This window comes from Vipera ursinii (assembly GCF_947247035.1).
Source record: "Vipera ursinii genome assembly, chromosome: 1".
NCBI classification, from domain to species: Eukaryota; Metazoa; Chordata; class Lepidosauria; order Squamata; family Viperidae; genus Vipera; species Vipera ursinii.
Genome location: NC_139512.1, coordinates 53,377,200 through 53,521,378, shown reverse-complemented (window position 1 = coordinate 53,521,378; position 144,179 = coordinate 53,377,200). Strand labels below are relative to the sequence as shown.

Genomic DNA, 144,179 nt, shown 5'->3' with positions numbered 1-144,179 from the left:
GTGTAGCTGGTGGGCTGCGACTGCTGGTGGGTTGCTTCCCTTGTGCGTGCCCAGGGAGGCACCCAGCTGGGCTGGGCTGGGCTGGGCTGGGCTGGGGCTAGGGTGGTGGGTGCTGATCCATTGCTCTCTCTGAGGTGGTCCCGCAGGCTGGAACTGGGCCCACTGCGGGCTGGATCTGGCCCATGGGCCTTGAGTTTGATATGTCTGTGTAAGGTGAAGTTACACTTTTAGTTGATGCCTTAAACATGCTACGGTTGGAGTTTCCAGAATAGGATGAGAATATATTAAGAGGTGGATGACACCACAAGAAATCAGCTTCCATATAATCACCAAACAAATGTGAAGTGTCATCCAAAGATTTTAGTGATCAAAATAATAATAATAATAATAATAATAATAATAATAATAATAATAATAATAATAATAATAATAAGTTGGAAGGGGACCTTGGAGGTCATCTAGTCCAACCCCCTGCTCTGTTCTGTTCCAGCCTACGACCGGCCCTGTTTGAATGTCAGGGACAACCCCTTTTTATAATCAACAGGCTGGAAATAACTTTAGCTTATTTACAAAAGCTAAACGAAAAGTTCAAACAAGACTTAAACCAAAAAGGTTAAGCAAGAGTTAAACAATAACAGACCAGGACTCTAGCAGAAGCTCTTCAAACGGTTGCCTTCAGCAACCAGCACCTCCCACACATTCCCCTTTTAACAGCAGTCCCAAGGCGTGGCTTCTCATTGCCTTCTCCTGAGTTGCCTCATTGCTTTCCTCTGCTCATTTCTGCTAGATTGCCTCCTGCTCCTAGCATCCCTGAACAGAGCCAGCTGTGGATAATCTTCTTCCAATCCTTCATGCTTACACAGCTGGGTCTGAGGAGGAACGAGATGGAAGGGGCCAGGCTGAGAGTTCTGCAGTGCATTAGAACCTTCCTCTGACACCAAAGGCTCTCCAAACCCCTCCTCCTCCTCCTCCTCTTCAGAATCGTCCGACTGAGCTGCCGAAACCACAGTGACGCTGACTCACAACATACTCAGGCAGGAAACCCTATACCATTTCAGACAAATGGCTGTCCAGTCTCTTCTTAAAAACTTCCAGTGTTGGAGCATTTACCACTTCTGGAGGCAGGTTGTTGCACTGGTTAATTGTTCTAACTGTCAGGAAGTTTCTCCTTAGTTATGGTTGCTTCTCTCCTTGACTAGTTTCCATCCGTTGCTTCTTGTCCTGCTTTCAGGTGCTTTGGAGAATAGCTTGACTCCCTCTTCTTTGTGGCAGCCCCTGAGATATTGGAACACTGCTATCATGTCCCCCTTCGTCCTTCTCTTCGTTAAACTACACATACCCAATTCCAGCAACCGTTCCCTATATGTTTTAGCCTCCAGTCCCCCAATCATCTTTGTTGCTCTTCTCTGTACTCTTTCTAGAGCAGACATGTCAAACTTGCAATGTCACATGACGTCGCGTGACGTATTGGAACTTTTTCCCCATTGCTGGCATTGGGGTGGGCGCGGTTTCTTTGTGACGCGTCCGGCCCGCGGGCTGGCAGTTTAACACCCCTGTTCTAGAGTGTCAACATTTTTTTTACATCATGGTGACCAAAACTGGATGCAGTATTCCAGGTGTGGCCTTACCAAGTGGTATTAGTACTTCACATGATCTTGATTCTATCCCTCTGTTAATGCAGCCTAGTACTGTGTTGGCTTTTTTGGCAGCTGCAGCACACTGCTGGCTCATATTGAAGTGATTGTCCACTAGGACTCCGAGATTCCGCTCACAGTTACTACTATTGTGAGAAAGACATTCTATGAAGTAATCTGTTTCCACATTGTTTGGGATGTTATTTGCCTGCATTTTGATTTCTCCAGTATTTATTTATGAATTTATATAGCCACATCAAGAGGTGATCCCCTTCGCAAAATCTATCTTGCTAGCCAGCAAAAGCCAGCAAGACATCAGCTCATCATTGGTTTTAGAGGAAGAGTCCTAGAACTGTTACATCCAATGATTTGAAAACTAGATTTCTGATGATGCAGTCTAAAACTAGATTTGCCTTTTTTACAGGCACATCTATAAAAAAGGAGTCAATCCAATGTACTACAAATCCACCCAGCACTTCAGTTCCAAAATATACGCTGATTCCCTTAAAGAAAAGCAGGAGACTATGACAATACTAAGACTAACATAAGTTAGTTTTAGTCACCATCCTACTTTTTACAAAATGGCCACAAACAATGATAGACGTCAGCTGTATATGTATCAGCTGGATTACTGCTTGTGTTGTATATAAATAAATACAGATGTGTAAATGTGTTAAAAACACCAACTCTAAGCTCATGACACTTTTTGCATAGAAATTAACACAAAACTAGGATTTTAGAAAGTTAATAACAGATTAAGGGGTAAGAGGGATTTGGAATTATAGTTTTGAATTATTTGGAAGAGTTTTTCTAATGGGAAAATGTAGATTGCATTTGTGTGTGTTTTTTAATGATAAGGAGACCATGAAGACAGAACAGTAGAGCCAGAATCTCAAGGGTTCTTTTCAAAAGGCAACTGGACTTGTTTTTTTCCTTGAAAATGTTTCACTTCTCATCCAAGAAGCTTTTTCAGTTCTGATTGAAAGGTAGGGAATAGGAAGATAGAGCCAGAAGATAAAGAAAATGGAGCAGAAATCCCTAGTGCAAATTTTAAAATACCTTTCAGCCAGGTTTGCGGACAGGATAGATCAAACGCTTGATAAAATTGGTAGAAAATGTTCTATTATGTTGTAAAACAAGAATGAGCTGCAATGGATGCCTATAACGTGAATTTTAAGAGAAATTAAATGTAATACAAATAGATCTGATGGATGACTCATTTCCTAAAGTAGATGAACAAATATTAAACCAGGAAATTTATCTGGATAATTTTTTTCTTCTACATCAGGGGTGTCAAACTCAATTTCATTGAGGGCCGCACCAGCATTGCGGTTGCCCTCAGGGGGCCGGGTGGGTGTGGCCAGGGTGGGCGTGGCCTACTGGGTGGGCGTGGCTAGAGTGTGTATGGCCTACTGGGTGGGCGTGGCCAGCTCTACATCAAGGGTGGCTATGGGAGCCTGGGCAGGAGTGGGACAGATCTGAGGGTCTCTGGCAGAAGGAAGGTCTCTGGGCCAGGGCCAAGGCAGTGGGGGCCGTTCCCTCACTGTTTCCAGGATGGCTTCACAGGCCACATGAAACCACTTCGGGGGCTGGATCCGGCCCCCGGGCCTTGTGTTTGACATGTCTGTTCTAGATAAACAAAAGAGCTCTTCTAAGATTTGAAAGGGCTGTTTTAGAAGCAATAAACAAAAAGATAACTTTTTTATTGATACACAAGTTAAAGTTCTGAAGGACTTTTGCTTTTGAAACACAGATCAACAGCAAACTACCCCGAGACTTCTTTTTGAAAGTGTTAAAGAATAATTTTTAAAAATCAGAGAAAATTTATAAGATCGGCTTGTTGACAAAGTTAAAAGAAAAAAGTAGTTATATCTTAGTTATAGCCCTTATTGGACTTTTGCTGACAAAGGTTGATTGATGTAATATTTAGAGCTTGTTTTCCTTAACTCAGAGATAAGCTACGGGGAGTAGAAAAATTACATTTTATTTAGAGGTGATAAGCTATTAAAATGTATTTTTATCTGCTGGGAGGAAGAGAGAGGTTTCTTTTTTCTTTCTCCTTTTTCTGCTTCACACCCCTCCTTTGTCTGGTATTTTGTTGTTTTTGTATTTTTTGTATTTTATATTGACTTTTCTCTGCATGTACAATTCTTAATAAATTTATTTGGAAATAAGGAAGCAATAGTTCTTTGGTCAGATCCCATCTTAAGTACTGTGTACAATTTTGGGCACCAAAAATTATTCAGAAGGGGTATGAGAATGATCAAAGAATTAAAACCAAAGTCCCCTAAAGAAAAATGGAAGTTTAGCATTTTTAAACTTGAGAAGAGAAAATAGAGGAAGAATATAATAGCTCTCTTCAAATAACTGAAAGAATATTGAGCAGAAAAAGGTCAAAATTTGTTTCTGCTCCATTTAAGGACTGTTCCCTTGTTGTTCCAGAGATTTGGAAATACAGGTAATCCTTCCTTAATGATCACAGTTGGGAAAGCAATCTGTTGCTAAATGATGCAGTCACTAAATGAGATATCATGTGATCGTAACAGATGGAAACTAATCAAGGAGAGAAGCAACCTAGAACTAAGGAGAAACTTCCTGACAGTTAGAACAATTAACCAGTGGAACAACCTGCCTCCAGAAGCTGTGCATGCTCCAACACTAGAAGTTTTTTAAGAAGAGACTGGACAGCCATTTGTACGAAATGATATAGGGTTGTTGTTGTTGTTGTTGTTATTATTATTATAGAAAACTTTTATTCATAAAACATGAAACTCAGTCAACTGAACATTCAAATTGACTGGCACTAATGGTTGACACGGGTTGCTGCCAGCATCCTAGGTATCAACCAGGTATCTCCTTAAAATGTAAGATGTTCTGAGTAGCGCAGTTTTTTGTAGCTTTGCTGGAGTTATTGCAGGAAGCTGCAATTTCTTGATGTAGTTTGCAAAGTTTTTGGACATAATTCCCAGTGCCCCGATGACAATGGGTATCACTGTTACACGTTTCATCCATAATTGCGCAGTTTCGATGGCCAGGTTGCGGTATTTCGTATTTTTTTCCAGTTCTTTTTATTCGACTGGCATCTCCTGGTACAGCGATATCAATCAACTGTACACTTTTTGGTTCTCTATGACTGCGATATCTGGTGTGTTGTGTTTCAAATGCTGTCCATGCAAAGCTTTGGTTTTCCATCTATTTAATCTGTCATCCAGCTGTTTTTCCTTATATTCTGCCTTTGTTTCTGTTATTTTTATAATGCTCTCTGTTTTCATAGCCTGCAGCAATTTTTCTGTACTTTGATTTACATAGTCATTCAAACTTCATTTTCTTCAGTTTGGTGGATTTGCAGTAGCCCTCTGCCCCCTATTCTTCTTGGCAGGTACAACCTGTCGATGTCACTTTGTGGATGTAGAGTGTGGTGCATATTCAAAAGTTTATGTGTTTTCCGGTCTAGGTGTTCTATTTCAGCAAAGGTCCAGTTGATAATTCCAGCTGGGTAGCATATTATTATTATTATACTTACAACCTCATTTCTGCTGCGACTGTTAAGTAAATCACCATGCTGATTAGGTGAAATATGACATGACTATGATGGGCTTACAACTCACTTCTGCCATTTATGACCTCACTTCTGCAGTCATTAAACAAATCACTTGTGGTTGTTAAACAAGACATCGCATGACTGCGACTTGAGATTTTAATGCTAGCTTCTCCATTGACTCTGCTTATCGAAAGCAAGCTGTGAAGTATGTAAATGGTGATCTTGTGACTACGGGACACTTTGACTGTCATACATTTCTGCGAAGGGCCTGAATCTCAACCACATGACTGCAGGGATGCTGAGATGATTGTAAGTGCAAGGAGCAGTTGCAAAGCTCCTTTTTCAGTGCTGTTGTAACTTTGAATAGTCCCCAAAAGGGTAACTATTAAGGGAGGACTATCTGTAGAATAAATTACAGGAAGGCCAATTCATCATGTAAGTTAGAATAAAACTTTGTAATAGTGGAATCAGTTACCTAGGGAAGTGGTGAACTCCCTTTCTCTGAATGTGTTCAGATGGAAGCTGCAGTCGATATGGCCTTTTGTCTAAAATGATTTCAGATTGGTCCTGCACTAATCTAGGGTAGACTCATTAGGTAAATGGCCCCTTCCAGCTCTTATCATTCTATAGTCTTTCCACAACTCTTATTAGCAGAACAGCTTGTAAGTTTACTTATTATTGTACTGAGATTACCGTATATGCCAGATATTGCATGCATGGAATGTATAAAGCTTGGATAAGGTTCCACTCACCCTAAATGTGACCTGTTAACAAATATTTTTATACGAAATAGGCCAGTGTTTCTCAGCCTTGGCCACTTGAGGATATGTGGCACCTCATATTACTGCATAAACTGTAATATGAGGGATAAATGATGATCAAAGAAAAGTCTTGTCAGGGTTACAGAAGTGACATACTCTGAATTGAACTGAATTGAATATAACCATCTTGTGTAAGAATTCTATTTTGCCCTGCTAATAAAAAGTTTTTTTTATTACTGTTTTAGTTATAGAAATAGGTAGATTACCAGTAGAGGTCACTGTTGTAATGTCCTAACAAGGTGAGAATAATAATATGCATATCTAGGAAGACATCTTTTTTCTGGGCTGCTTAACAGGTTTGAATGAATTATGTAATTCTGCATATTTTCATTTAAAACATGTGAGAGCTATAAGAGCTTCAATTGGATTCTATGTGATAGATGACTTGTCTGTGCATTTGTCAAGCTGTTGTAAAATCATAGTCATGGTACTTCGATCTAAGATATTGTTTGCTTGGTTTTATTCTTGAAATGGAGCTACACATGCAAAAGGAATAAATAACATAAGCCGCTTTATCCTATATAGTACAGCTTCAGTCAACTGCTGAAGTTTTTGCCTATACTGACACAAGATTCATTTCTCAGTGTTACTCATTATCTCACATTGGAAAGAAAAGTTCTACAAATCTTTGCTTGTATCCGCTAATGTACATGCTCTAATTTGGCTGGGGGAGAGGGACCCTGAATGAATATTGTATTTTATGATGTGCATTATAAATAACCCAACAGTTTCTACAAAATATATTTTATTTCAGGATTTATAATGAAGGACTTCCCATTTCTGAAGTATGCCAAAGCAGTCAGGAAGATGGAATTCAGGTTTTACCTCCAAAGTCACCAAGAAGTATGCCTGAGTGGCAAAGAATAGCTGAGTTCTATGTTGAAAAGCCTCAACTGAAATTGTTAGGAAAAAAGGTATGGTTTCATTCATACTTGTAGTAATTTATAAGAAAGCGTTGAAGAATTTTTAAGAAATCCCATTTTTGAAGAGTAACTGAGATTGGTTTTTAAATCTCGCAAAAGCAAACATACAAAGTAGCTTATAAAGAGCTGTGAGTCTTACATTAAGATGGAAGGTCTACCACCAGACAGACTTCTATATGCTTTCTTTTCTCTCAGTATTCTGGGATTAAGTTAATTAAAAATAAGAGGTCTGTCTTTAATAAAATTCTCTAATATTATTTCCCTATCTTATGGCAAACAATGATATGTGGCTATAGCTACTTAACAGATACATTGGGAAACATACAGTTTTTAAAAAGCCTTTGACTTTTATTGTACTATAAAAATATAAGGGTTTACTTTAACTTAAATCATACATTTGAAATATCAAACACGGCACTTTCCTAAATGTTCTCTGAAAGGGATAGACAATCTTGAGCTCACACTCAAAGTTACCTGGTGGGAAGGTGATATTGATACTTTGGATGGAAGGTGTTTTTTAAAAAAATGCCCAAAGCAGTAGCGTTTTGGATTATCTGAGGACAGGAAATTGTGTATAACATACAATAAATCTGCTGTTTATTTAAGCAATGTGCTTAGAATAAATGCTTAATAACATATCATACTAAATCTGTTTTCAAAATATTTTTTGAAGATGAAACTTCAGCCTGGATCTCTCAAAATGTTTTGGACTCCTGCTCCCCATAAATTTTCGGCTCCTCTGTCTGTTATGAAGGAAATCTTGTTTTCCAAGTATGAGGTAAACTTTCTGAACATATTTGAAGACCACATGAAATTTAGCAGCAGGTTTCTTTTTTCCTAAATGTGCAGTTATGCAGAGAGAGGTTTTTCTGTATCAGGATCTGTATTTAATATGTAAAATACAGAACAATGAAAGATTTACGTACTTTAATTCAAGTAACTATGCTATATTTTTCTGCAATAATACAGAATTTATTACAAAATTTCCTTTTAATAATTATATGTACCTTGCCATAATCATAGACATATTTTATATAAGAACTATGTTCATAAATATTTTACTTTCTAGGTTTTCAGTATTTGTGTAACTTAAAGATTAATGGTGACATCTCCTTGAGAAGTATACAGCCTGATCTTCCAGTTCTATTTATCTGTTTCCTTGTTTATAGTGAAGTATGAAGCCAAACTGAGACTGCCTACAATGTTTATTGTTCCAACATCTGTAGCTCTAGGTTTTTTTAAAAAAGAAAACCTTGAAGGTTTGTTTAATCCATGGAATGTGGGATGCTAATGTAACTACAATTAAATTAAGCCAAAATGAATAATCTTTTTAAATATGATTTTTTTACCCTAAATATAATGGTGGGTTACCCACTGAGCCTTCCTTCCCTCATCACTCTCACCTAAACAAAAATGAAACCTTGTATATTATGGCTGAAATTGGAAATTTAATTGTTTTCTTGAACGTAAGTTTAGATTTTATAGTCTTAAGATTACTGTTAATTACTACCTACAGTAGTAATTATCATAGAAAAACACATTCTGTTTAATTTTTTTTCAGAGCAATTTGGTTCATGGGGTAATTTATGAAGATTTTTCCATTGATCTTCAAGAGAAAGAAAAGCCAGAATATGAAGATGACATTGACTATTTATTTTCTGTATGTATTGTAGTTATAGATTAGATAACCTTTGTTATTGTTTTTTACTGTGAGCACACTGGCCCACGCTATACATGTATATACATATAAATATTAATCACTGTCCATTTTGAATACATAGCCAAAAGAGGAAACTTGAGAGTTTGCACTGTTGATGCTATATGGAACAAAACTGTGATTGAATCTGGATGTTCTGCTTCGGATACCACAAAGCCTCCTCCCAGAAGGTAAAAAGGAAAACTGGTCGTGAAGTGGTTGTGTAGTGCCCCAAATAATTCTTGCGACCTTGCTCAAGCATCTCTTATAGGCCATGTCCTGGATAGAAGGACGTGAACTAGCAATAATTTTTTCTGCCATCCTCACTACTCTCTACACCGCCTTTCTGTCTGAAGTAGTAATGCTTCTAAAGTAGACAGGATGCTCTCGATCATCCCTCTATAGAAAGTGGGAATGATAAGGAAAGGAAAATGTATTTTTCTCATGCAACACAGAAAATGCAGGTGCTGCTGTGCCCGCTTTACCAGTATTTCACTGTTGAGCAACCAAGCTAGCCTACCCATTAGCTGCACACCCAGAAATCTGATGCTGTTAACCACCTCCACACGTGATATCTTGAATAAGGCTCACTACTGTTGTATCATCTGCATACTTCACAATATGATTGGTGGCAATCCTAGCACAACAGTCATGAGTCAACAGGGTGAACAACAGTGGACTTAGGACTCAGCCCTGAGGAGAACTAGTGTTCAAGAAAATGGTGTTAGAAATATTAGTCCCAACTTCCGGTTTGCCATCGCAGCCATGACGGATGCTGGAAGGTGAGTTCTATCTTCCGTGTTTGTTTTTGTACTGCTGGGGGACCCTGGAAAGGGTCAAAGGTCACCCTGTAGGGGTGACAAGCAAGGAGGGGATCCCTGCTTGATAGCAGGAGGGCGGTAGCCCCTCTGCTTGATCCAGGGGACCCCTCCAAACCGGCAGACGAAAGTCCGGCCATAGAAATATGGCCCATCATTAGGCTGTAGACAGCCGAAGTCAAACTTACCACCAGGCACTTCTAAAGCAGCATGGATGAGACTAGGTGAGATCTGAATCTCTCTTCAATCCTAACTTTCTTTTCTATCTGTATAAGATGCCCAAAAGTATTTTCCCCCCTGTGGAGAGAGGGAAGGGAAATTCTATCCCATCCTCTAAGAGCAGCGACAACTGACTATTCAGGGGAGTTTAAAACGCTGAAAGAATAACCTTATTTTAACTGGATTTATATGTTTCTAAAATTTGGGGACCAAAAGATTTCTTATCCCTACTGAAGATTTGGATTTTTACTTACAAAAAAGAAGTAAAATTGGAAAAAGAATTATAAAAATTTTGGATTTACAAAATCTTAAACGGCATTGGTGACATCTTGTGGCTAATCTGATACTACAACCTGTTATTGTCTAAAAGAGAGTTGGCTTAAAGCCCAGACTACAGATTAGGCTGCTTCAATATGGATGAAGATCAGAAACAGATTCTTTCTATGTTGAAAGCAATTCATGAAACTATTCTTACAGTTTCTAATGAAATAAGATGCTATAGAAAATAACAAGATGTTAGCTTAGATATTCAAACTCTAACTTTGACTACAATTAAAGAATCAACTACACAGAACACAATAGAAGAAGTGGAACAATCAAATACTATGATAGAGGATTCAACGGGCCAACAAACACAGTTAATGGAAAACTCACAACAGGGACTGATAACATTGAAAATGGAAAAGACTTTCTATATAAACCAGAATAAATCTGAAGAGCAAGAAGAAGAACAGACTGAAGGGAAGATAAACATTCCAGGACAACTACGGGGAGATGGAATAATATAGAGATGATTTGTTAGTCCTCCCAAAAGAATGGTGATTGGATGGTCTCTTTTGTCTCAAATAATGCATACAACAACAGAGGAAGATCTATTTGATGATTTAAAAGCACGGACATGGAAGGCAAGTTGGCAAAGAAAGCAAGCTAGAATAAGGCTGAAGAAAATTGGGGTTTGGATTTATTAGTGAGGATGTTATATTACTAATTAAAATAGAATATATTCAAACAGACAAGATGTGTACTTTGAATACTAGATTATGCTGTGAACTGAGATAAAGAAAACTGGTCATTTAAAACTTGGAAGTATAAATATCAAAAGTTAAATTTGAATATTGATGAAAAATTAAAAATTGGGGAAAACAAATAAATAGGATATTGATTGTTTATAAAGACTGAACGTAAAAGTAACTAAGATACATATAAGATAAAAAATATTGATAAATGTAATAAACATTTTTTTACTTAGTTGACATAATAAAAACTATTAGCTTAAATATGAGATAGTAGATATTAAGAGAAAAAGAGGAAGCATTTGATGTTGAAATAAGGGAAATTTTGGTCATTAAATTTAAGACATTTGGAAATTAGTAGAAAATAAGAATGTTATACTTCTAATCAATTAGATAATGTAAGATGGTGAGAAATAGAATATATTCAAATAGGATATGTATCTTGAATATTAGATTTTGTGATGAATTGTGGTAAAGGAAACTTTGGTTACCTAAAACGTGGACATTATAAATCTTAAATGTTAAATTTAAATATTGATGGGAAACCAAAAATTGGCAAAAACTAATTACAGGATATTGATTGTCTATAAAGATTGAATGTTAAAGCAATTCAGGATATGTATAAGCTAAAAATTATTGATAAATGTAACTATGTTATTTTTACTTAATTGACATAGTAAGAATTGTGTTAGCTTAAACATGAGACAGTAATACTAAGGGAAAAAGAGAGGAAATATTTAATGTGGTAGTTTGAGATTTGTACTAAAGATACTTGCATGCTATTGAATTATTGAGTAAATCAGCTGCCACACTGCCTTTTAAATACTTAAATGTAAAATTAGAAAATCAATAAAACTTTTTTTTAAAAAAAGAAATATTAGTTCCAACTCTCACATACTGGGGCCTATCAATAAGAAAATTAAGAATCCAGTTGCACAAAGGAGTATTAAAGCCTAAAAGGCCCAGTTTGTCTACTAGATGCTGAGGAATTATTGTATTAAATGCCAAACTGAAGTCAACAAATAGCATTTGCACATGAGTGTTTCTTTCCTCTAAGTGTGCCAAGCTCAGATGGAGAACAGAAGAAGTAGCATCCTTTAGAGTAATTTGGATGGTAAGCAAACTGAAGCGAGTCAAATGCTGGAGGGAGGCTGGATATAATAAAGTATCAGCCTCTCAAAATGTTTCATAATGATGGATGTAAGTGCAACTGGATGGTAATCATTGAGACCCATAATTGTAGACTTTTTGGCACTGGCAAAATGATGGCTATCTTAAAGCACGATGGGACCACTGCCTGCTGCAGTGAAAGATTGAAAATATCAGTAAGAACACAAGCCATATATTCGCTAAGAACATGCCTAGGAATATTTTCTGGGCATGCTGCTTTCCAAATGTTAACTTTCCTCAATGTTCTCCAGACAGAGGTAACATCAACGCTAAGCACTTGCTCATCAGGATGAGGCACAGTTTGACAAATAATTTTCCAAACTGCTATTTTGCTTACTGATTATTGCTACTTCCTATTTTACCTGGTAGATCTTAGAACAGAAAGAGCTTGTATATGATATAAAGTAATAGTATCAATACATGGCAGTCAACAGCACTATAAGATGTGTGAGGGGCATGGCACAAAATTCCCTGTCTTAACAGAAACGTGTGGGAGGGCTGAAATTCTATACACTTATAAAAAATAATGTAGCCTTTTTACTGCAGCCAAACATAACCTAGCCAGTTACTGATATTAAGAATAACTTAATTCCATACTGTTGCTTTGTTTCTGCAAGTGCCTTACTGTTACTGTAACTAGAGCTGTTACCAGTCCTTTCAACTACGGGTTGCTGCAATGCACAGAGAAGCACCTGTTGGAGAGAAGAGGAAGCTTTACCTCGGGACCTTTTCTCTCTGCTTTAGCTTTTGTGATCAGTTCTGGTGACTTGGCCAGCTGCCCTCGATGGCCTTATGACTCCCTCAGGGTTTACTTTGCAAATACTTTTTTAGGTCAGCCTGAGCTGGTTGGTTCCAGCCTGCTCTTTAACAATGTACTATAATTGCTGCATAGCTCCCCCTAGTGATGAGAGGTTGTCTCTCAACTCCTGAGTAAAGCCAGGCAACCTATAGGCTTTGCAGCTTCTCGTGTATTCGCATCTTGTTGGACACATGAGGACCGCAAAATGTTCATCTGTAGGCACAAACATCCATGAGCAAAGATGTTGTCATTAGCAAGTTTGTACCGTTGTTATAACTGAGGATACAAGTAGATTTAGTTTGGTGTAAGAGGGATGCTATGCAACCACATATTTCAAACTCTTCCTGTGTATTGTCACATGTAAACTACTTTGTATAATACAATATCTAATAATGGGACAATATCCAACTTTTATCTGCTACCAATCAAACTGTCCATATTCAGTCTTGGATTTTTAATATATTTTTGATGCGCCAGTATATAAAAAAAATAACTCATTCCAGAAGGGTGTACCTCATCTTCTTTTATGGGAGGATACTATTAGTAAGAAAAAAAGTGCTAAATTGTCCTATCTTTTACAGCATTTTTTTCTTGAAGGATAGTTAGGTTGATGTGGACCAGTGAGTCCTTTTGGGCAACCAATTGTGGAAATACTTCATCTAAGTTATGAAAAGGATATGCTTTGCTTTCTTCCATCAACATTTTTTAACTTGAATAATAAATATTAACACAAATTTTCCTGATTTACATAATTGTAATTAACCAAGCTCATCATAAAATTCATACAGATTCCCTACAGGATCAGAATCTAAAACTATTTTTCAGATAAGAACTATACTAGGCTTTTAAAAATCTTATTAATGTAAAAATATCAATTTTGTTTTTATTGTAGAATATTAGTGCAAATGGAAGATGTGGTTCCTTTCCAGAACTTGCTCCAAAGGTATCATAATTTTAAAATTAGAAGTATAGTTCATGATATGATTTTATCTGTACTTTGATAATATACTCTCAGTAGAAAACTATACTAAAATTAATTGCAGCATTGTGAACAAGAGTGATCATACTTAAATATAATTTCCGTTTCTGTGACTGTACATATTGTAAAGTTGATTTGTTGAAAGATATGATTACTTAGTAGTTATATTCAAAGAAGGAAAATCTGACCAACATAAGAATTATCAGAAATTTACATACTATTCCCAATCATGAGATGATATTGCTGTGGCTATGATGCTTAAAGTTGAAAAATAATGCTCACAGAATAAAAGTGAATCAAATGAACAATTACAATTAACAGATTATTCAGAAGGAGGCAGTTTATTTTTCCCAATCAAGGGTCAAGGGTAGTAGTATAGCTTCTATTTGTGTTGTTTCAGAACAGATTCCAAGGCCATACGCTTTGTTTTAAAACACTTTGTTTCTTCTGAGTATTCCATTCAGGCCAAGACTGGATGGTGGATGATTTCTTACCTCTATATCTGATGGTAGGTCTATAGGGGAGGGAAGCTTCTCTTCTTAGACAATGAGTTTCCAGTGTAAAATAACTTTCTCCAAGCAGAAAGAGACAGGGACAGAATAACAGAGCTGGAAGGGGCCTTGGAGGTCTTCTAGTCCAACCCCCTTTTTAAGTAGGAGACTCTATACCATTTCAGACAAATGACTGTCCAGTCTCTTTTTAAAAGCCTCCAGTGATGGAGCACCCACAACTTCTGAAGGCAAGCCATTCCACTGATTAATTGTTCTGTCTGGAAATTTCTCCTTAGTTCCAGGTTGCTTCTCTCCTTGATTACTTTCCATCCATTGCTTATTGCCTCTCCTTCTGATGCTTTGGAAAATAGATTGACCTCTTCTTTATGGCAGCCCCTCAAATTTTGGAACACTGCTATCATGTCGCCCCTAGCCCTCCTTTTCACTACACTACAGTAGATATACCCAATTCCTGCAACCATTCTTCATATGTTTTAACCTCCAGCCCCCTAATCATCTTTGTTGTTCTTTTCTGCACTTTCTAGAGTTTCAACATTTTTTTAATAATATGGTGACCAAAACTGAATGCAGTATTCCAAGTGTGGTCTTACTAAGACCTTATAAAGCGGTACTAATACTTCATGTGATCTTGATTCTATCCTTCTTAATGCAGCCTAGGATTGCATTGGCTTTTTTTGGCAGCTGCAGCACCTTGCTGGCTCATATTTAAGTGATTGTCCACTAGATCTCCACGAGCCCTCTCGCAGTTACTGCTATTGAGCAAAGTTTCAACTAATCTGTACGTGTACACTTGGGTTTTCTTATCTAGGTGCAAAACTTTACTTTTATCTACATTGAATTTCATTTTGTTAGATAGGACTCAGTGTTCAAGTTTGTTGAAATCCCTCTGGATCTGTCTGTCTTCTGGGGTATTGGCTATTCCTGCAGCTTGGTGTCATCTGCAAATTAGATGTGTTCCCCTCCTGTCCCCTCACCTAAATCAGAATCTTGGAGTATCCAGCTGCTTACTTCTCTCCATATAGATATAGTTCCATTAAGGACTACATATTGAGTGCTGTTTGTCAGTCAATTACAAATCCATCTGGTGGTAATGCTGTCTAACCTACATTTTTCTAGCTTACCAAGAAGTAGGTTGTGGTCTATTTTGTCAAATGCCTTACTGAAATCCAAGTGTATTATGTCTACAGCATTTTGTTCATCCACTAACTTGGCTACTTTTACAAGGAACGAAATAAGATTTATTTGAGATGATCTGTTTTTGACAAACCCATGTTGGCTTCTGGTTATAACTTTGTTTGCTTCTAGGTATTCAGAGTTCTGTTGTTTGATTATCTTTTCCAGGGTCTCCCCAGGTATTAATGTCAAGCTGATTGCTCTGTAGTTTCCTGGATCCGTTCTTTTTCCTTTTTTGAAGATGGGAACCACATTAGCTGTTTTCCAGACCTGTGGTAGTTCTCTGCTACTTCAGGATCTTTGAAAGTTATAGTTCAATGGTACTGTGATCTGCCAGCTCCTTCAGAACTATGGAAAGTAATCCATCAGGTCCTGCTGATTTGAACTCATCTGGAGTGGACAGATGTTCTCTTACCATTTTCTTGCCTATTTTAATTTGAATTCCTAGTCTGTCTTTGTTCGGTCATTGGTAGGTTGGGCTATTTTTTCTTTTTGTGGGAAGACAGATACAAAGAAAGAAAACAGCTCTGCTTTCTCCCTGCTGCCTGTCACTTCCTTGCCATCTTCTTCCATTAGTGAATCCATTGTTTCTTTGACTTTTTTCTTGTTTTTGATATGTTTTATATGGAACATTGTTTTCTGCTTGTGCCTTCATAGAAAAACATGTTTCATATAAGAGAAATTAAGAAACACCTGCTTCTAAGCCATATTTTCATAGCAGTATCCTGAGGGAAAACGGGGGGGGGGAGCTTTCCCTCGGTCTGGCATATTCTAGAAGTGGGAGTTTACAAAACATATTTGGCTGGAGGTTCCCCAGGCCGAGGGGCATTCCCCATTCCAGCTGGTGGGATCCAGTAGAAGAGCCTTTTCTACCCAGCTGCTTTGGAACATCTTGCTCCCTGAGATTGGCTCCCACCCTCCTGATTTTTTGCTAGAGCCTGAAGACCTGGCTCTGCCAGTTGGTTTGGGACCCCAATGGGAGAATATCACACTGGAGGTTGATCGAACAATAGCGGTTCCCATCTCTCTCATATAAGGAGAAAGTTCCTGACAGAACAATTAATCAGTGGACCAACCTGCCTCCAGAAGTTGTGAACACTCCAACACTGGAAGTTTCTAGGTTTCTCTGGATTATTACCTTTAATTAATCTCTTAACAATTACATGTCATGAGCATGTAAAATTTTTTATTTAGGCTGTATAAAATCAGAATTGCTTTTTATTAAACATAATTAGTCTCTATATATTATTTGATAACTATTTTGTGTTACAGGATGAAGATATTACATATGTAAGTAGCCCACTATAGAAGAGTGACTACTCTAGCAAATATATATATTGGATTTCTAAGTCTTATTCAATTCATGTGATATAAGTATGTATAATAGCACAATAATTTTCTATGCAGCTTATTACCAAAATAATAGACTATCTGAAATAAAAATATAAAAAGAGATGCATATTTTGAAACTCCATATCCAATTATACTTACCGGAACATGAGTAGCATTTCCAAATTATTTAGTTTATAGTTATTTTCTTTACAAAAATTCTTTGGAAGTAATTTGTAGCAATTCTGAATTCATACCAGAAGAACATGTTTTTGGTCTGTGGTGTAGTATATATTTTCACAAAAGTTAGAAATTCAAAATTGTAATGTATAACATTAAGAAATAACTCATTCCTGACTCAGTTCAGCCTGCAAGGAATTTCTGTAGTAAATTTCTGTAGATGAAACATTTAAAAATGAGACCCACCAAATAGATGAGACTGTAATTCCCACAATTCTCAATTAGTTCAGGAATGTGAATTTTCCCAGGAATTTTCTCTAGCATAACCTAAATTCGATAGTAATAAATTGTTGGAGATGTTTTATAATTTTATTCTGTATATTGTCAAATGTTTCATCTCATACAGCACCATTATTTTATCAATATTTATTGAGTTGTGTTTGTTGATCATTAAGGCCTTTTGGTTTGGACACAGTTGTTTTCAGTGAAGGCAAATGTATACTACAACTAGATATACTATGTTACTATCACAATACTCAGAACCAATGGTTTGGCCAGCTGTAATATTCACATAGAACAGTGATGGTGAACCTTTTAGAGTCCGAGTGCCCAAACTGCAACCCAAAACCCACTTATTTATCACTGGGTGCCAGGTGGGTGTGGCCTACTGGGTGGGTGTGGCTGTGGTGTCCATGGAAGATTGGATGGGTGTGGCCAAGCTGGGTGTGGTCATCTCAATGTTGCTTGTGGTGAGGGACACCTGTGGGGGGCAGCTGGTTGAAGAGGGACAGTTGCCACCTCTGAAGCATGGCGCGGGTGCCCACAGCGAGGGCTCTGAGTGCCGCCTCCGGCGCCCGTGCCATAGGTTCGCCACCACTGACATAGAACTTTGCTTAAAGGGTACTTCTTGATTTAAATTGCATTATATATCAATATGTTTTCCAAAATGATGCCAATAAATTAAAACTTATTTTCTTGCAGGAACATTTGGTTAAAAGGCCAAAGAGTGCACCGGAATTGTCCTCATACAGAGACAAAACACTTATAAAGATTTCTGCAGATTTCGAAACTGTTATGGAAGAGCTTGATATCATGAGCAAACATGTTCCTTTAACAAAACCTAGTCCTGCAGTACGAGAAGCTAAAACCTCTCTGGAAAAGGATAGAAGAAGTCCTACTGCTAACCTTTCTAAAATTTGTTTTAGCCCTTCAAAACCACTGGTAGATACAGAGAAAGTTTCTGAAACAATTATGGGAAATACACTAAGACTCCCAAAAGGAAATCTGTTTGAAGTAGAGCCTGCTGAAGGTCTGCCAGATCAGACTACTCTTGCTGATGAATGTCGAAAAGCTGGAATTAAGTACATCATCTTCCCAAAGAAAAAAAGAAAATTGAAGAAAATGGGGAAAAGGATCACTCCCAAAGTATTGGATAATATATTTCAAAAATTAAATGAACCTCCAAAGGTTCTTAAAAGGTTGTATGTTTAATAACAATTTTATTCTGTATTTATTTAGACTGTTGGACAGAACAGATTTAAATCACAGATCTATTGGTTACAAGATGTTTGGATTGGGAAAGATGTATGAAGGCTCTCTATATGAAAATAATTACTACTGATAGTATTTCTGGGCTGGAGCAAGGTAGTATTAATTGCTATGGAGTTGCAAACTCCTTTTGTTCCCCCAAATGTTACCAAGATCCAGACCCTCAGCTTTGTCAATCTTGATGTACAAGGTTTTGGAACCAATGTGAGGGGTGGTAGTGAAAACAAAGCTTACAGTGAAATCAGCAGAAATTTTTTTCTTCTTAAAGCTGTTAGTAAAGACACCTTTCTGTTGCAGAAAGAGCCAGCCTTTGGCTTTATGGTCAAATAATCCTCATTTCATAAGCACCAATATTGCAACAGCAAATATATTCTTCCTATTGGTATAAACCTTGCTTTATTTTGCTACAGTGAAGGAACTAAATACTTGTAAGCATTGCTAGGTTTGTCATAATTCTTTTTTACAAGCAACCATTTGAAAATGCTAAACTACGTGTAGACATCTCATATTCTTCCAGGTCTCCTTATTATGTTTCGGGCAGTTGCTCATTTCTTTGAGTGATCACTCAGATATTCCATTGTTTCCAGAGGATATTCAGATCTCTGCTTGTGCCATGGTCAGCCCTGAGGAAAATAACCCAGTATGATTTCAAAAGACCTGAGTACTTGATTGCAACCAGGGGAAAAGAAAAGAAAAAGTGTTCCCAATTTTGGCTCAAGCAATTTCTAATTTCTCTTCATGATAGTCACCTCCAACTCTGCTCCTGCAAGTCTTCCTATAGATGGACCCTCCTATTTATACTACCAATTATTACTGGCTTCTCTTGAGGTATCTGAAGCTTGTCTAAATTGTGGAAAGCCACACTAAGATGAGTGAATAATATCTGGGGGAAAAAAGACTCTAATCTTTTAGCTAAATAGCCCTTAAATTTTGGTAACTACATTAATGATTAATCACACATTGACCGCCATCTTTTGGAAGAGAATTATTATCCCATTTGGTAGAGGACAAAATATAAGCAGTTCAGTTTGTTTTTCAATGAGAAGCAGCATGATTTGCACAGGTATTAAATATAGTTCTTAATACAACTGACATCAGCAAACAGAGTCATGGTGTTGTCCATTGCTCTGAATTGCCCTGCTGGATTATACTGTACTTGACTCATACTTGGACTAATGCTAGGATTGAGGACTTTCTTTTGTATTCAGCAACAGGAATAAAATGTTTCTAAAGGGTCATAAAGAAATGCATAAATGTGAGCTGCATAACTATACTTTTATCTCTTCTTCCTCCTGTCCAAGATTCCATTGCCCTCCGTATTTCAAGGCATACCAAAAGCATACTTGGGGGCACCAGCCAGGCACTGGTACCACCAACAGACTCAGCACAGCAGAGCTCTAGGTATTAATCTCAAAACTCCAAGTCGCACCTTTGATCTTGATAGTCCCCCATATAAGCCACTCAGGGCCCAGTTCTATGGTGTGGGACTCTTCCATAATGTAGTGATTTTACTTTCTATAAATAATTATTCATTGCTACTATATGTAAAATTCTTAGCTAAACCCACACCAAGCCATTTTATAGGTCCTAGAAATCTCCAGAGTTATATTGATAGGCTTCTTTCCTTCAAGAAAAAAGGGGATTGAAAACACACCTCCAGAAGACTGCCAGCTTCTTTTTTGAGGAACTTTGCAATCCCTAAGATGATGCCCTCAGACCTTTTGGGTTTTTATTGTCCAAACAATTTTTTGAACCACTTTCATTTCAAATTTCTTCAGAATTCATTTCCGTTCTTCCCCTCTTGCAGAAAGGGATTCGCTCAAAACTATAGATGCGTAGAATGGATAACATATATCTTATACTATACCTTCATACTTTTTCTTCTTTTTATATTGTAACTGATGGATCCATGCACAGATGTTGGCCTCTCCACATCTCTGGGAATTTTCTTAAATGGATGGTACATACTGTTTTTCCTTTTCCTCCAGGATAACATTTCCCTTCACACACAGCTTTATCTAGCCAGCTGGCTTTTAACAGCTTATTTCAGCACTGACTGATCTGGCTACATGGTACAAGTCTTCTATTCCAACAGTCTCATGAGTTCTGAATAAGACTGTCTCTCCTTATTTCCTTTTAGTTTATTCAGCCTGTATAACAATAGATACTACCAACGGTGCACATTCTTAAATGCTGCTGGAATTCTGTAAATTTCAGGTGCTTGCACATAAGATATTTCTGTAGCACCAGTCAGAATCCATGATATTCTCTGCTACTGGCCCATATGATGTGATTTTGCCTGTTTATGGACACATATACTAGATAGCTCTTGCTTTGGTTATACCCTGGTTCAAGGAATTCTTCCATTGATCAAAAAAAGATGTTCTTTTCACGCTTTCTTTCTCATTAGATGTCCTCACCATTATTGCCTGATTCAGGGGCATCTGTCACTTCTCTTGAACTGGCTTTACATACAGCAGACAAGTTCCCTAAGCATAGGAAATGCATTCAGGTCCCTTCTGCTATGAGAGGGAAGTTTGACTGAAAATGGATGTGCAAAAAATGAAAGTGCTGCTCAAGCCATATGGGATTGTCTTTGTATGGGTAAAATGAAACTTTTATTTTACAGAATTATCCTCCTAGTTCACTGAGATACTACTTCAAGTTTCCCTTTGAACTGGCAAAATAGATTGAATTATTTACATCAGAAACCAGTTATTTATTTGTGGAATGTATGTCATATTACATAATTACAAAGTTATATACTTCCATACTAATGGACAATTCTACTTGTATTTCAATTAGAAATTTTCTTACCATAACTTTAACATTATGTACTTAATCAGGGTAGTCCTTGTCATCTTAAATCTGTTTTAAGGTTGAGGTAATGTAAAATGATGTTATAAATTCATAAATAACAAGCTATTAAATGTTGCAGCTTATAACATTTCAAATTTATTTCAGTAATCTTCTGTCATTACCTCAATTACACATTGATCATAATTTTGCTTCTCCTTTTTAGATCTGTGTCTCTGACTTTCCAGAAGCTTAAGATGCATACTAAATACTCTATGAAAGTATCTCGAGCAATTAAACTTTATAGAAACCCTAGCCTCCCTTGTTTGTTAGACTTTGAAACATTTGCCAAAAAACAGGGTAAAAGATCTGAAGATTCTGATTATCTATGGGCCAGGCTATTGTGGAATAAATGGTTTGAGGAGCTATTTGTTCCCATTAAAAAAACTGCTGAAGATAAACAGATGTTAGACAAACATTTTTTGGAACAGAAAATGGATGCTGCAAAAGAAAAAGAATTACCAAACTACGTGAATCCTTTTCTATTTGATGGCAAAAAAGAAGAACTTGCACAGTGTGAGCATGAGATTGAGAGAATAACCCAAGAGATAAATTCAGGATGTGCTACAGCGTTTAACTATTGTCGTCGTGGAGCAATATACAGAAAGATTGGAAAAATGCAATCAGCTTTGGATGACTTAGAAAAAGTTTGTGTTTAAAGCAAATACTTTGCTTACTTCTTATAAATTTTATTTAACATTGTATAGCTAAAGATTTCCAAGGGTGCCTTAAAAAAAGTCTTCCTCTTGCTTCTGGTATTAACTTTTCAAAAGAAAACTCTCCAGTTTTTAACATTGTCTATTTTTGTATTCTAAACTGTTTAGCAGATAATGTCATAGTGTTTCCACATATATTTGTTTTCATGTGCACATAGGTATATACAGTATGTGTACATATACAATCATTGATAATGTTCAGGTCATAAAGGGAGGTTGACAAAAGACATAAGCAAGAAAACACAAATCTAGAGCTCTGAAAAGGTGTTTCCCTTTAAGATTTTCTGGGTTTTTTTGCAGATTTTGTCATTGAACAGTATCAGAGCATATTGCCTCACATGCAAATATTTAAAAAGTGTATCTGGGGGGAAAATACTAAACCTTGGCTTGTTGCATTTATTTCACAGCATCATTTAACATGTGATATACCAGTGTGAAACAGCAATCATTTAAAAATTAAAAGGTAATGAGGGGCAATTATGCAAATATTTAATTAAACAGGACTTATTTGGACAATTCTGAACTATGTCAGCCTAGTAAGTTTGACTTATAGTGGGTATTCATATAGAATCTGGAAGTATGTTATATCTCACTCAAATTTCTGAAAACTTCCATTAAAAATAATCATTGATGCTTAATTACCTGGTAAATGCTACAAAACAATTTCTAAAGCTTTGTGGCTTTATCAATCTATAGTCAGAGACGTAGTCTTAAATAATTTAAGACAATAGATCTTTCCAAGGGGGTATCTTGTCAAAAATACTCCAAGAGTATAGCATAAAACCATCATATATGTCACCTCCTGTCAGCCTTACTAGGTAGATCAGACAGGAGAAACAACCAGACAAGCTGCCATCTCCTTTACAGTTCAAGAAAGTAGGAATGGTGCTTTCTGAGCTTCTTGCCTCACCTACTGTTCAGCTGCTGACCATGGTATCTCTTATCTGTTTCCTAGGCAGCATCTCTTTGCCCCTCTCCCAAGATCTTTCCTAGATATATGACACCTCTACCTCCTCCCTCCCAACATCTAAATAATCTGCAGGCCTTTCTCATCTTGCCTAAAGTTGATTTTTACAATTCCATATCAGAGGAGCATAACAAGAAAGAAAGTGCTGCTCATAACGATGCTTATCTCAATTTTGCCAAAAAGTACCAAGATGATGATGCAGACTTTGGGGGGAATGTTATATGCATAGATGAGTCAAAAGTGATTTTTTCTGAAGCTACATCAGTATTACTGCATTTGGAAAAAACTAAACACTGTGCTCCACAGTAAGAACTTCATACCAGTTCATAAGCATGAATGTAGTAAAGTAATGGTTTGAGGATTCCTCAGCTGCCTCCAGACGTGGACAAGTTGCTATCATGAAGGAAAAAGGAATACTGCTGTACATTAGTGAATTCTCCAAAAATAAGAAATTTAACTGTTTTTTAATGACCACGTCAAAGTCCAGAGAATGTCAGGGAAACAGCGATAGGATCTAAAATGACCAGTTTGTTCTAGGAAATCTTCATATGTTATTGAGTTGAGGCAGTTTGCCATGGATGGATGGGCCAGAATTTCTACACAGCAGTGTGTGAGGCTAATTGCTAAATACAGGTAGGAATTTGGTTGCAGTTACTCCAAATACAAATGATTCAATCATTACTGAATCTAAGGGAATGATCACGTTTCACATTGCTACATCACACTTTGGTTTAACAATCTAGACTTTCTTTATAGATCAGTGAGACTCAGATGAAGCTCTTATAACATTCAATGGCAAAGATACAAAAAGTTCAGACAATTCAAAAGGGACTAATAATTTTTCATAGAATGGTCATATAATTATTTTATTATAAATGATAAAAGTATTTAATTCAAATTAGGGATTGTCTGACTCCGCATTTCTCTATGTAGTTCATAAATAACATAAAAACCAACATAATCCAAAAATAAGGTGAGATACAGGTAGAGTTATAAAAAATGCCATCAGCAGATTAATATCTGGTGGTGGTACTGAATAAAAATATATTAGATCTATAGCACTCACCTTGGATCAAGACCTTATGAAGTTCAGGCTAAAGAGAAGAAAGTGAGAAAGGGTGGTGATGGTAGTGGTAAATAAGTAAATAAAATACAATAACCAGCTAGAGAAGATGAGAACTTTAATGCCAGGCAATAATAATAACAGGACAACTTCTCAAAATGATCATGGGGATACTTCATCATGGGCAGAGAACAAAGAGAAATGCAAAACCACGAGCGTTTCATGAACACAGAAATTGTCTTTCTTAGAGCAGAGGGGAAAAGAGAAAAGGTTATTTTTTTCATCCTGATTGACTAGATGTGATCGTTATACCAATTCTCCAAGGTGGTCTACTTCGGGGGAGTTAGAGTCAATAAATTCTGGTATAATGGAAGTCTTTTGAATAAAGCCTTTGCAAGAAAAGTTAAAAAAATGCAAAGGGCAATTTATCATGTTCAGAAGAAAAGTTGCTCGTTGATGCTATTGACTAGGTGATCAGAGAGGTACGATACATGAACTGCATATATGATTCTGTTAATTCAATATGTAGTTTAACAATAACTAATTTCACTTGGTTAATCACATTTCTTGGTCAGAATATATAAAATATATGGGTAAATATTTCATAGTGAGGATTATAGATGTGCTATATTACCACGAGCCATATTTTAATATATTTTCATAAATAAAGATGACTATAACCAGCAGAGTAGAACAGGATGAAAATAATTCTTTCAGAAACACACAGTAAGCTGAAGAATTGACCTCGGTAAGTAATGCAAAGGACAATTATTAATGAATGGGTATTGCTGCTGCCACATGTGATGGAGCTGGCAAGTAGAGAATTTGTATACCACACTTGCAATATTATTATTGTAAGTATGGTCTGTGAGACAACTTTTGAAATAATAGTCCAAATGAAGCTGAGATGGATAGCCTACACTATGTTGATGAAGGCTCATAGCCACTTATTGAGATTATCTTGTAAGAAATAAGAAGGCTGCTAATAATGTATATTTCAATTGGCCTTGAACATACTTAAAATTAATTACCAAAACATAGTCAGGCCATATGTTAGAAGACACAAGTTACATTTTCTGTAGGAATATGCCTTACGTTTGATAAATTGATAGTATTTTATGTGTGTGTCAGATACAGTGTATAATTATTTACCAGAACTGTCTCTATATTCTTCTGTCTTCTCTGGGTCTGTAAGACTAATTGTTCCAGAATCTTTCTCAATTCTGTGATTATAGCCTTATGCATGGTGTTAGCAACTGTAACAGAGATAACCTCTTTAATGATTTTCAGGTTTTCAGGGACCAGCTCTTGTGGCATTTTGGCTGCTCCATCTGCATTGCTTCAAACAAGTACCTTTTCAGCTTCTACCAGATTTCAGTAGGACACACAGACTAATAGCAAGTGAAGCTGGGCAATGCGAGGGTTTCTCTGATGCAAAATCCAGCTGCAAACATTGTTTGAAAGGGGGATACAGTACTGAAGATTGTGCTCATGGAATGTCTCACAGACCCTGGGAAACCAGGCAGAAGAGGGAACAAGTCCATTGCAAAAGAGACACTTCAGCCCAGGGAAGCATGAGAAAGACACTCGGAATAACCTCTTCCTAATTACACTAAGTATAAGTTCGGTGGGAGAATTACTTTGACAGGAGTTGGCCAGCCTTGCATGACTTGACATTAACTTTGAGAACCTCTATCTCTATATTTTCCCGCTCAGGTAGTTTAAACCTAGAATAATTAGCTTGAGGTTACTTGGAATCTCTTTCTCCTGCTTCTCCCCTTCCCTGGGTTGTGAAACCACTTTTGCAGCAATCCTGTTTCTTGTTCTACTTTCCCAGGGTATGTTAGACACTCCATCATAGTTGCCTGTAAACTGGTAGAGATGGTTGAAGAAAGTGCCTATGTTAAAAATATTTGCATTGAAGCCTGTGCCAGGGAATTTATGTCATGAAATAAATGTGTGGTAATTTGTATGAGAAAAATTAATGAGCAATTAGATGAAGAAATACAAAAGACACCATATGATAAGAATACAAACGCAAACTGATTTTTCCCTCTGTGGAACTAATAATATTTCTCATCAGGTCAGGATTTAAAATATTTTCTTCTACAATGTTGAAGTGTAGAAATAGTACAGAAATAAAATAATCATTCTGATTAATTATGTCATTTTCTTTGTAGGCAATACATTTGGAACCATTACTGGCTAATGCTTATTGGCACAGACACTTAATATTTGTTTACCAAAACAAAATTCTTCCAGCACTAGAAGATTTGAATTTTGTAATTAAATACAACAAAAGCTATACTGGTAAGTGTCTTTGAAATCCTGCCATAAGAACCACAATATGCAGCATATAATGTGATATTGACTTTATATAATGTATATCATACTATATATACTTACTGAGTTAGTTAGACTACTGTTTAAAACTTTGGCTAGTCAAATATTTGTGAATTATTTTTTAGGTGTGATCATGAGAACAGTGTTAATTTAGATCAGGGCTTTTCAACCTTTTCACCCATTGTACCACTTTTAGGATATGGCAACATCTGAGTACCACCAGTCGCCTAGCAAGGTGTAAAAAACTTGACCAAAAAAAAAGCAAAAAAGTGATGAAGTACAGGTAGTCCTCGACTTACAACAGTTCACTTAGTGACTGTTCAAAGTTACAATGGAACTGAAAAAAAGTGCCCCCCAAGCCACAGCCGAGCAAGACACCTGCCTGCCCGCCCGGCGGCGCTCTTCCTCCTGTCCCTGTGGGACAGTTTGTTTTTTATCCCCCCTGTCTGCTGGGTGGTTACAGCAGGTTTTGGTGACTTCACATGACCCTGGGACACTGTGACCATCATAAATATGAATTAGTTGCCAAGCATCTGAATGTAAATCACAAGACCCTGGAGATGCTGCAACATTCCAGCTGATCGGCGCTTCTTCTGGGCTCAGCAGAAGCGCTGGAATCAGTGCCGAGCTCCAACTGGAGCCTGGTGCTGATCCTGATGCTTCCACTGAGTCCTGACAGCCCTGAAGAAGCGCTGATTCTGGTGCTTCCGCTGAGCCCTGACAGCCCTGCAGCTCCAGCATCTCTCACTCAGGCTTGTGCGGTGCTGCCAGGGGTTCAGCTCATTCCCCTCCCCCACTACCACTTTTGTAGGATGGTTGCGTACCACCTGCCAGATGTCAATGTACCACAGGTGGTACCCGTACCACTGGTTGAAAAGCCCTGATTTAGATCATGGGTGTCCAACATTTTGGCTTGCCTGGGCTGCATTGAATGAAGAATTGTCTTGGACTGCATATAAAATATATAATGTAGTTAATGCATATAAATAACAAACTTCCTTTATTTTAAAATATTTCTTATTCTATCTTGTGGGGCACATTACTAGCTGTCCAGAGATGCATGTGGCTTGCAGGCTGTGGGTAGGTCATGCCTGATTTCGATAGTATAATAATCCCAGATCATTGGGAAGAGGGATAGCCAGACAGGCAGAAACTTTATTTTGGTTTTTGATCAATAAAAATACATATGGTAGAACGAACAAAGCAAAGTTTTCCTGTAACATCAGTGACTGTTGGCAACCATTTGTGGGTGAAGCCTGCGCATAATGCAGCAGACCTTTGCTACTTTTAGAGAGATAATTTTATTTTGGTTGCCAAACAAATAATGTAAATAAAATTATCAAAGTGCCCTAGAAATTTAGATAAAAAAGGGGTAATCAACTGGTGGCAGATGTCCCTATAGAACTGACAGTACAAAGAATATGGGCTATGGTTTCAATAGCACTCATGTCACAGGGCAGTAGCGAGTTTCATAAGGGGTTTTCCTGTATCTCCCTTCCAAAACAGCTGTGGGGAGAAGATTATGTCTGGCTAAAGATCTCCTGATTTGGGATGTGATAAACGTGAATCTGGTTTAAGCACTAAAATTTGGTTATTTACAATTATATTTTGAGAGAAAAGCAGCAATTACTGTTTGGCCTTCGTATATCTAACATCCTTTGTTTTAATATGGATCTAGTTTCATCTGGCCCTAAAATTAAGATAGCATCTCTGCAAAAACCATAATGGCTTAGTTTTTGGATAGCTATTTTCTAAGAAGATTTGAAGTTGTCTGCCAATATTTGAAGAACAGTCCACTAGGATTGTGGTGCAGTTTTAGCCAGTAGGTAAACATATTTATCCAGAGATTGGATTCTGGTTTACTGAACCCTGCTTCCCAGTGAAGTGCTGCATTTGGGTGACTTTGAAGATGCTTTTCAAAAATTTTGTTTGAATTCTGAGTTAATCATGCTCTAACAAAGCCCCCTGTAGTAGGTATGCTTAGGCTTTAGCTGCAAATAACTTAAATGCAGCTTGGATGCATTGTGTTTGTATGGAAAAATAATAAGGGGGCTGCTGCAGATCTCTGCTCATTACAAGATTAAAAATCCAGGTAGGCATTTCTGCTGCCTGAAGCTTGAAAAACTATCCCTATATATCTAAAGATCTTAACCTGCTCAATGGACTGCACACCTGAGTTATGGCTTTTCTTGTCATAAAATGCCCAGAACGGAGTTCCGGCACCTTTTTTGGATGGAACCTTGTAGGGCTGGCAAGGCGGGTTATATGATGTGTGTGAATTTCAGCACCTTTTTTTTTTTTACAAAAAGAGCATTGTATATATATATGTGTGTGTGTGTGTGTGTGTGTGTGTATGTATGTATAAAAGGTAATAAAGGTGTGACTAAAGATCTAATAAATAAATCATCCAATTTCCTATGAAAACTGGCATTAACATTAATTACATTAAATTGAAATTATTTTAAAAAGTGCATATGAATAATATTAAATTCCATTAATATTTAAGATATTTTTCTATTTTGAATTTGTAGATGCTTATTTGTCGAGAGCTCAGATATATAGAAAACAGGGGAAAAATCACTTGGCAATGATAAATTACACTTTGGCACTGAGATATAGACCCACAGATCCTGAAATATATTACAAGAGAGGTGAAGTCCATGAAGAAGAGGGTGAGTTAATACTGGCAATGGAAGATTATTCAAAGGTATGCATTATTACCTTTAATTTCATTATATATTGACCAGGACTTAAAGAATTGCATGACTAAAAGTATGCACCAAAAGAATTAATTAAAAGAACATTTCATTTTTTCAACAGTGGTAACAATAGCTCTGAAATCCACATATTTTTTATTTTTTTATAAGAGTTTTATTAATTTTTAAAAATTACAGTCTTTAGTGCTTAGTAAACAATATGTTGTTTGGGTTCAAATATTTAAGATTAACTTCTCAATAGAAATCTTTTCAATATTACACAATCCAGTATTTTTTTCCTGATCCTTCTTTCTTCTCCATATTTTTTCCATTTTCCCCTCATCATATTTTACTAATATACAAATAATAATATCAACTCATAAAGCAATAATGTCAATTCATTAATAAATATCCTGTTTTTTATGCTCTTGTTAAGGTTTGATTTTCCATCAGTATTTGAAATATCTTTATCAGTTATGATTTTCTCAATATTAATTATATTTATGTACCGTAGCTAAAAGTTTTATTCAAATCAATCCTCCAATCTTCATATTTTCCATATCAAAAAAGATAGAAAAAAATGCTATCTTAATTCTAAATCATATCTTTCATTATAAAAGTCCAATTATAACTAAGGGCCATCTGTTCTTTTAATCTTATTCAAACAAGTATTTAGACATATAATGCCCCCTCTAAAAGGTCAAATCTTCTATTTTTTAAATCTGACACTGTCTTTCTTTCTTTGCCAAGTTGCTTTCCAAGCCAGGGCAGTTAGATCGCCCAGGAATTTTCTTTCTATATTTGTGAAAATTGCTTGGCATGAGGAAGACAATTTAGGTAGAGTATCTTTTGGGGGGAATTCCTTGAGTTACTTATAAAGTAATAAAGGTGGGATAAAAATCTAATAAATAAATAAAATAAATAAAGAATTAATTTCAATCTCCAAACATTAATTATATGAAAATAATGTAATAAATGCTACTCTAGTATTATAACAAACAACAACAACAATAGTTTTATCAATCTTTTGGGGGTCAGCATGAACCACTTTGGGAAACCTTGATACTGTATATCCTAACCCCGAGATTTCCATCCAGGTACAGTAATGTGAACAAGTAAATATACCCTTTTTGACTTCTATGGTTTTATATATCAGGACATAGTAAAAATCATCTGGTCTTTAGCAGTTCTTAAATGTAAGTAAATGCCATCTCAGATGAGCAACATATGAGATATTATACCATGTCATCATTTCTTTTACAAAAGATTAGCCAAAATGGAGAAGCCATATGTGTTGTGGGAGGAGCTGCACAGGCAGATGAAGCCATTCACCCACACCTTCTGTGAATAAAACCCAGATCTCCATCCACTTTTATCAATTTTCTTGCAACAAAAGAAGAAGCAATGAAACTTCCTCCCTTCATATTAGCATATCTGCTTTAGATGGCTGGGTATTCTATTCCTGTAGGATAGTGAAAAGCTAGCTGAGGGAATTCCTGATGGTGAGGGAAGCAATGCAGCTTCCACTTTTCTTCCAGTAACTTTCAGAGACTCAGCAGTCTCTTCCCTGTTCTCCTGAGTAGCTCCTTGATCAATTGGCTTTGGAGTTTCCTCCTTGCAATAGTGCTCCTAAGCTGCTGAATAATCAAATGAGCAATGGGCTATCATCACCTGCTGGTGTTGTGATTCAGGGTCAGCCTGTGGGTTCGGCAGTTGGGTCGGACGATTCAGAGGAGGAGGAGGGGGGTGTTGGAGAGCTTGCTGAGAATAATATTGAGGCTCCGCAGAGCCCTCAGCCAGGCCCCTCCCATCTGGTCACGACGCAGACCCAGCTGTGTGAGCCTGACAGCGTGGATGAAGATGACCCACAGCTGGCCCTGTTCAAGGATGCCCGACGCAGGAGGCAGTCAATCAGGAGTAAACAGAGGAAGGCAATGGGGCACCTCGGAAGGAGGCAGAGAGAAGCCATGCCCTGAACTGTTTAAAAGGGGAATGTGTGGGAGGGCTGGTTTGCTGAAGGCAACCGTTTGAATAGCTCCTGTTTCATGGTTCGTGTTTGCTCTCTTTGTTCTGTTTGCTGTTTTATGTTAATAAATTTGGCAGGCTTAGTTCCAGCCTCTTGCCTTCTTGTAAAGGGGTTGTCCCTGCCTTTTCTGCAGGGCCGGTAGCAGGCTGGTACAGAACAGCTGGAGACAACAAGGGGGTAGTTCAGCAATGCAGGCAATTGCACAGATGTCTGCTGATGCTGGAGCTTATCCAGTCTTATTACATTCAGAACAAAGTAAATTATTCAAAAGCACTGTAATGTCAGCATTGTAATATTGTTGTAATGCAATTTTATATGTTTATATTCAGAAGTAAAAAGTCACAATACACAAAGGGATTTACTGGCAAGAAAATATGTACAACATCAACATCTCTGCTGCTTCAGGCAGAAAACAAATCAAAAACTTAGAAGCTGATTCATTAAAAGCAGTTATTTATTACCTTTTAAAAATGAATGTTATTTGCATTATTTAGAATTCAGATGAATATTAAAATAAGAGTAAACTTTATCAAGTGTTGTTTGTATTTTTTAATCAATTTAGTGCCTTTATTATGATCCCCAAAATGTTGATGCACATATGAAACATGGAATATATTATTTTAACAAATCAAATTGGGCTGTAGCTATGAATGATTTTACAATTGTGATTAAAAAAGATCCAAAACATGCAGAGGCAAGGTAAGCACAAATTATATTTTATTTGAAATATTTGTAGTTTATTTCTAAACTACACCTCTACAGGTATCTAATACAATGTCCTATTTAATTGTTTGCAAATTAACTCCCTCCTCTTCATCTCTGCAAGTTTAGGGACTTGTAAAATAGGTTTAAAGATATTTTTATTTGACTAGCAGGTTAGGGTTAGGCTTACAGTATATCCTGTACGAATGATATCAAACAAATATGAAGTTTATCTTGTGGCAAATACATTTAGCTATTTTTTTAAACTATAAACATCTGTGAAAACCTCAAAACATATTAGGATTCTGGACTTCATTGAAGATGTTGGATTACTAATAAGTCCCTTCCTAAGTTTGCACCCTCTCTTAATGAAAAATAACTAAGTAAATAAGATGAGGAAAATGTTCAGAAAAAGCTTCTCATCATCTAAGATTCTATTTTAATCCTCTGAATTTTCATCTGTTTTGACTGCCAAAATAAATTAATCTTGTCCTGTACTACTTTATTTAATGGAGTAGGAGCTGTGTTACCCACAAAATGAACCCTTAAAATGATGATCTATTACATATTCCTCCTGGTCATTAAAAGAAGCAGTTAGGAATGCTCCTAAGTGGGATAAAAATAATCTAACTAGTCTTTGGTGGGATTTAAGGAAAATGAAACTATTCTCACCAAAATGGAAACCTGAAAACAATTGAATCTTAATTTAGCAACTCATAAACATGGCACTACTAAGTAATTTGCTGGGAAACAGAAATAATGCATTTGATGGAATATTTGAAATAAGTTAACAATTCCCAGATGAGAATATAAAATAGGCATGGTTCTAGCCTGTTAGGAGAAATGCAATGAACTGTAAAGGGCAGACCAAAATTGAATGGTAAAGCTCTTCCTGTGTTTTTGGATGAAGTGTGGATGAAATAGGGAGGATTTTGTGGAGCATGTGAGTATGGGAATGACATGAGGCACATGCTAGAATGTCTTGAATGAAAGTTTGAACTAACAATTACTTATTATTGTATAGTTAAACATATGGTGACTTGGAAATATAAAATATCAGTATAAAGTATATCAGCAGTCATTGATCACACAAGTATATTTGCCTTCATGGAAGTGACTGGGATAGCTATTGTTTCTTTTATACTTTAATTATATAAGAGGTTTTTTGGGAAAATTTTTCTTCTAGCTTTTTAGAAGGAAAACAGCTGAGCTTTTCACAGCTGATATCTGCCAAGGTTGAAGGAGTCTTATCTGTAGTCTAGGCCAAGTTTCTTTTAGACAATAACAGGTTGTAGTATCAGATTTAGCCACAAGATGTCACCAATGCCATTTAAGGTTCTTTAAGTCCAAAATTTTTATAATTCTTTTTCCAATTTTACTTCTTTTTTGTAAGTAAAAACCCAAATCTTCAGTAGGGATAAGAAATCTTTTGGTTCCCAAATTTTAAAAAGATATAAATCCAGTTAAAATAAGGTTATTCTTTCAGCGTTTTAAACTCCCCTGAATAGTCAGTCACCGCTGCTCTTAGAGGGTGGGATAGAATTTCCCTTCCCTCTCTCCACAAGGGAGAAAATACTTTGGCCATCTTATACAGATAGAAAAGAAAGTTAGGATTGAAGAGAGGTTCAGATTTCACCCACTCTCATCTGTGTTGCTTTAGAAGTGCCTGGTGGTAAGTTTGACTTTGGCTGTCTGCAGCCTATTGACGGGCCGTATTTCTATGGCCTGTACTTTGTCCGCTGGTTTGGAGGGCTGCCCCAGATCAAGCGGAAAGGCTACTGCCCTCCTGGTATCAAGTAGGGATCCCCTCCTTGCTTATTGCCCCTTCAGGGTGACTTTTGACCCTTTCCAGGGTCCTCCAGCAGTGCAAAATCAAACGTGGGAGATGGAGCTCACCTTCCAGCATCCACGGCGGTCATGATGGCAAATCGGAAGTCCCATCCATCCATCTTTTTTGTTATCATATTAAACTTTTCTCATGTTCTTTTTCATTGTTTATTTTATTGTTCTATTATTTTATCTCTGTTTATACTCTTTTCATTTCTTCCTTTTTATTGTTATAAGCTGCGTAGAATAACCCCACAATGAGATAGGCGGCAAATAAATTTAACAAATGTAACAAATTAAAAATAAAAACTATACATTTTTTAAATATAAATTTATATTTAAAAATTTAATTCTTAAAGAAATACGTAGTTGTTTCATTAGATCAGATATTTGTTAAAATCCTGCTGACTTTTTAAAGTTTTAAGTATATTGGCTTGGAAATAATGATGCAACTGGAAATTATAAACAATACATTTAGGTAGTAAGGCTATTCATGCATCTAAGCACCAGAGAGATAAATACTGTAAGTATGACAGAAATTTACTTGTGAACTTTCTTTCCAGAACCTACAGAGCCAGAATATATATTAAGGAAGAGCAATATAAAAATGCAGCTGAAGATTTATCTGCTGCAATTCATTTGAATCCCCGTAACTGGATTGCATTCTATTACAGAGGTTGCATTTTGAGGAAAATTGATCCAAAACAATCCCTACAGGACCTAAGTGTTTCTGGTATTACTACTTTGATTTTCATGAAAATATGAATTGCATTTATGAAAAAATATTTGTTTCAGTGAATTTGTTTTCTAATAATTGTGAGAAAAATGTTTCATTCATTTTTAAAAATATATTTTTGCTTGTATATGCAATTTTGAACTGAAATTACAGAACTCTTAATTATCTATATCTTGTCTATCTAATTATTCCTAATAGTTGCTTGTTTGTTCACAAGATCCCATATATTATTTATTTAAATAAAGTAACACTAACATGTATATTATCTATGCAGTTTGTCTGAAATATATACTGAGTTGTTATACACTTCTCACAGTTGATATGAGAGCCAGTCAATATGATATTTTAACAGTTCATATGAGGGCCAATTTGGTGGGATCTCGTCCAGCCTGAGGCACAAAGCCAGCTGTGTGACTTGGGCTAGTCCACAGGTCTGCAACCCGCGGCTCCGGAGCCGCATGCAGCTCTTTCAGCCATCTCCTGCGGCTCCCAGTCCTCTGCCATGTGCAGTCCAAAAAAAAAAGTGGGACTAAAAAAGTTCAACCAATCAATTCAAATATGCAGGGTAGGTGCATATCTCACCTTGGCTCCACTCTTCAAACCCTGTTCTGCGCATGCGCGCATGTATGCGCATGTGCACACATTTTTTGCGGCTCCCAGTTTTTCCTTTTGTGAGGGAACCTGTTCCGAGTGGCTCTTTCACTGTTTCAGGTTGCTGACCCCTGGTCTAGTCTCTCAGCCCTAGAGGCAATGGCAAACTACCAAAGCAGGCAACTGGAAACCACTTTTGAAATCTTGCTAAGAAAACCATAAGAATTTGTCCAGACAATGGCCAGGAGTCAACCCTTGCTTGAAGCCACATACATAAAAGTTGATAATACAATTCTCCCCAAACAAAACAATTTTATATGAACATATAAAATTTTTTTTGATTTATACAAGGCCAAAAACCATTTTGCTGCCATAGTGCAGATCACTCAGGTGATCTAATAGTCTCAGGTGATTTCTAATAGTCCACACCTGTATGCAAAAAGATGAAAGGACACTTTTAGATATTACTAGATTCTGCTTCAAATATTGGTGAGCTATTTTATAATTGGGACTTCAGTCAATATGAATATGATTTAAGGTTCTTGTATATAGTAAAATATTATTTTTCACCTTTCGAATTATTATTTTTTTGAAACTCAAATTCAAGATTATTAAAATCTTGAAACTTCTACTAGATCAGTGAAGAGCAAATTAACTTTTTAAATCTATTTTTATTTTATTCAGAAGGAAGTTAAAATACAAAATTCCCCCAAAATTAAAAAAAACAAAAACTAAAAACACAGTGAAGATTTTTTAAAAAAGTGTATTAAAAAGAAAAATAACCCAGCCCAACACATGTATACATTATCCCCCCCAAATGAATACTGATTAATACATTACCAAAATACTGGTTCCCACTCCTTGCAAAACAGCCCCCCCCCATTTTAAATCTATTTGCAAATTATTGACCTGACATCTATATACTATATTAATGAGAAATTAGTTAACAGGAAGAACAACAATAATAAAAAAAGACAAGGTAAAAATTTCAAAACCCTCTGTTACCAATTGTTATTGTAATCAACTTGTACAAAATTTGCCATGGCATCTTATCTATCATCCCAAACATCAAGAGTAATTGATCCTGGATCAACTATTAAGTTTGTTCCTTAATGGTATCTCTTATCAAATTTTGTCTAATTAAATATAATAAATTCAGTCTCCAAAGTAGGTCTATTTTCCCAACACAGTCCAGATAGAAGTGGTTTCCAGTTAAGTGTAATAAATTCATTCTCTAATCTCCCTCAGTCCTCCTAGGAAAAAACATTTTTTTCATTTCTCCCTTTAGTTAAGTTACTAGTATTGTGAAATAATATAGGCTTTAGCTTCAAAGAGGCATATGTGATTGGTTGGGTTAGTTCTTCATCTGTGGGGTCTATATTTCTTTGGTCTGCAACTTTCACATCAGAGTCATTTTGTGAACCTAGCTTATCTAAAGCTACATACCTTTGCATATTTTCCATGGCCATTATCATCTCATCAGACTGTTCAAAAAAAACCTTCAGATAAAAGTTGCATGTTACCAGAAAATCTTTTCTCAGATTTTAGTCACTCTTGCTTGTTTATAATATTGTTATAATATTATATTATATTATATTATATTATATTATATTATATTATATTATATTATATTATATTATATTATATTATATTATATTATATTATATTATATTAATTATATTATATTATATTATTATATTATATTATATTATATTATATTATATTATATTATATTATATTATATTATATTATATTATATTATATTATTATATTATATTTATTATATTATATTATATTATATTATATTATATTATATTATATTATATTATTATATTATATTGTTTATAATATTGTTATATTGTTGCTCTGTGCAACTTGATCAGGGAACAGAGCACTGAAGCAGGAGGAAACAGGAAAGATATTTTCTGAATATTTCAATCCAAGATTAAAAGAAAAAATAAAAAACCCCTGCAAATACAAAAACCCTGTGGTGAAAGTCCAGTATTAATGTAAATCAAATGAAAGCACTTCACCATCCCAAAACACACCATGTTTCCTTACAGGGAATGTGAAAGTTATTCAAAAATCTTACTATACAGCAGCCATCTTGGGGAGGAGGAGAGCAAATTAATTTGAAGAATATTATTAAAACATATAAGTGAAACTTCAGTTTACCAGACTTTGGTGCAGTAGATTTTTCATGGAACAGACTAAATTCTACTATGTTTTACTTCCTTTACACAACAACATTGTGATGCAATTGGCAGTATTTGTGTTATTTCTGCAATGCACAGTGCAAATAACATTTGTTTAATGATTTCACATACATTATGTAACATTGCCTTGATGATGCTTTCTTCAATTGATCTGGGAAAAGGAATGCCTCCTCCAGATTAATTTATTAAAACAGGATTTATTAAAGCTGGATTTAAAGGCACATTTAACAGGTGAACATTTAGGATATTCTTGTCTTACAGTCCTTCTCAATCACAAATATGACAATATTGGTGCTTACCTTCATCGCGGGATCTTGTATGCAGAATTGAAACAGTGGCCCCTGGCCATCTGTGATTTTGAAAATGCGATTGCTTTGGACAGGTATTTTTACTGGCTTCTTCTCTTTTCTTAACTACTCACTATTTAATGTAGCAGTTAGTCATACAAACCAGTTGCAAAAACAACATATCCCACGATAATTTAAGGCACTGAATCTCTTTCATAAACACCCATCAGAAACATTAGGTTTTTTTCCTACAAATTTAAAAATGCATAATCAGGTAGCACCCTCTAATATAGTATCACTTGTTACTCCTGAAATTTACAGAAATATAGTAATGGTAACTACATAAAATGAGTCTTGTATTCTTTTCTATTTTATTAAGTATGTATATGCCTAACCCCAAAGCACTCTTAATACAACAGAAAATTCTGCCATTTTCTACTACAAATGTTGTTACCCATTCTCTTTGACTATGAACTTATTTTTCTACAATAGTAGACATGATGTTTTTCTTGTTCTTTAGGAATAAGGGTGAAAATGAAAGGAGATAGCATTGATTTTGTGACAGAAACACTTTTTGTAAAACTTACATATCTTTGCTTGAAGTCAATAAATTCTATGAAATAACTTGCTACAAAATGTAATATTTATACAATTTTGTTTCTGTTTTAGGAATCTTACAACACCTTATATAAATATTGGATTGATTACAATGTTGCATTCAGATCAGTATTTTGATGCTATTCTACGGTTCACTGAAGCCATTCGGGTTGATCCATTAGATGTAAGACCTTACTTGTGCAGGGCTCAAGCTTACCAAAAGGTATCTATTATATATATTTAATAATTATAAATATTAATTCCCAAACAGGCAGGTAGGTAGGTAGGTAGGTAGATAGGTAGGTAGGTAGATAGATAGATAGATAGATAGATAGATAGATAGATAGATAGATAGATAGACAGATGATAGATAGATAACCTTTATTGTCATTTTTTTACTGTGGGCACAATGGCACACATTAAAAATGAAATTTAATTGCTTGCTCTCAAAGTGTACACGTACATAACAGACATTTAAACATACTATATACAACATATGCATAGACCTACACCCTTGCATATAAGTATCATATAAATATTAATCACTGTCCATCTTGAATACATAACGGAAGGAGGAAGTTTTAGAGTTCATATGGTTAATACTGTATGGAACAAAGCTGTGGCTGAATCTGGATATTCTGCTTCAGATACCACGAATGTCATGATTCCAAAAGATGAAACCAATTAAAAGAACTTCAAGGCAAGAATTTCTTCCTCAAAGAACATTTTATTCAGGAAACAAAGTATTGGCACTTATATAGTTCAGGGTTTTTCAACCTTTTCACCCATTGTACCACTTTTTGTTAGCTGCGAAGTCGTGTCCGACCCATCACGACCCTATGGACAACGTTCCTCCAGGCCTTCCTGTCCTCTACCATCTTCTGGAGTCCATTTAAGCTCACGCCTACTGCTTCAGTGACTCCATCCAGCCACCTCATTCTCTGTCGTCCCCTTCTTCTATTGCCCTCAATCTTTCCCAGCATTAGGCTCTTCTCCAGTGAGTCCTTCCTTCTCATTAGGTGGCCAAAGTATTTGAGTTTTAGCTTCAGGATCTGGCCTTCTAAAGAGCAGTCAGGGTTGATCTCCTCTAGGACTGACTGGTTTGATCGCCTTGCAGTCCAAGGGACTCGCAGGAGTCTTCTCCAGCACCAGAGTTCAAAGGCTTCAATTCTTTGGCGCTCAGCCTTTCTTATGGTCCAGGAAAATAAAATCTGTCACTACCTCCATTTCTTCCCCATCTATTTGCCAGGAATTGAGAGGGCCAGATGCCATGATCTTGGTTTTCTTTCTTTTTTTTTAATTGAAAAGTTTTAACATACAGTTTATCTTTAACAGTCCCCCCTCCCCCTCCCTTCTCCCTCCCCCCTACCTCTCCCCCCTCCCCCCCTCCCCCCCGACTTCCCAGAGCTAAATACAAGGTATATATAAAAAAAACAATCATAAACAACCATATACTAACAACCATAAACTCTAAAATCCATCACTCTCTAGCTTATATAGGATAGGACAAACCTTAGTAATATTAAATATATATAGAGAAACTAAAATAGAAAAAGAAAAAAAGAAAGAAGACTTATTCAAATGCTACATGAAACTTCTTAACCCTATACTTGTTCTGGATAAACTCAATCCATTTTCTCCATTCCATAATATAACGTTCTTGCGAGTGATCTTTCAAATAAGCCGAAATCTTCGCCATCTTTGCCAGGTCGGAGACCTTTAAAGTCCACTCTTCTATGGTCGGCAGTTCCTCTTTCTTCCAATACTGACCTATCAAAAGTCTTGCTGCCGTAATTAAATTTAACATCAACTTAGTGTCCACAACCGTAGCATCCGTGATTATTCCCAACAAGAAGAGTTGCGGACAAAACTTTATCCTTTGCTTAAAAATCTTCTGCATATTCCACCAAATTTTTATCCAAAAAACCTTGATCTTTTTACAAGTCCACCATACATGAAAATATGTTGCATCTTCATCACCACATCTCCAGCATTTTGGCTGATAGTTCGGATACATACTTGCAAGCTTTTTAGGATCTAAATGCCATCTATAAAACATTTTATAAAAGTTCTCTCTTAAGTTTTGAGCTTGTGTAAATTTTACGTTCCTCACCCAAATCTTTTCCCACGTGTCCATTGTGATAACTTCCTGGATGTTTTGGGCCCATTTTATCATACAATCCTTAACAAGTTCTGTTTCTGAATCAATCTCTATCAACGCAAGATATATCCGTTTAATATGTGCTGGTCCCTGATTTCTAATTTGCTTTATCAGATTTTCATCAGTCATTGTAAAACCATTTTTCTGATCTTCTTTCCACCTGGCCCGTAGCAGAGTATATTGAAACCAATTTTGAACAATCTTCTCGTCTCGCAAGAGACTATATGGCTTTAAACACCAATCATTTCTTTCCAAGCTTAGGATCTCCTTGTACGTAGTCACATCATGTTTGAAACCAGCATGTATATTTTCTATTGCGTGTTTTGGAATTGCCCACAATGGTATCTTACAATCTAACTTATGTCTGTACTTCTTCCAAACTCTCAGCAATGCCTGTCTTAAAATATGCACTCTAAACACATTATCTACCTTCTTATCATACAACAAATATGCATGCCAGCCAAACAGCAAGTCGTGGCCCTCAAGATTTAATAATCTCTCTTGTGTCAAATTAATCCAATCACTTATACCTGCTAACGCAGCAGCTTCATAATATAATTTAAGATTAGGCATTTTAAGACCACCTCTTTCACGAGTATCCTGCATAATCTTAAATTTAACTCGTGGCCTTTTCCCTGCCCAAACAAATTTGTTGATACCTCTCTGCCATTCCTCCAAATTAGAATCTTTCTTAAGAACCGGTATCATTTGAAATAAAAATAAAAATTTAGGCAGGACATTCATTTTTACTGCTGCAATTCGCCCCAACAAAGACAATTGCAGTTTTCCCCAACTCTCCATTTCTTTTTGGATTTTTCCCCATAATTTTTCATAGTTATTTTTATATAATTTTTTATTAGAGGGCGACAAAAACACCCCCAAATATTTAACCCTTTTGACAATCTCAAATCCAGTTAACCCTTCTATAAGGGCCTTTTGCGATGCTGTCATGTTTTTAGCCAAAATTTTAGTTTTCTGTACATTAACTTTAAATCCAGAAACCTTCCCATATTGCATTATTATCTCCATCAGGTCCACAACAGAGCTCTCCAGCTGGGTCACTGTAACAATCAGATCGTCTGCGAACGCTCTCAATCTATAATCCTGATCTCTGATCTGTATACCCTTAATTCTTTCCGAATTTCGTATTTTTACCAATAATATCTCCAACGTTAACACAAATAACAAGGGCGATAACGGACACCCTTGCCTTGTGCCCTTCTCAATATTACATACTTCTGTCAAACTATTGTTAACTATTATTCGGGCTGTTTGTTTTTGATATAATGCCCTGATTGGTTGCAAAAATTTATCCCCAAAATTCATTTTGTCTAAAACTTTCATCAAAAATTGCCAATTCAATTGATCAAAAGCTTTTTCAGTGTCTAAAAAAATTAGCGCCGCAGGGATCTGGTTGTTCCTTTCCAAAAATTCCAACACATCTACTATATGCCTCACGTTATTTTTCATTTGCCTACCACTAATAAACCCAGTTTGATCCCCATGAATCACCCGTTGCAGAACCCTCATCAATCTATTAGCCAACACCTTAGCAAATATCTTATAGTCTGTATTTAATAGTGATATCGGTCTATAGTTTTTTACTTGAGTAGCATCTTGGTCTTCCTTCGGAATCAAAGAGATAAAGGCAGTTCTCCAAGATGGAGGCACCTTTCCCCCTCGCTGGATTGTCTGGAACAGTTCCTTTAACGGTTTAACCATCTCTAATTGTAAATTTTTGTAGTAGGCCGCCGTCAAACCATCTGTACCTGGCGCTTTGTCTACCTTCAATTCCTTAATTACTGTAAGTATTTCTTCTTCTGTAATCAGTTGATTAATCTCCTCTTTTTGTACTTGTGTAAGCACCGGGATGCTAGCATTCTCCAAATATTCATCAATGTCTTTTTCCTTAATCTTCTCCTTAGCATATAATTTAGAATAAAAATCCACAAAGGCTTCCTTAATAAAATCCTGTTGAAACACCATTTTTCCCTTGTGTTCAATTTTGTCTATGTTAGAAGCCCTCTGCTTTTTCCTTAGTCTATAAGCTAGCCATCTACCTGGCTTATTAGCATTGCAAAAAGTATTATGCCTGGCAAACCTCAAATTGGTTGCCACTTGATCAGCCATTAATTTATCAAATTGTCCTCTTAATAGCTTAATAGCCTCCTTAGTCTTCACATCCAATGGATTCAAAATCAAAGTATTCTCTTTTTCCTTAATTTCATTCTCCAATTCTTTCCTTCTAGCTTCCAAAGTACGTCTATATTTGTTGTTCATATATATCAACACTCCTCTCATATAGGCCTTGCTAGCATCCCAGACCATATCCATAGAAGTATCCTTATTCATATTAATTTCAAAAAAATCCTTCATTCGCTGTTTACACTCTTCCACATTTTCCTGATTTCTAAACAAATTCTCATTTACGCGCCACGAGCGCCTATCTCTGTTATCCTTATTAATCTCTAACCATACTGGGCTATGGTCAGAAATAGCTCTTGCACAGATCTTTACCTTCTTAATCCTAGAAAAAAAATCATTAGTCAGCAAATAAAGTCAATCCTAGAAAAAGATTGATGTCTATCAGAAAAAAAGGTATAATCCTTTTCATGCGGGTGTGTGTCACGCCAAATATCTCGCAATTCCAAATCATCCTTCATTTCAAAAAAAGACTTAGGCAGTCTGGCATGACACGGAATACGCTTAAAAAAACCAGCCTTATCCATCTGTACGTCCAATACGCCATTCCAATCCCCCATAAAAATAAACGATTTGTAATCCAACTGAGTAAGCTTTGTGTGAAGTAAGCTAAAAAAGTCAGCCTGTTGTTGTTGTTGATTAGGAGCATACAGTCCAACTAAAAGCGTTTTTTTGCCTTCTAGCAACAAGTCTATCATTACGTATCTTCCATGCTTATCTGCTTCAATGAAGTCCGCTGTTATGGCACTTTTAATATAAACAACCACTCCATTTTTCTTATTCATTGCAGAGGCAACAAATTGCGTACCCAGTCTTGAGTTCAGTAAAAACTTTTGGTCCATAGCCCTAATATGCGTTTCTTGCAAGCATATAACATCAGTCTTAAATTGTTTTAAATATAAAAAAACTGAGGCGAATTTAATCCATTAACATTCCAAGTCAAAAATTTAGTCGCCATTCTTATCGCCCCGAAGCTTTTGGAGCACCTCATCAATGGCCCTGCCTCCTTTAGGCCGCGCTCCTCCCACTGCCTCGCTGTAAGTGCGCTTTGAAAATTCCAAAAACTTCTGCTGGTCTTGTTCTTTTATTTGTTTTGCTCTTTTTAAAGCAGCACGCGTCACCCTCTGCTCTCCAGCATCAGCCAACGAAGTTATAGTTTGATCCCCTCCTGCACCATTCTCCTCTGTCTGTCCATCTTCAGCCTCTTGAAGTTTTCCTTCTCCAGATCCCTTTGCAGCTTCCAGAAGTGATAGTGGGGTTGCTTTTAAAACATTATTGTAGAATTCACGCGCCTGTGCCACAGTAACCAGACGGTATCTTTTACCTTCATGCATTACCACCAGCCCAACTGGAATCTCCCATCTGAACCTTATGTCACGTTGTTTAAGTTCCTGCACCAGAAATGCAAAGTCCTTTCTTCTCCTTAAAATCTTTGGAGGAATTTCCTTTAAAACCAAAACTTCTTGGTCAGCAACCACTACTTTAGTATCATAGGCAGCTTGAATAACTTCATCTCTAATTTCTCTCTTTGTAAAGTAAACCACCACATCTCTAGGTAGCTTCCTCTGTCTGGCAATCCATGAATTTACACGAAAAACTTTGTCCATACATCCCTTTATTTCAGATGCTGGCTGACCCAATACTGCTTCCAGGGCTTCAGAAATCAGCTGCTTTAAATCTTCTTTAATATTTTCTTTTAAGCCCCTAATTCTGATAGCATACTGCATCTGGTGAAACTGGACAAGGCTTAACTCTCTGTCCGCTTTGTCTTCAATCTCCAATACCTTAACTTCTAGTACAGCATTTTTTTGAGTCAAATCTTCCACTTTTTCTTCCAAACCTTGTACACATTCAGCCACACTTTCCACTGTAGACAAAATGTCTACCCTCATCGCACTAAATTTCTCTTCCATCCTCTCTTCTATTCTCTCCTCCATTTTTGCCAGTTTATCACTCAATGTTACTAAAATTACCTGGGCATGCTTTTCAAGGGCATCTTGTAAATCCTTCGATGTCAATGCAGCAGGAGGAAGCAAGGCTTGCAACGATGTCTGTTGCACCGGAGAAGTTCCAGCACTCCGAAGAGTTTTTGAAGGAGGTTTAGCAGCCATCTTTTACTTTCACTTGTGACGCACTTTCACTTTAAGTTTAAAAAGTCCATTAAGCTCGAGAGTAAAATATAATAGTCCTCTTCACCTTTTCCTCTTGTACCGCTCTGCCTGCTCCTTTTATTCCATAGTCTTTCCTTCAGGCAGGGGTGGTCGCAAACGCCTGGCTCTGCTCCAAGAAATCCGGAGCAGAGACGCTGACCAGCTGGGAGCGGCCCAGGCTACGGGGGAGTTCGATCCTTCAGCCGCCCAAGCTTTAAGCTCAGGCGGCCCCAGAGAACTCGACCCCTACCTGGGGCCTCACCCCCTCCTCTTCTCCCGAGGAGGGGGCTTCAAATTCACCCGAACAGCTGATCGGCGCTGTTTCGGGTGAAAATTACACAGCTGAGCCGCGGGCAGCCCGAAAAGGCTGTCTCCGGCACCGCGCCACCACCGGAAGTCCGATCTTGGTTTTCTTAATGTTAAGTTTCAACCCAAGTTTTGCACTCTCCTTCACCTGCAACAAGAGGCTCTTTAGTTCTTCTTCACTTTCTGCCATTAGAGTGGTATCATCTGCGTATCTTAGGTTGTTGATATTTCTTCCGGCAATCTTAATTCCAACTTTTGATTCATCTAACCCTGCCTTTTTCATGATGTGCTCTGCATATAAGTTAAATAGGCAGGGCGACCGTATACAGCCTTGCCGGACTCCTTTCCCAATTTTGAACCAATCCGAGTACCACCAGTCACCTAGCAAGGTGTCAAAAACTTGACCCCCCTCAAAAAGGAAAAAAGTGATGAAGCACAGATAGTCCTCGACTTACAACAGTTCACCTAGTGACTGTTCGAAGTTACAATGGCACTGAGAAAAGTGCCCCCCAAGCCACAGCTGAGCAAGACACCTGCCTGCCTGCCCAGTGGCGCTTTTCCTTCTGTCTGAGGTTTTCATTGTTGTGAGCCTTTCTGTTGAGGATTGGCAGCAGGGGTGGGGGTGGGGGAGGTGTTTGGTTTTTATCCCCACCCCCTTGCTGGGTGGTTGCAGCAGGTTTTGGTCACTTCACATGACCCTGGAACAGTGTGACCATCATAAATATGAATCAGTTGCCAAGCATCTGAATGTAAATCATAAGACCCTGGAGATGCTGCAACATTCCAGCTGATTGGCACTTCCTCTGGGCTCAGCAGAAGTACCAGGAACAGTTGGAGCTTGGTGCTGATCCTGGTGCTTCCGCTGAGCCCTGACAGCCCTACAGCTCCAGCCATCTCTCGCTCAGGCTTGTACAGTGCTGCCACCAGTTCAGCTCATTCCCCTCCCCCACTACCGCTTTTGTAGGATGGTCGTGTACCACCTGCCAGGTGCCAATGTACCACAAGTGGTACCCGTACCACTAGTTGAAAAGCCCTGATATAGTTGAACCCAAGACAGATTCCCTCCCCCCAGATACAAAGTAACAAGTTGCAATTCCCACCCCTCAAAAGCTGTCATAAATCACATTCCACAATTAGAGCAAAACGTGGGTCTTCTCTCTGGCTCCTCAGCCTGCCAAAAGCTTATCAGACAATGTCCTTGAGTTCCCACACTTCTGCATTGTTAGTGTTGTGACTCAGGGCCAGCCTGTGGGTCCGACAGCCGGCTCCGACGTATCGGAGGACTCAGATGAGGGGGAGGAGGGAGACGAACCGGCTGATGATGGTTTGGAGGCTTTGCAGAGTCCTCAGCCGGGGACCTCTTCTCAGCTGCGTGAGCCTGAGAGTGCGGAGGATGATGACCCACAGCTGGCCCTGTTCAAGGACGCCCGACGCAGGAGGCAGTCGAGCAGGAACAAACAAAGAAAGGCTATGGGACTCCTCGGGAGGAGGCACAGGGAGACCACGCCCTGAGCTCTCTATAAAAGGAGTGTTTGGGGAGGGGCTGGTTGCTGAAAGCAACTTTTCTGCTTGAGAAGACAAGCTCTAGTGTTTTTGTTAACTGCGTAATTAAATCTTGGCAGATGCCTTTTAGCCTTGGACGCTCTCCAGTCTCTTCTTTCTGATAAGGGGTTTGCCTTCCTACAAGGCCAGAAGGGCTGGTTCAGAACAGTTTGCTTTCAGCCTCCCACCCCTTACAACTACGATGGAGCAGCTTCTTGCCGAGAATGCTCAGCTCACCCAGCAACTCACTTTGCTGGCAGCTCAAGTGGGGCAACTACAAGCCCAGGTACATGCTGCACCCCCACCCAGGAGGAAATGTCAGATAGCTATGCCGGATAAATTTGCTGGCAATCCAGAACTGTTTCCTGCCTTCCTGGGACAATGCCAGCTTTTTATCAGCGTGAGAGCAGCTGATTTCCCCACTGACCGAGATAAGGTGGGTTTCGTGTTGAGCCTTCTGTCGGGAGATGCAGCTCGTTGGGGCACGCCTCTGTTGGCACAGCCTAGCCCTTTGTTGGATAACTTTGGGGGGTTTTGTGACCATATGCGCCTCATGTATGAGGACCCAATTAAGGCGCAGACGGCCACCCGACGCCTGAAAGCTTTGAGGCAGGGTCAGCGCCCCCTACAGGCCTACATCAGCGATTTCCGGCTGCTTAGCCAGGATTCCGCCTGGAATGAGGCTGCGCTCGTGGATGCCTTCCAGGATGGCTTGTCAGAGGAGATGTTGGATGAGCTGGCCCGCGTGGACATTCCCTCAGACCTGAATGGGCTGATCCATCTTTGTCTGCGGATCGATGCCCGGCTGCAGCAGCGAAAGAGTCGCCGTGCCACCCCACAGACCCCTGCCGCTCCTGTTGTGCGTGAGCCCCCAGTCCAGAGGGAGGAGCCAATGGAGCTGGGTGCCGCCAGGTCCCGTCTATCGGAGACGGAAATGGACAGACGACGATCGGGGGGGTTGTGTTTTTACTGTGGGGACCCTGGACATTTGGCTGCTTCTTGCCCGAAGAAGCGTCAGCGGGCGTCAGTGACCAAGCCTGCCCCGAGAAAGTCCCCTGCTTTGCTGTCGGGAAACGGCCCGAGCCCGATCTAGACGGTGTGAAAGATCGGGCGACCCACAACGACCACGCCGAGCGACGCCGTTCCGACGGTGCCTGTGAACCTCCACGGCATTTGATTCTGGAGGCACGTCTGATCCTCCCTGGCAAGCCAGAGGGGATTCTGGTCCATGCCTTAATTGACTCTGGGGCTACCACTAACTTTATGGATTCGGCCTTTGTGGCCAAATGGGCTGTTCCCCAGTGTCCAGTGGATCCGCCCATGCTTGTGGAGACCATCGATGGTCGAGTGCTCCTGTCCGGGCCTATTACGGCCGCCACGCAACCCGTGTGTATGGCCATCAGTACCCATGTGGAGGCCATTCAGTTCTACGTCACTTCGGATCTGCACTTCCCCGTGGTCTTGGGACTGGCGTGGCTCCGGGCGCATGATCCACAGATCTATTGGTCTCAGAACTTGGTCACCTTCCCAAGTTTGCAGTGCGTGGACCACACCCACCATATCTGTGCCGGCCAGGTGGAGGGTTCCCCAGGGGTTTCCTTGCCTCCCGAACTGTCCGACTTTGCTGACGTGTTCAGCGAGTCAGAGGCGGACCAATTACCCCCGCACAGGCCCTACGACTGCTCCATTGACCTAGTCCCTGATGCGCCTCTCCCAGTGGGGCGTTTGTACTCCATGTCGGAGCCCGAGTTGGCTGCATTGCGGGACTTCCTGACAAAGAATTTGGCTCGTGGTTTCATCCGGCCCTCGTCCTCGCCAGTGTCTGCGCCCGTGCTCTTCGTCAAAAAGAAGTCGGGCGAGTTACGGCTTTGCTGTGACTACCGGAAACTCAACGCCATCACGGTGCGTAACCGCTACCCGCTGCCCCTCATCCCCGAGCTCTTGGACCGACTCCGGGAGGCTAAGATCTTCACGAAACTGGACCTGCGTGGAGCTTACAACCTCGTCAGGGTTCGGCCGGGTGATGAGTGGAAGACGGCGTTTGGTACTCGCTATGGACATTTCGAGTACACGGTGATGCCGTTTGGCTTGACCAACGCCCCCGCTGTGTTTCAGCATTTTATGAACGATATCTTTCGGGATCTGTTGGACCAGTTTGTCGTGATTTACCTGGACGACATCCTGATTTACTCCCCGTCGCGTGAAGCGCATCATCAGCATCTCCGTCAGGTCCTGCAGCGCCTCCGGGAACATCGGCTGTTTGCCAAGTTGGAGAAGTGCCAGTTCTACCAGGTGACCATCGATTTCCTGGGTCACCGCATTTCTCCTGAGGGCATCGCCATGGAGCCGAGTAAAGTCGAGTCGTTGCAGAGTTGGCAACCCCCGCGTCGCGTGAAGGACGTTCAGCGACTCCTTGGATTTGCCAACTACTATCGGACATTCATCCCTGGCTTTGCTGCCTTGACAGCCCCCCTCACCCGGCTCCTGCAGAAGAAGACTCGGTTCCAGTGGAACGCCCCCGAACAACAGGCGTTCCAGGCTTTGAAGGACGCCTTCATGAAGGAGCCCATCTTGAAACATCCCGACCCGCAACGGCCGTTTGTCGTGGAGGCGGACGCCTCCGACATTGCCATTGGGGCCGTGTTACTCCAGGCGACGACGCCCAGCGGTACCCTTTTCCCTTGCGCGTATCACTCTCGGAAATTGAACCCCTCGGAGCGCAACTATACCATCTGGGAGAAGGAGCTGCTGGCCATCAAGGCGGCGTTCGAGGCTTGGAGGCATCATCTGGAGGGGGCGCGGCATCAGATCGAGGTCCGGACGGACCACAAGAATCTGGAAAGCCTGCAGACCGCTCGGAATTTGAATCAACGCCAGATCCGGTGGTCCCTCTTCTTTGCGAGGTTTGACTTCCGGGTGCGGTACATACCAAGCGGGCACAACCAGAGAGCGGATGCTCTGTCCAGAAAGCCCGAATACACCCGAGCGGAAGACAAGCTTCCGCCCAGGACAGTGATCCCCGTCGAGTCTTTTGCTGCGGTGCGGGAGCCGGTGGATATACGGGCTCGGATCCGGGAGGCGCAGCAGCAGGAGGCGTGGGTGGCTCAGCGGAAGGAAGAGGTGGGGCCAGATTCGCCTTGGTCGGTCGCGGATGGACTCCTGTATTATCGTGACCGGCTCTATGTTCCAGGAGGGCCACTCAGGGGACTCGTCCTCAGCCAGTGTCATGATAACCCGGCTGCGGGGCATTTTGGCCTGTTCAAGACTCTGAACTTGGTCTCCCGTACTTTCTGGTGGCCCCGAGTCCGACACGATGTCCAGTCTTATGTCACCTCCTGCATTCCTTGCAGGCAGGCCAAGTCAGCGACAGGGCCCCCGCCTGGTTTACTGCAGCCCTTGCCAACACCCAAGAGACCCTGGGGGGCTGTGTCCATGGACTTTCTGACCGATCTACCCCCATCCTCCGGCTTCACGACAGTGTTTGTGGTGGTGGACATGCTGACCAAGATGGCGCACTTCATCCCTTGTCGCAGCTTACCGTCAGCTCGCGCCACTAGTCGCATGTTCATCCAACAGGTGTTCCGGCTGCACGGCCTTCCCGATAGAGTCGTCTCCGATAGGGGGGCCCAGTTTACAGCCCGCTTCTGGCAGGAGTTGATGCGGGCGTTGGACATTAAGGTTTGCCTCTCGTCCGCGCATCATCCACAAACCGACGGGGGTACCGAGAAGGTCATCGGCATCTTAGAGCAGTATCTGCGCTGCTACGTTAACCTGCAGCAGGACAATTGGGTGGACTATTTGGCCATAGCCGAGTTTGCCTTTAACAACTCGCAGCACACCTCCACGCAGATGACACCATTCTTGGCCAACGTGGGTTATCACCCCCGGTTTTTCCCCCTTTCTCCCGTGGACTCATCGGAGCCGGCAGCGAACGAATTTATGGCGGAGTTACAGGCGATCCATCGGTTGGTGCGACGGCAGCTGGAGAAGGCCAAGGCCGACTACAAGAGGTTCGCCGATCGGTCGAGAAGGGATACGCCTCCACTATCGGTGGGGGATCGGGTCTGGCTGTCCACCAGGAACCTACCATCCACTCGGCCGGCGAGGAAGCTGGACCACCGTTACCTTGGACCGTTCCCAGTCGAGGCCGTCATCAATCCGGTCGCCTATCGTTTAACTCTGCCACGTTCCCTGCGCGTGCACCCCGTCTTCCATCGGTCCTTGTTGGTCCCCGAACAACCGGCCTGTCCACTTCGCCAAGCGGAACCTCCCCCATCAGGAACTCGTGATGGAGGCAGCACCCCCGAGTACGAGGTCGCCAGCATCAGGGATTCCCGCTGGCTGAAAGGTCGCTTCCAGTACCTGATCGAGTGGAAAGGGTACGGGCCGGAGGACTTCACATGGGAAGACGCGACCGCCGTTCATGCCCCTGCGTTGGTGACTGCTTTTCACGAACAGTTCCCATCCCGACCGCATCCGGATCGGCAGACCCGGGGGAAGGGCCCTGCGGTGCGGGATAGTGTTGTGACTCAGGGCCAGCCTGTGGGTCCGACAGCCGGCTCCGACGTATCGGAGGACTCAGATGAGGGGGAGGAGGGAGACGAACCGGCTGATGATGGTTTGGAGGCTTTGCAGAGTCCTCAGCCGGGGACCTCTTCTCAGCTGCGTGAGCCCGAGAGTGCGGAGGATGATGACCCACAGCTGGCCCTGTTCAAGGACGCCCGACGCAGGAGGCAGTCGAGCAGGAACAAACAAAGAAAGGCTATGGGACTCCTCGGGAGGAGGCACAGGGAGACCACGCCCTGAGCTCTCTATAAAAGGAGTGTTTGGGGAGGGGCTGGTTGCTGAAAGCAACTTTTCCGCTTGAGAAGACAAGCTCTAGTGTTTTTGTTAACTGCGTAATTAAATCTTGGCAGATGCCTTTTAGCCTTGGACGCTCTCCAGTCTCTTCTTTCTGATAAGGGGTTTGCCTTACTACAAGGCCAGAAGGGCTGGTTCAGAACAGTTATGGCTAGCTAAACCTTCAAGCATTTACCCCATCCCCCTTCTACATCTGAACTCTAAAAGAACAGAAAAGGCACATTAAAAGCAAAGGTAAAATGGCTGCTGAATCTCAGTTGTCAGAGCATGGACATCCATTGTCACAGCATTGACAACGAAGCCTCCTCCCAGAAGGTAACAAAGAAAACAGGTTGTGAAGAGGAAGTGTAATATCCCAGACAATCTTGCAAACCCTGCTCAAGCAACACTTATATGCTATGTCCTGGATGGGAGGGAGGGAACTGCCAATAATCTTTTCAGCCATCCTCACCACTCTCTGCACTGCTTTCCTGTCTGAAACAGTGATGCTTCCAAACAAGACTGTAATGCTGTATGACAGGATGCTCTCGATCATCCCTCTGTAGAAAGTGGTAAGGACATGAGAAGGAAGATGTGCTTTTCTCATGTGATGCAGAAAATGCAGGCGCTGCTGTGCCTGCTGTTGAACGACCAAGCCAGCCTACTTGTTAACTGCACACCCAGGAATTTGATGCTGGTAATCATCTCCACAGGTGAATCATTAATGCACAGAGGAGTGTGGCTGTGCCTGCCTTTTCTGAAATCGACAATGATCTCTTTGGTTTTCCAGTGTTTAAAACTAGACTGTTCTCCTTACACCAATTCACCAAACCCTCAGCCTCCTTGCAATAAGCACCCTCAATGTCATCTTGAATAAGGCCCACTACTGTTGTATCATCCACAAACTTCACAATATGGTTGGTGGCAAACCTAGCACAACAGTCATGGGTCAACAGGCTGAACAGCAGCGGACTTAGGACGCAGCCCTGAGGAGAACCTGTGCTTAAGAAAATGGTGTTAGAAATATTTGTTCCAGCTCACACATACTGGGGCCTGTTAGTAAGAAAATCAAGAATCCAGTTGCAAAAAGGACTGTTTAAGCCTAAACAGCCCAGTTTGTCTACTAGATTTGTTTGCCTGTTTACCATGGAAGAGTGAGAGATGTTTGATTCAGGGCTTTTGTCTTTCTTAATTGTTTGTGAACTCATTTAGTTTTAAAATTATATAACTGAAATGGAACAGGTTTTCAGTTTTCTCAAAAAAGGTAGGCAGCTGCATTCATTGTCTAGAACAGAGTCCAAATACTCGTCAACAATCATGTTCCATGATCTCTTAAACATTTTCTCCTGGTTTGCCTATGCTTTCTCTGTTTGATCTTTGTCTAACTGCAAACCTGGGGACCAAAATCCTAGCAGCCAAGTTATTTTCTTGCTTCTTATGGTAAACCCCTATGAGTTTCCACTAGTTGCCTCATTTTCCCAACTTTATGGGAAAATGGTTACATTGAACCTATAATTTAACTAAACATTTCCAATACCATTGACAAAAAGGCTGATATGAACATACTATTTTCAAACAAAACAGAATTAAGAAGGAATTGTAATTGGAGAAGTCAATTTCCTAGATAGCATTTTTGTTATTAGACAATGGTGCTGATGATGTATCTGCCAGTAATCCAAGCCAATCTTTTCCCCATCCCTTACTGAGGAACTTTTTTCTACGAAGTGTGCCCCTATCCAAACTAGATCGTCTACCTTTTCTTTTCTCCTCTGTGCACCATTATTCAAATATTGTATCACCTTCATAGTCATCCAGGTTTTGCCATAATATCCTGTTTTATTAATCTCTTCTGTTGAAAATACGTTCTGGGGAATTACGTATGTACTGCAATATCAGATCAGTGATATAATCAACTACATACTAAGAGAGAATGGGAAACTGAAGAGTCACAGTTTTAGGGAAGAAGGATTTTAAAGTTTCATCTAGTTTGAGGAAAGCCAGTTTGGTGTAATTATGGAGATACCAGATTAGTAAAGGGGAGACTGTGAAATCTAGTCTCATTTTAAGCATGAAAGCAGTTGAATGATCTTGGACCAGCCATTCTCTCTCACCCCTAGGAAGGAGGCAATGGCTAATGACTTTGAAAACATTGCCAAAAACCCTGCAGGGATTAGTTTAGGCAATTGCCTGGAATCAAGACTGCCTGAACAGCACCAAAGAAAAGGAGGGTGTGTGTGATCTAATTTGCTCCTAAATGTTGAAAAGGGAAAGAAACAATTGTTTTTAAACAGAATGTACTTAATGTAATAACAGCGTTCATGACTGATAAATAAAAATGTCTTTTTTAAAAAACAACAACACAGGTTCACGATTTAAAGAATTCAGTTAAAGATATAAATAGAGCTATTCATCTACATCCCAATTTACCCCATTTATTCTTAACAAGGTAAGCACTTATTGTGATAATTATCAACAGCAGAAGTGCATTTCTCCAGCATCTTGCTTAATTTTGTTTTCTAGATGTCCATAAAATTATGATGTGTATTATTAAGTCTTAAGTTCATTTTTTTTTCATTTGCAGTATAAGAACACATCTTCAATGTAGGATAGCAAGGGCAAAAGATGAAAAATCAGGTTGCCCTTCACATCTTTCTAATTTTTATGAAGTTTTCTGATTGGAGCCCAAACATTACAGGGTCAATGAGTAGATTGTAGGCCTTCATTAGAAAAATGTGCAGTAATTATGTGCCATAGAAATAGTAGTAATGAATCAAGAATGCTGTTCAAATTAAAGTGCTTTTTAGATGAGAGGTTTTGGAGTGGATAGGAGCATGAAGGCAGTATCCGTTTTGCAATTCTTTAAAGTAGTCATACCATTTGTTGGGATTATGCAGCTACTGTCTGAGCTGGTAGTGTTCCCAGCTTCTTTAAAGAATTATAGAGAAGAGCTGCATTTATATTTCATGAAGCATCTCTTTGGGATGGAATCTAAAACTCTGTATGGTCATAATATTTGACTGTAATAATTGTATAGTTGAATAGTTCTTAAGGTGTATAAATTGGGGAAAAATAACTTTTACAAAAAATTAATTTGGGTAAATAAATTTGTCAGCTAAAAAGAAATTAAATTTGACCATTATGTATTTATTAAATTGATATGCCACTATTGAAAAAGAAAAAAAAATATCTTAAGTAAATGAACTATTTTTAATGTGTCATTAAATGTCTGACTCAGGAAAAAAGTGAAAGTTTTGGGCATTTTTTTGTAATTTTATTTAATAGATAATTTCTTGACACAAAGGTGGTTTAAATGAATTTTGAAAAATACTAAAAATGTTCTCTTATTTTTATAGAGCAGCTGCACTGGGAGAAAGAGAGAAGGCTAGCCTTCATATGTCTCTATAATTGTCCATGATCATAGGGTTAGCACAGAACCTTTCCTCCTTTTGTGTTAGGCCTTCAAAAGACTGTGGTGAGCTCCCAGGAATTAGTTATTTAAAACTGTAGGCTTTCTACTGAAATCAATAGAGGATTAAACAGAATAATTGAACTTTGGAATCTCAGAAAACACACACACACACACACACACACACACACACACACACACACACACACATATATATATATATATATATATATATATATTATATTATGTACACAAATATAGTAAGGAATTTGTCTCTGTTGAAATATTTTATTACAGGGGACAGTATTTACTACAAATGAAGCATTTTCAACTTGCAAGTTTCTGTATACACCAAGTGGCAGAAATGGACAAAGGTACAGCTCTTTCAAAGTACTATGCAATTTTGGTCAGATTCAGCATATATTTTTTTTCTTGCTTTTATTTTTGTACAGTATAGGGGTCTCCAAACCTGGCACCTTTAAAACTTGTGGACTTCAACTCCCAGAATTCCTCAGCCAGCCATGGCATAGTAGATCCACATAACTGATTATATTTTTTTGAGATTTCATGGGCAACTATATAAACAACACATACTTCAAGACTGTGGCTCTCTGGATCCTACCCATCAATTACAGTTTAACAATACTATGTAAAATATAAGATAGTGTTAGTGTTATAATTGATATTCCATATATTTTTGTTTTGATACTTTCTCAGTAATCTTTTTTTAATAACAAATTTTATTATTTAAAACTTTGGACAAGGTGTTAACGGTCTGACAATCCTTCTCATTACATCATTTTTGTGTTTTATATACATATATACACTTTATGTACATATCATTTATATATAGTTACAGAATATTCAATCTTATCAACCACCTTATTCTAGTAATATGTGAAATCAGCATCATATGTGTTTCTGTTGTGACCTTCCTTTCTGTTCCCACCATAAGTAAACCTTATTTCAAATTTTGTAGTAATCTGACTGGTCTTTATTTTTAATTTCCAAAGTTAACTTGTCCATTTCTGCACACGCTCAAATTTTACTTATCACTTCACTCTCTTCCAGTATTTCACTGTTTTTCCATTTCTGGGCAGATGTCATTCTCACTGCTGTGGTGATATGTATTATTAAATATAACTCTTCTTTGCTATGTTTCTCTTTTGTTATGCCAAGCAGGAAAAATTCTGGTCTACATTTGACTCTGTCCTAGCCATGTCCGAATCCTTTGCCAATACTTTTGTGTCTTATTACAGGACCACCAAACATGAAAATAAGTACCTAATTCTTTGGAACACTTCCAACAGCTAGGGGATATTTTCTTGTACATTTTGGCTAATCGTGCTGGGGGGAGATGCCACTGATAAAACATTTTATATATTTTTTTTTATAAGCTGAGGCCAGTGTTATCTTTTTATTTCTATCCCAGAGAGTTTGCCAGATATCAAAATCTATGCCATATCCCAAATTTTTAGCCCATATCAGCATTGGTTCTTTAACTTGTTCCTCAAACATTTTGTACCTCAATAACAAACTATACAATTTCCTTATTTGTTTCTCATCTGGCCCCAATAAAATTTTATCCAATGCAGTTTCTTGAATATTTATCCCCCACTCTTTCTTATCTTTCCCATATCGTATTTGTATCTGTAGGTAAGCCCACCATTCCAATTTTATACCTTGTTGTTCTAGTTCCTGTCTATATTTCAGTTCTCCCATTTCATTCGTAATATCCTTATATGTAGTACTGTTTTCCAAATTAAACAAATTTGGGTAGACTATCGCTTCAAGGGTGGACAACCAGACTGGTACTTTAATGTAATTTTGTTTTCTAATTTTATTCCAAATTTTAAGTAGCGCTTGTCTAATCCGATGGTTTTGAAAATGTTGATATAACCCTTGCTTCTCATTCCATAGGAATGCGTGCCAGCCTAATTGCAGATCATGGCCTTCTAGAGTTAATAATCTTTTATTCTTTAAAATTATCCATTTTCTAATCCAAGTTAACGCCGCTGCATGATAATATGTTTCCCAGTCTGGTAGTCCAAAACCTCCATTTTCTTTAACATCCTGCAGATGTTTCATTTTAATCCTTGGTTTTTTCCCTTGCCATATAAAATTTAATGTCAATTTGTTCAGGTTCCCAAAAATTTTTTGATCAAGTTGTATAGGAATATTTTGGAAGAGGAATAGGATTTTAAGTAATACATTCATTTTTATGACAGCAATTCTCCCTAACAATGAAAGGTTCAAATTTCCCCATCTTTCCAGGTCTTCTTTTATTTGTTTCACTATTTTGTCACAATTGTCTTCTTTAATTGAAGTGCATCTGGCCGTAATAATAATTCCTAGATATTTTATCTTCTTAATTATTTGTATATCCATAATCCTAGCCAAGTTTTCTTTCTGTTTATTCATCATATTTTTAACAATCATTTTAGTTTTACCCTTGTTTATTTTCAGCCCAGCGACTTCTCCATATTTATCTTATTCTTCCAACAGTTTCGGTCCTGATTGTTGTGGATCCTCCATAGTAAAGACCAAATCGTCTGCAAATGCTTGAAGTTTAAAGATTTCTTTTTTAATTTCTAATCCTTTTATATGCAGTTCATTCCTAATTATCCTCATTAGGACCTCTAGTGTCAGTATAAATAGTAATGGGGATAAAGGACATCCTTGTCGTGTTCCTTTTTGTATTTGAAATTTCCTGGTTGTTTCCCCATTTATTATTATTTTAGCTTCCTGATTAGTATATATTGCCTTTATTATATTTATAAATTTTTCACCCATATCCATATACCTAAGTTGTTGATATATAAATGGCCACTTAACGTTATCAAAAGCCTTCTGGGCATCTAGGAATAACAATGGCATTTGTTGTCCACTATGTATTTTGTAATATTCTAGGGTGTCCAATATTATTCTAATGTTGTGTTTAGTTTGTCTTTTGGCTAGAAATCCATTCTGGTCCACATGTATAAAATTATTTAAAAACCTTTTTAATCGCTCAGCTATAATTGTTGTGAATATCTTATACTCAGAATTAAGTAAAGATATTGGTCTATAGTTTTTAATTGATGTATGGTCTGTGTTATCTTTTGGAATCAGGACAATATTCGCCTCTGACCATGACTTTGGGGTTTTTGCTTCATCCAGGACCGCGTTAAACACATCCAATAAAGGTTGTCCTAAAATGTTTTGTTGTTCCTTATAAATTTCTATTGGGAGGCCATCAGGACCCGATGCTTTGTTGTTGTTTTTTGTTTATTAATAGCCATTATCACCTCTGACATCCTAATTTCTTCGTTCAAAATATTTTTAATTTCCTCTGTAACTTTTGGTAGTGTTGCTTTTTTGAAACATTCCTCCGCTTTCTCCTCATTTTCCTGGCTATCTTCCTTATATAATTTCTCGTAAAATTCCTGGGCTATAATTTTTTTCTCCTCTTCTTGATAGTGTATTCTCCCTTTGTCATCTCATAATTTACTAATCCAACTAATCCAACTTTTTTCCTTTTGTTTTTTCAATTTGTGTGCAAGCCATCAACTAGGTTTGTTTGCATTTTCGAAAAAGTTCTGTTTTATACATCTTATCTGTTGTGCTAATTTTTCTTTTTCTAAGAAGTTAAGTTTATCTTTAATTAAGTCCATTTGTTGTTTTACATTCTTTTTTGTGGTTCTTGTTGGAGTATTTTTTCTAATCTTTTGTATTCCCCTTCTAACATTTTCTGTTGTTGTTTTTTCTCCTTATTCTTTTTCGCCATATATGCTATAGCTACTCCTCTCATAATATCCTTAGCTGTGTTCCAATGATTTTGGACAGACGTGTCTTCAGCTTTATTTTCTTTTAAAAAGAAGTCCAATTCTCTCTCCATCGTTAATCTGAAGTCATCTTCTTTTAATATTGATCTTTGTATAGTCGATCTAGATTTTTTTTTGGACCCTTTCCAGCTAAATTTCACAGGGTTGTGGCCTGCCCAGGTGCTTGTCTCTATGCACACATCTTCGACTTCAGAGTTAATTTCCCTTGACATCCACACCATGTCAATCCTAGACCATGAACTATGTCGATTGGAATAATATGTATACTGTCTAGCCTCACAATTCCTTTCTCTCCATATGTCCTGGATATTTAGATCTTTGGCCAATTTGAAAAAGGATCTTGGTAGTGTTCTTCTTTTCCTTTTCCTGGTCTTATTACCCTTGTAGTCCAAATTATTATCAATAATAGCATTGAAGTCTCCTAGCACACAGATCTCATCGTAGTCTATATCACATATCTTATTAAGTAACATTTCAAAAAACTTCTTGGTTTCCATTCGGGGCATATATTTCTACAATCACTACTTTCCTATGGTTTATTTCTACCTCAACTATCAATATTCTACCTTCTCTATCTTTATAAATTTGTTTAGCTACCAATTTCTCATTCACATATAATAACACCCCCCTCTTTTTTTGTTGATCTAATGATACAAATATATTTCCTAATTTTGGTTAATATAACAGGTATTTCTGTTCTTTTATATGAACTTCCTGAATTGCAATTATATCTAATTTTTGACGAATAAGTTTATTAAAGATTTTCTGTCTTTTCATTGGTGAGTTTAAACCATTAATATTCAGTAACAAAATCCTGCATTCATCTCCCTTTATTTTACTTATAGTAAGTCTTGTGCTTCTTGTTGTGCGGATCTCTCTTGTTTCTTTGTCTCTGCCTTTATACTTCTCTGTAGTCTCTCCAGATTTATTTCCTCTAAGCTCTGTTCCTAGTACCTTCCCTACTATAGCCTTGCATCCCTTTCTCTTATGTCCCTTCCATCTTGGTCTTCTACTTCATCTTCGTTGTTAAAGTGGAGCTTATAAAAATCTTCTGCCTTGTCTATCGAGTCTAATCTATACCTTCTATCTTGCCACATGACTAGAATGCCTTCTGGAGTTAGCCATCTAAAGTTCACATTATATCTAATCAATTTCGATGTCAAAAATTGGTAGCCTCATCTCAAATCCCTCATTCTTTTAGATATTTGTTTGAGAATTGTTATTTGTTGTCCTCCATATTCTAGTGGCTCCTCTCTTGATCTATGTAGTAATTCATCCTGGGTCGATTTTTTAACCAATCTCACATGTACTTCTTTCGGAAGATTATGTCTCCTCGCATAGTTAGTTTGGACCCTATACGTCTCATCAATTTCCGCCAACATTTCATCTTTTCCTATGCCTAATGCCTTCACCATTAAGTCTGCCATCATGTCCGTCAGGTCTTCACCTTCTTTTTCCTTAACATTTTGAAAGCGCAGATAGTGGGCGGCTTTCTCTGCTTCCAGGAAGATCACTGTTGTTTCAAGCTGTCTGTTCGCCCGGATTAGTGTTTCACTTAAATCCTCTACTTTCTTCTCCTTCTCCATTCTTACTTCCATTTCCTGTAATCTTTGCTCATTTTTTATTAATTGTTGTTGAATCCCCTCAAATTTACCATCAATTGCTTGTATTTTTTCCTTGAGACCAGTATCATTTCTCACTTGGCCTATCTGTTTCTTCATCTCTTCATGATTCTTGCTTCTTGCATATTTTGCAGAAGGGCTTGTAAATCTTTAAAGGAATTTGACCTTTCCCTTTGTAGCATGTCATCAATGGACCTCTGACTAGAAGGGCTTGAAGACATCTCTAACCCCTGTGGCGCTGCCCTCTTTCCTGCACTAATCTTTGTTAAGTTCAGTATGCTTGTCATATTTAACCAGATTTTTATAAAAATACTCTTTATGGGGTATTTTCACCTTCTTTCCCCCCCTCTATCTTCCTCCACCACTACCTCCTTTTCTATTTCCTAATTTGGGGGAGATATATCAAAATCAACAGCCACCCTGTCCTCTATCTCTAATCTGTTGTGGCTCTTATGATATTAATAAATCTGACCAAACCACTAAGACATTACTCAATTAATACCACTCTTTACAAATACTTAATTCCTTTAACCTTAAATAAACCTTTATCAATATATCAATCAAATTATATATATATATATATATATATATATATATATATATATATATATATATATATAACAATCAAGTGATTAATTCCTTAGCTAATTGATTATTTCAATTCTACCCAATTCTAGCAATCAACAGTCATAGCAATATAGTTATTTCACGAATATAGCAAGCAGTCAGTCTATATATTTATATTTATGTGTGTCTTTTTATCTATATTTATATATCACCTTTATCTTCCTGTCCCATCAGAGTCACTTTCCTTTTAATTATAAATTTCCAACTCTGAATTTGTGGCACCTTTTATATCTTCTTCTTCAGCCAATAGCCAGTAATTGTCTCACTATCAAAACTGCAGTCCTAAGGTTGATGTGTCACTTTCTCCATCTTGGATCTGTTCTACTCCTGTGACTTATAAATCAAAACTTCAAAGTCTGTCCAAACTATTCACTTTCCTTCTACTTATAGTCCACACTCGTTTTCTCAAGAGTTCAGTCTCCATGACTCAAAAGCCTATCTTTTCTCGTTACCTTTCTATCAGTTCGCCTGATCTCATGGCTAGTTTATGATCTTCTAACTTCCTGGCTCCTTCTTCTTGTTGCTCTCGCCTGTCACCTTATATCTTGTCACTTCTCTCGCCGCTCGCTCCCTCTTGGTAAGGCTCCCTCTTCTAGACAGCGTCTCTTTCAAAAGCGCTCTCTTTCACTTTTTAAATGTAAAAAACTTGGAATTATTTTTCGTCAGCTCCGTTCCACCGTTGTTCCACTAAGTCAATGCTAGTTCCGTCCCTCTGTCAGATCTTCATGTCGGACATTACTGGCCTCCTTCTCCCCGGTCTGCTTGCATCTTTTTTTTCTCCGGATCCCCAACAAGGGCTGCCGCTCATGTAGGTTCTCCAGGACACCCGCAACTTCGGCTGTCCCTCCAGGACCTCCTATGGCTCCGAGGAGCCCCTGCAGATACTGGGTGAGAGGTTGTGTGATATAGAGAAGCCCATTCACACAGCCGCCCGCTCTGACAGCTGGCTCCACTGTCAGAGTGATAAGTAAAAGTGATAAGTAAAATCTTAAGCATATTTATATTGGAATAAAAATTACACTGAAAGAACATACTATTAATATGTGCTTGATGCATGGTTTGCAGAACTATTGTGCAAGTGATATATATAGGATTTATGAGTAATGGTGTGTGGAAATGACTTTGGTAGACAGGGCAATGAGACGTAGCCAAGGAAATAGTCAGATAAAAGGCAGCTTAACCTGCAGCAGGTATATTACATGGTGTACCGCCTGGATGTGCCTTTTCTGTGTGTCTATCGAGTTCTTGAGATAGATGTGGATGTTTGATGATGTTAAAGGTATCATCGCAGGATGTAAGCTGTTCCAAATAAAGCTGCTTTTTGCAATTGCCTGATGGTGAATTTGTCAATGTTGATAATATTCAAGCGATGCTCCATTTGTTTTGGGATTGCACCCAAGGTGCTGATGTCCATTGGTGCTACCTTTGCTTTCTTTTGCCACAGTCATTCTATTTCTACTTGCAGCTTTTTGGATTTTGTTATCTTCTCAAGTTCTTTCTCTTCTCTTCTGCTGTCTCCATGTACTGCCATATCCACTATCCATATTTTTTTCTTTCTTATTGACAAATATTAAGTCTGGGATGTTATGTGGCAGCTGCCTGTCTGTTTGAATTGTTATTAGTTATTAAATTTATTTGCTGCCCAACTTTCCACAACAATGGAATGGGGCAAGAGGCTCAGAAAAGACCCTCCCTAGTTTCTATGTCTCTAAGGGGGACAGGGTGAGAGAAATACAGATGGTCTTCAGTTTAAGGCTACAATTATGACCAAATTTGTTTTTAAGCAGCATGGTCATTAAGTGAGGCATTATGTGACCACACCCAATTTTACAACCATTTTTGCTGTTTTATTAAGCACATTACTATAGTTGTTAAGTGATATGTCACGTGATCTAGATTTTCAGCCTTCCCTGCTATCGTCTTTGCTTGTTAGAAGTTGGTTGGAAAACAAATTCATGTGATCACAGGGTTGGTGCAAAAAAACCACAATTTTGGGGAGAGTTTATAGGTCACTTTTTTCAGTATCACTATAACTTGACCCATTGATAAACAAATGGTTGTAAAGCAAGACTACCTGTCCTTTCAGACTTGCAAGATTCTATTTATCTAACTTTATAGTAAAGCAGAATTAGGTCACCTGGTCGTGTTTCCTGTGTCATCTAGCTAGTATGATTGACAGAATGTGTCTGTGTGATTTGTCTGCAATGTTTCACTATGTCAGTATGTATAATAAAAATGTATGTATGTTGTCTAAAACACAAATAGTGTCACATTCAGAGTCAGCAGCATCTGCTGATAGAAGCAATGGGGATCTGAATTCTGATAGTAGCAGTGCAGCAGAGTGATGCAAGCTACATTCTTTTTGTACATGTGCACCTACAAAATGGGCAGAACCTGGGGAACATCACTTCTTTTGTCATTCTGTCAAAAGTCAGAACTTCCTGTGGGACTTAGAAAATTTGTGCATTGACAAAATTTCCATCTGTCAATTGCAAAAAGTTACACTGCTTGGATCTGCACATAAGCTATTTTGATACATTATGACATCCTTGGTTCTTAGGAAGAACAATGTTTATCAAGGCCAACACTGTCTCTCTTCGTTATCTGTATACCAATGTCTGCAGTAATAATACCTTGGTCTATTACTAGTACAGTTATTTATTATTATTTAAATCTCCTACAGGATCGCTTGGATGTTCACTTGTTCAAGAAGCACTTGTGCAGTCGTTTTGTCAAAACTATAACAAGGCTGTTGAGTGTGCAATTGCAGCCACAAGAAACCAACCTGAGCCAGCTTTGTATAATCTACTTGGAAAAATCCAGATGAAAGCCAAAAAATTCAAGGTTAAGACATGAGTTTTTGTTAAATCTTTTAAAAAGGCAAATTCTAATGAGTATTGTAGAAATACTGTTTGTTAAAAAGGAGTTGATTAATATTCGCTTCCTTCTTCAGCACTAATTATTTATTTCCAAATATTTTATTTTTCTGTTTTGATAGCTAACACACAGTGCTTTACTAATCAAGCTGTCATCCCTTTTGTTGAGTAGGTTTTTTTTTAAAACCTTTTGGTTTTATTTATATAGTATGTTTAAAACCCAAGCACATCATCTCTATTGGAATATAATTAATCAACTGTCTATTCCTTCCTGTTCTGGGGCTGTGTATAGTTGAGGATCAAAGGATGTGTGTACAAACTCTTATCCAAGCAAAAGAAAAAAAATCCCCTTTTAAATTGCCTCCTGCCAATTTCCTGTTCCTCTCTCTTCCTGCTGCAGCCATGCTGTATTTCACCTTCGGCTATGTAAGAAGTCACAGGAAAGAGGAAAGAAACCTTTCTCTTCCTCCCCTGGTACATATATTTATTTATTTCTCCAGTTTGCATGGCTGCCTAACTGAAAATAAATATGGGAAATGTACATACAAACAAACCCACAACACAGACTGAAACAGGAGAGCAGATCGGCAGCTGGAGACCAGCAACCAATATACTACCCTTCTTCCTATAGATGAGCTCATTCAGCACTCTAGCCCAGTGCCCAAACAGCAGTCAGGTCTTCGGAATCTTACCAAAGATCAATAGATCAAGACCATATGAATATTTTGGGGCCAAACTGTTCCATTGGGCAGGTGTCACAACGACAAGCATATTTTCTGAGTCCCATCAAATGACATAGTTTTCTGGAAGGGACTTGGAACATGCCAGTTTGGAGAAAATTCAGCCCAAACTTTCTTTAAACTGTGCAAATCAGGCAATCAGAAATGTTCTGCATTAACATTCACTTTTTCTTCAAAGAAGTATTCCTAGAGTCTAAAATGTAACTAGGTTTTTGATTTTATCAAAAGTTATATGTTGGTTTTCTTGGGTATAATTTGGTACCTTCTATTTCTACCTGTTCCCAAATAAATCATCTTTATAAATTTCAACATATGACTTTGTACGTTTGAAAAGCTCCATTTCTCTGCACATTTTTTCAACTATGACATTTTTATGCTCCCCTAGGGGTCTAAAGATAGCTCACTAAGTTCTGTGGGAACTGGAACATTCTGGCTTTGGGAAATTTAATACAAAAGCTCTTTGCCATAGTTTTTCCTATAACTGAGCACGAGGGAGGGTGATATAAGTTGCAACAAGGCAACTTATATCTAGCAGAACATTCAATCTGCTTATTAGCATTGTGAAGTAATTGCTTTCTAGGGAAGTTTTACCAAAAGGTCTCTCAAGTGAAATTAAAATTTCACATACTACTTGAGTTATAGTTTTCAACAACCACAATTCGATCCAAATTTCCAATGTAAGTTGTTACTGTCATAAGTTGAGGCACCCCTTGAATGGATCTGATTTTATGACATTTTTTGTGTTGCTCATTAAGCAAATTCATGGTCATCAAGTAATAATTTATAATAATAATAATTTAATTTCTATACTGCCCTTCTCCCGAAGGACTCAGGGCAGTGTACAGGGCAATACAATAAAATATAACATATAAAAATTAAAAAATATTAAATATTACAGCCCAATTCAATACATTAATACAATAACATTAAAATACCCCTAAACCCATCAGACCAGGCTGGCTTGTTCAAATAAATATGTTTTTAGGTCACGTCGGAAGGAACGAAGGTCGGTAGCCATCCGGAGCTCCACCAGTAAAGGGTTCCACAGGTCTGGCACGCCCACAGAGAACGCCCTCCCCCTGGGGGCTGCCAGTCGACACTCTTTGACCGACGGCACCCTAAGGAGGCCCTCTCTGTGGGAGCGCACTGGACGAAGGGAAGTTGATGCCGGCCGCAGGTGCTCCCGTAAGTAACCCGGACCCATGCCATTTAGGGCTTTATAGGTCATAACCAGCACCTTGAATCTTACCCAGAGGACAACAGGAAGCCAATGCAGCTCGCGGAGTAGAGGTGTTACATGGGAGTATCGGGACACCCCCACCACAACTCACGCGGCTGCATTCTGCATCAGTTGGAGCCTCCGAGTAGTCTTCAAGGGCAGCCCCATGTAGAGAGCGTTGCAGTAGTCCAAACGGGAGGTCACGAGTGCATGAGTGACTGTGCGCAAGGCATCCCGGTCCAGATAGGGCCGCAACTGGCGCACCAGGCAAACCTGGGCAAAGGCCCCTCTAGTCACAGCTCCTATATGATCTTCCAAAGAGAGCTGTGAGTCTAGGAGGACACCCAAGTTGCGAGCCCTATCTATGGGGGGTAATATCTTAACCCCCATAGTTAACGATGGAACAATATGAATTTCCCGAGATGCCGGCACACACAGCCACTCAGTCTTGTCAGGGTTGAGCCGAAGCCTGTTCCTCCCCATCCAGACCCGAACCGCCTCCAGGCATCGGGACATCACATCAAGGGCATCACTGGGGTGGTTTGGGGTAGAAATAAAAAGCTGGGTATCATCCGCATATTGATGATACCCAACCCCAAAACCACGAATGATCTCACCCAGCAGCTTCATATAGATGTTGAACAGGAGAGGCAAGAGGACCGACCCCTGAGGGACTCCACAAATGAGAGGCCTCGAGGCCAACCTCTGCCCTCCTGCCAACACCGACTGTGAACGTCCCAGGAGGTAGGAGGAGAACCACCGTAAGACAGTGCCTCCCACTCCCAATCCCCGAAGACGCCGCAGTAAGATACCATGGTCGATGGTATCAAAAGCCGCTGAGAGGTCTAATAGGACTAGGACAGAGGAGCAACCCCTGTCCCGAGCCCGCCAGAGATCATTCACCAGCGCGACCAAAGCCGTCTCCGTGCTGTACCCAGGCCTGAAAGTAAATGCCTAAGTGTGAGTCTCTTCTTCTATGAGCACTTTTTGCTGAAAACTGGTAAAAAAGTTGCAAATCACAGTCACGTGACTGTGGGACACTGCAACTAGTTGTAAAGGCAGGCCAGTTTGCCAAGTGCCCCAAATGCAGTCATGTCACTATGGGGGGAAGAGGGTGGCACAACATTTTACAATGGCCAAACGTGCTTTACCATAAAGCACCCCATTTTGACTCTGTTGTAATTTCAAACAGTTGTAAACCGACCAGAGGATTATCTGTTTTGAACAATATTGTTTGTTAATATTTTGTACAGTATATGTGCCCCACTGCTCTTTAGTGTTGAACTTGTTACATGTTATGCCATATTTACATTCTTTATTGGGACCTGAAATGATTCAATAAGCAAAGAGGCAGGAAGCTTAAACAGTTTAAACAGGTCATTGGCAAGGAGCTAACTTTGTGTTTCTGCTATTCATAGTCATTAATAGACGTTTTTAGAACCATTATTTTTGTTGAAAGAGGCCAGAATAATTGGAAGGAGAAGAGGGGAATTAAATCTTATATGAAGGACTATAAGCCAATTGTAGGAGTACAGATAACCCTTGATTTGCAACAGTTTGTTTAGTGACCATTCAAAGATACAACACCACTGAAAAAGTGACTTCTGACCATTTTTCATATTTATGACCATTGCCGCATGCCCCATGGTCACATGATCAAAATTCAGATGCTTGGCAACTGATTCATCTTTATGATGGTTGTAGTATCCTGGGGTCATGTGATCACCTTTTGCAACCTTCTGACAAGAAAGTCAATGGATTCATTTAACTGTGTTTTAACTAACTTAACAACTGCAGTGATTCACTTAACAAATGTGGCAAGAAGGAATGTAAAATGGGGCAAAACTCACAAAACAAATGTCTTGCATAGCAACAGAAACATTGGGCTCAAATTTGGTGGTAAGCTGAGGACTGACTGTACAAAGTTGACCCAATAGAGATCCCAAGTATTTGGTTAAAAGTAAGAGTCCCCAACTCTTCAGTTCACCAACCCCTTCATGATGATTCGGACCATCTATAGATTCCAAAATATTTATTATATGAAAATTCTTTAATAAATACTACTTTAACTAACAGTAGTACAAACAACAACAATAATGACTTCATTAAAAATAGGTAATATTAAAAGTATAAAAATGTAAAATTTAACATATTTTTTTAAAATTAAATTTATATACCACCCTTCTTCCGTAGGACTCAGGGCGGTTCACAAGGTTTTTTAAAACAGTACAACAAATTACATATCTATTACTGAAACTGTTGATACGTGAAGGATGCATCACATGAGCATCAACAAGGGCACTGATACTTGATTGGAGAATAAGGAGGTTGGTGAATATGCTCAGTGTGGGAGGTGATCCAGGAATCATACATATGCATGTATCCTTCCCAGGATAGGGGAGATGAGAGAGACAGAGGGGAGAATGGAAGGCACACAGACACACAACACAAAGCAAATGGGTAAATGAGGCTAGTAACAAAATACAACTGATAGAGACCACTCAAGGCAACTCTTGCTGGTGGCTGACCATCCAACCCTGGGTTACTCACTGCTAGCCCTGTCACTTTCAGGACTAGGGACTTGCATGGAGCTCTGCAGAGACCCCAAAGATTAATGGACCCGAATTGACCTTCCATCATTTTTTGATCACCTATAAACCCTCAGTATTTACTGACCTCCTTTGATTCCCAGTCATCTATCAACACCATGGATAGTCCCATCAATACTTTGGGATTGATACTAATACCTTTGGGAAACTCTGTTTTAAAGGGCCATGCACTGTTAAGACAAAAAAATATCCTCCTGTGAACTTGGATAGGTATTGCCTAGAATAATGCAGCTTTCTGTTACACAAATGGCTTGCACAGAGTAGTGATGGATATAAATATATTGATTGTGTTTATAATAACACATGTTTGTATGTAGATAACATAGGCAAGGCAAGTTGGAAATTTTTATTTTGTTGACAAAATGTGCAAAATTAATGTAAATATGATAATGACAATTTATTTTCTTAAGCAACTATGAACAGGAGAGCAGGACTGCCTTCAAAAGTAGGGGTGCTCCCATACAAGCTTTTATTATATAGTCATTCATAAAAGTTTTGGAATGTCCAAACGATGTTGCCTTCTGCTTGTAATCTCTCTTTGTCATGTGCTGTTTTTTCCTGTTTTATATCTTAGCAGAAAAAGGTTCAGTTGGGAAGAATAATGGAATAGTGAAATAGCTCTGGACAATGCCATTTGGCTGGTGGTGCTATCAATTAACTATATACTTCCTTTTTATTACAGGATGCTCTTTCCAGTCTTAATGAGGCTTTGATGCTGCTAACTGGCCCTGACAAATGTCTTCCTAATACCTTTGAGGCTGCAGAATTATATTTTTTAATGGGCCAGTGCTACATGGAGCAAGTTTTTCTATTAGAGGTATGCATTTTGACTTTGACCTGGTTCAAAAATAGTTTGAAAGCTGGAAATAACAACATTACAAGAATTGCCTGGGCGTCCAGTTTATCCCTTACCCTTATTCACAAACTGGCAGTTATGAACATTAACAGCCTGAAGTATTAAGACCAGGCTGGCTAAAGAACTGTTTTTTCCAACATAACATTCCCACCATTTGCTCTTTTTCAGATTCGGAAAGACTCACCTAACCCCACTTTTGTCAATTTGTTTCAGTTTTTTTTTTGAAGCCAGCTTTTGATCTGGCTAGTTAAACTTAGTTTTGTCTCTGAGTACAATTTAATTGATATACTACTCTTAATTTTCTATATGGTGGCTATTATTACTTCATATTAAATATTGTACAATATATCATTGATATTTAGTTCAGTATATTTCAGAAAATATTCATTGTTATTTGCTACCTTAAACATTATGACTGGAAAGGTCAGCATTATTTTGATTAAAAAAGGATCACACAGTTTGGCATTCTTCCTCTCAAATCTCTTTTCAAAGATTATCTGCTTGAATGTGTGTGTGTGAGAGAGATATTCCCTTTATTTGTTTCTTACATGAATATTCCAATTTTATAGAAAAAAAGTTAGGTGATTATCTATTTGTTAGAAGAACCAGGGCTTTTTTTCCTCATAGAACGCTCAGAACGGAGTTCTGGTACCTTTTTTGGATGGAACCTTGTAGGGTAGGCAAGGCGGGTTGTATGACATGTGTGAGTTCCGGCACCTTTTTCTTTTACAAAAAAAGCACTGAGAAGAACATTCTGGTTTGATCCTGAGTCAGGGTCACAAATTAAAGAAATACACTGGGCAAGGTCCTTGAAAAGGAAGCTGTTTATCTGAGAGCATAGACTAGAGCTACTTGAGGCTGGTAATATTTATAGGAAAGGTGATCCTTTCTGTGAATGTGCCCTTTGAAGCATTTGTTCTGGTGGACATGTAGCCCTAGTGGGGAGATGTCCTTATCTAACTCTGCTGAATGTATAGATCTTTCCCTTGGTGTGCGGTTATGGGCTGATTTTAGGCACCTCATTGGTGTGTTTGGGAAAACTCTGTATCTTAAGGGAATTCCCTTGTTTGCTATTCTGCAGTTTAATCAGTTCAACCTGCCTGCCAATCATTAGGTTGAACGAGGTTAAGCAATCTTCACAACGTTGTATGGTCTTTGTTTGCAACATAGCTTCTTCTGATTTGCTTACTTGCAAATCAGGTTTGTTCTCTTTTCTTGTGGGTTGGTTTCTGAACGTTTCGTTACCAGGCTAACATTTTCAGTGGAGTTTTGGGGTTGTCAGTGTCAGTGTTCTTCTGTTTACCTACTTTCCAAAAAGTTTGGAAACCAACCCACAAGCTTGGAGAACGAACCTTCACCTTCATCCTACACCTGAGTTATAGATATTCACCACTATTGCATACAGATACGTGTATTTGATTTCACAAAAAATCAATGTCAGTTATTTAAGTGTTTTTCTTTTACACACACAACACACACATATTATTTAGGTATCTATGTGGAGCCCTCAGTTAATAACTCCCTGTTTAATGACTGTTTGAACTTACAACAGTATTGAAAAAGTAGTTTTATGACCAATTCTTGAACTTATAACCCTCACAGCATGGTGATGTGCTAACCATTCAGTTGCATTTCAACTTGCGTGCATTTATGATGGTCGTTAAGTGACGACTACGTATATTCTTTTCTACAACTGAAATAAAAATGAAATATGAAAAATAGAGGAAATTTTCTCTAGGTTTTGGTGTTTTATTTATTTTGTAGAAGCATGATTCAATTAAATCTAATGTTGAATCATTTTAGGCCTGCGATGCTTTTACTTCTGCTGTCAGGCTATATCCACGATATGCAGATGCATTTTACCAGCGAGGGCTTTGCAGAATGCAGCTCCAACAAGCTAAATGCATCTTAGATTTTAACAAAACACTTGCTATTGTACCAAGGCATTTTCAGGTAAGAGAGATCATTTTTGTATTTCTGAAGGTTTAAAAATAATCCTTAATAATAGAGTTTTAAAAATAAAGCTTAAAAATACATCTGAAACTATCTTGCTCTTTATTAATTGACCAAAAATGGAATATTTAATTTTTGGGAAATCCAAGATAGGCAGGATATGTTATGAAACACATAGAAAACAAGCAGAAAATATGCAGAAGAGGCTCAGATAGACACCTCCTTAATTCACATAATTATAAGAAGGGGGGGCACAATCAAACTTTCAAGATTTTTTTTATTGTAGCCACTCTCAAAAAAAAAAAAAAAAAGGAGCCATGGGCTTCCTGTGGATTTGATTCTTGGCCTGGTCTATCAGGTGGGGCTGACATCAATTAATTTGTTCAGATCTTCTCTTTTTGTATTCATAATTAAACATCCAATGCTAAATACATTTGTTTAAATGCTGTCAGGGTGTCCACAATAGGAGGCAAGAAAGTCAAGATATCTTGACAAAGGGGATTCCAAGCAAGCAGGGTGACAGATAAAGATCCATGATGCAAGCCTTCTTCCTTATGTATGCATGTGAAATTCAGGACCCACAAATCAGCCAACATTAGTACACAAAAGTTTACTTAGGGTACACAATAAAATAACCATTATAATTACAGATATGATGTGCAGAATAAGGCACTCCAGGGAAGATTATACAAAAATTAGGCACAGGCTATTGCTGCCCTCTGTAATTTGCAGAGAAAGAAACAAATTAGAAATAAGCACCTGTGACCAAGGACAAGGCTACACTTGCCTAAATTTACCATTGTCTGTTCCCAACTAGACATGCAAATAACATGATATACCGTTTGTAACTATCATGATAATATGCTGGCTTACTTGAAAAATTGGTATTACATGCGAATTGGGATCAGTGGTACATACTGTATATTCCTAAGGATTAAAACAATTCATGGAAAAATATGCTGGAATCTGCCTTGTTAACTATCATATATATATATATATATATATATATATATATATATATATATATATATATATATATATATATATATATATATATATATATATATATATATATATATATATATATATATATATATAAAACCAATATGCTTATCTACACTAGGAGAAGTACAAAGACTTGATATATGGAGAGTCAGAAGACTCTTCTGGGATTTAGAGGCTAAGGGCTTAGAGCCATCTTTCAGAACAAGAGAGAAGTGCCTATAATGAATTTATTATGGATTAAGAGATAGCAAACAAATGATAATTGTATGTGAGCTTTGACATTCTGTATTTAGATTCCAGTTAGTCTTATTGAAACTATTACATATTTTAAGGGGTCAGATAAAGTATTCAGTGTGTGTCTGTGTGTGTGAGAGAGAGAGAGTGAGAAAGGAGGGGGAGGGAGGGAGGGAGGAAGAGAGAAGGAATGTTTTATTCCTATTTATAAATATTTAAAGCTTTAAACCTATGTAAGACAACATAGAAGTCTCTAGATATTTCCTCCCTAAAGTGTTCTGCAGTGAGTTTGTTGTTGTTTTTTTTCTGTTAAGGCTTACATAAGTCGTGCTGCTTACTATGGTAGCAAAGGAAGATACTCTAAAGCAATAATGAATTGCACTGAAGCCCTCAAAATTGAGCCATGTAGTGTGAGAGGGTATCTTTACAGAGGAGTACTGAAATTTTACAACAGGGTAAATATGCTTACTCTACTGCTATTTTAATTTGGGATATATAAGTGAAGGCTTCACAGTTGTCAGATGAGTACAGAAGGATATTTAAACATCAGAGGTGCTTACTAGCATTGTAATGAGATCTTAATCACTTTCACAAGAAAGTGAAATCTCGATTCAAAGACCAATATTGAAATTAGTTTTAACAAAAGATGACTTCTGTTTTGTAAAATGGTTGTTGTTAGATGGAAAAACACACACACAATAAGAGAAGATAGAGAAAGGCAGGTGCAGGAAAAATCAGGGCTGTGAGTAAGTGGACTTATTGGATCTGCTATACTTCAGCTGAAGCCCAGTGGGGATTCTGAAAAAAAGGAGAGCAAAGTGCTAAAGAGAAGTGAGGGAAAAGCCAGCTTTTCCTTATTCACCTCCATTGTTTCTGTTTTGTGCACATCCCTTACAAAGACTGTAAGATGTAATATGGTACCTTATTCTATGTAGATTAAATAATACTGCTATTACTATTATGTCATTTTTTGATAGACTTACAAGCATGCTGTTGAAGATTTAACTAAAGCTATAAAATTGGATAAGGCGTGCACTTTGGCATATTATAACAGAGCAATTGCGTTTCAACAATTGAAGGACTATGAACATGTATGGTTTGTTTCTTCTTAAACAGTGATTTGTCATTAAGTTGTTTTGGCACTGGATGTGTACTTCCAAACATGCTTTCCTGTCTTACTCAGATTTTATAGTGGATCTAGGGGCAGGGTTTGACACCTGTAAACTTGTGTGTTAATACCACTTTATAATGCCTTGATAAGGCCACACTTGGAATACTGCATCCAGTTTTGGTCACCATGATGCAAAAAAGATATAGAGACTTTAGAAAGAGTACAGAGGAGCAACAAAGATGGTCAGAGGACTGGAGGCTAAAACATAAAGAACAGCTGCTGGAATTGGGCATGTCTAATTTAATGAAGAGAAGGACTAGGGGGGGACATGAAAGCAGTGTTCCAAAATCTCAGGGGTTACCACAAAGAAGAGGGAGTCAAGCTATTCTCTAAAGCACCTAAAGGCAGAGCAAGAAGCAATGGATGGAAACTAATCAAGGAGTGAAGAAACCTAGAACTAAGGAGAAATTTCTTGGCAGTTAGAACAAATAATCAGTGGAACAACTTCCTCCAGAAGTTGTGAATGCTCTAACACTGGAAGTTTTAAAGAAGAGACTGGACAACCATTTGTTTGAAATGGTATAGGGTTTCCTGCCTGAGTAGGGGGTTGTTGTTGTTATTATTATTATTATTATTATTATTATTATTATTATTATTATTATTATTATTATTGTGTATAACATGTCTGAGAAGCATATTTTAATCTATTTCTAGCAGGAAATTCCTTGTATTTATAGCATATCTTTATACGCATCCTTATTTTTTTTTAAATGAATGCTAAAATGAAATTTACAAAAACGAACATTTGCATCATACTTTCATTAAACTTGAATATTTCAAATTCCTATGTTGATCTATAACCATAATAAATATTTTGTTTCTCTAAATTCATAGTTATAATCTAATGAAGATGTAAAGAAAAAAACACATTCCTGATGTTATTATTACATTGAAAAGCATACAGGTTTTTAATCAGCTCAAGTTTCTGGCAGGGTTTTTTGAAACAGGAAATAATTCATGCTTTACAAAAATTAGCTGTGCTTTCTATTTCACCAATTCACAGATGACTTTGTGGATTCTGTTTGTTTTAGAGTTTGATAGATTATGAAACTGTTCTTCGTCTTGAGACAAACAAGGACATTGTCTTGAAAGTGCTGAAAAATCGTGCTCTGGTTTATATAGAAATGAAATGCTATGATTATGCATTAAAGGTATTTTTCCCCTAATATTATAGATACGTTTGTTTCTACATTGTAGATTGGATTTGTTTGAAAATATTTTGTAATCTCTAGTAGGAAAAGTGATAAAAGAAACAAAACAATGCTGCCTACAGACATGGTTAAACTGTTCATATACATTTAGAAATGTAGCTAACCATAACAAAGGAAGTTCTTAACATATAGTTAATTTGCAATAAATAAATATGCAATCATCAATGTTTAAAATTAATTTGTCCAAAATGTATTAAATTGGTTGAAGGAATATCTTGGGCTTTTAGATGTTGTTAAATTTCAGAGCCTACACATGCATGCATTTACTAGAGAGGTTTGTGCCTATAAAATGTTCAGTTGTCAGAAAATCACATGTGTAATATCTGTTTTATTATTTTTGTACATATTACTCGATTTATACTCTATAAGATATATTACTCTATCACACACACTACATCTTAAGGCTGCTTACAATATAAAAGATAGTTAATGAAAAAAAAAGGAAAGCAATCATTACTTGAAGAAATGAACATTTTTTCTCACCTATGCAGTAGTGGCTTTTAGAATATAGGTACTTCTAGATGGGTATCAATTTTATTGTTTTTGCTGCAAAGTTAAGCAGAAGGCTAAGCTTCTGAAAAACAGTACATTTAACATAGTGTCTTTCCATGTTTTAGGACTTTGCAGAAGTGTCAATGATTGAACAAAAAAACACAGAATTATTGAATGCTATTGGACTTTGCTATCACAGGTAATCTTAAACACTGCTGAGTAAGATTTGGGAACATGAGTTTGGTTCTCTTGTGTTACAGAGAGGTTTTATGCAGCAGATGCAGAGAAAAGAAGGCAACAGTGATGGCCCAAGGTGTTTTATTTCTTGCAACAACATCCAAATGCCTTATTCCCCAGTTCTGAACTAGAATAAGCATTTCTAAAAGCCATGAGGCATAATTCAAACACTATTAATTTCTGTTTTCATCAATTTCTCTCCTCGGCAGGACAGCCTTCAGTCTGTTGCTTGGTTGTATTGACTTACCACTTCCATCTCTCCTGTTAGCTAAATAGTTACCATGCTGTTTGCAATTGACAACTATTACACTGAAACATATCTGGAGGTCACTAGGCTAGGGAAGGACAATTAAAGGGAAAGGTCTACCTTGTTCTCAAGAAGCCAGATGTGTTTTCTTAATCTATTTTCACTGTTTGGTTCAATTTCTAATGGCTATTTGGAAACAGTATCCCATAAACCAGAGGTGTAAAACTGCTGGCCCGTGGCTGGATGCGTCATGGCGAAACTGTGCCCACCCCATTGCTGGCAATAGAAAAAAGTCACAATGTGTCACAACACGTCATGTGATGTTGCGAGTTTGACACCCCTGCCATAAAGGGTAGTACTGTAGGAAATCAGCATGTTTCTTATATGTCTTTTAATACTGTACAGTATTTTGAGAAATTGAGTAATGCACTTTTCCCCCAACATACTTACGTTATTGTATTTTTCACAACATGGTAATGGTAACACCATCTCATTTATTGTGAATCTTCTTTCTGTGACAACAAGAACAAAAGTACATTTTCATTTGCTACCAAAATTGCTTGGTTTATGTTTTAATCATGTTACGATTTTTAAGTTCATCTGGAAAGCACTAGGTTGAGGAGGTTTGATTTACAGAGAACATGTAGAATATAATAGAATGAGGAAGTGCACGTAAAATCATATCATCCTGCATAGATTCATTCATTCATTCATTCATTTTTGTAATAGCCACCCAATTCCAATGGACTTTGGGGAGTGTACAAAGCCAAAAAGGAGTAAAAACTAAAAAAAAAAAGGCACAACAGCCTGGTTTGAAACAATAATATGGGAAACAAAACCCGTAATATTTCATTGACTGAATTAATTTGAATATTTCATTGACTGGATTAATTTGAATATTTCGTTGACTGAATTAATTTGAATATTTCATTGACTGAATTAATTTGAAGTTATATCTTTACATTATAATATAAATTATAATAGAAACTGAAATGCAGCTTGTTTATTTGTTTATTATTAGGAAATAAACAGTGAATCCAGTGTTATTTCCTAATAATAAGCAAGCTACATTCCAGTTTAACGTAAGACAAGCCCTCTTTCAGGAAGGCTATGGATTAGGTTTGCTACTGATCTCATCTCCTTCTGATGCAGCCCAATACAATAATACTGAATGAGAGCTAAAAAAAAGGAGCTTGATGATATTATAATCAATAAACCAAAGGATAGGGGGAGAAGGTGGCTATAATTATATTTAGACTTTGGTTTTCTGCACTCCTGCATGTTTTCTTGTTCAAATACGCACATCTCAATATACAAAACCTCAATATCACTGTTAAAACACTAACGTTTAAATGGCCATTGATTTCAGACTTCAGAAATACGAAGAAGCTGTGGAATCATTTTCTAGAGTTCTTAAACTCAATCCCTTTTTTTTGGATGCCTACATTGGTCGAGGAAATGCATACCTGGAATATGGCCATAGTAAAGGCACTAGACAAGCCCTAAAGGATTTCCTGACAGCAGTGCATATCAATCCAGTGTGCATAAAGGCTAGACTTTGCTTAGGATACAGTTTGCAGGTAATATATTTGTGATTGTATCTTTATGCTGTCTTTCTGGAAAAAAGAACATAATTAAAAATTGCTGTTTGACAAGGAGTAATTTAGACTTTGTTAGAAGACTTCCCTGCTTGTTACTTTATTTTATTTGGTTTAGTTCAGATCTCTATTAATTAATGAGAGTAGGGTGATACCTTCTGCTGTATAATCTCTTTATTAGTCAATGCTTTTGTTTTTGGTCTTAAGGAAATATGAACATATACACAGTTTTGACTTTAGAAAAAAATGTCTTCCCTAGAAATTATTCCTAGGAAACAGGAAAATATATCTATATCTATCTATATCTATATCTATATCTATATCTATATCTATATCTATCTATCTATCTATCTATCTATCTATCTATCTATCTATCTATCTATCTATCATCTATCTATCTATCTTTCTTTCTTTCTCACATTATATCTCTTTCTACGCTGTGTGAAACAGATGTGAATGTAAAGTTGAATTATTTCCGTGTGAAATTCATTCAGAAACAAGAAGTGTTGGGATCTCTTGTCAGCATTGGTGTGTGTGTGCATGTGTGTGTGTGTGTGTGGGGGGGAAACAGAATTCCCACATACAGGTAGACCTTGCTTAAAAATGCCCTGTTTAGTGACTGTTCAAAGTTTTTATGGCACTGAAAAAGTAACTACATATAACTTTTTCTCACACTTATGACCATCACAACATTCCCAAAAATATGTGATTGAAGAATTCAGGCACTTTGCAGCCAGTGGGCATTTACAATTGTTACAGAATCTCACAGTCTTGTGATTGCTATTTGTGCAGTTCACAGCTAACTTCTGATAAGCTTAGTCAATGGAGAAACTGGCATTAAAATTTCAGGATTGTGGTCATATAATGTCTCCCTTAACAACCATATGGAAAATGATGTTGTAAGTTCATTGCAGTCCCATGATGTTTCACTTAATGACTATGTCACTTAGAATGGAGTTGCTAGTCCCAACTGTGATTACTAAGTGAGGTCTATCTATATCAGGGGTGTCCAAACTTTTTTCAAAGAGGGCCAGATTGGATGAAGTGAACATGCTGGAGGGCCGAACATTTTTCCGAACATTCTTTGAACAATTACAATTAAATGCAAATGAATTATTTTATGCCAAGTTAATTGCGAATGGCATACTTTTCATTTTATAACATAAGATCAACTGACAGCTGAGTTTTCACAATGTATTTTAAATAAATTAAAAAAAAAACTTACTGTGTGAGCTGTTACCAGAGAGTCTGACCTTGTCAAACTTACTTTGACAAGGTCAGACTCTCTGGTAACAGCTCACACACTTCCACCACTTCACAAATTCTGCTAGGCCAGGGCCCTACCTACCCCTGTCCAGCTCCCCACATCCCAGCCCATAAAATGGCTGTGAAACACAGAATGAGCGCACGTGCACACACACACACACACACACACACACACACACACACACCCGCCCTTCCCTGGATGTCGCCTTCGCCCAGGGGAGCCAGAGGGCTTCGAAGCCGGGGCAGCTCCGGCGGCAAAGAAGGCGCGCCCTCGCTGCACCGGCACAGACGCCGCGCCAAGCCCGCGGCGGGGGGAGGAGCGTGGCGGTTCGGCCAGGCAGGAAAAGGTGTGGGAAGCGACCGCCGCCTGGTAACGGTGCCCGGGCTCACAACGTGGAGGCGGTGTAGCGAGGCTGACGGTGCGCACTTGGCCTGGCTGAGCGGGAGAAGGGCCTGGCGGGCGGAGTCTCTGAGCTGGCTCCAGGCAGAGCAGAGCGGGCGCCCCGGCCGAGCTTTGCTCGGCAGCAGCGCAGCCCGGCCGGCCACTCCCTCGGCGCTCTTCTCTCACTGGACCGCGGCCGCCTCGCCCTCAGCGCGCGCTTGCTCGCCGCCTCCACGTTGTGAGCCCGGGCGCCGTTACCAGGCGGCGGCCGCTTCCTGCACCTTTTCCTGCCTGGCCGAACCGCCACGCGCTCAGCCAGGCCAGGCGCGCACCGTCAGCCTCGCTGCACCGGCACAGACGCTGCGCCAAGCCTGGGGCGGGGGGGAGGAGCGCGGCGGTTCGGCCAGGCAGGAAAAGGTGTGGGAAGCGACCGCCGCCTGGTAACGGCGCCCGTGCTCACAACGTGGAGGCGGTGTAGCGAGGCTGACGGTGCGCACTTGGCCTGGCTGAGCGGGAGAAGGGCCTGGCGGGCGGAGTCTCTGAGCTGGCTCCAGGCAGAGCAGAGTGGGTGCCCCGGCCGAGCTTTGCTCGGCAGCAGCGCAGCCCGGCCGGCCACTCCCTCGGCGCTCTTCTCACTGGACCGCGGCCGCCTCGCCCTCAGCGCGCGCTTGCTCGCTGCCTCCACGTTGTGAGCCCGGGCGCTGTTACCAGGCGGCAGCCGCTTCCTGCACCTTTTCCTGCCTGGCCGAACCGCCACGCGCTCAGCCAGGCCAGGCGCGCACCGTCAGCCTCGCTGCACCGGCACAGACGCCGCGCCAAGCCCGGGGCGAGGGGAAGGAGCACGGCGGTTCGGCCATGCAGCCGGCCCTTCAACCCACCGGAGGAGCGGCAGATCGGCACGGCCGGAGTCGGGAAAGCCACTAGAAGGGGGATGGGAGTCACCTCTCCCCGCCGGAGGGTCGCCCGCTGACATTTCTGCAGCTGAAAAAGTCGTCTCGGATTCCATGGCGGAAGGTCACCCCCGGGACTCCAGCGCCAGGCAGGGCTGAGAGGGGGAGGGGGGGAGAAAGGGAGGGAAGGAGACAGGGAGGAGAAAGGACGAATGGGGGGAGGGAGGGAAGGAGAAAGAGAGAAGGAAGGAAGGAAGGAAGAAGAGAGAATGGAGGCAGGAGAGAGGAAGAAGAAAGAGAAAAGAGAGAGAGAGAGAGAGAGAGAGAAAGAAAAGAAAGAAAGAAAGAAAGAAAGAAAGAAAGAAAGAAAGAAAGAAAGAAAGAAAGAAAGAAAGAGAAAAGAAAGAAAGAAATCGGAGGCTTGGACAGACCCCGCTCCAGGCTCCGGGGCCGCCACCACGGAATGCCCAGCCTCGGGGGGAGTCTTCTGTAGGCGCGCCCTGGCCCCCTCCCCTCCCTCCCTTCCGCGGCCCGTCCCCAAGGCGGTGCCCGCGGGTCCCCGGACTCACAGCATGCAGAGGGCGAAGGCGCCGGCCACGCTCTCGCTGTCGCGCACCAGGAAGCTGCCAGCCCGCCCGGCCCACACCAGCAGCTCCTCGGCCGCCGCCCGGCTCAGGTCCTTGTGGTACCAGAGCAGCCAGCCCGGCACCGCCGGAGCCCCCACGCCCGGGAGCCCCAGCGCCGCCGGAGCCGGAGCCACCGCCATGGGCAGACGTGGCGTGCAGGGAAGGTGCTCAGCGGGATGGGCGGGCAGGCCGAGACCCCCGCCAGCCACCCCCGCCTCGCCCACAGTGCCGCATGGCCCGACCGGAGACCCCCGGCCGCTCAGGGCATGCCCGGCCCAGCGGCTCCTCCTCTGCGCTGCGCTCCGGCCGGGATGAGGGCGCGATCCGCTCTCCGCGGGCTTCCCCTGCGCACTGGAGCCGCCCCGGGCCCCGAGCAGGCCTGGTGGAGGAGGAGGAGGAGGCGGAGGAAGCCGCGTGGAGCCCCGGAGCCTGGCTGACGGGGTGGGGGCAGCAGCTGGGCCGGCCTGCGCTTCCTGGGGTGGCCCCTTGGCGGGGGAGGCGGGAGCAGCTCCCGAAGGGGCGGCCCTCAATCAGAAGGGAGGGCCGTGGGAGGGCCGCATTTACATACAGCAGGGAGGGCTGTTGCGGGCCGTATTAAACCGCCCCGCGGGCCGCAAATGGCCCGCGGGCCGGACTTTGGACATGCCTGATCTATATAGTCTCTTTGTTTCTTCCCTGGCTTTCAAAAGACATTTCTTCTGATTAGGTAAAGCAAATGAGGAAGAAAAAGCAGGCAGACTTTGTAAAGCTGTGGGACATTATTACAAAACAAGGATGGGTAACTGCAGGCTTTATATTAACTGACAGACCAATAGTTTCCCTTCACGTTCAGATAATTTTGCTATATTGTTATTACATTGTGCATTATTGTGATTCTCTCTACATAACAGTTTGAATTGCTGTAGTATTTACCACACTGTAGTCCAATTAGATCATATTTATACAATACTGAGTGTTAAGCTAAGGTGACAAAAGCAGTTAAAATTATAGTTTTCTAGGCTCCAGAATCGATAAAAATGGTAAGTGTGCAAAAGTGATTTAGAGAAGACTAACAAAGGGCAAAAAGGCACATTGAGAGGTCTGGACAAGTTCATGGAAAATTCAGATGTTTCAAGTAAGAAAAAAATAAAATAGAAAGATCATCCCAGCATATTCTCTGTTATGTTATAAGGATGTGAGAATGGACTTTGCACAAAGAAATAAAGAAGAAGATTGACTTCTTTGAGCTATAGGGTTGAAGAAGATTACCGTATATCACATTCCTTGGACAACCAAGAAAATAAACTATTCAGTAAGAGAAGAAATAAAGTTAAAATGTTCTTTAGAAGTAAAGATCATGAAGCAAACTCTTCTATACTTTGGATACATCTGAAAGACTGATGGAAGCAATAATCAGATAGATGAAAGTAGGATAACAGGCTGATAGCAGACGAGATGGGGTACTGGAATCATAGATATGGCACCTGCAAGAATTGCATAATATGGCAAAAGGCAGGACAGCTTGGAGACCTTTTATCCCAAGAGTCACCAGGAGTCAGCTATGACTCAACAGAGCTTAACAATACAAGGATTAAGCTCTGTTAATGAAGATGCCCAAGCAGGCAGAAATCCTTTTACACTTAATACAAAATAAAGCAATGCAAATTTTTGAAGGGCACGCTTCATTAAAAAAAAGCTTTGATGAAATAACTCTATTAAGACAATTTGCATATTAAAGTGGAGACCCACTTTAGTGCACTGACTTGAAACAGGTGACTGAAAAGCACTTTGCAGAATTTCAAAAAGCGTTACAGATTTAATTAGTTTTCTATTGCTTCTGAAATTGTTACAAACAATTCTGAAATTGTTACAAACTCTGGAGAGGGAAGAAGTTGAGTTGATATTTTGGCTTTTTGATTTAAGATTGAAAGAAACCAGATTATTACCTGAAGGTGTTACAAAGAAATATTTGGATGGCGTCAGCATATTAATAGTACTCAGTTCCAAGTCTTCGCCTGACATTAGTAGTAGAATGGAATATAGAGGTATGCCATATAATAGTCCTATTTCAAGGAGCAACAGTCTTCAAGCAACATCATTCAGAATTTAGGTTATCGATAGAATGGAATAATTGCAAAGAGGTGTTGTCCATTCCCAATTCTAGATGATCCATATCATGATTGATGATACTGAAAACCATTAATAAGTCAATAGCAACTAACAGGATTATATGCTTTCTGAAAGTCTCTAAAAATCATCGATTAGACCAGCAAAGGAAATATCACTCATAGTCTACTTTTAAGCAGTTTGAAATGGGCCAAAATATCTGCTTTCATGAGAACTATCTACAACTGAGAGCTTACACCATTTTGAGCCCTTCAACCAACCTTGAAAGATTAATTTGGCCTATATTGCCCTTCTTTGAGTGATCTAATTCAGGCTTTTTTAAAAGAGTTATTTCTTATTGCCTCCTTTCAACAAGAAGGTTGTTTGCCTTCCTTTAGATTCTCTTTTATCTGTAATAAACTAAAATCGATAAACAAATTGGGTAAAAATCAATAGGACATGCAGTGGAACCTACCATTCCAAGTAGCTTATCCCTATAAAAAGATGTAATAAAATATTTCCCCAAAATCTGAATTATAACAGCACAATTCCCCAAAGTTCTCTAGCAGAATGATAGGAGCAGTGCAGTCAGCTCCCCCCCATCTGAAAAAACTCAGCAAGCTGCAAAGCAATATATGTTAAAAAAATACTTTTTGCTGCATATATATTCATAGTATAACCCAACAAAGGAATAGATCATCATGGAGAAATGTGATCACTAGGAATCAAAGATGACTTAGTAGCGTATAACCAAGTAATCAATCAATCCTAACCCATCAAGTGGGCTTTATATCTTTTTTTTACTGAGTTTGAATTAAATCTTCCATCTGCTCTATAACTACCTGCTTTACAGGTTCAAGTCCCACAGTTCATCAATACATCAGGGACCACATTTGAGGCAGTTCAGAGAGGACATTTGTGAATTACGATATGAATTCCCCTTATAAGTTCATTATTCCAGCTATTAATCAGAGCATCCACAGAGTTGCTGATCAGACTGATCAAAACCCTTCAAATGGCATTTGGAATTTATTTGGAATCCAAATAAATCCAATTGCCTTTTTGGCAGGTTATCCGACAGATCACGACCCTTATAAAAATTAGATGTTGCTAGTAATCCAGCCTTAACACCATGATGGTCTGCCCATAGTCATGGGGAGACATGAAGGATTTAACATGTATCATATGTTGACACTGTGATTAGTTTGGATAAACCATTGTTGTCATGATTGCTATGGTTCCTGAGCCATTCCAAACAAAACACTCAAATGGATATGAGGCTGGGGAATTCCAACATCAGTTCTGAAAAACGTCTGAACAGATGAGTAAGAAATCCCATTAAGTTGTGAGATGGGTAGTCCTAACAGAATCCTCAGGCTGTTCCTAGTCACAGAACTGAAATTTGCACAATTTCCTTCTCAGTCTCTCAGCCTGCTCTACTAGTGGGAAGTAGCTAGTCCCATACAACCTTCCTACTTCAGTCTGCCAGGTCTCTATTACTCTATTACTCAAGCCTAATCAAATCTCTAAAGATATGATATATTCCATTACATATCCAACTTATTCATGATTTCTTAGGCACCACTGAGCGCTAGTTACTAAAGGAACAAGTACTGTACTTGCTATTTTGATCTTCCTTCAGTAATAACTTTCAGCTTTTCTATGGACATTCCAATAATCTCTTCAATCTTCTGTATTTTCTTTATTTATTAATGTTTTTTGTTAAATTACTTCAGGCTCTTGGAAAATTTCAGAAAGCCTGGACTCAGTTTTCAGCAGCCATTCATTGTGATCCTAGCTGTCACATTGCTTATGATGGACGTGCTATAGTCTGTCTACAGATGGGGGACATTTTTGCTGCTTTTCAAGATACAAATGCTGCACTAAAGGTAAATAGTTGTTTGTAACTGATCAAGACTGAAGATTTTCTGCCCTTTTTAATTAATGCCTTCCTCGGAGTTTGGGTTATTCTCGCTCACAAGGCCTTTTCAGGTACTCAGAAAATGCAAGCCGGGGCCTGAAGACCTGGCTCTTCGAGCTCTCGGGCCCAGACTGAGGAGAAATTTTTAATTTGGGGTTCTTTTTAATTGAGTACAGGGTCAATTTAATATTTTTTAATTTGGTTCTTAATTTTTGTATTTTGGATTTTTAATTCCCTGTAAACCGCCCTGAGTCCTCAGGGAATAGGGCGGTATATAAATATAAATAAATAAATAAATAAATAAATAAATAAATAAATAAATAAATAAAAGGGAGAAATGGGAATAGGTGCTCCTTCCTGTCCCCAATCCCTTGCTGTTTTAGAGCTGTGTTTTTCAAATTTGGCAACTTTAAGATGTGTGGACTTCAATTTCCAGTATTCCCCAGTCAGCATGGGGAATTCTGGCCTGAGTGAAGTGCCTCATCCTAACCAGCCTTCTGGGACACCTTTAAACCTGGCTTTTTCATCAACCTTGGGGTTCCTCTGGTAAGCCTACAAGATGGCTGTATGATATCAAATGATGGTTGTTCTCCCACATTCTTGTTTTTGTAAATATTTTTTTTTATTTATGTTTATGTGTTTTATGGTTTAAATTGTTAATACATTTGTATGTGCCCAGAGTCATATTTTATGAGATGGGCAGTTACCTAAATTAAATAAACAAATAAAGTTTGATAGATATGCTTCCAGTGCTAGGAACTTTTAAATTATTTTTTAAAGATGTAGCACCCACTGGAACACGTTTTACATCTCTCTCATGCACTGTTACCCCATTATGAAAGAGGGATTCAAGTATTTTGGGCCATAGCTTAAAACCACCTACCAGATTAAGATATACTTTATACATGTACTGCGTCTTATACATCTTTTATGAATTTTAATCTAAAATCTAATTTGTCTGCATTTCAGATAATCACTAACGCAGAATTGCTTACAAATCGAGGTGTGATTAATCAGTTCATGGGATATTTAAACTGTGCTATGCGTGACTATCAGCAGGCTATCACCATTGACCCCAATTATGCTTTAGCCTATTTCAATGCAGCCAATGTCTACTTTTTAAACAAGCAATTCTCACAGGTTTGTATTTGGTTCTGTGCTGGCATAGTGGGGGTTTTTTTAATCTCCTTTGGGCAAGCTTTTTTAAAATTATAACTACCAATTGCTCATTTTTGTCTTTATAAAATATAAGTGAATAATAATACAAATTTCAAATATATGTTGTTTTGTTAGCTGCGAAGTCGTGTCCGACCCATCGCGACCCTATGGACAACGTTCCTCCAGGCCTTCCTGTCCTCTACCATCTTCTGGAGTCCATTTAAACTCACGCCTACTGCTTCAGTGACTCCATCCAGCCACCTCATTCTCTGTTGTCCCGTTCTTCTATTGCCCTCAATCTTTCCCAGCATTAGGTTCTTCTCCAGTGAGTCCTTCCTTCTCATTAGGTGGCCAAAGTATTTGAGTTTTAGTTTCAGGATCTGGCCTTCTAAAGAGCAGTCAGGGTTGATCTCCTCTAGGACTGACCGGTTTGATCGCCTTGCAGTCCAAGGGACTCGCAGGAGTCTTCTCCAGCACCACAGTTCAAAGGCCTCAATTCTTTGGCGCTGAGCCTTTTTTATGGTCCAGCTTTCACTGCCATACATTGCAACTGGGAAGACCATAGCCTTGACTATACGCACTTTTGTTGACAGGGTGATGTCTCTGCTTTTTAGTGTGCTGTCTGCTTTTTAGTGTGCTGTCTAGATTTGTCATGGCTTTCCTCCCCAGGCGCAAGCGTCTTTTAATTTCTTGGCTACAGTCCAGTGATCTTGGAGCCCAGGAAAATAAAATCTGTCACTACCTCCATTTCTTCCCCATCTATTTGCCAGAAATTGAGAGGGCCGGATGCCATGATCTTGGTTTTCTTAATGTTAAGTTTCAACCCAACTTTTGCACTCTCCTTCTTCACCCGCAACAAGACGTTCTTCAGTTCTTCTTCACTTTCTGCCATTAGAGTGGTATCATCTGCACATCTTAGGTTGTTGATATTTCTTCCGGCAATTCCAACTTTTGATTCATCTAGCCCTGCCTTTCTCATGATGTGCTCTACATATAAGTTAAATAGGCAGGGCGACAGTATACAGCCTTGCCGGACTCCTTTCCCAATTTTGAACCAATCAGTGGATTGGATTTTAAGCATAACTTTACTAGCATGAGAAATGAGTGCAATGGTGCGATAGTTTGAACATTCTTTGGCACTGCCTTTCTTTGGAATTAGAATGTAAACTGATCTTTTCCAATCCTGTGGCCACTGTTGAGTTTTCCAAATTTGCTGGAAAATTGAGTGTAGCACTTCAAATATATACTGCATAATTTTTTTTAAAATTCCATTTATATCCCGCCCTTCTCCGAAGACTCAGGGCGGCTTACAAGCTTAGCAGTAGCCTTCATTCTGTGTATATGCCTGCTTATTAGGGCTTTCATACACCCACCAAGTGGCATTATTACAAAGTCAGCTTAATTGCCCCCAACAATCTGGGTCCTCATTTTACCTACCTCGGAAGGATGGAAGGCTGAGTCAACCTTGAGCCTGGTGGGACGCGAACCTGCACTAATTGCAGGCAGTGTTACTTAAGGAGGCATTAGCCCACTGCTCCACCAAGGCTAAATATCTGAGTTGACAATCTTGAATGTCAACTTAGTTATTAATAAACTTCAATGAGTAAATGAAATGAAAATAATTCCTTGAAAATATATAATCCTAGGCCAAGTAATTTAAGGAAATTTAACTAAGTTATTGTTATGATGATGATGATGATGATGATGATGATGATGATGATGATGATGATTTATTAAATTTACATGCTGTCCTTCTCCCCAAGGACTCACAACAATAAAAAATTAAAAAACATAGAATACAAAGATTAAAAAAGAATTAAACAATAAATAAAGAAATAAAGGACAATTTAAGCCGATAAAAACCAAATTTAAAAAACCATGATCAGTCCAGGCCCGCTTGTTGGAACAACCATGTCTTCAGGTTGCGGCGGAAGGATCGAAGGTCAGGGGCCGTCCGCAGCTCCGGAGGCAGTTCATTCCAGAGGGTCAGTGCACCCACAGAGAAGGCTCTCCCCCTGGGGGTCACCAGCCAGCATTGCCTGGCCGACGGCACCCTGAGGAGGCCGACTCTGTGGGAGCGAACCGGGCAATGGGAGGTTGACATTGGCAGCAGGTGGTCTCGCAAGTACCCTGGGCCTAAGCCATGTAGGGCTTTAAAGGTCATTACCAGCACCTTGAATCACACCCGGAGGGCAACCAGAAGCCAATGCAGCTCGCGCAGGAGTGGTGCAACATGGGAGTATTGAGATACTCCCATAAGCACTGGTGCGGCCGCATTTTGCACCAGTTGAAGCCTCCGGGTGCACCTCAAGGGCAGCCCCATGTAGAGAGCATTGCAGTAATCCAGGCGAGAAGTGACAAGGGCATGGGTGACCGTGCATAGGGCATCTCGGTCCAAAAAGGGGCGCAACTGGCACACCAGGCGAACCTGTGCAAAGGCCCCCCTGGTCACAGCAGTTAGATGATCCTCCAAATTAAGCCGTGAATCCAGGAGGACACCCAAGTTGCGGGCCCTTTCTGAGGAGGGCAGTAGCTCCCCCCCATCAAAAGAGATGGAACATGTTGGACAATATGAGATGCCGGTATCCACAGCCACTCGGTCTTGGAGGGGTTCAGCCTGAGCCTGTTTCTTCCCATCCAGACCCGCACCGCCTCCAGGCACCAGGACATCACGTCAAGGGCATCACTGGGTTGGCTTGGGGTGGAGATAAACAACTGGGTATCATCGGCATATTGGTGATACCTCACCCCAAAGCCACAGATGATCTCACCCAGCGACTTCATATAGATGTTAAAAAGGAAGGGGGAGAGAACCGACCCCTGGGGTACCCCACAAGAAAGGGGCCTCGGGGTAGATCTCTGCCCCCCTGCCACTACGAATTGCGAATGGCCCAAGAGGTAGGAGGAGAACCACCGTAAAACAGTGCCTCCCACTCCCAACCTCTCGAGCCGTCGCAGCAGGATACCATGGTCGATGGTATCAAAAGCTGCTGAGAGGTCAAGTAGGACCAGGACAGAGGAGCAACCTCTGTCCCGGGCCCGACAGAGATCATCTACCAGTGCGACCAATGCCGTTTCCGTGCTGTAACCGGGTCTGAAACTGGACTGGTATGGGTCCAGATAGTCCGCTTCATCCAGGAATTGCGGAAGCTGACGCACTACAACACTCTCAACAACATTCGCTACAAAGCGAAGGTTGGAGACAGGACGATAGTTATTCAAGGAGGCTGGGTCCAGAGCAGGCTTCTTGAGAAGGGGCCTCACCACCGCCTCTTTTAAGGCGGAGGGGAAGACACCCTCCATCAATGAAGCATTGACAACTGCCTGGAGCCAGCCCCCTGTCACCTCCCCAGCGGCCGAAACCAGCCAGGACGGACATGGGTCCAGTAAACAAGTTGTAGTGCTCAGTCTATGCACGATCCTGTCCACATCATCCAAAGACACAGGGTCAAACTCACCCCAAATGGTATAACCAAGTTACTTGATTTTTTTTTTATCTCCAGGCCCTTTGGCCTCTTTAAAATATATCAGTACAATAAATTGTTTGTATTAGTTTTTTACTCATCGTAAAGTGGCAAGTGACTCACAGCCTACTTTTTGCAACTTGACTTTACATTTAGAGAAAAGGGAAGTCAGATGAAATTAAGATGTATCTGACTATCTCACACCAGGGACTGACAGTGTGCCGCATATAGATAACAGGCAGCAAGATTTTTTCACATATATAGAAAAACTATCAAAGATGTTGACATTTTGAATGCATAATTTGCAGAAATCTCAGAAGGGTAATAATGAATTTAATTTCTGGCAGCTGAGTCATTATAGGTAATCCTGAAAAGGTTTGACAGTTCTGTCTTTTTTGCACAATGGGTTGTAAAGAGAATGCTAGTTTATTTTTGCACATGTTTCAAACAAGTGGTTTCTTGTCAAGTAGAATAAATTTAAAAAACGCCTTCTTCACATTTTGCCTAAAATGACAGTTATGTCTTAAGGTCTGGGGGCTCCACGGGACTGGTGAACTATTGAACTATTTTCACTATTATTAACATCTCTTTGCCTAATATTTTTTCACTTTTAGTTTTGTTTGCTTTAGTTTTTAATGTTAATAATAGCAAAAGGCAGCCTTACTTGTAATAGCTTACATCTTGCAATGATATCTTTAAAATTGTTAAACAACATCAGCATTGACAAGTGGTTTGAAGATCTGTTAGTGGAGTCAGAAAAAAAATCATCTGGCAACTACAGAGCAACAAACTACATTTCAGCTGGTTGAGATTTCTTACATCATAGAAGACCATGAAGTGCAATATGTCACTGAAAATTCATTTTCTGCAAAAATGCAGAAAATGCATGGCAACCAAACTGGTATTATATTGGTGTTGCACTGAACTATCAATGTCTAAGCAAATAAAGTGTATGCATTACTATCAAATGAAGCAATATAGAAAGAATAGTCAATAAGGTAATCTGGGTACAATCAACTCATAGGTAACAGGCTAGTTCTCTCACTTTCCCTCTCACTACAGAAATATTAAATAGACCATTCTTATATTATTACAATGTTAGTACACATGTAAGACATCTCAATCAGCTGAATGTAGTTTGTTGCTCTGTAGTTGCCAAGAAAATTCTCAATGATATCCTTGAATGCTTTCCAGATGACTTTTTCTGACTCCACTAACAGATCTTCAAACCACTTGTCCTTGATGATGTTTCTTATATTTGGACCAACAAAAATGCCTTCCTTAATCTTGACATCATTCTTGGAAACATCTGTCTCAAATAATGAAAACCGTCCATGTCAGTACAGAAAACAAGGTTGTCAACCTGAACCTAATCGAACTGCCAACAATTCCTGCTAACTGTTTACTGTTAATAGTAAATAGTCCAACCAAAGAACCTCCAAGACCTCTCTCATCAACACTGACAATGCAAGCCTTTAAAATATAAATTGAGAGCAAACTCCATTCCTTACTAGCACTGAAGATAATACCTATTTTGGGTAATGAAACATCTGCAAGAAAACAACCAAGCTCAGAGAGCACTGAGGACCCCCTCTTTCAACCCTAAGTTACAACTATTATCCTTTATTGATAGCTTCCATTATACAAAAATTGCCCTTTCCTGTTTATAGGCCCAATATTTTTTTTTTGCTGAGATGAGATAATAATACTATGGTTTGTTTACAGCAATGTAGTTTTTTGTGCATCTACAGTTCAATTGTAGTGGAGATTAATGTATTTAAAAACATAAACCAAAAATATGGGGATGCAACAATGATTAGTCTGAATTCTCCAGAAGAAATGAGTGAACAAATGTTATAATTGGTGAGGAAAACAGCAAAGTAAAACAATATTGGCTTGCAGTACTAGTATAGGAGATCTCTTGAAGATCAAGTTAAGATGATAGCATTCTACTTATATTTTATCCAAGGTATTACTATTTTGACAAATCAACAATAATAATTAAACATTTTATTTAATTTTATAGGCAAATGACTATTATAACAAGGCCATAGAACTTGATCCCCAAAATGAATCTGCTTTCCTGAATCGAGCTATTACAAATACGCTCTTAAAAAAATTTGAAGAAGCAAAAACAGATTTTGAGAAGGCAATTTCCTTGTCTCCTTTGTCTGCAGCAATATATTTTAACAAGGCAAATCTCTACAGCATGTTACAGCAATATGAGCAAGCTGAGGAAGACATTTCAAAAGGTACTAATAACAAATTCTTGACACACTCATCACTTAAAATGGGTAGTACCAGACTACAGAATGAGATGGTTTGACATAATGAATCACTTGTTGGGGCTGGTGGGAGTGATGGGTGAATTATGCTGATATGAGGGTCTCCTTCATCATTTTGACAAATAGATCATCAGTGCTGCTCAAGCTTTTAGCACTAGCCATCTGTTCAGCATGGGAAATCCTTGCATCCTACAACAAATTGCAGTGTGCAGGTCTTTAAAGATCAGAGCACAAGGGATGATTTATTATCCTGCCCCACCACTTTTCACTGTCTATGCGTAGAGATTTACAAAATCCAAACATACTTTTTTGAGCTAATGCTAGGCCTCTTGCTTAGACTTTTAGTCATTGGAATTCATGTCTCACTGAATTGAGTCAACCAAAGAGAAATATAATCGATTAACTTTTAAAGAATTTCAAAGATGAAATGCATGCAGTATTTTGACTAGAAATGTTAGCTTGTAATTATTATTTTCTTGAGAAATCACCTAATAAAATGTTACCTTTTACAGCACTTTCAATTCAACCTTATGATGCCTTGATGTATAAACTCAGAGCTGATATTCGTGGCAAAATGGGATTAATTAAAGAAGCCATTGCTGATTACAAGAAAGCCATCAGCATCCAAGAGCTAATCAACAGCAATTGAAAAGATGAACACTAACAAATATTTATAGTAGTATTAAAAACTGGACAACATTTTCTGCTGGTATAGATAGCTTGCACTAGTGTTTTGTGCTTATCACAGTTTTAAAATATACACATTTCAGTATTTAATTGCAGAACTTGACAAGAAGCATTAAATAAAGCAAAACAATGTTAATGAATGAAGTAATGTTATTATTTATTATGTTAATACTTATATTCTGTTTTTCTACAGATAGCCATGTTTAAATTCAAATATCCTCAATGCAGTTACTGTAGAGCTAAAATAGAAATTCACAGTTTGCATTTTGCTTGGACCAACTGCATGTCTGGAAAGTCTGGTTCATGGGTCTGTCAGGTATTTAGCTTTTCCTATGCTTGCAAAGACCAGTCCTTCACAGACATCCTCCAGGGTTTTTTCCTTATTCTGTCTGAATAGATAAGCTTGTCCAGGCACAGTTTAAAATAACATGAATTTGGGGCTTAGCTGTTAGGTGTACAATAATTTAATAACTGGCTTTTTTGAACCTGACCAAGCTATCTAGTTAACACACCTTCTTGCAGAAGATTTGAAGGCTTTCTTTTCCTCACAAAATCTTGAACATTAATTCAGCCTAGAAGGAGAGAGGATAGACATTAATCGATATACTCACACAGTGTTTAAGAATCTATTGTTTCTTGTGATAGATTTGAAAATAAGTTCTGAATCTACTGAAATTGCTACAAAACTCCTTAGACATGAGGAAAAATGTTCTCTTCTGGCAGAAAGTACTGATGTAGACATTTTGGCAGCAGAAGAAATTCTTGACCCCAAAACCAAGTTTATTACAAATTGTAGAATGGATTGTAGTGATTCTTCTCTATATTGCAGGGGTGCAAACTCAATTTCATTGAGGGCCGCATCAGCATTGCGGTTGCCCTCAGGGGGCCAGGTGGGTATGGCCTGGGTGGGTGTGGCCTACTGTGTGGGTGTGGCTAAAGTGCATATGGCCTACTGGATGGGCATGGCCAGCTCTACATTGTTCGCATCAAGGGTGCCTATGGGGGCCTGGGCAGGAGTGGGACAGATCTGAGGGTCTCTGGCAGAAGGAGGGTCTCTGGGCCAGGGCCAAGGCAGTGGGGGCCGTTCCCTCACTGTTTCCAGGATGGCTTCATGGGCCGCATGAAACCACTTTGCGGGCCGGATCTGCCCCCCTGGGCCTTGTGTTTGACATGTCTGCTATATTGCCTTGGTGAGTCTGCACATCAAACATTACATTCAGTTCTGGATACAACATTTTAAGATGGACATTTACAAATTAGAAAGGACCTGCAGAAGAATAAGAAGGAAAAACAAATGAGAAAGAATGAGAGAATATAATTAGAGATGTGATAGTTGTGTTCAAGTATCTGATGGGTTGCCATGTAGAAGGAAGAACAGAATTGTTCCAGAAGATAGAACAAGAACCAGTGAATTTAAATTACAGAGAAATAGCTTTTGATTGGCCACCAGAATAATATTCCTAATGGCAAGAGCTGTTCAGAATGAGACAGACTGTCACAGGAAGCAGCAGACTTTCTGTAACTGGAGTTGTTTAAATAGAGGACAGGTGTCATCTATTGGTGATGCTGTAGTACACTAGTCAGAGAGTTGGACCAGAAGAGCTCCCATTTTTACATTCTGATTCTAGGCATTCTAGTTGTTATTGCTCTAACGTGAGCTAAATTAGCTTTTCTACAGTGAAGGGGACATAGAAACATTATATATATATTATGACATCCCAGAAGGCTACTGGACTGATTTTTTCCTTGAGGAAGAAGAAAACATTTCTGGATGATGTGTGTGTGGGGGAATGGAAGGATAGGTTCTGACAGGGTGTGGGGAGAGAATGGAAGCATTGTATTTCTTTGCAGTCATCTGCTCGTTAGCACTCTCTGAGAGCTGTTGAGGCCACTTCAGGGTTTATCTGTGCCCCATGTTTTATTATTTTTTTTATTATTATTTTTTATTATTATGCCATGTTTTGTTTTCAAAATTGTTAATCAACATTATATGAAACCATAAAACATGTTATTGTGGTTTACACAAGCATTTCACTAAGCCAGTAGAAAATAACCTTATAGTTTAGGTTGGCAAGTGGAATAAAACTATAAATATATCTGTCATGCAAAAAATTGCAGTATTTTGTTTTGCAGTGGATAATGTAGGTTAAAATAATTTAAACTAATAACTTACATGTTTTTATTCATTTTGATCAATTGAAATAAATTGAGCTTTAATACTTCATGATCTATTGTGAAGTTACAGTTGATATCATGGAGCATTTTCATAGGCCTTAAGAAAACTTTGCATCTAATGATATCTTGAATGTTATTAATGTGCTGCCATGACTCTTGAACAACTAAATTATTTATGTATTAAATGAGCAAGCAATCGATTTTGAAATAGTATGCAATGTTTGCATTCTGAGCAGGCATTATTAGGCAAATTGGTTTAAAAATAATAGAAGAAAGCAGAAATATGTAATGCCATCTATCAGAATCCGTTCTCAGTAGTATGTGGGAATAAGACATGCTAATGGGGTCCCTTTCAGTACAGTGTTATCTTGGAAGTTTTAGTTTATAAAGAACTGATCGCTAGTCATTCTTACTAGGGACATGAAAAACATTTCAACCTCAAAATGTTCTGAGAGTAAAATTGTCATAGTGCAGACAAAACATTTTGAGAATTTTGTTCCAGTCATGGGGTGTGTGTGGAAATCTTGGTGTTTCAAGAAGCACTGTCTTGAGTCTTTTAATTGCCATGAACACTTCAATAAGTCTGATATTTTGTAAGCAAATTCAGATAATTGACATATTTGATAACAGGGGTGTCAAACTGCCAGCTCGCAGGTCGGTTGCATCATACGGAGGCGGCACCCATCCCAGCTCCGGTAATGCAAAAAAAAATCATGATAGATCACATGTCATGTGACACAGCGAGTTTGACACCCATGGTATAGACCATCTCAACAATTCTGCAGACCTGGGATGCAAAACAAGGCATCAGCTAATGCTTCTGGAATAATTTTGTTTTCTATGACCAGAACACTGGTCAGTTTTTGCTTCAACGGAATAAATAACATTTTAGCAGTTTCATGTTTTGTTTTGAGGAATTGCACAAAGGTCCCTCCCTTAATTGTTGCCATCTGGCTTTGGAGGCATACCTCCTTGGTGGCCACCACAGTCTTAAAAGAGATCCTTGTCATTTTAGCTTTCCAGTGGGTGATGAAAACCTGGCTTTTCCATCAAGCATTGTGTTAAGGTGGATGGTGGTTGTGATGTTGAGTTGTGAGGCAGTTTTGTGCAGAACCTGGCAGGAGAGAGAAGGGTACTTTTGTTTTCATCCATGTTTTTATGGACTGTTGTGAGCTGCCTAGAATCATTATATGAAATAGTCATATAAATCCTGAAAGTAAAGTAAAATAAAATAAAATAAATACTAAGGAACAGGTTATTTAAGAAACATCCTCAGACATATCATTGCCTTCAGTTTTGTAGAAGCCACCTTGTTTGTGATATATATATATATATCTTATTGGTGCTTATTTTAGTAATGATTTGGTGGTTGTTGGGGAATCCAGTATAAGAAATTATCTACCTCTGAAATCTGGAGGACTTCTAATATATTGTATGTCTATTAACAACTAGTCAACATTGGGCTTAAATTATCTGACAAATAGTTCTTGGTTCTCAGATATCATAATGGGAATAAATATTCTGGCTTATCTGGAAAAAAACCTTAGGCTTCAAACTTGCCTTTGCATATTGAAATAATAGGGATAAATAGGGATCTCGGAGTCCTAGTAGACAATCACTTCAATATGAGCCAGCAGTGTGCTGCAGCTGCCAAAAAAGCCAACACAGTGCTAGGCTGCATTAACAGAGGGATAGAATCAAGATCAAGTGAAGTACTAATACCACTTTACAATGCTTTGGTAAGGCCACACCTGGAATACTGCATCCAGTTTTGGTCACCACGATGTAAAAAAGATGTGGAGACTCTAGAAAGGGTACACAGAAGAGCAACAAAGATGATTGGGGGACTGGAGGCTAAAACATATAGGGAACGGTTGCTGGAATTGGGTATGTGTAGTTTAACGAAGAGAAGGGTGAGGGGTGACATGATAGCAGTGTTCCAATATCTCAGGGGCTACCACAAAGAAGAGGGAGTCAAGCTATTCTCCAAAGCACCTGAAAGCAGAACAAGAAGCAACGGATGGAAACTAGTCAAGGAGAGAAGCAACCTAGAACAAAGGAGAAGCTTCCTGACAGTTAGAACAATTAACCAGTGGAACAACCTGCCTCCAGAAGTGGTGAATGCTCCAACACCGGAAGTTTTTAAGAAGAGACTGGACAGCCATTTGCCTGAAATGGTATAGAGTTTCCTGCCTGAGCAGGGGGTTGGACTAGATGACCTCCAAGGTCCCTTCAAACTTCATCATCATCATCATCATCATCATCATCATTATTATTATTATTATTATTAATTATTATTATTATTATACTATACAGGTAGTCCTCAACTTACAACTATTCATTTAGAGACTGTTTGAAGTTACAGCACTCGAAAAAATGACTTATGACCCTTTTTCAGACTTATGACTGTTACAACATCCCCATGGTCACGTGATCAAAATTTGGATGCTTGGCAGCTGGCATATATTTATGACAGTTGAACTGTCTGGTGTGGGGGGGGGCTGTCCTGTGATCACCATGTTAACCTTCCCAGCCAGTTTCTGACAGGCAAAGTCAATGGGGAAAACGACTGCATGATTGAGTTAACAACTGCAGTGACTCGCTTAACAACTTTGGCAAAAATGATCATAAAGTGGAGCAAAACTCACTTAACAACTGCCTTGCTTAGCAACTGAAATTTTGGGCTCAGTTGTGGTCACAAGTCGAGGACTACCCGTAATACTAAATTTATTTTCAGCTACTTTATTCATTTTCTTGCTTGCTTTATTCAGAAAGGAATAGGTGGGTGTGTATTTCTGTAGTTTATCATGCTAATGTTCCAGTTAACTACCAGTAGATGGCAATATAGAATTTCTATTTTTGTATAAATGAAGGATGAGGAATAACTGTATTTTGCTTCTACTTTACATATCTGTGGCTAATATATTCACCCAGAAATATCTGTACTGTATATCTTACATAATAAAATACAACTTTTTTTGCTATTTCTCTCTTCCTCTTTAATATGCATTACGAAACAAAGGATATATAAACACCTTGGCACAAATATAGTCTAGAGGGATTTATAGTCTAGATGGATTCCAAAAAGTGAATGATGGTTATATCAACAACTCTATTTTCTGCTAGCTAAGGTAATTGACCATAAATCCAAGCAGTCTTGGTTGTCTGAATATATAACTGCAAAATGACTACTGTGGTGGATCTTTCATAAATAAGAACACATTAATGCAATAGGAGGCATACAGAAATGAAGCAGCTAGAATCTATAGGAGGGGGGGAAACTAAATGCTAGCGGAATTCTGTCTGGGCGCCCCCCCCATTGAGGATAAAGTTAGAAATGGAAAAGCAGTGATATTTCTCCAAAGATTTATTGAAATGTATTCATTAATTTATTTATTGAGATTTATTAAGCATTTAGAAAGTTATCAAAAGTTCACCATGTATGCTAGAATTAAGTCTTGGGCTTCTGGAAGAACTGTTAAGGACAGAATCAACACGATATATCAGAAGATGTCAAAGAAATGAACTAATTAATGCTCCATTCTTGAAATAAAGGTTGTTACTGTAATATCAAAAATGGACAAGACCTTTAAAAAATCTTAGGGGAACGCAATACTGTTCTATATTTGGGGAATTCATTAATGTCTGAATTCCCAAAAGGTAGCAAGATGACTGTCAGTGTATTTCTTCATGCTTATGAAGTGCTCTGTTCTACCTTTTAAAAATATTCTCTTAATTAAAAAAACAGAGAATTTTAGAATTACCAAACTTTTTTGCAGCATTCAGGTATCTGGATTTTTGTAGTTTAGCTAGGCAGCTCAAGAGAAGCTAGCATGCCATATAATAAGTACTCCTTCAAGTATAATATATATTCCCAGCAAAGTGTCTGCCTCCTCAACATTTTACATCTCTATTGGCCAGAAATCTGAGGCTCATTGAAATAACTGGGCCAGACTAAATACAGATACAAAGCAAATATATTTAAAAGAGATTTCTCTTTAAATAGATTAAAAGTTCAAACTGTGAATATATGCTGGATTTGTCTTTGAAAGAAAAAAAGATATGCTTTTCTTTCCATGTTATTTAAAATCTTAGACAGGAGAGAAAAAGAAGTATGACTGCAAAGTAAACATATAAGAAATGATAGGCAGAAATGTGGTAAGTGAAGTATTTTTGTTGAAACCATTGAAACAAGCTAAATATAGTCTCCAAACCTTGCAGTGTGACTGCAAGTAAGTGAAGTGTGTTAAGAACTACCCTCAGCAGGATTTAAAATAATGACAAAGCATTCCAAAAAAGATATTCCTTTTGTCTCTGAAGCTCTGTGTCAATTTTGAATTAAAAGAGCTAACACTCTATTTTTCTATTATGTTTAAACAAAACAGAGCATTCTACTATTTGCAAAGAATTATCAATTAACTTCATGAAAATTAATTATATCTGCCTATTATGTATCCAAGAAAATATTCAAAAATTCTTACAAAATATTTGGGGGTTTGTCTGGAAAAATGGACTAGAAGGGCTGCTGAAACTTCTGAGGAAGCTAATTAGATACAACGTTTTAAAAGATTCTGACTTATGATGTTCAATAACTGGTTATTTTTGAATGGAGTTGAAAAGAATATTTTATCTTATTATAGCTAAGCAGGCAAGCCATTTATATCCATATGAAAAAAGGAAAACAAACTGCAGTATAAATAGTTCTAACAGAAGAGAATATCTGTGGCTCAGGGATGAACTGGAGTTCTTGATGCTTTTTGAGCAACTAACATCATGTGTTAGGTTTGCTTCTTGTTTATATACCTGTCCTATAATGCACAGTGGTGTGCCTTTATCTATAAAAATCATGTTCCTTCAGACAAGGTCTTTCTTTCTATGATAGCAAAAGTTCAGTTTTGAAGGAGCAGGAAAAAGTATTGACACTTTTGAAGTTTGGTATTGGAGAAGACTCCTGGAAAGCCAAGGCAACAAACAAAAGTATCATAGAACAAATGAATCAAAATGACTCACTCAAGGTGCAAATGACCAGACTCAAAATATATTTTGGACACAGTATGTGAAAACCCAGCTTCTTTGGGAAATCTGTCAACCTAGAAAGGGGGAAAGGAAGAGAAGAAAAGGTTGACCTGTGTCAAGATAAAGGGATCAGATTTCAATGGTGATGGGTGCATCATTGGGAGACCTGAAGAACTAGGTTAGGGATAGATCATTCTGGAGGACTATGAGTTTGCTAAGAGTTGACATTGACTTGACAGCACATAATAAATCCTGTTGCTGCTTTGTCTTATTTTCTTTGGCGTTTCACTGTTGAGTTAAGCTCCATGGCTAAACTAGCAAACTGTTCTTTCAATTGCTTTTTCTTCCTTTGATTATACTGCCCCTCTCTCCTCCACAATTTACCAGATAGGACTTTGAAGACATGGTGACAGAGCTGGGGAGCACCTGCAACCTTGGTAGGACCATCGATTGCTCCTAGGACCAAGAAGAAAGAAGAAGGGAGAAAGAGAGCGAAAATGTTGAAGAGGAGATATTGATGTGCATGAAAAATGTTACCCATGCTACAGCAGTCACATGGTAGCCATGTTTACTTTCATTTTATGAACTCTTAACCAGATCAACCATTTCCAGACATCAGTTCAAAACACTGACATCTTCAACTAGGGTATGGAACTGCATGCAGTTTCCAAACTGGTAAGATCCAACCTCTCCCAAGAGACCCATATGAAGTTAAAGAAAGAATAAATGAAAACCTAAGGTATAACTGTAAGATATTATGGTATGTGGTATGGCAATGAACAGGCATCACGCAGAACCTCCTTATGATACTATATGTTAAATAGGATCTGATGGTCCCTCCAGAGCTATTCCCCTTAAGAACCAGAAAAATAGTTTTGATAATATTTTATAAAGTTGATAACTTTGAACATTTTGATAACTTCAAAACTACCAAAAGGTACACCATCATTGACAAGGATACATTCATTCCTGATTCAGATCATTAACCAGAGGGACTATGGATATTTGATTCCAAATCAAGAGCTGAACATTAATTTAAATGAATCCAGATAGTCAGATCCTGTAAAATCTCCTAGAACTATGATACAGCACATTCTCTTTGTGATTAGGCCACCAAAAAGGAAAATTACAGCTGGGTCAATAATCAGATATAAGGGGACTTTTAAAGTATAGGTATTAATGGAAGCATGCTTGGATGCATTATTCGGTACACCGAATAGTTCTAGGTTATGTACAAAGGGTTCAGAATCAAGGAGGGCATTTTTGTTGCAACAATAAAAACAGTTCCACCCAACAGGAACTAGGACAGTATATAATTTGGCCAGGAGAGTAATTTCAGTAGCATATTTTCCCTCACATCATACGACCGGTGTTGGATTCTTTTTTGAAATAGCTTACAGAGTGCACTAGAATTGGGCAGCCAATAAATTTAAATAAATACATAAATAAATAATAAAGACAGGGATTGAAGTTCTTTGTGGAAAATGCTTTTCAAGGATTTCCCAACCAGTGGATGAATCTGTATATGTGCTTGTGAGCATGCTCAAAATTGACTGGTATTTTAATATGCTATACATCTCAGCCAATCTAAGCTGATATGCCTCTATGCAGTTTCATAAGTGATTGAAAAAAGAAGCACAGATTCCCAAGCTGTCAACAATATTAAGAAGATTCAACCTTATTTGACAACTTTATAGTAAACACGCAATATTCTACTTTCAGCTTTCTTTCAAGTCTACAGTACCATTTATTTAATATATTCTAATCCCACAACTTTCTTAAATAGCTCCAAATAACCTGCATATTCTCTTTTCCTTCCCTATTTTATTCTGACATTTCATAACAAAAATTAGAATGAGAGGAAATATATTTATACAGTTCTGAAATATATATACATCACCTTTTCAAATGAACTCTAATATTTCAGTTAATGAAGCCTATAATTCATTAAACTACAAGTGTAAAACCATCATATAATCACATAATAATACACAGTAATAGTGAAAATAACACAATCACATAATAATAGTAACAGTGAAAATCACATCAACCCCCCATATCCTGGAGCATGGTTACATTAATTTGACAATGAAATGCTCCCAAGGAGATAATCAGCACCTTGAGAGCACCAAACCTCACAGATTCTGCCTGACAACAAAGAGATGTGTAGGTTGGGGGCGGGGCTCAGAAAAGTCAAACTGGTGATCATGATTATGTCATTGAGTCTTATCCCTTTTTATCTTAAAAAACGGGCAAGGTTTCAGTTATGCTGTTACAGCTGCCATCTTCCCTTCACTTGTAAATCACAGCAGTGCATAAAAATACCATATATATTTTCATGTGGATTTATTTTTATCACATTTTGTTCAAATAACTATAGCAATAAAATGTACTGAAACACAAAATAACATGAAAAACTAAGGATGAAACTGCACAATATATTGAAAATGTAATGTATTACTGATCTACTATTTTGTTTTCTTTAGAATGTGCACACAATCACTATCAATGAAATAAACCTCTCAATCTTTAATCCTTGTCCTGCAGGCCCTCTTACCACCTCTGCAGACACATATTATTAGTGCAAGGGAGAAAGAAATTACTTACTGCAAAAATTAATCTCCTTTAAAATTCAGCAGCTGTATCCTAGAGCAGCTGGACTTTAGAAATATTTTTGAAATGACCATAAAGTATATATAACACAGTTATTCAGTTCTGACTTGACTTAAACATGCACAATTGCATTCAAGTTTTAGTAGTCTATTGATTTGCATTCTAGTTAACTTAAGAATTTCATGGCTAAGTGAGAATATGACGTACAATTTCCTTTTTAAAACCAACACTGTCCATAGTAACAGTTGCAACAGCTAACAATTCTTGCTATAAACCGAATCAGAGACTGGAAGGCATAGCTAAGTATTAAACATAACAATAAATTTAGTATTCAGCAAGACAATCAGAAGTTATACTTCTAATGAAGAGCTTTGAAGAGTTCAGAAACTTGCCTACTTGTTATGACTTTGAATTTGCCTAATGAAGAAATGCTGTAAGATGATACTCTGAAATGAAGAAAGATAAATCAATGAACATTAGGTAAGACAGAACTCTGTTTTGGCTTTAAGGAGATGTAAATTACAAGGCTAATGTATTTGGAGAATGATTACCCTTCATCTAGGCATTCCTCTTTACTCCACAGAACTGCTGAATATCACACGGTTGGACTGTTTATGTTCAAAAATAATTTCTTTCAATTAAGCTCATAGCTTAATTTCCATGGAATAAAAGTCATTTTGGAGGCCTGTTCTAATTAGATGGAAATATGACCTCCAGCCCCTTAATTAGAGCTGTCATAAACAATCCTTTGGGTATTACTAATTCAAAGTAATCTCGCATGCCCTCTCTGAGGCATTTAGTTTTTAACTTTCTAAGGAGCTGAAAAAACTTTCAGGATCATAAATTCTAAACTTACTCACCGAGAATTACATACTGAGAATTACAATGCAATTGCAATACTGCAATAGAAGAGTTTGTATTGTATACAATGGAAGCACCAAATGCCTCATGGAGAAGAATATCTTTGATTACTTGGATTTTGTTCCTGTGACTCTTTTAATCAGAAGCATATACCAGCCAATTGGAAGGTAGATGTTAGTAGCCAGAGGACCAAAGATTACCAGTCTACTTCATCCTCTAGGAATAAAGCTTGAATTGTAATTTGAAGCCCTGAGTCAGTTTTCCAAAGGACTATCTTCATCCATTTGGTCCCACTCAGTGCTCAAGGAAGTGATTTCAGACTTTAAATAAGGCTATTATTCATTTGAAGGCACAGAATCTTTTCCACATTTGCTTGATGAAAAAATGGGGACACTTTCTTGCTGCATTTTAATGCTTGCTTTGGCAATGCTTTTACTGCAGAAAGGCCTTTAAAAACCTGCCCCTTCTGACTTTTATAAATTCTGTCAATTCTGTTGTTCTGTATATTAGTGTGCTATTAGGAACAATGGAATGGTACATAATGGAGACAAATGCAAAGCACTTCACTTATAGGAAGAAGATGTCAAATGTAGGATGAGCGATTTCTAGCTTGTAAAAATGTTATTAGAAAAATAGTTGATTTCAAACTACATATGTCAGCAGCATGAAGTGGATATAAAAAGGCAAATGGAAATTTGGGCTATACAAGAAAAAAGCACACTGTCCGAGATGCAAGAGTTGTACTGTATTCTGTCAGATGCTCCCTGTAATGGCCATTACACTATAGTAAGAGGGATTTAGAGAAATAATTGATTTAAAGAAAGGCCATAGTTCTGATCAGAATATTAGGAATTAAGTCATGTGAAAATAAGTTGAGGGAAATCGGCCATGACTTATCTTCCCAGACTGCAAAACATAAACTTGCATCTTTAATTACAGGAAAATGACTTCCACATGAATGCTAGGAAAAATAGGAAGAGAAGATTGAAATGAAATCAATTCCCTAGGCAGGCATGTCAAGCTCGTGATGTCACGTGACGTCGCACGACGTATCGCGACTTTTTCCCCATGAAGTACTATGGAACATGTTTAAAGAACAACTTTTTTCAAAAGTTTAGCTTCCAGAAAAACTTTTGGTAATTATGAAACAGCCCTTCATACCAAACATAAATATAATTTCAGAATGATTATATCACATAGGAATCTTGAGAAATATAAAATTAATGTAATTGATGACTTATCTGATCTATGGACCAACAAAAATGACTTTCTTAATCTTGGCATCAGTTATTCTTGAAAACATCTGTCTCAAATAACAAAAACCTTTGCTTTCCTTTTTCATCACTTTTACAAATTTTTCATCACTTCGGGTTCTATGTGAAGTGGAAGCAAAAATATATTTATAAGGTCAACATTGGTTTATGTGCCATGTTTTTCTTGTCCTGGAACCAAATTCTTTTGAACTGGCCATTTTGTTTAATACAAGGTAATTCTTTTGCACAGCTGTCCCATTCACATATGTAACAATGGTACATGATATATCCAGGCAGCAGAGCCACTATTACATCTTCATAAATATTTTACTTGGTGTACTAGATGTGCTTCATCAACACCTCCATGTTTTCATATTTTTTTCATATGTACAGCATAGCCAATAGGCACTGAAGGATTGCCATTTACACATTGCCATTGCATAAAAACAGAAGGTTTCTGTAAAAAGGTATGAGATAGGTTAAATTACAGGTTATTTTATGATTAGCAGCCAAACTTCTATAAGATACAACCAAAAGTATTCAAGAAGCAAAATCTTTGTTATCCAGTGTAAATGGAGCTGGGAAAGCAATCTAGATTCCATATCTAAGTTAATTTTGACTGAAATGATAATTACCTAATTATTTATTTCCAAATGATAAAATGAAAAATATCAAGGGGAGAACTACCTGCAGATAAAATTCATATTTATGTAAATAAACTGACACAATGTATTTGAATTGCTTTACAAGTAGGTGAGCTCCATTTTTTAAGCATATAATTGATGTCAGTGAGAACCAGCCTACAAGACCTCAGAAGATCTCAGACTCATTATGGGCTTATATTTACCAGAATAATTGTGTGCCTGCTTACTTCTTCATCCCAGCAATTCAAATGTGATATCTGACAATTTCTTTACAATTGTTAGTTGCATGTGATTAAAGAGATAAGTGGACATTCCTCATCAGGCAAAATATCAAGAGAACTGCAAGACTATCTTGTTTTCCCCCCCCATAAAAGCAACACAAGGAGAAAACTAACTTAGCCCGGACTGGGTAAATAGTTTCCTTATACTTTCAACCATTCTTATTATTCTTCCTTTTGCTTTCTGCGTTTCATTTCCTGCACACACTGTTTTTTCAGAAGCCCAACAATAGGGTCTGGCCTCTGCTTTATTTATCCTTTCCTAAGTAATGATCCTGAACAGAACAGAACCCTTATGGTGACCAAAACAACTGCCAGCATAATGATGGCTTGTCTTACTTTTCCCCACTGTTCTATGTTTCATGGCTGGTATTGTTTTTCAGTGTAGAAACAGTGGGATAAAGTTGTGTAAATCATGAACTATACATGACAAGGTCATATCATGAGAAAGGGGATATTATTGTTGTCAGGCTACTCCTGTTATGCTGAAAATAAGGAATAAAAACAGTCTATGCTATCTTCCATACATCTGTATCTCCTCTAGTCCTTCTTTCATGATCCAAGACTAAGATGCTGTGTATGAATTTGAAGAAGCTGCTCCAGCATAACTTGTGGATATTCAGCCTTGGGAGACTCGAAGCCAAAAATCATCTGATGCTGACAAAACATTGTCACTATCTGAAAGATGATAAGGATATAAGGCCCCCAGCCTCCACACTCAGCCAGGAGAGTGGAGAGCAGAGCAAAGACTTTCTATGGGGCTCCTTCCCAAGAAAGGGGATAATTTTAAAAAAATTAAAGACAGCTATCTCTGGCTTGATTTATCAGGTAGCCCTGACCCATGATCCCTTTTAGAAACAACCATCTGATGTTCAACTCTTGTGTAACATTCATGTACATTCTGCTTGTGAAATTCTGACCTCTGGACTGGCTGACAACCCTAAACTGGCTCTGGACTGGATTTTGATTATTCACCTGCATGTCCTGTTAAAAGCAAAACCATTCCAGCAAGCTTCTTTGGAATTCTGTTTTGGTTTGCATCCCTTGTCTACTGTTACCTCCTTGGCCTTGAGTAAACTGCTAGTTTCCATAGCAACTCTATGTGTGAGTGAATATAATTGAAACCAGAAGTAGTACACTTTCCTTTCTTTTTTTCACACTGTAGTAACCAAGCATTTCTTAATTAGTCCAGTCATTCCAATTGCCTTAATCTCCTCAATGTGCCTCTATATCCAGATGGAGCTATTTAGCAGGAAATAACAAAAGAACAATATTGTTAAGGAGTAAAATCAAAAGGCAGTTCAACTAATTAAATTCATGCTATTACTGTTCGAAACATCTCATTCTAACCCAAAAGTAATTTATGGTTAGCCTGATCATCACACAGAAGGAGATGCTTGTGTCAGGATGAAGATACAATGGGGCAGCAAAGTAAGCATAAAAAGGCACTTGTTGTAACTTAGTCTATGAATACCTCCTACATTATTTTGTCCTCAGATATAGCTAATATGCTAACCCAATGCTAAATTAAAATTTAACAATCATTCTTGTTGTCTACTGCATCTGAAAGAGGATGGGAGTGCTATTTAACTTCCTTTACAGCTGCAGGTATCTTGAATTAACTGGTTGAATGCCTTCATGGAAGTAAACCCAAGGAACACAGTAGTATTGTTTCCAAGTAAGCATGCACACAAACAGGTTGAAAGAGGGCTGTGTGGCCTCAGAAATGCTTTCTGAATATCTGTGTAGGCCTGAATATATGTGCTAAATTCAAAGATTTATGTGATGCAATTGCCAATATTTGAGCTATAAGCCTTTAATAATGTAATTTCCCTTACCATTCTATCACTGGGACAGCCATCAATTTAGTCACAATGTGCTGATTTCACAAGGGTCACAATTTTCCACGTCAATATATCACATACCTCTGACATTATTAGCAGTTTACAGCTTGCACAACTCTGATTCACAGCTGAGTGGACTTTTTGCCCTTCATTGTGAGCCTTAGAGAGATTTCCTGCTCACAAAGAAAGTTGTGCTATTAAGGGGACATTAAGTTGTGCTATTAAGGGGACCTCTCATATGGTTTATGTTCCTTGGAACATGTTGCTTTGCTTAGCAGGATTATAAACCCATGGAACTACTTATCCATGGAAGTAAAATAAGCCTCTCCCTCTCTCTTGTTTTTCTTCACTTGCATAGGCTACTGCAGATAAATTTTTCAATCTTATACTGCAGCTTCCATTTCTCTGTTTTTATCTACTGTGTAGACATTTTTGCTTTTATCTTTTCAAGTACTTATTAACAGTATCATAAAAAATATCTCCAGGATTTTTAAAAAGTTTCTCTCTCTCTCTCTCAGTGTGTGTGTGTGTGTGTGTGTGTTGAACCATAACATTGTCATAAACCAAAGTGTGAGCCTGTATTTCACTTGGAAGAGAATGGGAATCCCAGTTCTAGAGCTAAGAAGAACATCAAGAAAGGAAAATAAAGAATGTCCGTTTTCAAACATCTGCAGTTATATTTTATCAGCTGAACTACCTGGGTATTATCCTAAAACACATTTCTAATATTGCACTGTAGAAACAAATCCTACTTACATACCATTTTAAAATACAATCAAAAGTCCAGAAAGCAAAGAAACAATCAAGAACACAACCCCTCCAGCAGCCAATTCTCAGCAAAATAGAAAACAGGACCAGATAAACAACAGGGGGGTGAACAAAACTTTAATCGAGGAATTATCAAGGAAGAGGCTGTACCCCCACTACCAATTGGTAGGACAAGTCAGCAGACCCTACATTCTTCTGCACTGATGGTGTTACCGCGTCTGTTATTATAATGAAATATCTGCAAGAAAACAATAATTGAAAGAGCACCAAGAACCCAAGAGTATATGAAGTAACTAGACAAGAGCATGCAATTTAAAGTTTCCTTCCTTCCTTCTTTCCTTCCCCTTCCCCCTCTCTACCTCCTGCTCCCTCTTCCCCTCTTCCTCTTTTTCTTCTCCTTCCCCTTCCCCTTTTCACCTTATGCTAAAATAGCTACTTTATGACAAAATGTATGTAACTTAGCCAGCTTAATTTAAGGTTCAGGCAAACCCAGAATATTTTGTTAACTGCACCAACCCTTGTTGAGCGTGTCCCTTAAGCACAGTTACCTTCTTCTGCACTTCTGTTTTCCCCTTCCTGAAACAATATTTTACAGCTCATTGTCCATTCAGCTCATTGTCCATTGTCTGAGGGAGTCTTCAGCATAGTCGCTAGTTGTGATCCTCATGTTGAAATATTTCATTCCTTACCAAATTTGTTCTAAGCTGGGATCAAGAAAACAAGTAGCTGGACAAATTAAGTTCTTTATTCTTTACCTAAGAGTAATGACAAGGTATTAGGTGGGCGACACGTAAACTCTCCATCTGGCACAGCTTAAAATACATTGCAATCAACTTCTCCTATAGAATACAAACCTCTTATTCAGTCACTCATTTCCCTGACATCATTCCATATAAGGAAACACCTTCCTTGCCAGGGTTTCTAAAGCTTCTGAGAATAATTATCTAAGGGGAATCCTTGGATGTACTGTACACCTTATCTATCCTTAAAATGTATACCTTATCTCACTTCCCTCGGTAAACTTCTTTCGTCCTTTGGGACAACAAAGTTTAAGACAGTCGACTAATCTTAAAGTAAAACAAAATGAGACGTGGTTTCTCAGTTTCCATAAAAGTGTAAATGCTCAAATAAAAGATTCTAATACTAAATTTTAAAAAATATTCTAATATTCACGTGGTGTCTGCCATTGGGTTTCTGACCATAGGTTTACTTAGCAGTTACAGTAGCAGAGAGCAACCCAAATTTCTCTCTACAAGGCTTTACTGCATAGCAGAGGCATTGTGGGCAATTATATGAAAAAGGCCATCTACCACAGCTGCGTCCAAATCAATAGCTGTAGACGTGTAATCCTAATGCATTGTGCTGGATCTCTGGGTCACGTCTTAAGAGCTGCTTGAAAGTGCGAAGTTTTGAGATCATACCTCAACAAACTGTTCCTGCCAGAGGCACAGCACAAACAGAAGGTACTGAGGTAATTGAGAGACAAGGAAAGAGAAGAGAGCATATCAAAACTATTCAGGGCGTTAGGAACTAATATCTTTCTTTTCAACATTTAATGATCTTGGAAATTAGTCCTTCTGTGGCTTTTACATTTGTATGGTTAAGAGGAAGCAAAGATCAGCACATATAATGAGGACATTGGAGAATTGCTACTAAATAGCTGGTGCTCTCACGCCAGCTATAAGAAACTTACTAAAAAGGAGGACATAGAGTACTTTGTCAGAACAGATCAGTCTGAGAGTCGAAATTCTGGCCATAAAAACCTAAAGGCATAACAAAATACCCACTTTCGACCATCTTCCATCTCAATTTAGGACTAAGTATTTCAGAATATTGTACAATTATTAGAGTTGGAAAGAACCATACTGGTCACTTAATCCAAACTCTTTCTGAAGAGTTTCATTTACTTTTTCAAAAAATATAAAAAAATAAAAGAGTATTTTTGATAAATGAATGCATTTATAATTACATGATAAAAAATGCAAGCCTCTAAGGCTTCCATGTCACTCTGACTTTTTAATTGATCATCGAACATGACACGAATGATCACATTAGAACAGGCTGATTAAAGCTGTTTATCTGTTCTTACTTGAGTTTTTAAAAATTATTAATCAGTATAGTATTATTTACACTCGAAACAAATGGACTCTGCTGTAGTTCTATTTTAGAGATGAATATCGAGGATAAATGCATTTTAATTAACATTTACAGCAACCCAGAAACTATATTTGAAGATCTGTGTGATAAATTACTCTTATTGCTAATATTTCTAAATGTATGTGACAATCATGCAACAAAAATATTATTTCACTGGACAAGATCACGGTGAGATATTATACAGTGAGATATTATACAAGGATGATTGTTAAGTTGAAGAAAAGTGGCCGAGAACTAGACATGCACAAATAAACATGTTATTATTGTCTTAATAATTGTTGGATTAATGGATGCTAAAAACAACTGTATACTTATTCCTAAGACTTTTTTTTAATAATATTTTATTAGTTTTCCAATATTTACAATAATATCTTTAAAAAGCAACGTGGTATCTGAGTTACAATAGTTCCATATCAGACAAATACATATTATTACAAATCTCCACATTATTATAACCAATACTTCCTCTCTCTTTTTTCTTCGATATATACTATCTCTTATCTAGATTAACATATTTATTATTGCTATCCATCAATCATTTAATAGTTTATTTTATTTTATTTTTTGAATATATATCCGTCAATCTTTTAGTATATTTCATATTTTAACATTCCATCTTTAAAACATCAAACACCTTATCTATTTTTTCTAGCTTTAATTTTTCATTAAAATTAAAACGTTTAAGATTTCTCAATTTCATATTACTAAATAACCTCTTTTTCCTTTATACAATTCTCTTCAATACTTAGTAATGTAGTCCAGTTCTCATTTATCTCATTTACACATCTCTATCAATTATACAATATTTAAAGTAATAGTCATTAAGATACAAATTGTAAGAAGGAGAAAAAGAAGAGAAAAAAGAGAAAAAAAGAAGAAAAAAGAAAGAAAAAGAAAGAGGAGGACAATAAAATATTCTTGTTTCTCATTTATAGTTTCCACATATTTAAAAATTAACCAAAATTTGTTCCATTTTAACATTCAGTATATCCTTCATGTCTCTGTATCCAAATATATTAGCTACATTCTATCATTCTTAGCATATATACATCTTAACCCATATTATTTAGAAAAACTCAATATTTCAATGTTAATATTCATACATTTGTATTTTTATTTTTTGTGTTAGTTAATCAATATTTTTATCTACTCATCAAAACATTCTCATAATCCCAGTACCATCCTGTCTATTTTAATATTATCTATCTCAGGCCTCTTAAAAATGTTCATATTTCTTCAATCTTATTCTTGCTTTCTTCCTTTGCCATGTCAATTTATGCTTCTTTGCCTTGGGGTCATCAAAGCCTTCTTGTATTACTATATCATATTGAAGTGGACCCCCGGTCTCCATCTTTGAAGATTTAAAGAATCTGCCAACAACACCAAATCTTATTATTTTCACCTCTTGATACAATTGTCCTGGTCCAAATAAACTTCCTTCCATATTTTCTCCATCAGCATCTTCAAAAACCTGTATTTGTTGACTATTTAATTCTTCTGCCAATGTATTTAATTGTTCAATTTCTTCTGTTGAATTCTGTCCCAGTAAAATATTAGTTGTAGTCACAGTTTGAATTTGAGTTTGTTTTGTCGAGATGCTTTCTAGTTCTTTCCCAAAAGCTCTTATTTCATCGCCAGCTGTAGAAAGGAGCTGATAAGTTTGGCAAGATATTTCCCACAGAGCATGAATTTGTTTTTGAAACTCTTCCATTATAAGCTTTCACATCTGATGTTCAAGGTTACTCTATCTTGTTTTCTTAAATATTTTCTTGGTTTATTTTAAAGAGAAAGTCAGAATTGCAATTTCAAATTTAGCCACTGAGTGTCCCCCAAGTACTTTAAAAGTTCTTTTCTTTTGTTATTTCTTTCTTAAACGTTCTTTTGTTTCCAAAAAACACCCCTGAATTTGTTCACCGCCTTCTGAAGGGAGTGTTGTGATTCAGGGTCAGCCTGTGGGTTTGGCAGTTGGGTCGGACGATTCAGAGGAGGAGGAGGGGGGTGTTGGAGAGGTTGCTGAGGGTGTTGGAGAGCTTGCTGATGAGAGCCCTCAGCCAGGCCCCTCCCACCTGGTTACGACGCAGACCCAGCTGTGTGAGCCTGACAGCATGGATGAAGATGACCCACAGCTGGCCCTGTTTAAGGATGCCCGATGCAGGAGGCAGTCAATCAGGAGTAAACAGAGGAAGGCAATGGGGCGCCTCAGAAGGAGGCAGAGAGAAGCCATGCCCTGAACTGTTTAAAAGGGGAATGCGTGGGAGGGCTGGTTTGCTGAAGGCAACCGTTTGAATAGCTCCTGTTTCATGGTTTGTGTCTTGTTTTTGCTCTGTTTGCTTTTATGTCCATAAATTTGGCAGGCTTAGTTCCAGCCTCTTGCCTTCTTGTAAAGGGGGTTGTCCCTGCCTTATCTGCAGGGCCGGTAGTAGGCTGGTACAGAACAGGGAGGGTTAAAATCCCCCTTCCTCTCCACAGGAGGGAAAGTACTTAGCAGCTTAATTAGGTGAAAAAAAGATGATTAAGGTACAAGAGAGGAATCTTACCCTTGTCTCTTCCACGCTGCTTTAATGTTGCCTGATGGTGATTTGATTTCAGCTGTCTGCAGCCTAGGAGCTGGCCATATTCCTATGGTCAGTCTTTCGTCCGCTGGTACAAAGGGAATGCAGGCACTAATGGGGGGGTTGCTGCCCACCCGCATTTCTGCAAAAGCCCCTTCTGTCTGGACACCCCTCCAGGGTGACTCTTCGGTCCTTTTAGGACCGAACGTGCATCCTCCAGGCATCCATTTACAGCTGTTGGCAAGTTGGAAGCGTCTATTCCTAAGACTTTTTCCTTGTTTCAATTTTTGTGCTTTTCTGTCCTACTGCCAGGAGTACTCACACAGTATAGGAAAACAATTCAACATGCCAGTCACCATAATTACATTATTGTTGCCACCATTCTGTTTTTCTTTAACTACAACCTGCAGAAACCCATGCCTATAGCTCTTCTTTTGATTAATTTGGGGTGAGTTCTCAGTTTTGCATTCATTTACATCTTTCCTTGGGGCAGGAACATTTTAGATAATGGGCCTTCACAGGGGAGCAAGGAATGGAGTTCTATTAAATTGTGTCAATGGCCAAAGCTAATGTGTTGGCCTAGATCATGGGTCGGCAACCCACGGCTCTGGAGCCGCATGCGGCTCTTTCAGCCCTCCCATGCAGCTCACAGTCCTCCTCCACCATGTGTAGTCCACCATGTGCAGTTGACTAAAAAGTTCAAGTAATCAGTTCAAATTTATCATGAAAAAAAATATCTTGTGAAGTTTGAATTGATTGGTTGAACTTCTTTTGTTTGTGGGACTGCCCACAAATCTCTTTTCTTCTTTGGACACCATGTAGCGGCAGCAGAGGAAGAGATGGAGGACTGCTGGAAAGAAGATGTGTGGGTCGGTCATATGGGGTGTGTGGGGGGGCAATGGGGAGGCTGATCACATGCACATGCGAGGCAGAGGCACTGCCCGGGGCCACAGGGGAGGCCAGGCAGATTGCGGGCACCGGCAGTGGCGGTGATGCAGCAGCTGATCGAATGCACACAACAGGCAGAGGCACTGCCCACGGCCGGAGAGGAGGCCGGGCAGATTGCCCCTGCCCTGCCAGGCAAGCGGAGCTGTGGCGCTCTTCGGCAGGCACAAGCAGCCTCAATCCCAGCACAGCCCCTCCCCACTCTCCTCCTCTTCCCCTCGGAAGAGCTATGTGACTCAGGAGCCTCCCCCCAGGCCCCCCCACCCTTGAGGGAAGAGATGCAGCAACTGGATTGACTTCTTCTCATGCTCACAGGACAGCAGGATCCACGTCGCCCTTCACTCCTTACTTCTTCAGCAAGCATGAGCCTGATGGAGGACAGAGCCGTCCACTCCCTCGGCAGGAAGGGGTTTGAGACTGCTCACGTCGCGGCGCCAACATCACAACCACCCCTCCATCTTTTCCCCCTTCTCTCTCTCTCTCTCTGTTGCAGCCTCACTCTCTTCCATCTTCTTTTCCTCTCCCCCCCCACGAGCTTGCGCTACTCCTCATGAACCTCATATTGCTTCCTGGGGCTCAAGACTTTTTCCCCCTCTCCTCTTCCCGAGGTGCCCAACTTTACAGAGTGGAAAGCAAAGCAGCTAGACAGCGCGCGCCCTCCCAGAGGATTCATCCCACAGCAGCAGTTGGGAATAGAGGCCCACATTTGTTTTGCTGACACGCGCTAGGTGAAGCCAACAGAATGCAGGTGTGGAGGGAGAAACGCACCTACCTGACTCCCTTTCCCCAACTGTTTTGCAACAGGGGTGTCTGGCCTTTTTCCCACCTGCTGCGTGGCACCACTCTCTGCCTTGCACTGATGCGAGGATGCCAGGAAGCCGCCGCCAGGGAGCCACCCTGCTGCTGCTGCCACTGCTGCTGGTCACACTGGGCGAGGCCAGAGAGGCAGTGATGACTGGGTAGCTGAGTCCCTTCACCATACTCTGGAGGCAGAACTCTGGCCTCCCACAGCAGACTGAGATGGGCGAGCCTGAGCGGCCGTCTGCTGCCGCCTCAGAAGATTTGCTGCAGCAGTTCCTTCTTCCCGTCGGCCTCCTCCTCTGCTTCCTCAGAACCTTCGCACCAAAAGGCAGAAAGAAGAAAGTCTCAGAGAGGGAGAGCACGGGGCGGGGAGAGAGCAGTCTTTTCTGAGGGGAGGAGAAGCCAGGATCGCACAGTCGTCCATACTTTAAAAATTTAACATCTATGGGAGAGGAGGATACACCGCACTGCAAGGGCATTATAGGGAAGGCAGGGGAGAGGGGGGAGAAGAGGGATAGGAAGGAAAGAAAACAAAGGAAGGAAGGGAGGAAGGGAGGGAAGGAGGGAGGAAGGAAGGAAGGAAGGAAGGAGGGAAGGAAACTCTGTAATCACCCAAGAAAAAGCAAATTTAAACACATTAGCTACCAGGGAAGGAGGAGGGAGGGGAAGCTTGGCAACTCACTGGAAGGGACCGATTTGGGGTTCAGGAAAGGCGCAAATCTTTCTGGATCTAAGCGGGGAGGGGCGTTGGGTGTTCCGGCCTCAGAGGGGAGAAAAAGAAGCTGGCTCCACTTGCACGGAGCTCATCGGGAGCTGGATCCAGCCTGGCCATGTTGCAAAGGCGGGCAGCTCCATTGCAACCTGCCACATGGTTCCTGGGGGGTGCAAGGCTTTACCTGTTGTGCTTCGGGTGGCAGTCAGGGTGCCGGTGGTGCTTTTTCCCCAGCAGCTGCTTCACAAACCGGGCACAGGAGAGAGGATGAAGGAGGGATTCGGAAGTGCAATGAAGCTGGGGCACTGTAAAAACTCTATATAAGTCCGAGATCACCAGAAGCAAAATGAGGAGTGGTCCTAGGGGCTCAGGGGCCCCTCCTGCCCCACCAGCCCTTCACTGCTTTGGGGCTCCAGCTGGCATTTCTGGACAAAAACTTGCAAAAGTGGAGCCAAGTGCAACTGCTGCAAAAGCCACGGTGAGAAACAGGTATTCAGATGGCCGCGCATGTAGCATAAACCCGGAGCCGGCTCGTTTCACACGCCCGGGTCCCAGGAAGAGGCTCCCACTCCCTGGTTACCCCCCACCCTGCAAGGTAGGCAAAGCCACCCCTGGCCGCGATGACGTCAGGGGGAGCAGCGCCGTCCATACCAGAGCTGAATGGGGGGCAGGGCTGGTGCATGTCTCACTTTAGGTTCCACTCTTCAATCAAACCCTCTGTTCTTTTTGCAGCTCCTATTTTTTTCTTTCGTGAGGGAAACAGGTCCAAGTGGCTCTTTCAGTGTTTCAGGTTGCTGACCCCTGGCCTAGACACTGACAGAACCTGGATTTAAAACTCTTAACAACATGAGACCATAAACTAACCAGGCTATCTCTAGCACAGCAATCAACTAGCAACAGTAAGCTTTAGAAAATTTTTCTAAAGACCATCAGCACATTCTGACACCTGTTTTTAAGTAGCATGACAAATGGGAGTGGTCCAGCCCACCTTCAGCTCATTTATCAAATGTAAAATACTTCCTTAATTCTGATAGTCTGGTGCTTATGGAATCTTTAAAAAGGTTTTGTTAAAAGTGGCAGTCCAAGTGGCAAGATACTAGGAAGAAACAGTTACTATTCCAAAATTTCTGCTTTAATGAACACACTAATAAATGAGGATTGGAAATTCCCCTTACAGTTTCCAAGATTCTATATTTACCCAAACATCAGCATTGAAGACATCTTATTTAAGTTTGTGCAATTCTTGCTTCTTTCAGTGCCCTGCAATTTAATGCATCAGATCCTGGAATCTTACTGTTTTATCCAAAGGCAGAGTTGCTTGTCATTTTAATTTTTGTAGAACTTATGTAACTATGCACAAAAAGATTATAGAGGGCTATACATCTACAAAAAGAGAGAAATATAACATTATATCAACAAAAAAATTGCTGCGTTTCTGTCTTTTCATTTCCTGAAAATAAAAGAATTGTGTTTGATATCAATGCACTTTATTGAGAGAAATTTGTCTCATTTTCTGTTCATTTTATTGAATATGACCATTTTTCTCAAGAACTTTAAGCCTGTCTAAGTCCCTGAGATTTGATGCTTTCCTGCACTTGCTTAGGATCCATCTTCTTTCTGCCTGTGTCACTGGCTCCTCAGTGACAGGTCTGATGGCACAAGTAGAATAAATAAGGACAAGCAGACTGATATGAATCCAAATGTGTTGCTGGTCATTTTGAATGGCAAACCAAGGAAAGGGAATTAAAACTGTACTTTAATGTTGTTACACTCCGTCTGAAGATTCAGATTTGCTCTCTGGGTACACAAGTGAATCTCACTCAGGCTGGGGTACATGAGGGTACACTGACTTCAGGAAGGGAGTACAACATTCACATTTGTTCAACCAACTGCGACGTCTTAATGAGACCTTAATAAGGAGGCCCTTTACCAATACAATGAAAAATGGAGGTCTTGCCAGATGTTCTGATAAGAAGCAGAAGTATCAGTTGCCTTTATTTGTCTCCCCCCTACACTCTGTTTTATAGATGTATGTTGAACTTCATCTTCTCCTGATCTTCCATGGCAAGGAGATGATTAGAATTGCAGGTGTAGCTGTGGAGAGCAGGAAAGTCTGATTTAGGCTGCAGGATTCATGCAGAAGAAAGAAGGTAGGGGAGATATGGATGCCAAAAGATCCATTGGCAGAGTGTTGGCTAAATCTCTCTATCATCTATGATCTAGCTCTGCTCTCTAGCTAGATTTCCATCCATTAGCTAGAAGAAAAAAATGCATTTCACCTGCAGTTCTAAATGTTTTTCTGGAGCAATACCTGTTATGTATTTAATGTTATACTGTTATGTTCAGAAACACACATTAGAAATGTATAATCTGTGAGGTAAAACCGATGACAGGAATACACGCAGCAGCTTTTGACAGCTGTCAAAAGCTGCCGCAGGCTACTGCGCACGCGCAGCAGCTGACAGCTCTTAGCTGTCAGCCCAGCCGCCTACAGCACAAGCGCAGCCGCAACTGATACCTCCAAGCTGTCAAACCCAGCCACTGCCGATTGGACCGGCTTCCTGGCGGGAAGAAGACAACGTGCGGATTGGACAGCCAGCCACTGGCTGGGTATAAAAGAGCGGAGCCACCGCCCGGTCAGCTGTCCGGTGCCTCTGAATAAACATGTCAACCTGAGCCAGCTGTCTCTGCGTGGTCCTTGCCAGAGCCACTTCAATGCCCATGGTATCTCATAAGGCCTTCCCCCTGAGGAAACCAGCTGAGCAGGTTAGGATTCTTACTGGAACTGATTGTTCCAACTGATTAGCTGCAGCAAACATTAGAGATAAAAACAGATTTTTTCCTATAGCAACTTAGGGCTGCTAGCTAGTCAATGAAGCTTTTTCTAAAGTGACAATGGCAGGCAGATGAAGGAAGAGAGAAAAATATTTCAAAAATATTTTGCCAGAGTCAAAAACAAAGACAGGAAGGACAGGAATATGACCTTTAGGACATAATAGGATTAACCCACCACCATTAGAACACCAAAAGGGCACACTCAAGCTCAGGTCAAAGTACATTGCACAGGAACAGGAACAACCTTAAATGCAAAGCCCAAAGAAGGTATAAAAACCCATCCACACCCAATTTGTCAGCCACTCCAGACACGTGCTGTGTCACTGAAGTTTCTGTCAACTAAATAAACAAGAACCTTCTTTCCCAAGCAGCCTCCATTTTATTTCTAGCACCTTAGTCTCCATTTGGTTTATTCCTGTCTTGGATTGGACCCGATGATTTTTCTTTCAACACTAGATAGCATTTCTTCATTTCCCAAGATCATCCATACATTCCATTACATCAGCTTTTAGTAAATCTACTAGTACAGTAAGAGCTTTATGCTACTTTAATAAATGAACACTCAAGTAGCAATGTAATTCTCCTCCTGCACCCTTCTACAGTGAGCTTATTTTCTCTACCAACACCTCCTACAACTGCTGCCATAAATCTTCATTCTGCTTTCTTCCTCTCCTTCTGGTCCCAACATCTTTCTCTTCTGAGATCTGATCTTCAGATTGCTTCTCAGCATCTCCTTACAGGTGAACTTTCAGGTCTTTACACCCCATTGAATCAGGTGCCAATTGTTCTCTGACCTTCCTTGCCCAAAGCTTCAGACTTTCTCTCTTTCAGCTCTTGCTCATGATTTATGTTTATGTTGGTCCACTCGCTCCAAATGTTTTCCCCCCCTCTTTCTCTTCTATTTTGTTTTCCCCAAGCTCTCTCTCTTTCTCCCTTCTTGTATGAGATCTTGAACAATCCCTGAGGATTCTGTGTCCCCCTTCCCAAATTATCCTCCATCTATCTCCTGTCCCATTGCTTGACCTTTGTGAAAGAGGCTAGTTAAACTGCTTCCTGCAGCTGATTATCGTGTGAATCATGCAATTCTTGCAAAAACTGCTCACTGGGCACAAGGGTCTCTGTGTGTGTTTCTAAAATTCAATGTGTGAAGCAATATGATTGTTATGTATGCAGGCACCTGCAAAGCAACAGCCACAGGGGGCGTTGGCCTGAACGGTTTCGGCGGGAAACTCAGTTTCGGCGGGAAACCTAGGGCCAACCCCATTGGCTGTCCACTTACCTGGCCGGGTATTTAAGGAGGCCAGGTAACCCTCATTCCCCAGTTCACTACCCCCTTCCAATAAAGAGCTGAACTCACACACCAGCTGGCGTCTCTTCCTTGCGTCGGACCCACTACACAACAATGATAAGGTGCTATTCTGTTTGAAAGCATATATTTTCCAAGCCTTAATATATTCAGAAGTGGTACTTCTGCTCAAATTAAGAGTGTTAGGCTAGGATCATGAGAAGGATTTTTTTCAATGGCAATTTATATATTTATGTGAGATATATAAAGCTGCCTAATTCCATGACAGCTCTAAGTGGCTTGCTGCAATGAAAACTATATAATAACAGAAAAAAAGAACATTGCATGTCCAGAAGACATAAGCATCTACTGTAATTCTATCCTCATCTAACTACTAATAAAACTCTCATGTCTGTAATTATTAAATTGCCGAAGATTGTAGGGCAAAACTTTTTCAAAGTACCTCAAATGGGCTAACTTACAGAATATGTCCAAAATCTGGGCTGTATCACTCCCCTGGAACTGAAATTTGACAAATTTTATAAAACATTGTATTGTATAGCATTTTATGACATAATATAAAATGTCATAAAACATTTCCTATGGTCAACAGCTGGTGTTTGACTGCGCTATACAGTTCAACATGGATTATTTCCAAAACAGATCTCTGAACATCTCCATAATTGTTAAAGAACTTTTCAGGTACTTTAGAAGCTCTGCCAGTGTTGAAGGCATTGAGGAATCTGGTAAGGAAATATCTCTAAAATGATGACCCCCAGGGATCAGGGTTGTCTAGTAAAGCTATAAGAAGCTTGTCACCAACTTTCGTCCTGTCTCCAACCTTCGCTTTCTTGCGAAGGTTGTTGAGAGTGTGGTGGCACATCAGCTCCCTCTGGTCCTGGATGAAGCGGATTATCTAGACCCGTACCAATCGGGTTTCAGGCCCGGGTACAGCACGGAGACGGCATTGGTCGCGCTGGTGAATGATCTCTGGAGGGCTTGGGACAGGGGGCATTCCTCTGTCCTGGTCCTATTAGACCTCTCAGCGGCTTTCGATACCATCGACCATGGTATCTTGCTGCGGCGTCTCGGGGGATTGGGAGTGGGAGGCACGGTTTTACAGTGGTTCTCCTCCTATCTCCAGGGACGCTCGCAGTTGGTGTTGGCAGGAGGGCAGAGGTTGACCGCGAGGTCTCTCATTTGTGGAGTTCCTCAGGGGTCGGTCCTCTCGCCTCTCCTGTTCAACATCTATATGAAACCGCTGGGTGAGATCATTCGTGGTTTTGGAGTTGGGTATCATCAGTATGCTGATGATACCCAGCTTTTCTTTTCGACCCCAAACCACCCCAGTGATGCCCTCACCGTGATGTCCCGCTGCCTGGAGGCGGTTCGGGTCTGGATGGGGAGGAACAGACTTCAACTCAACCCCGACAAGACCGAGTGGCTTTGCATACCTTCATCCCGGGTTTATTCGGACATTCCACCTCTCGCTATGGGGGGCGAATTATTACCCCCCGTAGATAGGGCTCGCAACTTGGGAGTCCTCCTAGATTCACGGCTCACCCTGGAAGACCACATAGGAGCTGTGACTAGGGGGGCTTTCGCCCAGGTTCGCCTGGTGCGCCAGTTGCGGCCCTATCTAAGTCGGGATGATCTATGCATGGTCACTCACGCGCTCGTGACCTCTCGACTAGACTACTGCAACGCTCTCTACATGGGGCTGCCCTTGAGGACCACCCGGAAGCTCCAACTGGCACAGAATGCAGCCGCGAGAGTTGTGTTGGGAGTTTCCCGATACTCCCATGTCACACCTCTGCTCCGTGAGCTGCATTGGTTGCCAGTTGTCTTCCGGGTGAGATTCAAGGTACTAGTTATGGTATTTAAAGCCCTACATGGCAGGGGGCCGGAGTACCTTAGGGAACACCTGCTGCCGGCGTCAACTTCCCTCCGCCCTGTGCGTTCCCACAGAGAGGGACTCCTCAGGGTGCCACCGGTCAGAGAATGTAGATTGGTGGCCCCCAGGGGGAGATCTTTCTCTGTGGGCGCCCCGGAGTTATGGAACCAGTTACCGGTTGAGCTCCGGACGGCGCCCGATCTTCGCTCCTTTCACCGCGATCTGAAAACATACCTGTTCGAACAAGCCGGCCTGGCCTGAGGGGGGATTGGTGGGGTTTTTATTATCATTTTATTGGGGTTTTATTAATGTATTTATTGTTTTTATGGGCATGTATTTAATTACCTTTTAATTTTTGTAACTCTGTGTTTTATTCTTGCCCTGTACACTGCCCTGAGTCCTTCAGGAGAAGGGCGGTATAGAAATATTAATAAATTAAATTAAATTAAATTAAATCAAGCATGGGGGAAGGGAAGCCATTTTTAACAACCTTTTAAATTGTAGAGATGACATACAACCTCAAACTTTAGAATTCCTGCCAAAGTGAGATCAGACTAGCAGACTAGACCAGAGATTACTTCCAGTGAATACTGTCCTCTCTGTACAAGTTTTAATTTGCTCTCTGGATTAAAGGAATATTAAGTGAAGAGACGTTGGAGACATCCTTGGACAAGCGCTGGCTCTTTGGCTTTGAAACGGAGATGAGCACTGGCCCCTAGAGTTGGAAACGACTAGCACGCATGTGCGGGGGAACCTGTACCTTTTATCTTTACCCATCATAAAATAGATGTACTACTTTATTTCTTTATAAAACCATTTTGATAACCTGGTAGAATTGGCATGATAGCATATAAGCCAGTTTTTCTAGTTCTATCTAGACTACAAATGCTGGGAAGCTGAAATTTTGAAATTTTCTTTCAAAATGCCATTTAAAATAGAAACACAGAGAGAATGACAGAGAAGAAAACCATTCATTCCTTTGCTTAATTGAATGCTGCTCTTCCGTGAGAATGTGCAGAAGATTGTAGACTATCACCCAAATTACAAGCCTAATAGTTTAGAATATAGCACGCTATATAAGAATGGAATGGGAACTGAAGAAAAATGGATTAAAAAAATGTATAGCTACTTATTATATAGGGAATTAGAGGAGGAAAAAGTTAAGGAGTCAATGATAAAATGGTCAAGAAATTTTGGATATATGATTGAATTAGATAGATGGCAGCAATTGTGGGAAAGAAACTATAAACTGACAATGGCAACAGCGTATAAAGAAAATATGTACAAGATATTCTACAGATGGCATATGTCTCCAGAAAAACTAGCTAAAATGTTTAAGGACAGATCTATGAAATGTTGGAAATGCCATCAGATACCAGGCTCTTTCTATCATATGTGGTGGATGTGTACAGAAGCTGCAATGTCGCGTGGTCGCACAGAGAGATGGACACTTGAGCTGGGTAGTAGTTCTTTACTTGATCAGGAATGAAAAAACTGAAGCAAAGGGCGTCTCTTTATACCTTTATACCTGCCCAGGTAAATCGCAGCCAATAGATTCAAACCTGGGCTTCCCGTCAGTGGAGATGGCCAATGGATTTAAACCCTGGCTTCCCGCCAGAGCTGACCATGCCCTGGGGCTGTCAACGACCAGCTCTATTCAGGCTTTCCCACCAAAAGCGGTTATTGTTCTGTACCAGCCTGCTACTGGCCCTGCAGAAAAGGCAGGGACAACCCCTTTTACAAGAAGGCAAGAGGCTAGAACTAAGCCTGCCAAATTTATGGATACAAAAGCAAACAGAACAAGACACGAACCATGAAATAGGAGCTATTCAAGCGGTTGCCTTCAGCAAACCAGCCCTCCCACGCATTCCCCTTTTATACAGTTCAGGGCGTAGCTTCTCTCTGCCTCCTTCCGAGGTGCCCCATTGCCTTCCTCTGTTTACTCCTGATTGACTGCCTCCTGTGTTGGGCGTCCTTGAACAGGGCCAGCTGTGGGTCATCTTCATCCACGCTGTCAGGCTCACACAGCTGGGTCTGCGTCGTGACCAGGTGGGAGGGACCTGGCTGAGGGCTCTGTGGAGACTCAATATTATTCTCAGCAAGCTCTTCAACACCCCCCTCCTCCTCCTCTGAGTCGTCCGACCCAACTGCCGAACCCACAGGCTGACCCTGAATCACAACAGTTATAGCCTGGAGCTGTCCAGCCCCCAACTGAGCTGACATTCCGTGTATGCTTTAAGTGCATACACTACAGAAGCTAAAACCTATTGGAACATGATTAAATCATGGATAGAAAAGATGATACAACAACGTATAGAATTAAGACCAGAAATATTCCTGTTGGGTATTTTACCAGAGAAATATAGTAAAGAGAACACATATTTGATTATTCATATAACCACTGCAGCTAGGATTGTGTTTGCACAAAACTGGAAGGCACTGAAAGCTCCTCCAGAAGAAGAGGTGATCAGGAAAATAATGGAATGAGCAGGAATGAATAGATTAACAATGATAATTAAAGATAAGACAGAGTCAGAGTATTATGAAATTTGGGGAAAATTTTACGAGTGGGTGAAAAAGCAAATATGCTTAAAAGACAGCTAACACTAATTTAGATGGATGTGAGGAGATAAGGATATTACCATACATAATATAGACACTGAAAATCCAGGGAGAGGAGCTGCTCGGACATCATCCCTGAATTGTATCAGAAGAGGAATAGGAGGGGAGGAGAGAGGGAAGAGAGTAGAGGAGGGGGAAGGAAGTAGGAAGGTTGGAGGGAAAGAGGAGAAGGAAGAAACAGGAGGGGAGTGGTGAGGGAAAGAGGAGAGGAGAGGAGAGGAAGAAGAGGGAAGTAGGAAAGAAAGGAGAAAGGGAGAAAGAAAGTAGAGAAGAGGGAAGAGAGAGAAGGAGGGTGGATACAGTGAAAAGGGAAATGGATGAGCAGCACCCAAACTTACATGTATGTATTTATGTATGGCGATATATAATACCTACAGCATTACTGATATAACAAATGTTAAATACTTGAAAAAATGTTTATATTTCATTGGTTAGTTTGTGGTATATTAAAGGAACTGTGAAAAAAAAAGAATGGAATGGAATTTCTGGCATAGAAAGAATGACCGAGACTGATATCAGGGTGAATTAGGCCCAATGAATGAAATGTGTCCCCTCTGGGCCACCATCACTGGCTACTCTGAAGAAAGGAGAGGAGACAACAACCATCTGCAGGGAGCATTTTAGAAATCGCTTTGCCTGATTTTGAATATTCAGTGTTTGCTTAGATGTATTGTTCTTTAACAAATATTCATTATTTGTTTTTATTGCTTCTAGGTAGCTGTGAGGAGACAGATATCATGAAAGGAAGGATTGCAATAAATACATGTAAAATGCCACAAATCCAAAATCATTCCATATTTTGTTTGATCTCTGAGCTCACAAGATGCTTGGGCTCAGGCGGAGTTCTTTTCTGATATAAAGGAGGAACTAATGGAAGCTCTTGGCTCTGTTGGCCAGCCTTGGCTTTGTTTGTCTTAGTGATCTTGGATGTTCTAATTACTCATTTTATAGACCTTCTCTGGACAACATGCTCCACTTGGAGACTTCTTTGACAAATCACAGTCAAAAGAAAATGACAGCGTATACCAGATATTACAACAGAAACCATGGCCTTTCATATGCAAGTCATGACTTTCAACGGAAGTCCCTAAGATCTGTGGTTTGTATTATCGTATTGGGATACACATTTCACCACTTGCCTCCTCCCCTAGTGCCACTCCTCTCCAGATCTGACATATTAGTCATTGTTATTTTTCTGGCTGTTATTATGCTAGATTACTTATGACCTTGCTCTTTTGATTGCTCCCTGTATTTTATTAGTAGCTTAGCCCATAACTATGAGAGTATTTTAGCTGAACATCAAAAATCACTCTCCATCTACTTGACCATGGCCAGCTTTTTTAACAGTGCAGCCACTAACCCACAGATACTGTAAATTGTAGGCAGTGAATCAAAGGCAACCAGACTTTGAAGAAACAGGTTAATAGCTAGTCCAGTCATGGCTGAGGTTTTGCTACTTTTCTAAGTAGAATAAGGAGGAGCTGTAACAACAACAAAAAATATTGTAGTATAGAGTGCTCTCTGTTCAGAATTTGGATGGACTTTGTTTTTCTTTTTACTTAGTTGTTTTTATTCTAATCCCAGTAGCCACTCAGCTTTCCATGATCATTAAATACCCTCCTTCCTCTTTAAGCTGCGTAATGGATTCACCCAGGAGTTTACCCTTTAGATAAGTAATATAGTGATACTAATAAAAGAGAATATTTGTAGTTCAGGGTTGAAATGAGGAGTCCTTGGTGCTGAGGTGGTTGTTTTCTTGCAGACATTTCATTACCCAGACTAGGTAACACCATCAGTGATAGTAAGGAATAGGGTTTGCTCTCAGTTTATAGTCTAGTGCAGGGGTCTTCAAACCTGGCCCTTTTATGATTTGTGGACTTCAACTCCCAGAATTCCTCAGCCAGCATGCCTGGCTGAGGAATTCTGGGAGTTGAAGTCCACAAGTCATAAAAGGGCCAGGTTTGAAGCCCCCTGCTCTAGTGGCTTGCCTTATCACTGCTGGTGGGGGTGGTCTTAGAGAGCCTACAGCAATACAGTGACTTGGCTAAAACTTCATGGCAATAATGCAAGGTGCTTCCTGCTCCATCTTTGTGTCACAAATCATTTTATTGAATCTTCAGCACAAATACTTGCTTTCTGTTTCTTTAGGCCTACCCCAAGGTTCAAAAGTTTTGGTTATTTTAATATTTTTTCACTCTACAGGGAATATAAGCATACAATGTCTGAAGATACGTCTTGGCATTCCTTGTCCATCTATTTGATTGAACCACTGCCAGGATATTTTAAAACAAAGATAAAGATATTTTATTGGCATATCTTGTCAGTAATTTAAAAGCTGACAGTCACCCCCTTGCCCAAGCAATTTTCATGTGAGAGATTATCTCTACTCTACTGCTACTTCCTTGCTTTTCTGTAGATGTCAGATTAGGAGCATATGTTGTTCCTTTTTTTAATCTTAACTGTTACAAGTAGCAATGTACCGGCAGATAAAAATAGTGAGAATGATTGCATATAAGTTACAAGAGGCTCCAAGCAGAAGCAATTAGATTTATATTGCAATAGTTTGCTAAGCAACTCTTTAAGCAGAAGCTTCACCTTATATGAGGAAGAAAAGAAAAAAAATGGACTACGCTCTACATTTCCTTGTCTTTTCTGCAGTGACCTGAGAACTCCTAAAGAAGATATTCTTTAAAAAAAAACAAAAACAAAAGGCACTTACTTCAATTTTCTTCTCTACAAAATATTTTTGTCACATTCATAAAATAATAGCCAATTTGGAGTTAGGTATGAAGTCTGAAAAAAGAGCCTTGCTATTTTTTTCTTAAGATTTTTTTTTATTCTAACCTATCCTTCTTCATTCTACTATTTTTGTTCCATACTAATTTGCACTTAAAGGCTTAACATAAGAATTGGATGAAATTACTGCAGACCATGAACGACAGGTAGTAAGAATTAACTTCACAAGACATGGCCCAACATCTCTACATTTTCTGCATTCGTTTTTTCATTTTTATTAACATTTATTGTAAGATAAAATACAAACAGAACGAAAAATTGAGAAAGTTAAAGAGAGACAAAGAGAAGGGCAGAAAGAAGTGAAAAAGAAAGAAAGAAATAGTGACTTCTAGCATCACAGTCATTCCAAGACCTGAGAAGACTCTGGAAGAATTTTGTGGAATCAGAGGTCTGACTCTTGTTCTTTTCATTGTAACTCAAAGACAAATAGCAGCTTTGCTAAGCTAAAACAAATTTTCCAATCAAGAAGCAACCAGTCAGGCATGTAATTAAGCTGTGTTCAGGTTCTATTTCATCATAGTTTGGAAACAACATTTAAATGAGCAAAGAAATTGTTGGTAATTGATTTAACTCAACAACCCAGTGACAGCGAAATGGTTTTGCTTATAAAATACAAGTCATTTTTTAAAAATCAATAAACTTGACCCCAAAATGAAACCACAAAAACCTCTCTTTTGAATCAGTTTTGCTTGGGGGAAGCAAATTAGTTACTTGCATTACTCAGAGGCAGTGCTTTTTTTCTAAAAAAAAAAAGGTGCCAGAACTCAGAGGTGCTGTCACTAGGAGTGATTCGGGTGTCTTGCTACGGCATTGCCGCCCCTCCTTTGTACCCCAACAGCTGTGGCTCAGAGCCACATGCCGCAGGGATTCCCCTCACCACAGCCACCGTGGGGATTCCCCTCCCTGCAGTTGCCATGCTGCGGCCCGTGCTGAGCCCCCATCCGGAACTGCTCTGAACCCCGACCCAGAGCTGTGTTCCTCGTGGCAGTGGTCTCCAGTGCCAAACAGCTGATGGCCTCCGGCACTGGCACTCGTTCACTTACTGCCCCGTTTCTTCCAAATGCAGTAAGTGAGTGAGCGAGTAAGTGGCGTTTGGAAGCATTTGGAACCGATGGGGCAGTAAGTGAGTGAGTAAATGAGCAAATGGCATTTGGAAGCGTTGGGGCAGTGAGTGTGTGAATGAGCAAATGGCGTTTGGAAGCGACGGGGCAGTAAGTGAGTGTGTGAATGAGCAAATGGCATTTGGAAGCGACAGAGCAGTAAGTGAGCGAGCGAGCAAGAGTCCTTTGAAAGAGATGGAGTGAGTGGGGGAGAGACTGAATGAGGTGCCTTTGAAAGAGACAGAGGAGTGAGTGAGAGCGACTGGAGGCTTTTGTGAGCAAAGTGTGGGTGAGTGGGGGGGCTTTTGCGAGCAAAGGGTGAGAGAAAAAGAGAAAAGTGAGGGGGGAAGGGAAAAAGAAAAAGCACTGACTTCTGACTTCCTCTGTTACAGGAGTAGAAGGAAGCATTAACATTGAACCTCAACGTTTTGCTTTTCTATAATATAAACTAGCCATTTCCATAACAATAAATGAATCTAACCAATGAAACCCAAAATACCCCCCGTTTTTAGTCATCAAGATTTGACACCTTGTTAAGCACTGGTGGTGCTTGAATATTGTCATGTCCTAAAAGTGGTACAATTTCTAAAAAGGTTGAAAAGCCCTGATGTAAATGCAATCTAAATTGTTTATTGCCATCCTATTTGCAAATAATATCTTACTTACCTAGTTGAGATCGTGTAGTTGGGCAGCAGGGAGGGGTGCAAAGTTCCTGACTTCATTGCAGACAACTTGCCTGTGCAATGTTTGCCGGCCGTGTTTTTTTGCATGCTCAGCAGCAATTCCTATTGGCTTTCAAAAGCCAAATAGACCAGGCATAGGCAACCTTGGCTCTTTTATGACTTGTGGACTTCAACTCCCAGATGTTACATGTTACAACTGGATGATGTTAAACTGTCCTTGTGTTTCTTTCCTTCCCAAAAATTATGTTAATGAGTCCTCTCTAAGCTCTGCTGATCAGCTTGTCCTGGATTGTTTTGCCGCAAAACGGAATGGTTTGCAAGTTGCAGTTGAGACAGCCCATCTCATTTTAGATATATCATATACAATTGAAGATTGTAATTAGTTGCGTGTGCACGTTCAGCAAGTGTGATGTATTTGTGCTGGCATTTCTAGGCCTCTTTCCAACCACATCCAGAAAAATTTGTAACAAACATTGGAATTCTCAAGGCCATGTTTGGTATTTCCCAGCAATCTATTACTGGAAAGAAAAAGCAATCCCTGCTGTGTTAGTGATCCCAGAGAAGCATTTGCATGTATGCAGGTATCCTTAGGGTGCCATAGTTATGGATGAGAAATATTGGTTGCAAAGGTGGTATTTCTGGATGTAATACAGATATTTTGAACTTATTTTTGTTTCTTTGCATGTTTGATATTTTTAAAAAGGCATATGCTACTGACTACGCTTATGCACATATGTAACATCTTTTGCTAGGATACATGACCACTGCTTGTCTAGAATGTGAAAAGTGAAAGATTGTGACTAAACAAAATGTTAATGTACAGATAATACCACCAGAAATTATTTTAGCCTTTTTAATAAATGTTATTGATGTTAAGCTCACCATGGAAAACATCATATATTTTATGTATATACTAGGTTAATTATTTAAAGACTGAAGTGCAACATAACCAGATTCTAAATAATCTATTTTTCAAAACACACAACAGTCCAAACAGTCAAAGTAAAGTCCAAATTAAGAATATTTCATTCTTAAGAATTGTTTAATTTAAAGTGGTTTAGTTGTAATAGAGTATGTACAAAAGATGCTATTTTTTTCTAGCATCAGCTAAATTAGACATATTACATTGAGAAAAATGTTTCTCATTTCTTTCCTGTTACCTTTATTGATTTCATTGCAGAAATGTTAACATAGGAAATAGATTATTTTGTTATCTAATTTTACCTTCCAAAAGACAGAAGCAGATGAAAAATGTGAGGTTCTTTCCTATTGGCTTTTTTGAATTAGCTGTTTTAGATTCTAAAAGTTTAGTTCCTAAAGAAGTAACCTTGTAAATAATTTTAATGTCCTCCTCTAGCACAGGGTAGGCAACCTTGGCTCTTTTATGACTCAAGGACTTCAACTCCCAGAATTCCTGAGCCAGCATGGCTCAGCTTGGAAACCTCTCTCTTTCCTCTCAGTGTGGCTGGCTCAGGATTTCTGGGAGTTGAAGTCCACGAGTCATAAAAAAGAGCCAAGATTGCCTTCAATAGGCTTTCAAAAGCCAATAGAGGGAGCTTTTTTTTTTTGCAAAAAAAAGGTGCCGGAACGCCATTCTGAGCGTTCTATGAGAAAAAAAGCCCTGCTCAGAGGAGTTGTAGCTCTTTTCCACCCAAGAGAATAATTTAGACTGGGAAGTTTTTTTTGTTTTTTTTTATTTTAATTCCATTTATATCCCGCCCTTCTCCGAAGACTCAGGGCGGCTTACAAGCTTAGCAGTAGCCTTCATTCTATGTATATGCCTGCTTAATAGGGCTTTTGCCCCCCACCCCCCCAAGCGGCATTATTACAAAGTCAGCTTATCGCCCCCAACAATCTGGGTCCTCATTTTACCTACCTCGGAAGGATGGAAGGCTGAGTCAACCTTCAGCCTGGTGGGATGCGAACCTGCACTAATTGCAGGCAGCTGGTGTTACTTAAGGAGGCATTAGCCCACTGCTCCACCAAGGCTCCACCAAGTTGTCAGGGGAAATGTAGGCATTTTGCTTGATTGCTTATAGTCTGGAAATAGAACTGCGGGTTTTGTTTCAGCAGACCAAAGATATAGATGGGTTTATAGATATGACCGAAAACCCAAAAAACACTGAAGAATAGGGTGGTCCCTTCTTTGGCAATTCAAACCATTTTATCGCACATCCAATATACAAGAATTCATGTATGTGAATATGAGATTATTTGAAGACAATGACAATGACGGTGAATTGCACTGTTACCATTATGATTGTATTTACATTTATGAGAAGGCAGGCTTGCTCCATGTAGGATTGATTTTCTTGCCAGTTATTTGGGGCAGAGGGAACCATATCATGATAACATAGTTTCATGGGCTAAGTCTCTAGCAAAAAACCTTGTGGAAAATATTGCTGGATGACTCTCCTGATATTCTTGACCTTCCAGATGGCTGTTAAAATCTGACTTTTCCTCCAAGTATTAGAGGAACCCAATGTACATATGTTTGTTTTTATGTTATGTAGTTATATTTTTATGATGTGTTGTTATGATAAGTTATGTAGGATATTGGTTATCTTTTGTTGCATTGAATTATTTTAATTGATTATTTTTTTAAAAAAAAATGTTTTGTAAGGATTTCTAGTGCCCAGAATTATGTATTTAAAAAGAGCAACTATATAAATTCTAAATAAATAAATAAAATGACCAAGGATGAGGTACATTACCCTTAGTTGTACTGTTAGCTACTGAAGATAGAAGAGATATAATGAAGGACAATTTTTCTCATCATAGTTGGCTTTCATAGAGAGCTGAAGGTGGAAATATCATGTGTGGCTAGCCAGCAGGAGAAAACGCCAGCCCAAGAGTGAGAGAGAAAAACAATCCATATAATTATTTCTTGATTTTTAAGTCAGAATACAGAAGTATCTACAAGTATCTATATGCTGAGGCATTTGTAGCTTGTTTACATTTCAGGTGACAGACTGTTAAATGTTTGGCTGGATGCACATAAATCAAGGTTGTTTAATGCCTTTCTCTGAGATTTATCAGAAAAGCAAGAGAGATACATTTTAGTGCCCATTATGTCTCATGATGGAAAATAAAACCAAAATTCTTAACTTTGCTTGCTGTTGTTAATTAAGGTGTGTGTGTGGAGGGGGGGAGAAACCACAAGAACTGTTTGCTGTCAGTGGGTTCAAGTCCTATGGACCTATAAAGCCTTTATAGAATAATTCACTAATATTTTATATTTTTTTTATATTTTAATTCCATTTATATCCCGCCCTTCTCCGAAGACTCAGGGCGGCTTACAAGCTTAGCAGTAGCCTTCATTCTATGTATATGCCTGCTTATTAGGGCTTTCACACACACCCCAAGCGGCATTATTACAAAGTCAGCTTAATTGCCCCCAACAATCTGGGTCCTCATTTTACCTACCTCGGAAGGATGGAAGGCTGAGTCAACCTTGAGCCTGGTGGGATGCGAACCTGCACTAATTGCAGGCAGCTGGTGTTACTTAAGGAGGCATTAGCCCACTGCTCCACCAAGGCTCTTTTTTTTTTTAGTAAAACGTTTACTCCTTTTGCCAAAATACAATGTGGTTATAGAAACTTGAAGTCCTATAGGGGTTCTGCATCATAATCCTCAGAGAACACAGCTAAATGCTGGGGTTGTAGTAAAGGCACATTCTTCCAAACCACTGATCCTATGATCCACTGAGTAATCTTAAGAGCCAATCAGATACAGAATGAATATCTGACAAAGTTTGCAATAAGTCTGCCAGATGTCAACCCTGGCATGGGAAATTAAGATTAGGCCAAAGGAAGAGGTAAAGATAGGCAGCAATTTGGAGCACAGCGCACTGAGAGCTGAAGATTCAGGCAAATACTTTACATCAACCTTCCTGAACTTGCTGGTTTCTAGATGCACTGGGACTACAACGTCCAATTTTTCCAGCCACAACAATAATTTAAGATCCTTAATTATAGTAATAATGAAATGGGTAAAATCAGAACTTGTATTTATGGCTAAAACAACTTGGGGGACATATAGTTAATCAGTTGTATTCTTAGAAATGGTATCTATGGTAACTTTTTGTGGAATGCCAAATGCAGCACAAGAATGTTTTCATCAGTCACGAGAATAGTTTTTATACATTTCCTTTAGACCCAGTTCCAGTAAGCTATGAAGGGTGTGGTGTCCCTGCTGTAAATTCAATATTTGCTTTTGCTGAATTAAATTGTATTGCTTGTTTGTAATCAGTCAGTGTATACAAGCTAGAAACATTATTATTGCAGTACTTAGAAATAATGGTAGTATTATGGCTACTTCATGCTTGCAAAATGAAACTTGGAATCTCAGTTTTTCAGTCCATGAAGCCATGCAGATATTGTCCTACAAAGTCTGATACCGGCCATCAACCAGCATTTATTATTTCCTGCCTCACTTCCTGATTTCTGACCCTTGTTTTTAAAGACATATTACGATAAATCTTTTGTGAAACTGCCATGTTTTTTAGGTACGTCCTTTTTGTAACACACTGTACAGCTGTCTTGGAAATGCAATGCTTCTATTTACATACTATGCTAAATATGGGGAATGTGACTCTATATGGCATCTGTTCTCCAAATGTTAGCTGTTCTGAGAAAATAGACTAGCTAGAATGCTGCATCATTGCATGTTCTTATGGTCAGCAACCTGCAAAAAGCCAAGGTCATGCCAAGTGACTTTGAACCTTCTTGTTTCTATACCGATCTTCAATCAGGGACAAGAACAGTGAGTAGTGTCAACATTTAGGCTTAGTCTAAGTCAGGGGTGTCAAACTGCCGGCCCGCAGGCTGGATGTGTCATGATGAAACCGCACCCACCCCATTGCTGGCAATGGAAAAAAAGTCGAGATATGTTGTAACACGTCACATGACATTGCGAGTTTGACACCCCTGGTCTAAGTGAACCTTGGGGATACAATATATCATTCTCTGAAATAATGTATGAAGGTGACTATGATTATTTACTCTAAGTTACTAATTTTTTTCTGGTGGCTACTAACTTAGAGAGAGTTCCTTTCATGGAAGATTTATACCAGCAGATATTGATGATATTAATGCACTGAAATTACATCATTTCAACCAGTAGATATTGATGCACAGAAAGAATCCTTCCAGCATATTCTAAACACACAGAGAGTGATGAACCACTTTTCATATATTTTTAGTACGTGTTTAAAAGAGAGGGGTTGCCTGAGTTTCTTTCTGGGATTTCCTTGTAGGTTTTTTTTCTTTTCTTTCTTTCTCCCAGCAATTATTTTGAGAAATGTAAGTCCTTCAAGGTAATTCAGACAGGAAGCACAACAGTGAATACTAGCTCTATCTTTATTGTAAAGTTACATTAACAGAATCTGAAAGTATTCCTTCCTTCCTTTCCTTCCACCATCCAGGAACGATCTCTTCTGAAATGCTTCTCATGCTCCCTCTGCTTCTGTGAACTGAAATACCTTTTGCGTATACAGTTTGTGGCTCTTCCTCCGGTCTCCCAAGGCAATTCCAACAGACCATTAAGGAAAAACTGCATTACTTCACTGTGCATCTCTTTTGTTCAGGCTTTAATAAAACTTTCTCATTCAAGGAACATGATAAAACATTTTGCAACAGTGATTTCCAAATATGCATCCATCTAAACTTCCAGTGAATACCGTAGTTATTCGCTGCTTTACCAACAACCAATTTGGAGCACAGTAATTTTGTTTGGCAGTAATTAACTTTTCTTTAAACAGATGGTTCATAATATATCACAGCACCATGAAGGTTGCAATTATGCCCTCCCTTCCAAAATGGTGGTCAGTTTCACTCCGGTATCACTTGCCAGATGGTTTATTGCTCTTTTGGATTGTACTAGGTTATATAAATATCTCTCTGCTGAGTCACACATTCATATTATGGCACTGTGATGATTTAAACATTGGGAAACACAGCTGGTTAAATGGGCTACTTCTAAATTAATGCAATGCAAGATAAACTTTTAACATTTTAATTGCTGATTTGCTAAAAAAAACCCTAATGATTTTTTTTTAAAAAAAACATGTAATATCCTGCCTTAAATTAAAATTTCTACTTTGCATTGCTAAAGCCTTGGTTTGGCTTTGGAAAATGCTGAATTCTTGTTATATGAAGAATGCTTTTAGCTGGCATCAGCATCTAGCAATCCTGGTACTCGTTCTTTACACTTTGGTGGCTGACAGCTGATATCTCATCTGCCACACCCATTAGGAGAAAAGACTCTGATACAGTGGTGGGATTCAGCCAGTTCACATCACTTTGGCAGAACTGATAGCTAATTTCTTATCGCCCAGGCCCAGAATGGACTTCCGGAAGCAGTATCCACACAGAGAACCAGTTGTTCACATATCTGAATCCCACCACTGCTCTGATCCTATGCTATCAGCACCTTCAAGTAGCTGGAATTGCTGTCATTTTAATTTCTCATTAACTCATTAAAATTGTATCTAGCATTTGAGAATAATGCATCCATTTTGCCAAAGCCATTTAGGCTAAAATGTTATACACATGTTGGATAATGATCTGAAAAGTCCAGCTTTAGAACCAGGTAAGGCTATAGGAAGCCTACCTGGTGCTGGATTCATCACCACAATTTCCAAATTGTTTCTTTCATAGTGCAAAATAGAGGAGGGAACATTTGGTCCCCTACTTTTCACTTCAGCAGCTGTTACACATGTAAAAGATTTAAAGATGGAATAGCCAAAGGCCATACTGGAATTCAATATAATGCAAACACAGACAATAGAAAATAATTCAAACCGATGTCTTAAACTTCAAAAGAGCTGATTCCAACAAACTTAGAGAGAACCTAGGAAAGATTTCATGGATGAAAATCCTAAAGGGGAAAACAACTCAAGAAGCATGGAAAACTGAAAAATGCTATCATAAAAGCCCAGTCCACACAATACCACTGAAAAAGAAAAACAAGAAAGTCAAGAAGAAACCAGCATGGCTGCACAAACATCTCTCTGACAAACTGAATGAAAAAAAAGGACAAGTACAAAAAATGGAAAGAGGGACACATAACTAAGGCTGATTATAAGCAGGCAGCCAGAACATGCAAAGATGAAGTCTGGAAAGCAAAGGTTCAGAATGAACAAAAACTTACAACAGAAATCAAGGACAATAAAAAAAATTCTTTCAACATATTAATAACAAGAAAATAGTCAATAAAACTGTAGGTCCACAAAGAGAGAAGATGGCAAGGAAATAACAGAAAGCAGGGAGAAAGCAGTGCTGCTTAACTTATTCTTTGCATCAATCTTCACACAAAAAGAAATTGTAGCCCAACATACCAAAAAAAACCTACTGCAAAAAACCAACTAGAAATAAAATTTAAAATAAGCAAGAAAATGGTAAGAGAACACCTATCCAACCTTTACGAATATAAATCACATGGACCTGACAGATTATATCCCAGAGATGATGACGATGACAACGACGATGATGACAACAACAACAATAATAATAGAGTTAGAAGGGACCTTGGTGGTCATCTAGTACAACCCCCTGTTCAGGCAGGAAACCCTATACCATTTCAGACAAATGGTGGTCCATTCTCTTCTTAAAAACATCCAGTGGTGGAGCATTTCACAGCTTCTGAAGGCATGTTGTTTCACTGATTAATTGTTCTGTCAGGAAAGTTCTCCCTAGTTCTAGGTTGCTTCTTTCTTTGATTAGTTTCCATCTATCCATTGCTTCTTGTCCTGCCTTCAGGTACTTTGGAGAATAGCCTGACTCCCACTTCTTTGTGGCAACCCCCGAGATATTGGAACACTGTTATCATGTCACCCCTCATCCTTCTCTTCATTAAATTAGACATACAGAACTGTTCTTTATATGTTTTAGCCTCCAGTCCCCTAAACATCTTTGTTGCTCCTCCCTGTGCTCTTTCTGGAGTCTCAACATCTTTTTTACATTGTGGTGACCAAAACAGGATGCAGTATTCCATGTGTGGCCTTACCAAGGCATTATAAAGTGGTATTAACACTTCATGTGATCTTGATTCTATCCCTCTGTTAATGCAGCCTAGCACTGTGTTGGCTTTTTTGGCAGCTGCATCACACTGCTGGCTCATATTTAAGTGATTGTCCACTAGGACTCCAAGATCCATCTCACAGTTACTGCTATAGAGCAAGGTACCACCTATACTATACCTGTACATTTGTTTTTTCTTGCCTAAATGTACAACCTTACTTTTTTCACCATTTAATTTCATTTTGTTAGATAGTGCCCAATGTTCACATCTGTCAAGATCCTCCTGTTCTGAAGGAGCTGGCAGATGTTATCTCAGAACCATTGCACCATAACTTTCAAAAATCCTGGAGCACAAGGGAAGTACCTGAGGATTGGAAAAGGGCTGATGTGGTTCCCATCTTCAAGAAAGGGGAAAAAACAGACCAAAGAAACTACCTGGGAATACCTGGGAAGATCATGGGAAAGATAATAAAAAAACAGATCTGTGAACAACTAGAAGCAAACAAAGTTATAACTAGTAGCCAGCATGGGTTTGTTAAAAACAGATCATGCCAAACCAATCTTATTTCATTCTTTGATAAAGTGACTAAATTAGTAGACCAGTGAAATGCCATTGATATAGCAATTGACTTAGATTTCAGTAAGGCATTTGACAAGGTAGACAATAACCTACTTCTTGGTAAGCTAGAAAGAGGTGGAATAGACAGCATCACCATCAAATGGATTTGTAGCTGGCTGAGAAACCATACTCAACGAGTAGTCCTCAATGGTACTACATCCACATGGAGAGAAGTAAGCAGTGGGGTACCACAAGGCTCCGTCTTAGGCCCAGTACTCTTCAATATCTTCATGAATGACTTAGATGAGGGAATAGAAGGGGAAACTCATCAAATTTGCAGATGACACTAAACTGGCAGGAATAGCCAACGTGCCTGAAGACAAGCTCAGGACCCAAAAAGATCTTGACAAACTTGAACAATGAGCCCTATCCAACTAAATGAACTTTTATGTGGAGAAAAGCAAACTTTTACATTCAGGCAGGAAAAATCAAAGGTATAAGTACAGATTAGGCAAGACTGGCTCAAAAACAGTAACAGTAACAGTGAGAGGGACCTTGGAGTCCTTGTGGATGATCACTTGACTATGAGGCAGCAGTGTGCAGCAGCAGCCAAAAAAGCTAATACAATCCTGGGTTGTATAAACAGAGGAATTGAATCAAGATCACGTGAAGTATTAGTACCACTTTATAAAACCCTAGTAAGACCACACCTGGAATACTGCAACCAATTTTGGTCACTATATTACTAGATTATTACTAATAATATATTACTATATTATTAGATTTTCACTTTCACAGCTAATTTTTTATTTAATAGTACACAAAAGAGGGGAAAATAATATTCTTATCTTCATGTTCTTGGCAATTAGAATGCCAGCTGAGGAAAGATCAGACTGCATTTTCTACAGTGTTACTTCCCATGTTTCTATCCTTCAAGTATGTACCCACCATTAAGCAATCAAATAAAATAACCACTACTTACAACAACCTTGATTTGTAGATCTGATTCACTACATCTCCATTTTAGCAAATGGGATTGGTGAAATATACACACAAACTTATTTTATGTCCATAATATGGGTTCCACACCCATGAAAAAAAAACACAGGGAGAAGCCACATATTGTCAGGTTCCCTGACTCGAAATTGGCATCCTTAATCAGAGCATAACTAGAAACTTTATTATAAATTTGGATAAAGCCACTCTGATTGCTCTCTATCAGTTCTTTTCTTTAACTTTCTCAAGGATTAATGGGGATCTAGCTACACATTTTTGTGGCTTAATGCTATGTGGCAATTGATGATCTGGGAGCATCCACCCCTTTTGATCACTGGCCAGGATTAGAATTCCCTCAGTTATTATTGCAGAAATTCAAGCTTCTTGTTGTAGAGTAGATTTTGATAGCAAGGCTTAGGCTTCCAAACAGAACTTGGGGATTTTTCAATAATTTGGTAAGCAGGTCAGAGCAATCAATAAAATTGTCCCTGAATGTCCTTTCATTGCTTATGAATCCCAAGCAATTCCTCAGTTTTACTGAGAAGCTCCAGAAGATGAAGCAGCAGAAACAGTAGCTAAAGCATTGATGCAGGAAAATGAAAACATCTTTATCAACCACAAGTAGAAACTCATGTTTGTGTTTGTACTGGGACCAGTAAGCTTTTTCTGCATAGGGGCAGAGACATTGTCCGTTAGTGTGCAGTGGGCTATATCCATCCCTATAGCTAATAAATCAAGATGAAATTAGAATAATAATATACCAAATGTAATAGTAGTTGAAAAGAAAAAAGTGGATAATTGACATGGCAATACCAGAAGATAGTAGAATAAACGATGAAGAATTCGAGAAAATCACGAAGTATCAAGATCTACTCATCCTCTTCACAACCTGTTTTCCTTGTTACCTTCTGAGAGGAGGCTTTGTGGTATCCATAGCAGAACATCTAGATTCAGCCATAGTTTCATTCCATACAGCATTAACCTTGTGAACTCTCAAGCTTCCTCCTTCCGTTATATATTCAAGATGGACAGCATTTGATATTTTATTGTTATGTATACAGTATGTACGGTTGTGGGTCTATACATATATTGTTTATAGTATGTTTTAGGTGTGTGTCATGTATGTGTTTCACTTTGAGAGCGGGCAAGTAAATTTCATTTTTGATGTGTGCCATTGTGCCCACAGTAAAAAATAACAATAAAGATTATCTTATCTTATCTTACCTTACCTTACCTTACCTTATCTTGAACATTGTCATCGAAAGAGTATAGCATAAACTGGCCATATTAATTCCAGTGGTTAAAGGCACATTCGGTGTCATGTTAAAAAAAATCTTGGACAGCACTTAGAAAATTTGAACATTGATAAAATTCCCATTGGTGAATTGCGAAAGATCAGACTACTTGGATCTGCACATATACTGACATCATGGCATCCTAGGTTCTTGGGAAAAGAACCCTTCTTTTTCCTAGGGGGGAAAAAGAAACCAATTGCTATCGCTATAGCTAACAGAAAAGTATACAGTAGTTTGAAAATACTGTAATAAGGGTACTTTTACAAATTTATGTTCTTACAAATCACTTTCAACAGCAATCTATTCTTACTCCAACTTTTGTTACCAAAGGTAACAGAAAATTGATATGTTATTTTTGTTTATTATTAAACAATATAGCTTCTTACAAAAATCCGTAGTTCCAATTTTAATTAAACTCAACATTTCAATTATGTATTGTACAAACAGACAAAAAAAACCTTCACAGTTTGCTATAAATTATACTCCTGTGCCAGAAGTAGAAAATACAAGAAATATATGCACTGTATGATAGACAAAACTCATCTATTTCAGAGGAATCCAAAGTAAGGCAGAAAGTAGTAAAAGCTGGACAGGTAGTCCTTGACTTATAAGCATTTGTTTTAATAAACATTCAAAGTTTCACCGATAACAGCTTCCCCATGGTCATGTGAGCGCCATCTGCAGGCTTCTGACAAGTAAAGTCAATGGGCAAAGCCAGATTTGTTTAAGGCTGTGGCAAAAATGTCATAAAATTGAGTGTGACTGACAATGATTGCATTGTTTAGTGATGGAAATTCCAGTCCCAATTGAGGTTGTAATTTGAGGACTACCTTTAGTAGGTTAGCAGACTGACAGATAAAATGAAAGAAAAGGCTGAAATGCAGATGACAAGGTGTTGTCAACTAAAAGAATGACAGATATGCCTCTCTGTAAGTTTCTGTAAGTTTCTCCCACACCAAGCATAGCTGATGTTAACACATGCTGGTGCCATGGTGCCATCAGCCACTGTAGAGCAGACAGAAAATGGGAACTGTAGGAGATCTAAACCAATCAATATATATGATGTTTTTCTTTTCTTACACACACACACACACACACACACACACACACACACACATCTTTAGGTACAGGCTTATAACACAATTCAAATTTATTAAAATAACAGAAAAATTGATATGTTATTTTTATTTATTATTAAACAGTATAAAAGGTAAAGGTAAAGGTTCCCCCGCACATGTGTGCTAGTCGTTTCCGACTTTATGGGCCGATGCTCATCTCCGTTTCAAAGCCAAAGTGCCAGAGCTTGTCTGAGGACATCTCCATGGTCATGTGGCCGGCATGACTAGACGCCAAAGGCGCACGGAATGCTGTTACCTTCCCACCGCAGTGGTCCCTATTTTTCTACTTGCATTTTTATGTGCTTTCGAACTGCTAGGTTGGCAGAAGCTGGGATGAGTAACAGGCGCTCACTCTGTTACACGGCACTCGGGATTCGACCTGCCAAACTGCCGACGTTCCAATCGACAAGCTCAGTGTCCTAACCCATTGAGCCACCGCGTCCTCTATTAAACAGTATAGCTTCTTACAAAAATCCGTAGCTCCAATTTTAATTAAACTCAGCATTTAAATGATGTATTGTACAAACAGACAAAATAAATTGTTAAGTTCTACATTGAATTACAAATGAATTTCTTTTAGGACCACCATGGGTCAGGTATGGTATTTGTTTTAGGGACTATGGGCTGGATGATATCGGGGTTGGGAGGGGAGCATGTCAGCCCACGGAGCACACTTTGCTGACCATGGTGGCAAGGAGAACCAAATGTTTATGTTCTTATTGTGCCAGTGAGTTGTCATCTAGCAGTTCCTTTTAACTAAACTCTACCTGGGAAGGGCAAGCAGGAATAGATACTTTCTGGCTGCTGGGATACTTCCACAACTTTTTCTTTACAAAGCCCTTCCGATAGAATAGCTATAGTTCAAGGTTAAACTGTCTTGGGGGTCTCTGTGCTTCTTTGTTTGTTTGTAAATGTTTCAACTTTTAGGATACTATTTCCTCTCTGAGTTTTTATTTGATGCTGTTTCCACCAAGAGCCTTGGTGGAGCAGTGGGCTAATGCCTCCTTAAGTAACACCTGCTGCCTGCAATTAGTGCAGGTTCGCATCCCACCAGGCTCAAGGTTGACTCAGCCTTCCATCCTTCCGAGGTAGGTAAAATGAGGACCCAGATTGTTGGGGGCAATAAGCTGACTTTGTAATAATGCCGCTGGTGTGTGTGTGTGAAAGCCCTAACAAGCAGGCATATACATAGAATGAAGGCTACTGCTAAGCTTGTAAGCCGCCCTGAGTCTTCGGAGAAGGGCGGGATATAAATGGAATTAAAATTAAATTAAATTAAAAAAAAATTATTTATGGAGGAGAATGTGTTCTTGGCTTTTGTTTCTTTTCTAGGCTTTTTGACTGTGCCTTTGAAATTATTATGTAAATGAGCTTTATCTCTCTGTGTCTATTGATAGCTAATTTGTTTGAACACCAAGCTTCCAGGAACTGGCTAACAAGAAACCATCCAGGAGAAACCATTCAAGCTGCTAAATATAAACAACCAGAAATCCCACCTCCCTGCTCTGATGATGTTACATAGCAAGGTAATGAAAGATGTGCAAGAAAACAACCAAGCTCAAAGAGCAGCAACAAGCCAACAGTTTAGCTAATATTTGACAAATACACAAGTACAACCCTTTGCCCTGGGCTTCTGAGTGTGCAAGCCTGGTTTATGAAAGAGATGGTTAGACAAATAATCTTCTACATATGGATAAATAACAATGTGTATCTAATTTAAAATGTAATCTACTTCCAGGTCACAGAAGAAAATGGAAAAGATTTTAAGTGATCCACATTACGCAATGAAGAGAGTTTTAAGTAACTGTTGGAAAATTGAGTTCTCATTTAAGTGTTTTGTTTCTGTAATGGAGGAAGATTACCTGAGGATTGCTGTTCCTAAACAGGTCTTGGAAATAGGCAGTTCCTCTGTCACAGATGTTTTCTTCCCACTCCAGTTTGCATTGCAGAATTGGTTTGCAGATAAAGTAAAGCTTGTTTTTGGGAAGAGATTTGGATGAACCACAAACCAGATTATGATCACACAAAAAGATAAATGAATCGAAGCAGCAATCCTCTGAAATGCATTTTCCAAAAGCCTGATTAGCAATTCAAATTCTGAAGGGACACAGGAATAGAGACATTATCCTTGTTCAACCTTTACAAATTCAGAATACTTATTAGCTGCTCTCCCTTCATCATTCCAGAGATGTCTATTTGCTGCAGATGGCCCTGCTTCTACCTTTGCTGGTAAAGTCAATTGCATCCTGCATGAGCCAGGATTCAAAGAATTAAATTTTATACAGTCCAGAAAGTCTTCCAAATTTGTTACTGGGTTCAGTTTGTCTTCAAAAGTAAGATACTGCACTCAATCAAAGATGAATGGTTTCTTCATTAACACACACAAACACACCCCAGCATTTCTCCAAATATACGGGACTAATTTACCCATTTACCCATTTTTGCGTCATTTTTGCAGCTTGGAGTGCACATCATTTCTTTGGGGGAATGGAGTTGAGGAAGTGCCCCTGGTGCCTTAAAGCTAGGCGAACTGTAAGATAACCATTTGGTTTTTAAAACACCTAAGTAACAAAACAGTGACTTTAGCAAGTCTGCCCGTGTCTGTGGTGCATGTGGCCCACGATCTACAATTTGAAATCCCTGTGGTATGTACAAACAAATATTTATTCTGCATGGTATGGTCTGCATTTAATAGCAGAATTTAGTTTCTTTATCCTATGTGGGTTTGATACCCCCTCAAAAGCTAACTGTGCCTCACAGGCTTCTTTAGATTTGATAGGACAAACACCAACTCATCCCATCAGTTGACACCTCCCTTACTTTGTCTTAATACCAAAAATTAGTCTGCAATAAATTGGTTATGAATTGTTATTCTCAAAAACATTTCTGATTAGCAATGAATCTGTTAGTGATAAAGATTTCTGTTGATTGGGCATAAAAAGGTAAAGGTAAAGGTTCCCCCGCACATGCGTGCTAGTCGTTTCCAACTCTAGGGACCGGTGCTCATCTCTGTTTCAAACCCAAAGAGCCAGTGCTTGTCCGAGGACGTCTCCGTGGTCATGTGGCCGGCATGACTAGATGCCAAAGGCGCACGGAACGCTGTTACCTTCCCACCGTAGTGGTCCCTATTTTTCTACTTGCATTTTTACGTGCTTTCGAATTGCTAGGTTGGCAGACGTTGGGACGAGTAACAGGTGCTCACTCTGCTACGCGGCACTCGGGATTCGACCCGCCAAACTGCCGACCATCTGATCGACAAGCTCAGCGTCCTAACCCACTAAGCCACCGCAATTGGGCATAGTTAACTTATAATTTATTCTTGACATATTTTGTAATTTATGACAAAATCAGAGCAAAGGGGAAATGATTATTAATCATGCTTTTGCTCTACTAAGATATTACTAAGATATTGTCAATTACATTTCCTAGGAATTCTCTCTTTCAGTCCAATGGGTGCATAACGAATTTTAAAAGACAATGTCAACACCAATATCAAGCACATAACATTTATTTAAAAATGGCATATAAACATTAAATATAATCAACAGTTGGAAAACTAACTTATTTCTCTTTGTATATGTGCAATTACCAAAATACACATATATGCTAAAAACAAAATCTACCCCACTAGGTTAATTTTCCCCCCAGCAATAAATGTTCTCTCTCTCATCCACTCTCTCACACTTTGTGTGTCTGCATACATATACAGTACATAATTCTTGTATAGATTATATTTACGTGCACTACAAATCTTTTAAATCATGAAAAGGAGAAATAAACAAGAACTGATGGAGAGTTTGGTCAATGATACGCATACCCTCAAACAAATCAAACACAGGGCCCAACCATCCCAACTCTGAGAGAACAGCCAGGTCTTTAAGGTTTTCAAGAGCACCATCATTTAGATCTCAGAGGGGTCCTCATTCCAGAAGGCAGGGAAGTTGATAGAAAAGTCAAGTTTTCTGTGGTCCAATATCTAGATGACACTGTTTAATTAAATCCAAGGTGTCTTGTATTGCCTGGAAGACACCACAAGAGATACGTGATGCCTCAGATAATCAGGCCTATTTCACGATTAATGAAATTTAGAAAGCTACAACCTCCGAAACATTTTTCAAACCCTGATTTATCTGCATTATATTCTTTTGTTCTTTTTAGTGTTCTGACTTGTTTATATGTTTTCTTCAAAGTGTTGTATAATAAAGGATACTGAGTTTTAAACATGTCCATTTTCATAGCAATTACCAGGTGAAAGAAAATATTTCACTTTCTGTCATAAAATTTCATCTATTCATATTATTTTTATATTAGTGACTTTGAAGTATATATGCTAAAGTTTCCCCATCCATTTTTAAAGAAACCATTTCACTTCTTTTTAGCTCTTTTCAGAGGACACCATGTGTGCTTAGAGATATCTAAACTGAAGGGAGATTTCCAAAGCATCTGAAAGCAGGACAAGAAGCAACGGATGGAAACTAATCAAAGAG

At 39.2% G+C, this 144,179-nt stretch overlaps 1 protein-coding gene across 1 annotated transcript; it reads left to right on the top strand.

Moving 5' to 3' along the window:
* Positions 1 to 31,620: 31,620 nt before the first annotated feature.
* On the top strand, positions 31,621 to 91,831 carry TTC6 (tetratricopeptide repeat domain 6; the record flags this gene model as incomplete). The annotated part of the gene is made up of 17 exons (XM_083354622.1): positions 31,621 to 31,721; positions 34,115 to 34,284; positions 37,356 to 37,476; positions 38,051 to 38,201; positions 38,250 to 38,253; positions 63,341 to 63,501; positions 68,784 to 68,918; positions 70,761 to 70,910; positions 72,464 to 72,604; positions 73,127 to 73,240; positions 74,352 to 74,471; positions 75,149 to 75,222; positions 76,877 to 77,087; positions 84,091 to 84,243; positions 85,245 to 85,415; positions 90,924 to 91,149; positions 91,695 to 91,831. 17 exons carry the CDS (start codon positions 31,621 to 31,623, stop codon positions 91,829 to 91,831), a joined length of 2,340 nt encoding a protein of 779 aa, XP_083210748.1.
* Positions 91,832 to 144,179: the final 52,348 nt, after the last annotated feature.